This window comes from Ricinus communis, chromosome 7, assembly GCF_019578655.1.
Source record: "Ricinus communis isolate WT05 ecotype wild-type chromosome 7, ASM1957865v1, whole genome shotgun sequence".
NCBI lineage: Eukaryota > Viridiplantae > Streptophyta > Magnoliopsida > Malpighiales > Euphorbiaceae > Ricinus > Ricinus communis.
The window spans coordinates 1261550-1400877 of record NC_063262.1 but is presented as its reverse complement, the minus strand read 5'-3'; the positions used below and the strand labels follow the sequence as shown (position 1 = coordinate 1400877).

General features: G+C 32.8%; 19 protein-coding genes and 1 pseudogene across 29 annotated transcripts in view; 7 read left to right on the top strand and 13 right to left on the bottom strand.

Moving 5' to 3' along the window:
• Nucleotides 1-5507, top strand: part of LOC8269122 (homeobox-DDT domain protein RLT2) — a 13152-nt gene extending 7645 nt beyond the window's left edge. For 2 of the 3 annotated variants that reach the window (XM_002517806.4, XM_015718482.3), the window contains exons 12-18: nt 178-387; nt 464-1150; nt 1230-1790; nt 2157-2783; nt 2926-3030; nt 3444-3707; nt 4373-5507. In XM_002517806.4, the coding sequence (XP_002517852.1) occupies nt 178-387; nt 464-1150; nt 1230-1790; nt 2157-2783; nt 2926-3030; nt 3444-3707; nt 4373-5194 (3276 nt within the window). In that variant the 3' untranslated portion in view covers nt 5195-5507. The remainder of the gene's footprint in view (nt 1-177; nt 388-463; nt 1151-1229; nt 1791-2156; nt 2784-2925; nt 3031-3443; nt 3708-4372) is intronic. The other variant, XM_015718484.3, reaches the window with a different exon arrangement.
• Nucleotides 5508-5632: 125 nt separating this feature from the next.
• LOC8269123 (dnaJ homolog subfamily B member 4) lies at nt 5633-8594 on the bottom strand. The gene is made up of 3 exons (XM_002517807.4): nt 8163-8594; nt 7226-7650; nt 5633-6405 (listed from the first exon to the last, which is right to left on the bottom strand). Exons 1-3 carry the CDS (start codon nt 8325-8327, stop codon nt 5967-5969), a joined length of 1029 nt encoding a protein of 342 aa, XP_002517853.1. The 5' UTR covers nt 8328-8594; the 3' UTR covers nt 5633-5966.
• Nucleotides 8595-10845: 2251 nt separating this feature from the next.
• Nucleotides 10846-11491, bottom strand: LOC8269124 (signaling peptide TAXIMIN 2). The gene is made up of 2 exons (XM_002517808.3): nt 11260-11491; nt 10846-11088 (listed from the first exon to the last, which is right to left on the bottom strand). The coding sequence occupies exons 1-2, from the start codon at nt 11355-11357 to the stop codon at nt 10965-10967; spliced, it is 222 nt and encodes a 73-aa protein (XP_002517854.1). The 5' UTR covers nt 11358-11491; the 3' UTR covers nt 10846-10964.
• An 8092-nt stretch (nt 11492-19583) lies between these two features.
• LOC8269125 (transcription activator GLK1) lies at nt 19584-23653 on the top strand. Its single transcript, XM_002517809.4, has 6 exons — nt 19584-20401; nt 20777-20917; nt 21262-21615; nt 21790-21846; nt 21998-22117; nt 23196-23653. The coding sequence occupies exons 1-6, from the start codon at nt 19949-19951 to the stop codon at nt 23343-23345; spliced, it is 1275 nt and encodes a 424-aa protein (XP_002517855.1). The 5' UTR covers nt 19584-19948; the 3' UTR covers nt 23346-23653.
• A 6850-nt stretch (nt 23654-30503) lies between these two features.
• LOC8269126 (probable serine/threonine-protein kinase clkA) lies at nt 30504-31722 on the top strand. The gene has a single exon (XM_002517810.4). The coding sequence runs from the start codon at nt 30729-30731 to the stop codon at nt 31599-31601; it is 873 nt and encodes a 290-aa protein (XP_002517856.3). The 5' UTR covers nt 30504-30728; the 3' UTR covers nt 31602-31722.
• A 15071-nt stretch (nt 31723-46793) lies between these two features.
• On the bottom strand, nt 46794-54298 carry LOC8269128 (26S proteasome non-ATPase regulatory subunit 2 homolog A). Its single transcript, XM_002517812.4, has 25 exons — nt 54020-54298; nt 53605-53705; nt 52897-53017; nt 52758-52817; nt 52447-52514; nt 52019-52061; nt 51639-51704; nt 51416-51454; nt 51232-51314; nt 51009-51123; nt 50725-50799; nt 50478-50636; nt 50239-50346; nt 50060-50164; nt 49841-49981; nt 49653-49757; nt 49184-49405; nt 48922-49035; nt 48623-48838; nt 48253-48312; nt 48052-48165; nt 47877-47962; nt 47609-47717; nt 47324-47502; nt 46794-47239 (listed from the first exon to the last, which is right to left on the bottom strand). Exons 1-25 carry the CDS (start codon nt 54140-54142, stop codon nt 47164-47166), a joined length of 2688 nt encoding a protein of 895 aa, XP_002517858.1. The 5' UTR covers nt 54143-54298; the 3' UTR covers nt 46794-47163.
• Nucleotides 54299-60350: 6052 nt separating this feature from the next.
• On the bottom strand, nt 60351-62710 carry LOC8269130 (cytochrome P450 CYP72A219). Its single transcript, XM_002517814.4, has 5 exons — nt 62337-62710; nt 62036-62253; nt 61693-61937; nt 61206-61584; nt 60351-61105 (listed from the first exon to the last, which is right to left on the bottom strand). The coding sequence occupies exons 1-5, from the start codon at nt 62608-62610 to the stop codon at nt 60692-60694; spliced, it is 1530 nt and encodes a 509-aa protein (XP_002517860.1). The 5' UTR covers nt 62611-62710; the 3' UTR covers nt 60351-60691.
• Nucleotides 62711-68770: 6060 nt separating this feature from the next.
• LOC8269131 (NAC domain-containing protein 87) lies at nt 68771-69719 on the bottom strand. Its single transcript, XM_002517815.3, has 2 exons — nt 68966-69719; nt 68771-68849 (listed from the first exon to the last, which is right to left on the bottom strand). Exons 1-2 carry the CDS (start codon nt 69598-69600, stop codon nt 68771-68773), a joined length of 714 nt encoding a protein of 237 aa, XP_002517861.2. The 5' UTR covers nt 69601-69719.
• An 874-nt stretch (nt 69720-70593) lies between these two features.
• Nucleotides 70594-73086, bottom strand: LOC8269132 (cytochrome P450 CYP72A219). Its single transcript, XM_002517816.4, has 5 exons — nt 72515-73086; nt 72084-72301; nt 71732-71982; nt 71201-71579; nt 70594-71100 (listed from the first exon to the last, which is right to left on the bottom strand). Exons 1-5 carry the CDS (start codon nt 72771-72773, stop codon nt 70678-70680), a joined length of 1530 nt encoding a protein of 509 aa, XP_002517862.1. The 5' UTR covers nt 72774-73086; the 3' UTR covers nt 70594-70677.
• Nucleotides 73087-73976: 890 nt separating this feature from the next.
• Nucleotides 73977-78906, top strand: LOC8269133 (DDB1- and CUL4-associated factor 13). 2 transcript variants are annotated; one of them, XM_002517817.4, is made up of 17 exons: nt 73977-74209; nt 74305-74394; nt 74500-74611; nt 74742-74769; nt 75211-75309; nt 75406-75475; nt 75563-75597; nt 75677-75751; nt 75833-75928; nt 76280-76343; nt 76969-77022; nt 77313-77398; nt 77487-77547; nt 77674-77738; nt 77937-78042; nt 78313-78401; nt 78553-78906. In XM_002517817.4, the coding sequence occupies exons 1-17, from the start codon at nt 74144-74146 to the stop codon at nt 78713-78715; spliced, it is 1359 nt and encodes a 452-aa protein (XP_002517863.1). In that variant the 5' UTR covers nt 73977-74143; the 3' UTR covers nt 78716-78906. The 2 variants fall into 2 exon arrangements, with proteins under 2 accessions (XP_002517863.1, XP_048232606.1); XM_048376649.1 differs by having other exon boundaries at nt 73982-74209; nt 74331-74394.
• A 415-nt stretch (nt 78907-79321) lies between these two features.
• On the bottom strand, nt 79322-82979 carry LOC8269134 (nuclear cap-binding protein subunit 2). The gene is made up of 8 exons (XM_015718413.3): nt 82772-82979; nt 82445-82668; nt 82200-82338; nt 82079-82112; nt 81484-81594; nt 80196-80246; nt 79907-80013; nt 79322-79643 (listed from the first exon to the last, which is right to left on the bottom strand). The coding sequence occupies exons 1-8, from the start codon at nt 82787-82789 to the stop codon at nt 79569-79571; spliced, it is 759 nt and encodes a 252-aa protein (XP_015573899.1). The 5' UTR covers nt 82790-82979; the 3' UTR covers nt 79322-79568.
• Nucleotides 82980-84749: 1770 nt separating this feature from the next.
• On the top strand, nt 84750-87847 carry LOC8269135 (protein NUCLEAR FUSION DEFECTIVE 6, mitochondrial). Of its 6 annotated transcripts, none has more exons than XR_003078940.2 (4): nt 84750-85033; nt 85152-85273; nt 86224-86359; nt 87527-87847. XR_003078940.2 is itself a non-coding variant. In XM_015718457.2 (3 exons), the coding sequence occupies exons 1-3, from the start codon at nt 84876-84878 to the stop codon at nt 87532-87534; spliced, it is 288 nt and encodes a 95-aa protein (XP_015573943.1). In that variant the 5' UTR covers nt 84750-84875; the 3' UTR covers nt 87535-87847. The 6 variants fall into 6 exon arrangements, 4 of the variants coding, with proteins under 4 accessions (XP_015573943.1, XP_015573942.1, XP_015573941.1 ...); XR_001535136.3 differs by lacking the exon at nt 87527-87847 and adding an exon at nt 87305-87525; XM_015718457.2 differs by lacking the exon at nt 86224-86359.
• Nucleotides 87848-88129: 282 nt separating this feature from the next.
• Nucleotides 88130-89497, bottom strand: LOC8269136 (uncharacterized protein At4g28440). Its single transcript, XM_002517820.4, has 2 exons — nt 89129-89497; nt 88130-88495 (listed from the first exon to the last, which is right to left on the bottom strand). Exons 1-2 carry the CDS (start codon nt 89361-89363, stop codon nt 88308-88310), a joined length of 423 nt encoding a protein of 140 aa, XP_002517866.1. The 5' UTR covers nt 89364-89497; the 3' UTR covers nt 88130-88307.
• A 2315-nt stretch (nt 89498-91812) lies between these two features.
• Nucleotides 91813-95298, bottom strand: LOC8269137 (reticulon-like protein B17). Of its 2 annotated transcripts, none has more exons than XM_015718529.3 (8): nt 94004-95298; nt 93742-93892; nt 93587-93661; nt 93358-93499; nt 93203-93272; nt 92799-92864; nt 92585-92707; nt 91813-92222 (listed from the first exon to the last, which is right to left on the bottom strand). In XM_015718529.3, the coding sequence occupies exons 1-8, from the start codon at nt 94524-94526 to the stop codon at nt 92041-92043; spliced, it is 1332 nt and encodes a 443-aa protein (XP_015574015.1). In that variant the 5' UTR covers nt 94527-95298; the 3' UTR covers nt 91813-92040. The 2 variants fall into 2 exon arrangements, with proteins under 2 accessions (XP_015574015.1, XP_002517867.1); XM_002517821.4 differs by having other exon boundaries at nt 93742-93895; nt 94004-95288.
• Nucleotides 95299-95545: 247 nt separating this feature from the next.
• Nucleotides 95546-98377, bottom strand: LOC8269138 (nicotianamine aminotransferase 1). Its single transcript, XM_002517822.3, has 7 exons — nt 97850-98377; nt 97313-97652; nt 96853-97071; nt 96385-96444; nt 96112-96267; nt 95927-96020; nt 95546-95836 (listed from the first exon to the last, which is right to left on the bottom strand). The coding sequence occupies exons 1-7, from the start codon at nt 98116-98118 to the stop codon at nt 95718-95720; spliced, it is 1257 nt and encodes a 418-aa protein (XP_002517868.1). The 5' UTR covers nt 98119-98377; the 3' UTR covers nt 95546-95717.
• A 1138-nt stretch (nt 98378-99515) lies between these two features.
• LOC8269139 (nicotianamine aminotransferase 1) lies at nt 99516-103737 on the bottom strand. 2 transcript variants are annotated; one of them, XM_025157124.2, is made up of 7 exons: nt 103269-103737; nt 101648-101987; nt 101005-101223; nt 100750-100809; nt 100392-100478; nt 100214-100307; nt 99516-100129 (listed from the first exon to the last, which is right to left on the bottom strand). In XM_025157124.2, exons 1-7 carry the CDS (start codon nt 103538-103540, stop codon nt 100011-100013), a joined length of 1191 nt encoding a protein of 396 aa, XP_025012892.1. In that variant the 5' UTR covers nt 103541-103737; the 3' UTR covers nt 99516-100010. The 2 variants fall into 2 exon arrangements, with proteins under 2 accessions (XP_025012892.1, XP_002517869.1); XM_002517823.4 differs by having other exon boundaries at nt 100392-100547; nt 103269-103731.
• Nucleotides 103738-111784: 8047 nt separating this feature from the next.
• On the bottom strand, nt 111785-113254 carry LOC112534654 (annotated as a pseudogene).
• A 3834-nt stretch (nt 113255-117088) lies between these two features.
• Nucleotides 117089-118114, top strand: LOC8269141 (ethylene-responsive transcription factor 4). The gene has a single exon (XM_002517825.4). The coding sequence runs from the start codon at nt 117190-117192 to the stop codon at nt 117823-117825; it is 636 nt and encodes a 211-aa protein (XP_002517871.1). The 5' UTR covers nt 117089-117189; the 3' UTR covers nt 117826-118114.
• A 2725-nt stretch (nt 118115-120839) lies between these two features.
• Nucleotides 120840-132907, top strand: LOC8269144 (phospholipid-transporting ATPase 2). Its single transcript, XM_002517828.4, has 25 exons — nt 120840-121146; nt 121399-121597; nt 121697-121910; nt 122321-122437; nt 122983-123075; nt 123170-123344; nt 123983-124149; nt 124845-124949; nt 125415-125512; nt 125621-125763; nt 126184-126280; nt 126432-126541; nt 126634-126798; nt 127807-127961; nt 128073-128153; nt 128247-128367; nt 128741-128847; nt 129306-129437; nt 129568-129721; nt 130578-130695; nt 130839-131012; nt 131165-131216; nt 131816-131943; nt 132147-132297; nt 132428-132907. Exons 2-25 carry the CDS (start codon nt 121470-121472, stop codon nt 132761-132763), a joined length of 3321 nt encoding a protein of 1106 aa, XP_002517874.3. The 5' UTR covers nt 120840-121146; nt 121399-121469; the 3' UTR covers nt 132764-132907.
• Nucleotides 132908-137199: 4292 nt separating this feature from the next.
• Nucleotides 137200-138916, bottom strand: LOC8269145 (zinc finger CCCH domain-containing protein 2). Its single transcript, XM_015718412.3, has one exon. It carries the CDS (start codon nt 138755-138757, stop codon nt 137603-137605), a length of 1155 nt encoding a protein of 384 aa, XP_015573898.1. The 5' UTR covers nt 138758-138916; the 3' UTR covers nt 137200-137602.
• Nucleotides 138917-139328: the final 412 nt, after the last annotated feature.

The window sequence follows — 139328 nt, the reverse complement described above, 5'->3', positions numbered from 1 at the left end:
TTCTGATGGTTGCTGTATTTGGCATGCAGTTGCTTCTAGCAGAATAATTTGGCATGTTGCTTAATTCTGAGAAGTGCATTTTTTGCAGTAGTACCTTAACCTATGGCATCTATATGAGTGGATACATCATTGTTACCTTTTCACTATTACAACTGTAATTTGTTTTTCCTAATTCAGGGTAATGATGGTGAAGATGTAATTACTAATTTACGCAATGGCTCAGCAGTTGAGAATGCCGTTGCTATAATGCAAGAAAGGGGATTTTCTAATCCGCGTAGATCTAGGCATCGCTTGACACCTGGTACTGTTAAATTTGCAGCATTTCATGTTCTTTCTCTTGAAGGAAGCAAAGGTTTGACAATACTAGAAGTTGCTGAAAAGATTCAGGTAACTTAAATTACTGACTACTCATATATTCTTTTCTCTTTGTATATGGACCATATTTGATTCACTTTTTAAAAAGAAATCTGGACTAAGGGATCTCACAACGAGTAAGACACCAGAAGCTTCAATTGCTGCTGCTTTGTCAAGGGATTCAAAACTTTTTGAGAGAACAGCTCCATCGACATATTGCGTGCGTCCTGCCTATAGGAAGGATCCAACTGATGCTGAGGCAATACTTTCAGCAGCCAGAGAAAGAATCCGGACATTTACGAGCGGGTTTGTCGATGGAGAAGATGCTGATGATGCTGAAAGGGATGATGATTCTGAAAGTGATGTGGCAGATGATCCTGATATCGAGGATTTAGGTACTGACTTGAACCCTAAGACAGAGGCTAGCAATTCTCCAGAATTGAGCAAATTCAGTGCAAAAACTCACTCTGAAAATGGAAATGAGGGTGGTGATGTCACTAGAACTCCTCAAGTTCGACTTCAGAACCTTGGTGAGGGTTTGTCTTTAATGCACTCTGACAGCAATAATGAAGTTAAAGGTGTTGCTTCTTCCATTGATCATTCTGTAGATGTTGGAATACCCACCAATATCAAGCAAGAAGATGCAGATATTGACGAAAGCAATCTTGGTGAACCATGGGTTCAAGGACTAATAGAGGGGGAGTACTCTGATCTGAGTGTTGAAGAGCGCCTCAATGCATTTGTTGCATTGATTGGTGTGGCGATTGAGGGAAACTCAATCCGGGTCGTCCTTGAGGTATCATCACTTTTTCCTTCTGGCTAATATTTAAAATCAAACTATTTGTTTCTTCTTGTCTGAATTAATGGCTTTTCAGGAGCGCTTGGAAGCAGCAAATGCTCTGAAGAAGCAAATCTGGGCAGAGGCACAACTTGATAAACGTCGTATGAAAGAAGAGTATGTGACGAAAATGCATTATCCATCATTTACAGGAAACAAGGTGGAACCTAACCTTACCACGTCTACACCAGAGGCTAGGCAAAGCCCTTCAGTTACTGCTAATGAAAAAGTGAATGAAATGTTGATGAATGGTGGTGCACAGCAGGAACAGTCAAATGGTCCACAGAATGACATGAATTATCTTAACAATATCCCGTCCGAAGGGAATCTGCAAATGCAAGATCTCTCTGCTGGGCCAGATAATCTACTATATATGCAACCTGGACTTGTTGCAGATAAGTCGCGCTCGCAGTTAAAATCCTTTATCGGTCACAAGGCAGAAGAGATGTACGTGTATAGATCATTGCCTCTCGGCCAGGATCGCAGACGTAATCGCTACTGGCAGTTTACCACATCTAATTCATGCAATGATCCTGGCTGTGGCAGAATTTTTGTTGAGTTACGTGATGGTCGCTGGAGGCTTGTAGACTCTGAAAAGGTAGAGATTTTTCCCAGTCAACTCTCTTTTGCTTCCAAGTTCAAGTATCATCTATACCATCCTAAATGTGTGTCTTGAGTGTGGATTTGTGGATGGTGTTGCGTTGCATCTGCAATATCCCGTGGTATGCATTTCTGCTTTTTTCTTTTGAACTAGAAATTTAAGGAAGCAAAAGCAAGAGATGTCGGCCACATGTAATATCTGTCTTTTGCAGAGCTAATATGATATAGTAATCTTAATCCTGGAACAATGACTGGTGCACCTCCTCCTAATTTTTTCCTTCCAATTGCTACCGCTTCTTTTGCATACATACACCTGCTTTTTTTTTTTTGCTTTATTATAATCGTTTCCAAAATTCGCATACAGGATTTTGATTCTCTGTTGACATCTTTGGATGCTCGTGGAGTTAGGGAATCTCATTTGCATATGATGTTACAAAAAATTGAGATGTCCTTTAAGGAAGCTGTTAGGAGGAAGCTGCTAAGTGCTGACATGGAGAGACAAAGTGGGGACACTGTGAAAGCAGAAGCTGGTGATATGGTTACTGGCCCTGATTGTCACACTGGTACAGATAGCCCAAGCAGCACTGTATGTATTGCAGACTCTGATGTGTCTGAGACCTCAACATCTTTTGCAGTTGAGCTAGGAAGGAATGAATCTGAGAGGAATCAAGCGTTGAGGAGATATCAAGATTTTGAGAAGTGGATGTGGAAAGAATGCTTTAATGGTTTAGTATTATGTGCATCGAAGTATGGGAAAAAAAGAAGCAGACAATTAGTTGGTGTTTGTGATTACTGCCATGGGATTTATTTCTCTGAAGATGATCAATGTCCTTGCAGTAGGACATGTGAGAAACCTGGGAGTGATTTGAATTTCTCTAAACATATGGTTCATTGTGAAGAGAAATCAAGGGTTGGGCTTGCTTACAGTTCACATGCTTCATCTTCTCCACTGAGGATCAGGTTGCTTAAGATGCAATTAGCTTTGATTGAGGTGAGTGCCTTCTTTTTTTCTTTAAAATTTTCCCTTCTAAATTTTGATAAATTAAATTTTGTTTTTATTTATTATATTGTTGTGGTTTTCCATGAGTTTGACCACCGGATTGAAGCTTATCATCTGCTTTATGGTTTTGCAGGTTTCTCTTCTGCAAGAAGCTCTTCAACCTGTTTGGACTAACGGTTATCGTAAATCATGGGGTATGAGGTTACAGTCATCATTGTCGGCCGAAGACTTGCTTCAGGTTTATATTTGGCATTCTCTTTTAAAATTATTATTTTTTAATCTCGTGCATTTAAAATATAAACCTTTTACATTCACTTCTCTACTTTTGGATCAGGAATCCGAGGTTTTGAATGTAGTTTTGTTGCAAAATTAAGCCAGTTGTTGCATGGAGATTGCTTGTTATGGTTGTGTTGATTGCATTACATGTCAAGTTTACTTTTTTTGTACATGAAATTAAAAATTTAGAATGTTAGGGGCATTTAATTTAACTATTATTCTCTACTTTCAATTGACCCTTCTTAGAATGTTACTTTACCCATTCACCGTGACGATTTTATACAAAATGTAGGCAATGTGGCCTTTCTGTTCTTCTGCCTCTTGGCTGACATACCTTGCCCTTTCTTAATATACTATATGCTTATTTTTCCTCAGGTCCTGACATTACTGGAGGTTTCCATTAAGAGGGATTACTTGTCATCTAAGTTTGAAACAACCAGTGAACTTCTGGGGTCAATTCACTCGTTTGGATCTTCTGGTAATGATTCTTCCCGGAAAGAAAATGTTCCTGTGCTTCCGTGGTTGCCACGAACGACAGCAGCCGTAGCTCTGAGGGTCATGGAATTTGACTCATCCATTTCATACACGCCACATCAGAAAATGGAGTCTCAGAAAGACAGGGGCAATGGAGACTTCATTGTAAGCATTTCTAACATAAACTAGTTCCAAATCATTTGGACTAGAAACTTTCTTTTCTTTTCTTTTTCTTCCCATTTTCAAAATGACATGCATTTATCAACTAAAGGCTGCTGTTACAAAGTGATTCTTCCCGTTAGTTGTTTCCTCGTCATTCAGTTTGCAACTTAGCCAAACCTGTGCTTGTAAAAGAATTAAGTATTTCATGAATAGAATGGCTACTTCCATGCTCAAAGCTTTCTCCATGATTTTACTACATCTCCTACTTCTAGAAGCTGTCATTCCATGCGTGAAGATGATTATAACCTAGTTGTGATGGACTGCCTATGTGGGGACATAGTGTTGGTGTTCTGATCTCTGTAAGGAAAACAACATGATGATCAGGAGAAAATGAGGCGTGTGAATGATGGATGGACGCTGATATCAAATTAGTGGTTAGATGGAAAGGATGTGGGGAAAGTGGAAAAAAGCACCTATAACTTTTTATAATAGTTAAGGTTGTAAGCTACTGTGCATGGATGAGAGATTATATCTGTGACTGGATAAGGATGTTATAGCTAAATTAGCTTGCCATGGAATCTTTTTCTTAATTAAGGAAGTTTGATTTATGTATAAATTAATTTTTTATACGCTAACTATTCTCTGAATTTTTCATTCATAATCCTCAGAAGCTTCCTTCCAAGTTTGCCATTGTGAAAAACACCCAAGATAATGAAGCCACCAGAACTCATCATAAAGCTCCTCATAAAGCTGGGTTATTTCAAGAAGATAATTGGGCTGATGTAGGGATTGGTTCAGCTAAATTGGCGCGTGGACGGGCAAGCCGAGGCAGAGGTCGGAGTCATACCAGCGGCACAAATTCCCGAAGCAGGGCTGGTAGTTCTAGGTCAGAATCAGGCAAGAGAAGTTTGGCCTCAAACAATAACAGATCTGGGCAGGTGCTTTCATGGAAAGGGCAATCACGTGCACGAGGAGGCCGTAAGCGTGGTCGCCGCAGTGTTAGAAGTAGGCAGAAACCTGTGAAGAGAGCAGTTGATGTTGCTGCTCAGACAAATGTTGCCAAAGAAATAATCTATGAGAAAGTGCCAACAAAGTTGGAAAGGGAAGACTGGAACATCGATGAAACAAGATTCCAGTCAAGGATTGCTGAAAACCTCAGCAGCTCAGAAAGATCCGAGTATGATGATGAAAATGGTCAAGCTACAGGGGATGAATATGATGATCTGCCGGTTGATGACTATACTGGCGGTTTTAATGGAAAGTCTGATGACTTACTTGAGGGAAGTGATTATAACATGGATCCCAACGAGGAAGAAGACGATGAGGATGACGACGAAGCAGACCTAGATGAAGATGATCAAGGGGATTTGGATGTTGAGGGATATATAAATGGGGACTCAAATGATGATGGAATCAGGGATGGAGATGGAGAGCAAAATGGGGATCCAGATGAAGGCACTGGATCTTCATCTTCAGATTTCAGTGACTAGAGAAGTAACTAAGCATAGAGAATTTTTAACGTACAAGAAAGCGATTTCTGATTTATAATCTTTAGTCTTCTGCACTGCATCGCTACCTTGTAATTGAAGCTCAAATGTACTTATAGAAGAAACAGTAATTGTGCATAGCTGACAACACATTCACTGTATTAGATTAATTATCAATCAATAGTGTAGTCTCTATCAACTTTCAAATGCGGCATGCTGAATTCTGGTTTTCCATTCGACGGCATGCTAGTGTACAAATGACCTTCCCACATCTTTCTGCTAGTGCTTGTATCTATAATGCAGCTGATTTTTTTTATTTTTTTTATTCTTTGTAGACTGGTGTTGCAACGAGATAATAAGGTGGTCAATTTTTTATGCAATAAGAAATAAGTCTAGCTATTAACTGTTAATTTAATAAACATTCAATGACCTGGAAGCATGTTTTACTGAATACTAAAAACTTAAACTGCTTTATTGAATACTACAAATTTAAACCATGTAACCATTATCCACCCTCAGCCTTGAAATTTTTGACAAACTGTGACCCAACAAGAAGTATACCTTTGTTTGAGGATACAATACTCAGAACATTAAGGAGCTGACACTCTCAAATCTAATTACTGAATCACATAAAGCAGTATCGAGAAAAACAAACCAGCCTATAATACCTCATTCTATTGCAAAATTCATAGTTCCTAAATATGTATTCACAGAATAAGTTTTTTTTCTTTTTTTCTTTCCTGGAGTCTAGAGATGTATGACATTGAAGTTGATCTTAGGAACCTAAAAGCTTTTTGATTCCTGCTTTCTGCTCTGATGTCAGCCTTGTTGGGAACTTGATGTTAAACTTGATTCTCAGATTTCCCTTCTTTGCTGGATCTTTTTGTATTGGCATTCCTTCCCTTGGGACAACCTCCTCGTAGCTTGGATGAATCACACTATTTATTGGAATGGTTAAGTTCCTTCCATCCAAGGTAGTGAGATGGACAGTGTAACCTGATAGGGCTTCAGCTAAAGAAATCTTTTGAGTGACGATTAAATCATTACCATCACGAGTGAATACAAGATGAGGTTTTTCATCAATTATGAAGACAAGATCAGCAGGAATGACATTTGGATGTTCATTCCCTTTCTGTGGGAAGGTAATCTTCGTGCCCTTCTTCCAGCCAGGCTTTATGTCGATTGTTAGGATTTCCTGCACCTGCATAATCTTGCTGTACCCCAAAGTAAATAGAAACACCAAGTTAGGAGACAGAACCAATAGCCAAGAACCACTTAATTTTAAGACTCAAAGACAAACGTTTATCCTTTTCTAGATTACAAAGAGATGCAGGGTAACGCACTACATATTCTGTGAGAAACGCCACAGATTTTCCTCTTTGACGTATATCAGAAGTCACAAACATTGCATTGTGAAGCAAGCAATTTCACAATGACATCTGCTCCAATTGATTCCAACAGAAGGGAGCAACTATGAACTAGATGCAGGGAAAGGAAAAAAAAATTCGATGCTAAAAAACCATTATTGCTTGACATATAGAAAAATTGCACCTAACTGCCTCTCCCTCTCCATTTTTATCCAACTTTCCTGTAAATTGGATCTTCTAGCTCATATAGAACTGGGGTCTTGTAAACCAGAAGAGACAATTAAACCAAAATGATGTCCTTAAATATAATTGATATTAGAAAACTATTTCAGTGATTACAGAGACATTATTACTAATGCTCTTTTGCGAGGAAGTTTCACATTAATCTGCTAGTCTCTTACAAAAGAAGAGGCATATTACTAATCTGGATCGGTAAGCATATGTACCAACTTAGACCCCAAAAAACTAATGGACATCATTTCCCCGAAACTAAAAGATAACAAACACTAGTTATCTAAAACCAGAGCATGCATGTTCATCCTCCATTTGGTCAAACAGCTGAGAGTCAGTAGTGGAATTCACTTGGCAATTAAACTACAAATAAGTATTATAGAACACAGAACAAGGAAAAAAAAAAACAGCACAAAAATGAACACTTGGAACTTACCCGCTCACATCAACTATCTCTCTAGATATCTTCATCTTCCTAGTAGACCCTTTATAAAGCTCCTCAAGACTACAGGGCAACCTATTCTCGATTGGAGGATCTTTTCTGGGCCCAGCTTGATGCATTGACCCTCCTCCTCCTTCACCATAAGACCCAAAAATATCATCACCAAACATTCCACTTGAGAACCTTGGTCCCCTCATGCCTCCACCACTACCTCCCATGCCTCCGAATGGGCTTGAATACCCAAAAAACTCGGCAAAAATGTCATCTGCGCTGCGGGGATTGAATCTAACTGATCCAGGAAAATCTCCAGTGGAAAAGTAGGAAGTTCCACCGGACGTATCAGGGGGTGGTACCTGACCTTTTAGACCCTCTTCACCATATTGGTCATATACTGCTCTTTTTTGGGGATCGCTAAGGACCTGCAAGAAAAACATTAAACTTCATTTTCCTTTAAGAAAAGCATATATCAAAATAATAAAAGTCCCGATATGGTGTCATCCAAAATTGGTACCTAGATAGTAAAGTTGTACACTTTGCAGTCATAGATCAAAGAATAAAAAGATGGAATCCCTCATGCTAGCACTAAAAAGGAAAAAAAAAAAATCTGCAAGCTACAGTGAGAAAGTATCTTCTATAAATTCAACAACAGAAACCGTTTCAAAACAGAGAAAAATCAATAAGAAACGATAATCTATAGGCTGCAGGCCATAGTTAAAGTTCTACACAGCAGAAAGCAATGGAATGGGAAGATTTCACTTTTATTTTCATTTTCGTTTTGATATTGACAAAGAAGTGAAAACCCAGAAAAGAATTATCATGATAAAGCAATTGAAGAATAAAATCAGATAAAAAACTAAATATTGAAATGGTTAATGCCACAAATCATTGAAGAGAAGTGAACCGTAGGTACTATTAAGTAAAGGTATGATACCTCATAGGCTTCAGAGATCTGTTTAAACTTAGCTTCAGCTTCTTTTTTATTATTTGGGTTCTTATCAGGATGCCATTTCATAGCAAGTTTCCTATAAGCTTTCTTCAAGTCATCATCTTTAGCACTCCTATCTACTTGTAATATCTTATAATAATCAACCCCCATTTCTGCTTATTCTCTCTTTCTCTTCTTCACTTTCTTTCAGAAAAGATGCTTCCTTTTTGCTCCAAACTCGCTTTCTTATGCCTCTCTCTCTTTCTCTCTATTGAGTAGTACCAAAATTTTGATTCCTGATATTTAACTGAGCCTGAGGAAGAGGAGGGGAGGTGGTGGTGGAGGTGGAGGTGGAGGTGGAGGTGGAGGTGACGGTGTTGATGTAAGTTGTTCTGTTTCCTTCCTTTTTTTTTTATTATTATGAGACTCTTGTGGAAGGTTCCAGAAAAAACCATGGTGAGAATGCTATTCTTACATATAGTGTTGGCAATATCATGGGTCACTAACTCACCGCCATTTCTTTGATCGCAGCTTCGGACCCACATGGCTGATCTGATCGCTTGTGATCATTTTTGTACAGTTGATGTCGGCTGTGACCGTCGCAATAAACATCATTAATCCGTCACCGTTTGGTAATTTTCTAGTTGTAAGTAACAAAAAAAGAAAAAATATTAAACTTGGCATATTTTTCAGTGCATTCAACATGAAAAGAATGACTATTTACAAATTTGGCTGTGTAAACAATTATGAATTTATGATGTGATCAATGGAGTTGGCATAATCATGTCATGCTCTGTCCTACCTCACTCTTTAGTATACATGTCAATTTAGAATGGTAAAATGCATATTTAAATATTTAATTTTTCTTTCTAATTTAATTATACATTTAAATCTTATTTTTAATAGTATTTCAATATTTATAAATATTATATATTTATCATTTAAAAAAAAATTCTCTTTTTGAATAGTGTATATTTATAAGAATATAAAGTGTAAACTAAACTCATGTTTGAATTAAAAATACCTGTGAGAATTTTTTTCTTTATAAATTAGACAGATTCATTTATGAACATATAGATGTATTGAACGAAGTCATATATTAAAATATTATAATGACCAAATAAATAAAATCCATTAGTGCAAATATGCATTTAGCTATTATAAGATGGAAGCATTTCTAATTAGTATATTAACTTTTTATTTTTATTTATTTAAAATATTTCTATTAAATCTTTTATAAAATTATAATTTTTGAATTTATAAATATAGAATTAATTGTAAGTGATAATCTATATCAATTAATGAAAGTATTTTCAATAATTATTATTAAATTAACAATAAAAAATAAAATGGGTTATAATTTAAAATAAAATCTAAAAAAATTATAAGAGTGGCAACTACTAACTCTAAAAAATATTTTCATGACATAAGTTTTAATACTATTTTATTTATAAAAAAGACATTTGAGAGAAAATAAAATAAAACTATTAAAGTTGAAAGAGATATCTTGGTATTATATAATGTATTGACTTATTAATATGGAATTCATTTAAAAATTGTACTTATGTTATTAGAATTTAGTTTAGTTGTAACTAATTGCACATAAAATCGATTATGTAGAATTTTAAATTGATTTTTACTCTATTTAAAATATATAAATTTTAAATTTTTAAATAAATTTCATAAATTATATAAAATTTAATCAAATAGTGTATCTTGTAAATGTTTGGAGGCTAATATGCGAATGGCATCAATATTGAGAGAGAATTACTATGACTATTTATGTAATTTTAATTTAATTCCTCTTAAGAAGGAAAGGAAAATAACAGAGGATTTTCATCCCAATCTAAAACTAAAAAATTGAGAGACTTTAATCTGAAATAGTGAAAACATTATTGTAACAATTTCATACATCAAGAAACTAATACAATATATCCTTTTGTCTTCTTTTTCTTTCTTTTTTCATGTATTCTTTCCTTCCTTTTGCTTCTTCTCAGATAAAAATATAAAGTACAACACAAATTTATAGTCATTCACCATTTATTTATTAAATATGATATTATTTTTATTGTAATTTTATTTAATAAAATAAAATAAATTAAATTATATACACTACGTACTATAAAAATAATAAAGAATCCTATTTAATATTCTAAGAAATAAAATAAAAGTTAATAATAAATTGTATATAAGTTTACTAATACATATAACGAGTTAATTGTGTCATTAACAAATTATATTCTTTATTATCATTATTGAGTGAATACAATACTCTATTTTCCTCTGGTGTTTCATATTTAATATCGATGCTTCTAATTGTGATTCAATATATCTGACTCTCTACTTTCAGAGTAATTACCAAATAGATGTTACTACCAATTTCAAATTCATCAAGAAAAGCTACTGTGGCACATTTATTTTCTTTTTCTTTCAACTAAATGAGGTACATTTAATATGCAATAATAAGCTATACATCTATATTTATGTTCAGAATCTTGAGTAAACAAACAAATCCAACAAAAACAGGCATCCCCAATGCTTTAATCTTTAAAAGGCAATATAATAGAGCAACAACAAAACCAGTAAATAATATGAACAAAGGAGAAGAATTTCATAGTTAATCAATCTGATCATAACCTAAACAAAAGAAAAAAGAAATAATAATAATAATAATAATAATAATACTATCTTGTAAACCCTCTAACAGAGAAAGGGAAGATATGTATATTGATCAGCAAACAAAAGAATTTTAGATAACTACATAATCTCAGAGAAACTGAAACAGAAACCATAGATAATGATTCAAGTCTAACAAGGAATCTGTTCGGTGAACCATTTGAGCACTTTAAATGGAAGCTTTATGATGCCCATTGCCAAATTCGCCAGACCAGCACAACACACACAGCAAGGGCACAAGCAACTCAACACGGTCCTGCCATTACCAATACCCAATATCACAAAACAGAAAACGATAAACTAGTTAAAAGAGAATCTTGATCATCTACCCAAGAATTGAAGGGTTTTCTTAAGTAAAAGATCAAGAGCACAATGAGTAGACTAACAAGAAAGAAACAGAGTCAGAGAAAAAGAAAACTAAACATACCCAATAACCCAGATAACTGCACCCACAAGAGATAAAACCAGAGCAATCAAAGCAAATGGCAACCCAAGCAAGAAACCCAATGGCCTGCAATCTCCCATTTTTGTATTATTTTTAGAACTTTTTTTTCTCTTTCTCAGAGTTTCAAGATTTGAACAGAGAAGGGTTACAGAGGAAACAAAATTTGAAAGAGTTGATACGCTACGCTGCAGGTTTCAAGGTCTATTGCGACCCGGACGCGGATTATAACAACAGCTTACCTTATTGGGTCTTCTTCTATTGACCATTATAGCCTTGGGAAATTGCAAATTTTTCTTTGATTGGATAATTAAGGTGTTTTTTGTTGCGCACGTCGGTGGGTATTTTAGGAATGAACAAGTTTAGAATTTTCGTGTCTCATTCTTTTGGGTGACGAAGTCTCAATGGCAGCCAGCCATAGGGTGAATAGTTGCTACATTCTTTGACATTTGAAATGGTAAATACATATCAAAGAAACTCAATTTTGATGAGGTTTCAAATCTTCTTCTTTTGTATTTTTTGTCCTTTGAAATGTCAAGTCTAAAACTCACTTTTTAAATTAATTTCATATAATCACCGGTTCTTAATTTGATGCACACGTATTTAGTGTTAAAGGTTGAGATTTCCAATTCGAGATATTTCTTTTTAATATATATATAGTGGTTTATTTCCAATTCCTCTAACTTAACGCACTAAAATACTAATCATATTTAGTGTTAAAAAAAATCACATATCACCACTAAATTATAACATTAGATAATATAATCTTTTTCTTAAATTAAAATATTTTATGCTCTATCTTTCTTGGTTTTATTATGACAAGTCTAGTCACATATTCAAAGTGGCAAGTTGAATTGAAATATTTAAAGGTTATTCTTTAATTGATGTATTTAAAATAAAGCTTAAACCGAGTGATTGAATAATTGGGTGTCACTCAATATAATTTTTATATTATAGGTATTTTTTACAAATAATGTAATCTTTCTTGCTAAATTACAACGTTAATTGAAATGTATGAAAGAAGAGGGAAATAAAATTTGAACTTCGATCCTTTCAAATGATGTTTGATGGCGTTCCTTTATATTATTTGGGTAAAGCAATAGTTAGTGCTAACTTTTCCTTACTGAAATTTGGAATACTATTAGAAAAAGTTGCGCACTAAGGAATTGGAAAGTTGGGCTTCGTTTATGGTGTTATCATGCCCCACTTTGGGCTATGTTTGAACGTAAGGCCCAATTCTCTGACAGTTTTTTTCTGTGGACTTATGATCCTTTCGGCTCAAGTTGAGGCCCAATACTACAAAATAATCCAGATTTTTCTGTTCTTGAACTGCTCATCCCAAAAAAGAAAAATCAAGATTTGTATGGAAATATTCTTATGATTTTAATTTTGTGCAATAGTACATTTACAATCAAATAAAATTTAAAAATATAAAGAGATTATAACTTAATGGAGATTTTAGTTAATCTAGTTGGTAAAACGATAGAAATCAGAAATAAGATAATATATTATGATATTATACAAATAAGATTAATGAGATAAAAAAATATTATAATAGGATAAATATAACATAACTATATAATTAAATATTACTATATAGATGAATATTTTCTTATAACGAGACTTCAAAAATTTATAGTTTATTAAATAGAGAGTTTATTAATATTTATAACTAGCTCAAATTGAAACCATAATTTTTTGTTATTATATAAAGGTTATTTCTATACAGAGTATTCCTATGAAGAAGTTTTACAGTATAAATACATAGGAATCACACAACAATATATATATATATATAAAAAAAGACAAATAAATATTTTATTAAAATTTTTTTAAATTAATTCCCAAGCTCTGATACTATACAGAAATTCGTACATCAGGGTCTATATAAATAGAGTTGAAACCTCAATTTACACAAAATGGATTGACTTGCAGTAAATCTCAATCTACAATACATATATTTTCACTTTATATTTGTATTCATATGATGAAAAATAAAACCTCACGAAGAAGAAAGTATACAAATATAAGATGTAAAATAGGCATTGATGAAATGGTTATTTCGAGTTAAGATTCTGTTTTGCCCACTTAGGATGGGAAATAAATCGAGCCGAGCCAAATTAAGATGAGTTTAAATTCGAGCTCGACTTGACTTTTTATATTTAAATTTGAGATCAATTTGTTTCAAAATTACTAAGCTCGTAAAAATTTGAATTCAATTTGTAAATAGCTTGTTTATTATGTTAAATGAGTTAAATTCGAATTCAGCTCATTAAATAAATATATAACAAAAGAATTTCAATTTGACTACGAATTTGTTAAATCTTTTTAAATATTAATTATTGTTATTATAATAACTAATTATTATAGTATCATTATTATATACAAATATATATGTATATAATATAAGTAATATAAATATATATATATTTATTTATTTATGTTATATTATATACATCATTTTTAATTTAAAAATTAAATTATTCAAATTCAAATTCGAATTATTAGAAAGAACTATAAACGAATTCGTAAATAAGTATGACCATGAACCAAATCACAAATCTATTTATGAGCTTTCTAAATGAACTAAGCTTGAGCTCATGAATAGGGTCGCGAGCTAATAAATGAATAGGTTTGTGAGCTAACAAATCAAACTCTATTAAATTCGAATTTAGCTCGATAAAATCATTGAGCTCAAAACTAAGCTCGAGTTCGGTTAAATTAATTTAATGAATAAATTCGAACGAGTTTATTCCAGAGCCGAATTCTAAATAGCTAACGAAATATTTGGTTCATTTCCAACTATCACTATATATATATATATATAGACAGACAGCAGAGAGAGCAATTTGCTGTACAAATTAAAAACAAGCATGAGAACATCTTTTGTTTGTGCAACGAATATAAATCGAAAACATAAAGGTATGATGTCCAAACAAAATACGTATTGTATTGATATGTGCATACTGTACGGACACGTAGGTGACATGTACAAACAAATTACTCTTCACCACAAAACCACCATTACGCAAAGACAAAACCCTCTTCTTCACATCTTTACATTAAAAATATCAAATATTCATTTCTCTTCCATTATTAATATAATTTTCTTCTCTTCTCTAATTTGTACATAAAATTAATGTTATCCTGCTTCGATTGAAACAGTTCATTTTGCTTTTGTGCCGGGCCCTTAGTTGTCAAACCTAATTAATTGATTCGACCTCTATTATTATTATTATTATTATTTATTACACTAAAATTGAATATATTCATCTATTCGATTAATAGAGAGCACTAAACATCATTAGACAATAAGATAGCTCGGTAATTTTTTCAACTTTTTTTTTACATTAGCTTATTAAAGATAATTATTTTCTGAATTTTTCAAGAAACAAACATTCTGATTATCATTTGGATTAACTCTTTCGAATATGGATACACATTTCGTTGATTACCAATTAATCACACACCTATTTAATTTGTGTTAACCCTTAACTGTACTATAGAAGGATACTTTATCAACTAGCATAATTATATTAATGGACTCTTTTAAACAAAATTCTGGATCGAATTGTAAGTTTACTAACTTACTCCCATTTATATTGCAAACTCGTGTATAATCAATAATCAAATTATATGCTAAGAATTCATTGAGTAAAAGGGACAATAATTTCTTTAGTTATTATCATTGGAATTGATACATAAGTGGATTTTTGATGAATATGTGAGCTGCATGTGCCCATAAAATCCACCAGCCACCACTTACAAAAGACACTACAGCATGTTTAATTTCACTCCTGCAGTCTATTTACCAAATTCACTCATAAGTTAGTAATCTAGTAATGGGTCAATACGTTTTAAAATGTACATAAGATATCACAAATTCAGATTTGATAATCTTTTTCCTTGAAAACTACCTGTGAATAGAAAACGTAATTAAGGAAATGCTAATTCTTAAAAAGTAAAAAAAAAAAAAAAGGTATTTATGACATCAGGATGATGTTAAATCAAATAATAAAAATAGATTTTATAAAATTAATCTCGACATGATTTTATTGGTATTTTTAATTATAAAAAATAAAATAAGTCTCGATTTTACATCTCATATCTACCATCCAATATATTATCAGTAGATCATTGTCTATATCATTAGAGTCTCGAAATAACTATCTATATTAAACGAGTCCTCCAATCAATAAAAAAAGTTTTATACTTACGTACATATTTATGAGTTAAATATTTTATACTGTAATAGGCATATCACTTTTATGAGGAGTTATATAAAGTACTGTTCATTAGACTTTTCACTAGGTAAATACATTAAATGATCACTAAAACACAAAAAGAAAAAAGGAAAAAGAAAATGAGAATAATAAAGAAATTACAGCAATAATTGTAGGGTATAAAATGTTGTGTGTGTGGTGTTGGACCTTTTACTGAATTGTGTTTACAAGGTTGTAAATGGCAAAAGAAGAAGGGGGACCTATTTTATTTTGGAAAAATGACCAATTCTTTTTTTTTTTTTTTTTTTTAATTTTTGATAGTGAAAGTTAGATTCCCTAATTACAACATAATCACCAGCAACTGCAATTATTGCTATTTTGAGGACCCATTTGTAACATGTATGTCATTGTCTATCAACAGGACCATCTTACAATAAAGACATCTTCATCTCCTTTTCAGTTTAGAACATCTCTCAATTTCAAAATTTTGCTTTGATCTTCATATGGTCCATATTTGATCCATAGAGTCTTAAGTAATTGACCCACTACCGTTTACTTGCAAATTGGTCATCCACGTCATATTCCATGCACAAAATTCCTCTAAAATATATTCTTCCCTATACACAACATACATAAATAATTAAATATATATTTATAAATATCACATAAGTAAGAATTTCTCACTTCATAAACCATTTATATATATATTACAAAGCTTTATCTTTACATCATTTCTATTATTTCCTTATTTCCTTTTTAATCTCAATGAATTTAAACTCTAAATCTTTTTTAGTATACATATATCTAAAATGAATGTAAAACGTGCTAGCTAGAACTCTTATACGATGGTAAAAAATTATTTCAAAAATTTTAACGCAGCTACATAATCAAATTGGAATTCGAAATTCTAGTTAAACTAGAAAAAATTTTTACCATTTAATTATACGCTCGTGAATTATTTTAAAATTTTTAATAAAATTCTGTAAGGTTTTGAGTTTTAGAAAATCTCCTAGACAATAGGAGATGTGGGTTTTGATATACAATACAAATATAACGAATTGATGAAAGACTATGATTAATTTCCTTGAGATTGTTGATCATAAATATTTCTGAGGTAGCATCACCCAAAATGGTCTTCTGTTAACTTTGGGTTTGTTGCCCCTTTCATTGCCCTTCTATTCTAAACAACACTTGGCATAAAGATTTTGATGGTGTCTATGCTTATGATTATGACAAAAACTTGGAAAATAATGAAAGTGAACCGATTGAAATAGACAAATCAAGATGAATGAGAATATCTAATAGATGTGGCCATTGTTTTTCCTTCTAATAAATGAGCAAAATTGGACTGACCAGGGGCTCTCTATATATTATTAAACACTATTACATTGTAGAATTTTTGAAGTGCCTGACAAAATAAGTAGGAACACAATGTAATATCTTTTTTGTTTGATTTTAAGATTGTCATTTCTTGTTCTGCTTTTTGCTTTTGGACTTCAATTGTTTAGAGATCAATTTCCCCTTGATATTTACCATATTGCGTATTCAATATGCTACAATGCTAAATTTTGATCAATAAGCTATTGGTTTATAATTTATTTCTAAAAATACATGACCCAAATATTATTGAAATAAGTATATGATTTTAATTGACAAATAAAATCGGTCTAAGAAAGACTTAATATTTTTTTCTTTTAGAAAACTAATAGATAGGTAGCAAAATCCGCTGCCTATAAATAATTTTAGTCAAATTTTATATCTAATATTTACTTTTAAAATAATCTCAATTTATCGTTCGATTAAAATAACTCCGAATAAATTTTTTTACGAATTACTCCTATTGAATAATTAATTATTAAAAAGTTTTTTGGGAGCAAGTTGATTGGTTTATTAAATTAAACTGATTCAAAATAAAGTGGTTTCGGGTAATATTAAAATTAAATATAAAATTCGATAATCATTTGGTATAACGAAGCTCGTAGTAAAATGCCACTCTATCAATTAAATAATAATATTATTTATGAGGTGTTAGGTTGGTGCCCTCTCAAACTCTTGTTTTGAAGGATTAGAATGAATCATTTGTGATATTGCTAAGAAGGAAAGAAAACATAAACAAAATGATGTACAATAATGGACCGATCAAATCCAAGGACACCACCACCCATGACCTGACCTAACGAATTTCCTCATCAAACTTTTGCCTATATTTATTTGGGTGGGGTTAATTAGTAATTTCCAATAAGTCTAAATTGTTCTTTTATTATTCGTTTTAGTGATGTCACAACGTGCATTTTCTTTATAATCTACATTACCAATTAATATCAACGAAATTCTTACTTAATAATATAGTAAAAACAAATTATAGATATTATTATTAATTATTATTAATCAGTACAAGGGAGGAAGGGGAAGGAGTCGAGTCTGATTTCTACCTTTTAAAAAGACCCGCCACCAAAGCCACATCCCCCTGGTGATACTTATAAATTTAATTAATTCTGTTGCTGATATTTTTATAATATAATACAACAATTCTCAAGGCATCAAAATGACTGGCTTTGGGTGAAAATGATGTAACTTCCATTATGGGAAAGGACAAGAAGGAGCAGACCAGCTTCAGTGTCACCTGTCCCCTCCTCCTCCTCCTCTTCTAAAATTCAATATTTACATGTATATTTCTTGTGCCCTAATAAATGTGTTCTTCTTTCTTTCTTTTTCTAATTTTCAGTTACTACTATGCACCTGCAATTGAGAGGTGATCACTGCCAGCCACTTTCAGAACTGTTTTCCCAAAGTTGAATTTGCACTAGTGATAATGAGTAGAGCCTTGATAATTTGGTATTGCTTTAACTGGTTCAATATTGTGGATAATAATTTTGTTTTATTTTTGTCTCCAGCAGGTCATTATTTAATGCTTTTACCATGAATGGGTATTTTTTATTTTCCTTGTAAGACAAACTCTTGAAAAGGATGTATGTACTGTGAGACATGCTGTGAAGGCATATCCTTTCCAGAGTACCCAAATGAGAAAAATTCCACTGTCTTCTCCCTCTACTTCAACAAAAAAAAGTATACGATAAAACCATGATATAATACCAAACCCATTACAAGCGTATTCAGTAATAACTAAGAAAAAGTGCAAATGACAGACCATAAGACCATATTCTTAAAAGAATGTTTATAAATATTTAAAAACATATAAATAGAGGCGAGATACTAATTATTTTTTAATTTAATTAAAGTCTCGATTTTAAAGTTTAAAAAGTGTAGCTGCGTTGTACTAGTTTACATGACAAAAATAACGCATCTAAAACCAATACATGCTAGTGATGAGCAAATCTCAATTACTATTTACCTCACAGTAAAAGATATCAATAATTGATGTATATCTTTAGATTTTCCCCACAATTACAAAAGAAATAATTGTGCATGGAAAATTATATATATATACTTGTAAATTCTTTTTTTGTTTTGTTTTGTTTGGATGCGTATGCTCGACACGCTCTCCATTTTTTTATTTTGTTTTATTTTTCTGTTTAGGGTGCAATTAATTGGTGATTATAGAAGGCAGACTCTTCCCAGTATAATCCAAGAAACAACAGTGCAACCAGAAACTAAAGACTTTTCAAATTCATCAATTAAATTATGACATTGTTATCTTTCATTTAAGAACAAGCCATCACTTTCTTTTTCACTCTACATACAAATATGACTTAATCCTCATCCATTTCCATTAATTCAATATATATTTTTTAAATAAAACACAAATGATCAAACTAATAAAACACTTTAGAAAAATAATGAAACAATTATTTATTATATAATTATTCATGTAACAAATCACCACCAATATATTGTTCCATTTCATACTAGATATGAATAAAAGAAAAAGAAAGATGTATATAAAAGATATATGCATGTGTATTATTATAAAACAATAAATAAAGTTCACGAGGCCTTTTCAGATTTTGAAAATCTACAAAAGAATAAATTAAATAAATAAATAAAAGCCATCCACAAACACACACATATAATATTATATATAAAATTATAATTATGAGTATAGGAAGCTCAAGCCAAAACAAAAAGCATAAAAACAAATAAACTTTCAGAGATCTCTAAACAAGTTGTGGTTGAGATCCAATCTCACTCCACTTACACACTGCAAAACAAAACCAGCAAAAACCCAACATTAACACTCGATAACACTCCCTCATTGTCCCCTCCTCTCCCTTCCATCTCAGTTCCATTCACCGGAAAACGAAAATAATAAGAGTCCATTTTCTTTTAACCCCTTTTTGTTTTTATACTTCTTCCACTATATATTGCATGCAATATATAGCGAAATTGCACCATATATAGTCTATATCCTTGGTGGATATATCTATATCCTTATAGTTTATGTATCAAGTCACTGATTGTTTTTCTGTGCAGTCGCATTTTGAGCTGTATTGATGCTAGCTGTGTCACCCTTCATAGGCACCACCACTACTAAAGATGAAAGCCAAGAACAGATGGATAGTTTTGGTACTGTTTGCGATGAGGAGTTTCCTGACTTACTTGAGAGCATCAATTTTGACGATCTTTTTGTGTTACCGGATTTGGAGATGGACCCTGAAATTCTTGCTGAATTCTCAGTTAGTAGTGCTGGTAGTGGAGGCGAAGAGTCAGACATAAACACACCGGTGTCTAATGAGAAATTGGAGGATAGCTCAAGAAAAGATGAGGAAGATAAGATTTCAGGGTCAGGGTTGGATTCGAGTTTGAGTACGAGAGGAGAGGAGATTGTGAGTAAGAGGGACGAATCCGTAGTGGTTAATCTAGTTTCTAAAGAAAGTGATAAAGGAAGGAAATCATCATCCACACAAGCCAAGAATAGTAATCATCAAGGGAAGAGAAAAGTAAAGGTAACAATAATTTGGCTTATAACTTATAAAAGATTGTTATAATTTTGATTAGGTGTTCCTGCGAGGCTAATGCTAACTGGCAGTCTAACCCAACCTTAATAGATTCATGTATCAAGAAGAAGTATGCAAAAATCAATCTCCTTCTTAATTGGGTCATATAGCAAATACTCATGGGGCCAGAGGGTTCACGAGAGTCATGGAATTTTGTGAATTATCCATAAGAAATGAATCTTGAGTGATCTTCATTGTTTTATTTATTTATTTATCTTTTCCAAAAGAAAAACTCTGCACACAAATAGAGAAAAAACTTTGACATAATTGTATTTTAGTGTGATAGTGAAGAGATATAGTAAGTCTTTCTTGAATTGTGTGTAGGTGGATTGGACGCCAGATTTGCATAGGAGATTTGTGCAAGCAGTGGAGCAATTAGGAGTGGATAAGGCAGTACCTTCAAGGATTTTAGAGCTTATGGGTATTGACTGTCTCACTCGGCATAACATCGCCAGTCATCTCCAAGTACATACTTCTGTTCCCTTCTCTTCTTCATTTTGTTATATCTCTTATCACCTCTCATGTCTTAGCACATGCTTTAGAATTGTACACTCCGTTTTTTTCCATGAGAGAGGCATTGCCTTCTCGCAGAAGTAATCTACATGGACTGAATTATTGTCTTGTTTTATTTTTTTCTTGGTTTATTATGCATATTTGTTTAATTCCCAAGAGTCTGGACAAGCATAAGATAGTATAATTTACATGTAAAATTGGTTTCGCATGTTTGCTTTTATTGTTTTTCTAATTGCTGAATATTATAGTAATATAAGTATTAATTTGGAAGATGATTTATCGTTGATTTTGTGCAGAAATATCGATCTCACCGGAAACATTTGCTAGCTCGTGAAGCTGAGGCAGCAACATGGAGCCACAGACGGCAAGTATATGGTGCTCCCGGAGGAGGTGGTGGTGGTAAGAGAGAAGTGACACCTTGGCATGCACCCACCATGGGGTTTCCTCCGATAACACCCATGCACCACCACCACCCCCACTTTAGACCATTGCATGTTTGGGGTCATCCTCCAATGGAGCAACCACTGGTGCACATGTGGCCTAAACATCTAGCTCATTCACCATCACCCCCGCCGCCGCCGCCACGTACATGGTCTCCACACCCACCGCCAGACCCTTCGTACTGGCACCATCACCCACACCAGCAACGGGTGAGCCATAGTCCTTACTAATTAGCTATGTTTCTTTGAATATCTTCTCAAATTGAAACCCGACTAGGGTTTGTAGTCTTAAAAGATTCAGGGTTCTATAAATGGGTACAATATCATTAACAACTCATTGGTAGGGCTTAGTTTCTGAGAATTGGCATATTCTGTGTCATGTAGGTTCCAAGTGGACTAATTCCAGGGACACCTTGCTTTCCACAGCCAGTGGCACCAACGGTAAAATTATTTCCTTTATACTCCTTTTGGACTATTTAAAGGTGTTTGTTTCTTGAATTTTTTGGATTGTTATATATAACATTGATATCATCTTGGAATCTCTTTTTAGCTTTACTAAATGCAAACATATATATGTGTTTTCTACTTTCAGAGATTTGCCACACCTCCTGTCCCTGGTATACCACCTCATGCCATGTACAAAGTAGACCCTGGCATTGGAGTCCCGACTAGACAATCCGGCCCCAATCCTCCTCCTTTCGACTTTCACCCCGTGAGTCTCCCTTCTTTTCTTCTATTATTCTCCTTCAACTGTTCTTTTCATTTTCTCCCACTCTTTTGCTGCTTTTAATTATTGTTGTTCTTGAGTTCTTGCACAACTATAATTTTAGCTTTCAAGAATGACTTAATTGTTGTTGTCATTTATCTAACTGTTAAATTAACAATATTTTATGATTGATTTGTCATAATTTTCTTTCAAGATATAAAATTAAAACAAAATATGTAGTTGTTGAGCTGATACCATTCATCGAGAGATGTTATATATTTCTCTAAAATAACTATTTTTCATGGTAAAGGTGATAAGTTCTCACCAATATTGATGGATGATGATTAGAGAAATTCAAATTCAATACTTTCTAATATCATAAATGAAAATGTTGATCATACTTATTATTGGCTGAAATAAATAAATATTATTTAGCTCAATAATTTTATGTTCAGATTATTTTTATTAAGGAATAAAATAGCATATGTATTAAGAAGAATATACTCCAATTCTTATATTACATATGATGTAATATTTTATTTTAAAAAATTTGTGATGGCAAATGAAAAATGTTTCGCACTGAAGATAAGTGAATTATAGAGTGCCGTATAGTAACTTTTACACCTTTTTGTATTTATTGAATAAAAAATTATAAAATGTTATATTAATTTACATAAAAATCTTGTTTTGAAAAATTTATATAAAAATATTTTAATACGTGATTTATATAAAAACTGACATATTAAAATATTGTGTAAATTTATTTTAAATTTTATAGTTATTTTTGAATTAATATAAATTTATTGGAAAATGCACTATAAACTATGACACCCCATAATTCACTTAGAATACATGGATAATAGGGGCAATATTACTTGGTAAAAACTGTTCTAAATCGAAAAATGCACCACAAATTAAGTGTCCTTTTTTTCTCTCTATTGCATGTTATATTTGTACGGAAAAACATCTCATTTCGATATGTTTGCATTATTGATGTGAATTTGATTACGCAATACACCAATTCTTTAGTTATAATTGTGCATTTTCCCCTTTAATATTCTAACTTATGGTTGCATTTTTATAGTCGAAGGAGAGTATAGATGCGGCCATTGGAGATGTTATATCGAAGCCATGGCTGCCACTTCCTCTTGGATTAAAGCCACCGTCTCTTGATGGTGTTATAGGGGAGCTGCAACGGCAAGGAGTTGCCAAGATACCACCTACTTGTGCTTGATTTATATCCCTGGAACATCCTTCCAAAGGCGGCTGTTCAATAATGGTATATTCAAGACCGCGAGAGATTGAGAACCCTAAATTTGACGACATTTCCTGTCTACGTTTTATGCACAGATCTAATCTTCGAGCTTTTTCCCCACCTTAACTTTTATTTCTATCTTTTCTCTCTCTTTCTTTTTTTTTTTTTTTTTTTTTTCTTTTGTAGCTCTTTGCTAAAACTAAGTATTGTTTTCTTGTTCTTGTTCATGCAAGGACAAGTTTGTTAATTACCTTACCTATGTGCTATAATAAGATGGTAGTTTCTTACTTTTTCTCTTCTTCTTCTTTAACATTTCCCATTTACTTGAAATTATGAAATCTATAAAAAAAAGGCATGCAAAAATTTAGATAATTTTTGCTCAACTATGAATATCAAATTTTTAATTGATGTGTTAGTCTAACGGATAAAATGAGACCACTTTAAAGATAAGAATTAAAGCTCAAATCTTGTCAATTTAAAAAAAAAAATGAATATCAAATTTTTTCTGTGGACAAAAGGAAAATAATGTCTTTAAAAATAAATGAAAACTAAATTAGATTTTTCTTTTAACATATTAGTCTCTAACATTTTCAACTGATTGGTTGTTATTTATTTTTAAAAAAGTTTAACAATTTTGTCATCTTAGAATTATATAATTCTTTTCTTTTTGAATTAATTACAGCATTAGGTTTAAAGTTGATAGTTTTACTCAAGAGCGTGTAGACGAAATGGTAATGACTTCTTCTAATTTGATTAAATCTTGAGTCAAAGTCTTGGATATGTAGTTGTGTTAAAAAAATTTGGATCAATATTTTACCTCTTGCAAAAGTCCTATCCGACATGTTCTAGATAAAGAAAAGAAAGATTCTATAGTTTGTAACGAGTTTTCTTTAATTTTTTTAAAGAAAAAAATTAGTAAATATATCCAACATAGAATGAGAATGAGAAGGAAGCAGATAATAGTTAAACGATGATAGAATATCAAAGTGCAAATTAGCAAATAAAAATTTCAGGATGTGGGGAAATGAAATAATGGGAGGATCAACAGATAAATTAACTTGAATTAATGATTTTGAGTTAATATATAGTTTCAAAGTTGAGCGGGTGATATGAGTTTGGATTGGCATAAGCAATATATTTGAATCAGGACCTAATAATAAGACACTCTTAGATCTGTTAACATCGGTCGCCGCATCAACAACGCCCTCCTCCGGACATCGGGAGTCTTAATGGAATGGTGGGGAGAGGAAATAGATAATCTAGGGCTAACTTAGATTCAATTTTTATCAATTTCAATAATAATATTTACTTATAGTTAAAAATAATAAAATTTATTTACAAATTATTAAATATAATAAATATATAAAAATAATATTTATGCTAATAAGAAATTAGTATTTCAATTGATTTTTACAGTTTTTATTTCTCAAGGAGATAAGAGAAATTAGTGATTTTATGATCAAATAATTTCATTACAATTCGAAAGTGATTTTTGATAATACTAAATACCAATAATGAATTCCTATATTTTCTTGGTTTTTCATGAACCAAACAAACCCTTGTTTGTCCCATACTAATTATGTATCATCAATATACCTTAAGACAATTTACCCTAAAAGAACCCATGAATAATATCGTACAAGAAAGTTGCTAGTCGGACAACTATATGCCTCTAACAGCCTTTGGAATCGAAATAGAAATAATTTCAAAGTGTTGTTCCTATCCTAACATATGCGATAGTGATACATGCATACACAATTCCCTCTCTATTACATGTCCAAATTTTCCTTAATTATTAGTTAACTGTAATGGTACACCTTTACTATGTGTATATTGTCTGGTTTTTGTTTTTATTTGTTGGGGATTCCCCACTTGAAAATCAAATGGTGACAAACTTGGTATTGTGATGAGCCTCATCACTTATTGAACAGTCTCAGGGAATTATTGATCTCATAATTAAGTATGATAACCAAAAGTACATCATAAATTGAGAATTTTTTAAAGACATGTTCTCATGCTATTTTGTCTATATTTTAAATGGTCCACAGTACATCAATTGCCCCAGGCAAAAGCAAAAAAATGATAATATATGTCCCTCGTCCTGTTTATCAATGTAGCACACTCAATTTGAAGGCTTGTGGCCATATTAATTAATTAATAACAATTCATAATCTTGCCCCACAAAGAACATTTTGATCAATGACATGAACATACACAAGTTTAAAGAAACTCTTATCGACCACTTTTGAGTTGGGAGTTAGGCTTAGGTCAAAAACCTTACCCTAATTATTTCGAGTTTAGGTTTTCCTGAATTAGCTCATTATGGTAAAAATATTTATGATTTAAATTCTATAAATTATAAATTTTAAGTTTGAATTGTCGTAAAATTAAGCTCAAGAATAAAATCTTTCAATTAGGACCGTTAATGATCAAGTTGAGCGGAATTTTGACCGATTTAAATTTGATTCATTTGCTAAATGAATTTAAAATTTAGATCAGAGGTATTTTCATTTATTATTTACTAATTTAAATAAAATTTTATTGAACCTTAAATTTTAGTTAGCAATATAAAATCTTAAATAAAAGTTTATATAAATGAATTAATAAAGTTTATATAATTTATATAAAATACAAATGCTTTCGATATAAATAAAAATAGAGAAATAACAGAAATCAAATATTAGTTTATTAAAAAATTCAATTTCTTACACTCGAACTTAATATATAATAGAAAATACTGATAATTAAGGCTTATCAAACTGCTCATTAATCTAAACAAGCAAGATAAAATTTTCACTCAACTTTGAGTCATGGATTAAATAAGTACAAAACTTCTTTTTCACATTACTTATTAAATTTTTTAAACCAGCTTGAATAAATCAGATTACTGAAGAATATATAGACAGCTTAATTTGTTTAGAGGGTAAAATTTTACTAACCCAATTTTTAGTAAGCTGTTGTGAGGATGAACTGGGAGCCATATGAACATTAATCTAATTTTTGATTTAAAGATTGAATTAGTAACTGACAATACACAAAAAATGGTGTATTCAATTAAAACTTTTAAAGACTTTAATAGAGTTTAAAAATCAGAATGTAGTCAATAATAACTTTGAAAAAATTTATATAAGTTATGAGGTATTCAATTTAGACTTTTAAAGACTTTTAAAAAGTCTTTATAAATTATGAGGTATTCAATTATAACTTTTATAAAATCTTTAAAAGTAAGCTAGCAGTTAAAAATCTACTCAATTTTATAGATCTGAACTTTATATATTTTTAATGACTTCTTATGCATTACTATGAATAAAAATTTGTAAGATTTCTTTTTCACTTTTCATTAAGATTTCAATCGATTTTTTTTTTTAAACTCATCTTTCTTTTTCTTTTTAAATTTTCTAACATTATCGTCTTTATTTCTCTTTCCTATATTTTCCATTATGAAAGATAGAAATGATGAAATTTTAGAAATTAAAAATTATTTACTAATAATATTTTCCTGTACTCAGACATATAAAAAAACTAATTAAAAAGTTTTTAGTTTATTTTAAAAGGGTCTCGTAAAAAATATGAATTTGAAATGAAATATTTAATAAATTATTTTGAGCAAACAACCCCGTTATATATAGACTTCTAGATTTTATTAGGAAGATTATTTGGATAATTTTTTTATGTTGGTAAGCATAATTGTTGGTTTAACTATTTATCAAACAATTTAGTAAGCGCAATTATTATTAGTTTAAGTATTTAGATTCTGCAAAAATTAATAAAAATTTAAAAACTCTTCAACTTATTTAGAAATAGTGTATAATTTTTTTTAGAAATCTTGATTAAATAACCCTCTTAAGTTAGGAAAATAGGAAATACAATGAGCTTAGATATGAACCGTTGTTGCATTAAATTAAAAAAAAAATAAAATCGGGTGGTCCTGTTAGGGACTAATCAGCAGCGGAATCAAATGGACCACATCACGAGGCGACACGTTTACACTACCGAAAGTGGGGTAATGATATCGTGCAAAAGGGCACACGGCCTATAAACATATGAAAATAATTTATCAGGGATCCGAGGTGGCAATCAACGCAGCTTCAAACAAGAACCTGGCAACCACATGATTGCACCTACTTGCATTTGTCAGGGGGCCCACTTGGTTAAAAGCCAAAACTCCAATCTCTTTGAAGCCATTGATTGCGACGTGGCATAATTAGGCAAAAATTCGAGAACGTGACTTTCTGATTTGTTGATATTCGATAAAAGAAAAGTCAATTCTTTTCTTTTTTTTTCCTTCCAAAATTAGTAAATTTATTAAAATTGTGTTAGACATGCCATTTATAGGTAATAAGATATTATTTAAATTAATATAATTAAGAGTGATTATAATTTGATTAACTGAATTTTTTTTTACTATTCTTAAAACCGAATCAAATATATTAGTATCAATTAACTGAATTTTGATTGATTTAAAAAAAATTTCAATATTTTAATATATTTCTCTTTTTTTCAATTAGTCAATAAATTAATAATAACAACGGCAATATAATTTAATATACTTTTTTAAAAAAATTAGACTTATTTTTTAATGAAGAATTTTTTATTAATTAATATATAAAAAATATTTACATAAATTAACACTAAAGTAATTAATTAATTAATTAATTAATATAATAATTATATTTGCATAAATTAATACTAAATATAAATAATGAATATGAACATTGCACATATATAATATATATTAAAAAAATTTATATATACTTATATAAAAATATATTCGGACAGTTAAACGAACTATTAGTATTTTGATACCGAAAGTTAAAATTGAAAATTTCTAAAAAAAATTAATACTGAAACGATCGATTCTATTAATCTATTTTATTAATTTAACTTTCCAATTTTAAACTGATTATTCAATTGATTAGTTTTTTTATCACTTTTAATTATAATATAGCTGTATATCCAAGCATTTTACTTACCAATTCTAGTTAAATTTCCTTTCTATTATACTATCAGAATGCACTACAAAAATTGTAGAGTGCTTGAAAAAAGAAGAAGAAGATTGTTTTATGCCTTAGATTGTGCTGGGCACAAGTCCTATATCATTCAAATAACCTTATTTTGGAGTTTAATGTATTTTTATTTTATATTTTGTTAAAGAGAGAATTATAATTCTCTTAAGTTATGATTCTTTTATGTCCTTATGGGTTGTATACTGGATTCTTTTTTTTTATTATTATTATTATTATTCTTGTTTTTCTTTTAATAATGTCAATCAGGTTAGAGAGTTTGAAGTGAGTATTAGGAAAGTGCTAATATAGCTGAAATGTGTTGATGCATCTCCAATTCTTTCTGCCAAATTTTATATGGATAAAAAGGATTTATTGATAATATTTTCTTTAATATTTTCAAAAAACAACCAAACAAAATTGTTTTATTAATTTGAAGGCATATAAACTAACTTCTTATTATAATTTATAATTTATGAAGGTAATTAAAAGCAGACCAATCAGATTCTGGGTTATTTTGTTTTAATTTTTTTTTTTTTTGGTTTATGAAATTCACAAAATAATAAAAGGAAAAGAAATTCAAATTCAATGACTGTAGGGGTATGGGCCTTTAAATCATTCTCAGGCTGATCTCACCTGCAAAAGCCCAGATTTTAGAATATTCTTAAAGTCCAGAAGACAAGATGTTCTTGCAATTGTCACATGGGCCAAAACAATTATATGGCATGTTAATGAAAAGGTCCTAGTCTTCCTCTATCTGTGGAGCAGACATCAAGTCTGTCTGAAATTTAAAAAGTCAACCTGTCCACCTAGTAATACTATCAATCGAGTCAAAAACTTTGAGATGTTTGCTCCGATCATCACGCAATCACTCCCTCAAGATCCCTTCCGCCTTACTTAACAATTATTATAATAAATCAATGCCAATGCCAATGGCTTTTCTTTCTTTTCCTTTCAAGAACTTTATGCTATTTTATTTTTTAATCTGCTGGTCCACAGGAGCTTCTTTGCTTCCGTGATGTCTGTTTGTTTGTTTTCTTTTTCTTTTTTATTTCTAAAACAAATCATATGCATAAATGAATCCAAAACACCAATCCATGAATGACTTTAGATTATAATTTTTTATCTATCATTTATTAATGCTAATAAATATTTACGCTTCTTTACAAAATGAAAATCCTCCCGTTTTCAAATTGATCATATAATAAATTATATTTGTAATTTACACTTTTTATTTGAGACGAAAAGATTAAAATTCTATTACAAATTAATAACTAGTATTATAAAAACATAATTTGTTACATTCAATTTAAGCATAAGAGGATCTTAATTATATATTATACATTTCTAGTTTATTATATTTATCATTAATAACAATTCTAAATATGAAGTTAAAATATGTATATGTCTTTTAACCTTTTTTTAATAAGAAACATTTTAATTATTGGTTCGATAAGAGTGTCCGACTTTGAAATGCAAATAATAATACTAAAAATACTATTATTTATCTCTTGATTATATAATTTTTGATATATTCGACTTTAATAAATAAAAAAAATGAGTAAATATTTCTTAATTTTCTTTTTAAATAAGTTAAGTAGCTTCCTTCCAGTCTATTGGAGTCGTAATGAATAACTACTAAGACTGTAAGTTTTAACACTTTTAGACTGTGAGTTGGGAATTCCAATGCCAAGGCAATTTGACTACTAGAATTTGAGAGTGTAATTTTGCTACTTGCTAGTACTATACCATCAAAACAACCAAATAAGCTAAAGAAAAAGGGAAAGTTAATAAATAAAACTTAATACTTTAAACAAGAAAAAGGAAAAGAGAAAGGCATGCTGGGTCTGGACCAACCAAAACCCAGAAGTAATTATGAATTCTCACCCTTTTTTTTTTTTACATCTAATAATTCCCTAACTAACTCAACCGCCAAGGAGTGATTGAAAGAAGACATCATCAAATTTCAATTTCACACTGTGCCACTCACTCCATTTAAAGCTCTAAAGAGAAGTCTTCTTTGTTAGCTAGAAAAGAGAAATGCCCCCCACTTTTGACTGAAACTCACATAGCAATGTGCTTTTGTTTTTCCATAATATTTCTCCTCCTTTTGTTAGACATTCTCATTGAACCCACATGCAAGCTTCCACTAATTGCCACCATTTCCTACCCCACCAATAACAAGATTTCCCTAATTTCCTTAATCTACGCATAATTCTCCGGCCTCTCTAAACACCCAATTTTCTTTTTGTATAAAAAGATTGTACAAGAAATGAGTCTCAGTCTCAACAATAGCTCACTCAATTTTCCCTTCTCACAGTTTTTCTTTTTTTAATTTCTTTTGCCCTTTCTGAGTCTAATGGCTTCTTCTGTTAAACATATCTTCTGTTACTTCCTTTTAATGCTCTTCTCCTCTAGCCTAGTCCAAGCTAGAGAAAGCATGTTCTTTAGCAAGTTTACCCATTTTAGCACAACAAAAAACAGGGCCGAAGAGACTCAGTTTTCACCAACTGAAGCACCTGCTGCAGCCCCTGTAGAAGCACCGGTCGCAGTAGAAGCATTAGTACCTGTCCCTGAACCAGCCACTGTCACCACCGAAAACGAAAATCTCGACGAAGAATTTGAAAGTGGAAACTCTGAGAAAGAGTACCAGAGTAGCTTTTACAACAACAATAATAACAACAATGGCTACACCACCACAACCAACTACAACAACAATGGCTACACTGGCAATTATAACTACAATGGCTACAAACTTGCTAGCGAAAGTGAAAGCCATGAGACAGCTAATGAAAACAACTACAATAGCTACACCACCAACTCTAACAACAATGGCTACACTAGCAATTACAATAACAACAATGGATATGAGCTAGCTAGTGGAAGCTATGAGACAGGCAATCAGAACAACAAGAACAGCTACACCACCACCACCACCAACTACAACAGCAACAACAATGGATACACTAATAACTACAACAGTAATGGCTATGAAGCAGATCAACGACAAGGAATGAGTGACACAAGATTTATGGAAGGTGGTAAGTACTATTATGATGCGAATAATGATAATAATTACTATCCTCCTAATGGGTATACATCAAGGGAAGCAAGTGCTCAAAATCAAGTTAACTATGGAAATTCTGAGAAAAACACAAATAATCAGTTCAACACCATGGAGTATGAGAATCAGGAGCTATATGACGAGAACCAAGAGGAATCTCTGCCTTGAAATATTGTCTTGATAAAATTTGTGTCAGAAAGAAAGAAAAAATATTAGTGACAGAGGAGCCTTTGATACATTTACAAGTAAGGCTTAAATTAATCATGGAAAATTCTCTTTTCATGTGTCAGTTTCTAGTTCTTGCAGTTTCATTTGTTTTTGCACAATGTTTATGGTTTAATCACAAGAGATGAAGGATTATATATATATATATATATATACACACACATAGGTAACATATAGAGCTATGCATTTCAGAGGAAAATTGTATCAAGCATCCTGAAGTGAATTGGTCCACTGTTTTCCATAATGTCTGAAAATTGAAACATTGTACTTCTCAAAATTTAGAAATGAACTTGGTGTCTTGGATCTTGGAACTAATAAGTTACAACTTTGAACCCAAGCCAAGAGCTCAAAGAAAAGAACAGAAATGATCTTTCCCTAACCGATAAAAAGAAATGAAATATTGCCACCTAAATAAATTATCCTCAAACCTTGGAACATGTTAAGAAAACTTAGAGAAGAAAAACACCAAATTTACCTGGAGAAACCGGAACCATCAATTGACAACATTAGTAATCTTCCCTGGGGAGAAATTATTAGTAATCTTCCCTGTAAACTAGTATATGCAGAAGTTCAGGTGTACTACAATCTATATGTATCTCTATATTTGGGTTCAACTGTTGGAATATGTGAGTTTGTCTTGGAAACAAGCACATGGTTTCCAGCAGTTTTCCATAGCTTGTAAGTCCCCATGTAGTATTTAATTTCTTATTTGACTTTGTACAAGTTCCTATGTTAGTGGCATTGGGAACTACTAGCTTGTAAGTCCCCATGTAGTATTTAATTTTTTATTTGACTTTGTACAAGTTCCCATGTTAGTGGCATTGGAACTACAACTTTTATAATCTCATTCTCTATTTAAATCAAATGTTAAAGGCTGAAAATATAAGAAAAAAAAAACATATTTTTCCTCTCAATTTCTCTTCATCATTTCCATATTTCTTAAGAACTTGAGCTTAGATTTAGCTCAGTTTATAAGAACTTTAGCTCAAACCCAGCTAAGTTCTATTTCATTTCCGCATTTACAGTGGTATCAGAGCTCATGTCTTACGGGCTGTGAGGCTAAAAACAGAAAATCTAGAGAGTCAAACATGTGAGGGAGAGAAATACCGAGTGTTTGAAAGATTTGTGAGATTTTTTGAAAAAGAAAAAGAAGAACAAGAACAAGAACAAAACCAGAAAAATGGCTTCAAGTAGCTCATCAGCTCCAGCAGCTCCTACCTTCAACGGATCACTTTATCATTTGTGGTCGGTGAAGATGAAAACTTACCTCAAATCTCAAGGTCTATGGAAAGTGGTTGAGACAGATGAAGATCCTCCCGCTCTCAGGCCAAATCCAACAGTAGCTCAGCTCAGAGACCATGAAGAACAACTCCTTAGGAAAGATAAAGCCTTGACTTGCATCCACTCAAGCTTGGCAGATCATGTTTTTACCAGCATCATGGACCTGGAAACACCCAAAGCTGTTTGGGATTACCTCAAAGAGAGCTTTGAAGGCACAGACCGAGTGAAAGCTGTGAAGCTCTTGACGCTCAAGAGAGAATTTGAGCTGCTCAAGATGAAGGATGACGAGTAGTGAAAGATTATTCATCAAGAATGATGGATCTTGTAAACCAAATTAGGCTGTATGGTGAAGCTCTACCTAATCAGAGAGTGGTGGAGAAGATAATGGTCAGCGTACCAAGAAAATTTGAAGCTAAAATTTCAGCTATTGAAGAGTCATGTGATTTGCAGAGGCTAACAGTAGTTGAGCTCATTAGCAAATTAGTAGCTCAAGAACAAAGAAGCTCAATGAGAGATGAAGAGACAGCTGAAGGTGCTTTCTTTGTTTCTCATAAAGGAAAGAAGCCAAACAGCAGAAAATAGAAGAGGTACTAGCTACAAAAATCGAGCTCCAGAAAATTCGAGCTCAAAACAGGGCAAGCTTCCTCCTTGCTCCATTTGCAAGAAAACAAACCATGCTGAAAAAGATTGTTGGTACAAAGATGGTGAAAAACCAAAGTACAAATGCAGCTTTTGCAACAAGATTGGCCACACCGAAAAGTTTTGCAGAGCTAAGAAAGCTCAACAAGCTCATACGCAAGCTCAAGAGCAGGTCCTTGCAGCTGAGGAGGAGCAATCACATCCAAGAGAGCATTTATTCATGGCTTCTCAAGCTAACAAAACAACTCAGAATTACACTTGGCTCATAGACAGTGGATGTACTAGCCACATGACACCAGATGCTACAAGTTTTACTAGCCTTGACGAGTCAATAACAACCAGAGTGAAGCTGGGAGATGGCTCAACGGTTCAAGCTAGAGGAAGAGGCTCAATTTCTATCAACACTAAGAAAGGTATCAAAGTTATCTCAGATGTTCTTTACATACCTAAGCTCAATCAAAATTTGCTTAGTGTGCCTCAAATGATTAGAAAAGGTTATGGTGTCTATTTCAAAAATGCATGCTGCTATATTTTAGATACCTGTGGTGTTGAGATAGCTAAAGTCAAGATGATTGGTAATAGCTTTTATTTGAAGCTAGATGTTATTTAGACATGTGCATTTAGTGTAAAAGAGGATGATAGCTTGAAATGGCATAAGAGGCTAGGCCACTATAATTTTAGAACTTTAAAAGAGATGCATGATTTAGAGCTAGTTTTGAGTCTGCCTGAAATTGTAGCTCCAGAAGTAGAGTGTGAGGGCTGAAAGCTCGGAAAGTCACAAAGAACTCCTTTTCCAAAAGGTGGAGTCACTAGAGCTACTGAAAAGCTAGAAATTGTGCATTCAGATATTTGTGGTCCTATGGCAACACCTTCTTTGAGTGAAAATAAGTACTTTGTGCTCTTTATTGATGATTTTTCAAGGATGACTTAGGTGCACTTCCTCAAGACCAAGTCCTCAGTTTTTTCAATTTTCAAAAATTTCAAGAAGCTAGTGGAAACTCAAAGTAGCTGCAAGCTTAAGGTGTTGAGAACTGACAATGGTGGAGAGTACACTTCACAAGAATTCAGCTCCTTTTGCCAAGAAGAAGGCATCCTACACCAGCTCACGGTTCCATATTCTCCACAACAAAATGGAGTCTCAGAAAGAAAGAATAGAACTGTGATGAACATGGCTAGAAGCATGCTGTTTGAAAAGAAGCTACCAAAGACTTTTTGGGCTGAAGCTGTAGCTACTTCAGTATATTTGTTGAATAGAATTGCAACAAAGGCAGTGGAAGGTAAGACCCCATATGAAGCTTGGAATGGTGTCAAGCCTTTAGTTGAGCATCTCAGAATTTTTGGCTCAATATTCTATTTTCACATTCCTTTAGTCAAAAGAACGAAGCTAGATCAGAGAGCTATGAAGGGTATATTTGTGGGCTATTCAACAGAGTCCAAAGGCTACAGAATTTTTGAGCTCAACAATAAAAGAATTGAGCTCAGCAGAGATGTGAGCTTTGATGAGAGCTCTTTTTAGAATTGGGATTCACATGAAGTCGAGAAGCATGAGCTCCCTTCCTTATTAGCTCCTACTTTTGAAGTAGAAGAAGAAGAGAACGTCAATGACGAGCTATTTGATGTGCACAACACTAGTGACACTCAAGTGCTCAGAACAAGACCGTTAGCTGAGGTGTATGAAAGATGCAATTTTATCTTCGCTGAGCCAGCTAACTTTGATGAAGCTTCCAAGCATCCAGAATGGATTGAAGCTATGAAAGCTGAAATTCAAATGATAGAAAAGAACAACACTTGGCTACTCACTGAGCTACCACAAAACAAGCAAGCTATAGGAGTCAAATGGGTGTTCAGAACCAAGTACAATCCTGATGGCTCAATCAACAAGCTTAAGGCCAGATTAGTTGTGAAGGGCTATGCTCAAGTTGCGGGTAGTGACTATGGAGATACCTTTGCTCCAGTAGCTAGACATGACACTATCAAGTTGCTGTTGTCTTTTGCAGCTCAAATGGGCTGGAAAGTTTTCCATCTCGATGTGAAATCAGCATTCTTGAATGGTGAGCTCAAGGAGGAGCTCTACATAGAGCAACCAGAAGGTTTCCAAGTGAGAGAAAGAGAAGATGAGGTGTACAAGTTAAGAAAGGCTTTGTACGAGCTGAAGCAAGCTCCAAGAGCTTGGTACCAGAAAATTGATGCTCACTTGATGCAACAAGGGTTCAAGAAAAGTGATAATGAAGCCACTCTTTATTTGAAGTAAGAAGATGGAGAGCTCAAGATAGTGGTTTCATTATATGTTGATGACCTTCTTGTTACTGGTAGCCAAGAAGAAGCTGTTTCAGAACACAAGAAGCAAATGGAAAGTGTTTTTGAGATGTCTGATTTGGGCTTAATGAACTATTTTCTTGGGATGGAAATTCATCAATGCTCCTCAGGAATTTTCATATCTCAAAGAAAGTATGCTCTTGATGTTTTGAAGAAGTTTAAGCTAGAAGCTTGTAAAGAAGTTGCAGCTCCAATAGCTCAGAATGAAAAGCTTTCGAAGAATGATGGAGAAAAGCTAGAAAACCCAACTGTGTACAAAAGCATTGTTGGCAGTTTGCTGTATCTTTCAACTACAAGACCTGACCTAATGTATCCAGCTAGCCTTCTTTCAAGATTCATGAGCTATCCTACGAGTGTGCATTTAAGAGTAGCTAAAAGAGTTCTCAAGTTCTTAAAGGGTACCGTGAAGGATGGTATTTGGTATCACAGGCCTGACCAAATTGAGCTACAAGGTTATGCTGATAGTAATTGGGCTGGAAGTGTGGATGACATGAAGAGCACCTCAGGCTATGTGTTCTCGCTAGGCTCAGGTGCAATTTGTTGGAACTCAAAGAAACAAGAAGTTGTAGCTCAATCAACAGTTGAAGGTGAGTATGTGTCGATTGCAGCTGCATCAAATCAAGCTATATGGCTTAGGAAGCTCTTGTTAGATTTGTGTGTTGAGCTAGACAAACCAACTACAATCTATTGTGATAACAAGTCAGCAATTGCTATAGCTGAAAATCCAGTTCAACATGGACGAACCAAGCACATCAATGTGAAGTTTCACTCCATTAGAGAAGTTGAGAAGAATTTGGAGATCAAGTTCCAGCATTGCTCTTCAGAAGAGCAGCTTGCTGATCTCTTTACCAAACCATTATCAAGACCAAGAATTGATTTTTTTGAAGAATCAGCTAGGAGCTTCCAAGACCAACCTCAAGGAGGAGTGTTGGAACATGTGAGCTTGTCTTGGAAACAAGCACATGGTTTCCAGCAGTTTTACATAGCTTGTAAGTCCCCATGTAGTATTTAATTTCTTGTTTGACTTTGTACAAGTTCCTATATTAGTGGCTTTGAGAACTACTAGCTTGTAAGTCCCCATGTAGTATTTAATTTCTTATTTGATTTTGTACAAGTTCCTATGTTAGTGGCATTGAGAACTACAACTTTTGTAATTTCCTTCTCTATTTAAATCAAATGTTAAAGGCTGAAAATATAAGAAAAAAAAACATATTTTTCCTCTCAATTTCTCTTCATCATTTCCATATTTCTTAAGAACTTGAGCTTAGATTTAGCTCAGTTTATAAGAATTTTAGTTCAAACCCAGCTAAGTTCTATTTCATTTCCGCATTTACATCAACACTATGGGAAAAAGAAAGAAAAAACCCTGACAAGCTATATGAACATAAAATCCTGAAATTCTTTTTAGTAAACTGTACCAATATCATCAACAAGAGAACAATGACTGATATTATTATCCTATTCTTGAAATGAACTCTCAACTCCATAAACGATCACATGCCCATCATTGTATATATTCCACCTTGCAATCCTGACACCGTTACCTAAGATGGGTACTTGCGTAATATTAAGTTGAGAGCCATGGATAAAATCATCGCATGAAAACAACGTAGAGCCATTTGAACGAGTTTCTGAATCGAAAGATTGCTTGTCAACCTTAGACATCACCACCTGAAGCTTGATGTGCATCTCGTCCCGAAAGCCATCATCAGGAGGAGCGAATATAGTAACTGTGTTGTTGCTGTATTATGAGAGCTTGTTCCTGTAATAATATCCATATGGTACTATATTAGGTAGATGTCTCTCAACAATCACTGACATGATATTATAGCCTGAACCCCTCAAGGTTTCCGCGATCTTCTCAACATCTATCCTTGCAACAGGAACATAATCACTTGTTGGCATAAATTGATAGAAGTGTTGAGGTACCTCATATCACAACTGTAATGCAGGCCCAGCTTGAAGGAAAACCGATAGTATTAGAGAATAAAGAAGAAGACTCGTTTTAGATGCCATCATATATGCGCTTTGATTAAATTCTTACAGCAGGGCTTTTGGGTATATGTATTAGACAGTCATAGATAGGGAAAGAGTTCCCTGTTTGAGTAGTAATGTAATTTTATAGAGGGAAACCAATTCTTGATCTAAGCTTACTTGTATGAGAGAAAGCTCACATGTTATTAGGACTTTAATACATACAAAATCTTTGTTAACAACTGAAAAAATAACTAAAAAATAATCAAAGATAATTGAGAAATAATAACACCATAGAAAGTTTCATCAAAGACACAAACTTTTAGATTTTTATTTTTTTTACTGTAGCACTTAACTCAGTTCATCCTGATTAAAACAGAAGCCAAAGCCACAAATGCAAGTGAAGAAACTCCATTTACAACTGAAAATAAACAATACTCAATAGAATAAGATGGAATAATGTTTCTTATTACTTTCACAGGTATTAACAAAAATTGAAATGATAAAAGAACCGAAACTGACATTTTTTTTTTCTTTAAAACCAACAAGAATGAGAAAGCAGAGTTAATAATTATTCAATACAGTCCCTGTAACCGAAATAACTAAAGAAATCATCTACTCCAGGAACAACTATTTGTCCATCATTATAGATATCCCACTGAATAATCTCAGTGCAACCAATCTCACCTGTTACATAACGAGTTTCACCATCTACAGTTTTATGTCTCACAGGAAAGTAATTCACCCTTTGACAGAACTCCTGAATCCAATGCCTTCTTGTCAATCTTTAATGTTATAATTTGCCTATCAAAATCAACTAGATTATACCCGCCCCTATGCGCGATTTAATAATAAAAAATTAAAATTTATATTATATCATATAAATACAGAAAAAATATTAAAAAGAAATGTATTAGATTAAAAAAGTAAAATTTTAATCGAAATATATATATATATATATATATATATATATATATATATATATGAATATTAAAATATTTCCTTGCATTTTTGTGAGTTAATCCATTACAAAAGACATTTAAGTAAGTAAATAGATTTCATTAAGTGTAGTTAATTTTTTTAATTAGATATTCAATAATTTAAATATTATTGATAAGTTATAAATTTTTTTCGAAATAACCATTCAATACTTATAGCCATCAATCATTAAATATTTTTATAATTTTTAAATCAGTAAGTAATTAGTCAAAAATTTATTTTATATATTTATAATCAATAAAATTTTGAAAAATGTATATAAAAGACTGCTATTTGATATGAATTACAATTCATAATTTAGAAAATTTATTTTCTTATGATATAATTTTTTAATAAAATAATTAATTTTATCAAATAAGAATGCATTATTAATATTTTTTAAATAGCTATTTAATTAATGCACTGCAATATTCCGTGGAAAGCATGCCAGTGCCGTTAATAAATACTCTCAATATAAAAATCATCTAGGGCTGTCAATTTATAATATCAATTGTTTTATCAATAAATTTGTGATTAAATATTTAATATATAAATACAAGTTGTGAACATCGATTAAATAATGATATTATACTACTAATTCAATATCAAATGAAATAAAATATAAAATATGAGAAATTAAAAATATTTAAATCCTATATATGTAAAATTAAATATGAATACCGTTAAAGTTATTTTTCGTTTCAGTTATTTGCTAAGTAAAAATTTAGAATAATTTTTCATATAAATAACTAATGAGATTCAATGACTCGATTTGGATAAAGTCAAATGATAAAAGTTAACATATATATATATTTTAATACTTGTGATTTAGTTTTTTATAAATTTAGAATCTCTCATAAGTAAATTACAAATCGGAGTAGTGAATAAATTTCAACAAATTTAGTAAAACAAGAGGAAAATAAAATATAACGAAATGGGCAAGATAGTTTAGTATGTGTATTCAAGTCTTATTCAAAAGGACTACATCCAAAATATTTGTTATTTCATTTCAATGCATCGTTACTCATTTGATTTTCAAGAACAGCTTCTTTTAAAGAAGCTTTCTTAGGACAAGTACAATTAGTATCTACACAAGTACATGGAGTGTGACAATATAATAGCGCACATCCAGGATTAGTTATGCAATCTGCGTTAGTCTTGCAATGGAGGGAGACTATTAGACCTCTTGCCTCCATATTTACATTAAGCCTGCAATCATATCCTTTTATCAGAATAGCATTCATACTACTATCTAGGCCATTCTTACAAATTATTTATTAATTAGATTTTATTTTTGACATATGCATGTCTATACTTGGATTAATGCATGCAAATCTAAAAATAAAATTATTCATAGTACTACAAAATAAAAACAAAGATCAGTACTTACAAGAGTCAATCAGCAAAAAGGAGAGAAGGAAAACAAATTTGAATGAAGACATCATAGTTTATATGTTGGTTATGATATTTGTTTTTTCTCTATATATATATATTTCTTGGTTTTATGTTGCTAATGCTATTCACTTTCTCTTGTATTCATAAATAAAAATGATAATTATGCTTATGTAATATTACCAAATTGAGGTAAATTTTGTTACCTTAAAATTATTATTATTATTAAGAGGTTGACTAAATTGAAATTAGAAATGCAATGTTATTAAATAAAAGTATATTTCATTGCCTTGAAATCATTTGAGAATCATAAAGAGGTCAGCTAAATTGGTTGATGAGTTGCTATATATCGTTAAAATAAGTAAATTTTTTTAGAAAAATAAAAATAGGTTTACTTTTTAGAAAAAAAATGGATAAATTTATTAAATATTTAAAGACAAAAGACTTTATAAAAGTAAATATGTATTCAACACTAATGACTTTAGAAATTCTATAAAAATCAGGGGTTATTCAAATATAATTTTTATAAAGTCTATACAAATAAATCAATATTCAAAAAGTCATTCCTTTCATAAAAAAGTTATTAATGTACCTTAGATAACTTTTTATGTAGTAAAAAATATATAAAATTTTAAGAATTTTTTTTTACTTTCTTTCAATATTTTAAGTGATATTTTTTTTCAAACTGTATTTTTGTTCTTCTCAAATTCTCTTGCAATATTATTCCATCATTTTCACTATACTTTTCATCTTAAAAAAAGATAGAAAAAAAAAAATATAGAAGCTCAAATTATTGAGAATTAATATTTTCTTAAACTCATAAATAAAAAATCGATTAACCAGCATTTTGATAATTTAATTTTAAGATGGATCCTAATAAGAAAAAATTTCAATGAAGAGTTTAATAGTGATGTTTAAATTAATTTAATATCTATTTAGAAAATATAAGAAATGTTTAATGATTGATGGTATTGGTTGGTTATTTATAGAAAAATTTGTAACTTACCAATACCATTTAAATCATTGAATACCTAATTGAAAAATTAATTATATTAATAAAACCTATTTACATATTTAAATGACTTATGTAGTAGGTTAATTCACCAAAATGCAAAAAAAATCTTAAAATTCAGAGAAAAATTAAAAAGAAAAAAAGAAAAAGCAAATTAGAAACCTTGCTTTCATATATTCATTTTATTTGCATAATAAATAAATAAAAATATTATTATATTAATTTAAATTTAAAAAATAAAATTATGCTATCAAATTTTTATTTTAGATGAGAAAATAATATAATTATTATTAATTTTCTTACATAATCATTTTAAAGTATCGATTAAATATAATATCAACTAAATCTAATCAAAGGAAGAAAAACAGTTACAAATGAGTGAATATAATATAATTTGAAATACTGAAAGTATAAAAGAATACTAATCATTAAGTATTAATTAATAAATTAAATTTTTATAAAATAAATAGATATAATATAATTTAAAGACTGAAACTATAATAAAATATGATTATTAAGTGTTAATTTAATAAATTAGACTTGTAAGGGATAATTCCTATTATATTGCAGAATTTATTTCGATACTTAACTGAAATAATTTTTTTATTATATTAAGTGGAAATATAATATAAGAGTAGTTGTACATCACTCAATTTCTAGCAATACCTACTAAATCACACACCAATATATTACATTGATGCATATATAGACACTCTCACTCTTAGCAGTCACTCGTGATTACTAGTATTTGTTTTTATTTGATGCAATAGAAATCAAAAGCCAATGTTTATAAAAAAAATATATGATAAAAACAATTGTATAATATTTATAATGACACATTTTAATATACAATATCAAAGTTCATCTACAATGGTGAATTTTATAGTTCTATAAAAAAACACACACAAAAAAAAAAGGGAATAAATTATTATGACTAAATTTCTATGAGCATATACATTAATTCATGATATGATATATGTGAATAAAATATCAACATGAAATGAATTAAATATAATATATGAATTACGCTTGGCTAGAACCAATAATAACAAAGAATTTACAATTTTCAAAATTCTCAATTATATATATTGGAAGGATCTACCTTCATAATTCTCAACAAATTCAATGTTGCGCCTTTCTTTATCTTTATTGAGCAAACCAAAGGCAATTACACGTTTTTATCAATTGTTAAAGAAATTACAAGAATATTTGTATTTGTTTTTTTTATGTGCCGAATAAACCTTTCATAATCCATATGAAATGACACCCAATAATAACTAAGAATTTTAATATATTTGTAGAATTAAATGTTAATTGGGGAGAAAAGAAAATTAGATGTATTTTAATTTGTAGGTTATAGATTTTTTCAATTCATTGATTGTGTCTTTTATAGAAATATTTATTGCTTATTCTCTCATATAAAAAGCTTATACTCACTAATTTCTTTTTTAAATCTAAAATAATCTCATTTCATCATTATTGAAGCATTTAAAAGCTACATTGCATTGAAATAGGCTATTAAACTTACTATCATTAAAAGATTGAGGTTATACATAAAAAAAATTGCAACTTACCAATTTGATTTAAATCATTGAATACCTAATTAAAAAATAAATTATTATTAATGATGTTTAAATATTTTTGTAATAAAATAGTTTATCAAGATGTAAGAAAATATTTCAAAATTCATAAACATATTAAAAGAAAAAATAGAGCATCAAGAGAAGAAAGATAAAAAAAGTTAAAAGTTAAAAGAGAAAGTTCCTCACAACATTAAGAAAAATGGTTAAAAAAATAGAAAATGCCATAGAAAAACTATATGAAAACATTTTGTATATAGATTCTATAATCTTTCATGAAGTTTACTTTATCATCCTCAGGAATGAACATGGTGATCGCGCTTTTGTTGTATACTCTGACCGTGTTGTCCTTGTCATTGAAGTCGTCATCAGGTATGACCAGACGAAGATTGTTCTCCATCATCAATGACATGATTCTGAAACCTGCATCTCATAAAGCTCTTCTGATCTTATCTATTTGTATGATCACCGCTCCTTTCTTATTATTCCCGTCGTCTTTCTTTGATTCAAAGCCTGGCTTTTGTGTTATTAACATTAGAATAATAATTAAGAAGAAACACTTAAACAATAAGGTAGACTTGAAAGTCATTGGATGGTGAGATCGATGGAGAACTTAAGCTAGACCAACTGTAGGATATTTTTTTATCTTTTTTATATTAATTCATTGCAGCATTCTTGCACTAGAGCTCTCTACTTACATAAGAATTCTTCTTCACACGGATCCTCAAACAATAGGAATTGGATACGACTTGGATTATTTCCTGTTTTGTTTTAGACAGGAGTGTTTCACCCAAACAAGGTTTTGATACTTGTATAATATCCCAAGAGCCCCCTTTATCTGATTAAGGAAGTCTCCTTCAATCTTGATCATGGCAACCAATTCTCTACCATTAAATTTCTCCTCCAAAAAGGCCGAAACTGTATTGTAATTTTAGTAATCAAACCGAAGATTTTACGACAGTAGATTTTGAGAATATGGAGAAAGCAATGTGGGACTCAGGCTACAAAATCATGTCATTTGATTCTTCAGAAGAATTTTCCTAGTATTTACAACAACAAAAACAACACTCCTATTGCTATTTTTGTTCCTCAGGATAACGCTCTCAGGATTGAGCTTCGGCCCAAGCCAGACTGTCAGATTCAGTTTGTCACATCCAAGGTTGATAACAAACCTTACACGAGTCTTATAGTTACAGAAATACCCAAGACAGGTTATCCTTCCATCAATTCTGTTAAGATCAAAGATTGGAATATCTACAATGATGGGAAGATACTTGTTCATGGAGTTGAGGATTCTTTTAAGCTCTCTAGATTGAGAGCACCCAAAGTACAAAGTATAAAATCCCCTCCTGAACATTTCAGGAGTTTTTAACCAAAAGGAAATTTTGTGAAAGTAGATGTTGAAAAGATCGCGAGAGCTCCTTGGAATGCAGGCTACAAGACCATGGGAATGATTATTGAGTTTGAGCTGCGTCAGTTAATACCATATGGTGGCAGAATAGAATCTCGTGGAGATGGCAGAAGCATGCTCTTATTATACAATAACAACACCATTACTGTATTTGCTCCTCCTGATACGGCTATCCGTAGGGATGATTGGATCAAGCTCGAATACCAGGTTGTCACATCTAAAGTTGATAAACAATCTTTTGATTCAGGATCACTTTCTAACGGTTCTGTATTGCTTACCTCTCATTGTGATGGAGATAGACTTTAAGTTAGTGAAACACACAATAATGGTCATCCTTCCATAATAATGTCAAGATCAATGACTGGAATATCTACAATGACGGGCCTGTTCCTGTTCATGGGGTAGAGGACTTTTTTGATTAAAAATTGCACAAATACGAGAAATGGTGCACATTCTGTAAAAGATACGGTGTCCCAATATTCATTACAAAAATACTGAAATTTTAAAAATAATATTAAAAATATCTGAAATTTTTGAAAATAATATCAAAAATATCTTATTTTTTGAAACAAAGAGTAAAACCTAAAAAGTAAAGAATAAATCAATAAAAATTCACTAGATCAAATAAAAAACAAATAGATTGATAAAATTTTACTTTCAAAATTAACTTTAAAGCCAAAATTGAGAATTATATTTAAAAAAAATAAAAAAAATATTAGTTTCGAATCTTTAAATAAAATTATAAATCTCACAAAATAGTTTTATTTTTTAAATTTTTTTGTTTGTTTTGGTGAGATTACAATCAACATTGATAAAGGAGTTTTAAAAATGATTTATCAATCCGAATAAATTTAAAAATAATGTTGATATGTTATATAAAAAAATAATAAAAGTAAATCAAAATTCAAGATACTGAAAAGACATATCTAATATGATAAAAATAAATAAAAATATTAATTTTTTATAAAAATAAATAAATAAAAATATAATTGAAGGTAAACTATAAAAATGTTAAACTAAACCAAAAAAAATAAAAAATAAATTTAAAGAACCAAAAAAATTAATTCTCATATTAGTTTAATTCTTTTAATGGTGGTGAATATCAAATTTGGGATCTCTATTCTCCAAAATCAATGAGGCATATTGGCAGCCATGATGTGCTTGGATGATAAAAATATAATAACATCGTATATTACGAAAAATTTCACCTATAACTAATATTTATTTCGCTCTTAAACTTGAAAGTTTTGTATTAATTAAAACAATGCCGAAATTCATACCCACTCAAACAAGAAACTCTTATGATCATCATCACCAGACCCAAAAACTTCTCCTCATTTATATACCCAATTAAGCCAACTGTTACAGACAAGCAAACATATATCATGGCATCACGCGATCATCTTCTTCTTCTTCATTCTCTACCTCTGTTGTTTCTCTTTGTGCTATTGTTTCAACTTTCTCCTACATCACAATATCCGTTGCCTAATTTTGGAATGACGCTCTTTCCTCCTAAACGTTACAACAATTTTTGGCCAACAAAAGATGTTGTGAGAGTAGATGTTGATAAGATTGCTACAGCCATGTGGGATTCAGGCTACAAGATCATGTCGATGCTCATGCAAAGGAAACTACCTGCTATGGGACCATATGGTCGCTACCAGAATTCTTGCAAGAAAATGATGATGATCGCCACAAAACAAACATGCTCTTACTATACAACAACAACACAATTACTGAGTTAGCTCCTCGAGATGACTCTTACCTATTTTCGTGGATGTATGTACTTCCCGAACCTGGTAGTGTTGTCCAAGGTTGACACTGAATCCACACACTGCTACTTTTATCAGAAGTAATGCCACGATTGTAGATTGGAATATCTACAATGATGAACATGTGATCTTTCATGGGTTTTGTTTGATAATAATCATATATTTATAATTTTTCTCTCTTGTTTATATATTCAAAACAGCTTTTTCTTCTTCTTTTCTTGAACAGTTGAACTGAATTTTAATTAGATTTCAGTTGCTCATACTAGACCATGATAAATTCCTTTTATTATGAGTAATAGCAGCCACTTGATTGGGAATTGTGATTATCAAATTCAGAATTTGTATTCTCCAAACGTTGACAGCCCTCTCACACTTGCTCTTCCTCGAGTAAAGATCATGAAAACGTGACTTCTTCATTCGACTTCTTAATCGTAAACTACTTGCTGAATGCAGCTCACCAATAACATATCTGATGGGTGCCTAACTATCAGGAAAGGGTGAGAACTTATATTATAATGGATGTAGAAAACTTAATCTTGAAGCTCAACTGAAAATTTCCTTTCTAGAATATGCATTCCTATTAAATTATAAATTATTAACTCTCTAATTTTATTTATCTTAAAATGCTTTTTCATTTTAGAATAAAATGATGAATCAAAAAACCACTAGAAAACCTAATTTTTATATATTCTTTCTATAATAGGGAATGAGCATGTGATTTAATAATCTCAGATTTTGGGGAAACAAAAGAGGCTTCCAGATCCAATAGCACACAGCAGGGGGAAAAAAAATGAATTCCAACTAACTGAGAAGAATCCCTAACGTACTGCAATCAAGTAACAAAGATATGTTCCTATTTAAAGCAAGTGGTCAAGAGCCACCATGCCGGATATACATTCGTTATAAAAATCAGCAACCAAGTGTAGCTTTATCGATTTGAATGTGTTTTCCCTCTTTCTAGGGTGCGCATTAGTTTCACATTGATCTGCGAGTCTTGATCCAGACCGAGGGGAAAAAGATAAGACTTGGCCTGCATCTGAGTATAACCTTGTCAAAAATCCCAAAACAAAATTTAGTTGTCTGAGCTTCAAGCTATTAGGCAAGGTCCAATGTCACGCCATGCAAGCTCCAGTGATGCTCCGGGAAGAAATTAGTGATCTTCACTATAATCTGGATTCTCCTTCAAGATGACAAAGCCTTCAAGAATGGGTGAAAGTGGAAGATACCTGCACAAAGAGGCTTGACTATTAGTGTACTGCCAACTAACATTTGAATACTAGTAACCTCAAAGGGGAAAATAAACATCTTACTTCTCAGTAGCTAGCTCAGCTCTATCACCAGCTGCCAGAAGCACAGGCGTTGAGTGGGTCTGGAAACCAGTAATAGTCTTCGGTCGACCTGCCTGGCCAACGACATCAACAGCTTGTCCCACACGAACAGGTACAGACAAAGGTTTGAGATTCTCATCCACAGTCATCAACATTCGTGGCTGTCACCCCAAAAGAAAAATAAATGAATAAAAAATCATGCCAGAAAGGAGACAATCAGTTCATCTAGATAAATAGCCAGAACAAAGTATTCAAATTAACACGAACCTGCATTGCTAAAACAAGGAAATAGAGAACATAATGATACTTCCCCAAGATGATAGCTTTCATATCAAGACATGCATGAAGCATAGTTATTAGCCCAGCAAGAGCCGTCCTACAGGGAAAGAGAAGTTTTGACTACTGTTAATGACTGTAAACAAAAGCCCATACTTGCACATAACTGAATAATTAACCCTCAGGTTTTTGCATTTTAATGATCACAGCAACAACCACGAAACTTAAAGGTGTAAGTTCTCTCGGAGATATTCCTTACGGTGATAGCAAAAAACGATCAGAATGATATGGATTAAGAGTCAGCAAGCCCTTCCCCAAATGTACAAGACCCTGAGCAATTCGCACCTGAGAAAGCCAAATTAAATCAAATCTCAAGTAAGGCTCCAGTAACAGAACCTGAAATATTCAAGAAATAATTTCATGATGAGCATTACACAGAACAGAAGGCTGGCATCTTTGTAGTAATAACTTGAAAGATTGCGTAGCATGCCAGCAATTCGAGCATTGTTGGTTCCTGCGCCAATCAAACCTAAGGAAATAACTGCAGCCTGCAGCATTAAAGCAAATATTGCGGCCTTTAGCCCTTGGTAAAAGGTGGGAAAAGAAGGGTGGATCCTAGCAAAACTGAATCTTACCATTGCAACTTCAGAATCTGTGTCATGGCTAAGTCTACTTAATGTGTCCATAACATTAACCTGGCATATAGTTTAGTAAGCAAATAAGTATATGAATCGTCGAGCAAAAAAATCCCCTACTTCTATACAAAGAAAAGAAGCAACTTAATTAGGACAAATTTGGATGTACAGGAAAAAATTTGCTAAATCTTTTGCTTGATATTGATAGAAATTACAGTAATTAACAGTTTCTCAATTCACTTTCAAAATCTAGAATAAAAATAAATAAATAAATAAATCTAAGAGGCTTGCTTAGCCAGGTCCGTTATACAAATTGCAAGTCATTCGCACACCATAAGCAGACTTTAAATTATGAAAAGATTAATAATACCTTTGGGTTTGATATGCAGAGAAGACCAAGAGCCAAAGGAACTGCCCGACGAATATTCTGTTCTCCATACTGTAAAAGATGCTCTAATGAGCGAATGGCCATTTCAAGCCCCAATTCCTCTGCCATTGCTACCATAGCAATCCCAAGCACAGCTGGTCCCTGGTGGGTTTCACCCTTTTCAAGATGTTGAGCACAATGACCCAGAAGGTTCTGAACCTGTATGACAGAAGAATCAACACAGTGGAACTTTAACAGAAACCTTGTTGCTATTTTGTAGTTGACTGGCATTGATAGAATACCTTGAGAACATTCCCAGTTCCCGCATATGCACATGAAAGCAAGGTCATGTCACAGTATTTTCTGATTTTCTCATTAAATGTCTTTGAAACTTCTGCAGTTGCCTCCACACTTTCCTGTTAATACAGAAAAGCAAATACAGCCAGAATGAAAATATAGTTGCATCCCACGCGTGTCATACAGTATCCTTGGACACTGAATTTAAAAGCATAGTACAGGAGTAAACATGAACTAATTAAGTGCCCCCAACAGTTTAAAATGTACCTGCTTCCCAAGATATAGAAGACCGAGGCCAAGAGGCAAGAACCGTGTAAGGGGCTCCTGCAACTCCGATTCACTTCGGTCCATTAAGGCAAATATAATAGCCTGTGCAACTTCTTCATTGCAGGAACCAACATATATCAAGCCCAATGAAATTGCAGTAAATGCAATTACATCAAGGGGGGCTTTCGCATCATTGAGAATGGGAGATAACTTAAAGCGAATCTGTCAATTAACATATAAATGAGCAATCAGTATAACCAAAAGCAAATAACAAATCTACAAACAGAAACAGCCATTTCAACTGTTAAATTACTATAAATATTAATTAGAAGGATGCCCGTGAATAAACAGTGGGGTCAGCAGATTACTTGTGCACATTATGAAATGAAGTTTTTCACCAGAAAAAGAATTCTACTGAGAAGAAGCAAAGCCAATCATATCTAACAAGAGAAAAGCCAAGATATCTTACCTGCTCATTCTGAGAACCAGCATATGCAATACCCAGGCCCATTATTGCCCCAATTCGAATGGATGAATCTTCTTTATCTATATAATCTCCAAGAAGAGCTAGTGCCTGAACGGAATGCATGTGTCAAAAAATTTACAATAACTAGTTGCACATCATGTTCTTCTGGCATACAAATAAGGAGAACTCACAGGATCACAATCATTTTTGATGCTACAATTGACGATCCCAACTCCAAGAAGTGCACCAGCAATGACATGATTGTCATTGCTATGAAAATATTTATCAATTTGAGCAAGTCCAGAATCCACATCCCACAATAATATCATACCCTGTTATGAGTGACTGAAATGAGAAATTTGCAAACAACCATAGATGAATTACATAACGATAAAAGAATAAATGCATACCAGACTTGCAGCAGCACTAGCCTTTCCATGTTCTTTATTCTTAAAAAGCCAATTTCCTGAAGAACCACCACTTGAAGAGTCTGATGGAACCGTCATTAACTTATCCTGCACAAACATGATATATGCACTAAGATAACACAAACCCCAGGCATTTTACATGCAAATTGGATAATATTTACCTGACCAAAACCTGCATTTACAAATGCATTGACAAACGTAGCAGCCAAATTTTGCCGAGCAGAATCAACACTAACACCAGCACTCGCTCGGCCATCGAGCAAATGTGCCTAAGAAAAATCAAGCAAGCAAATCATGAAATTGGCAAAGTAAACAATAGTATCATTGAATTACGTCTACATGCATAAAATGCGTTGGAGACGATGCATTCCAGCATAGAATGTATCATCAAAATCCAAACCTTATAGATATCATCCGGAGATTTGGGCTCCATGACCTCAATATCCCGAGCAAGGGTTAGATAACCTTCACTTAACTTAGTGTTGTTGACGATATCCTGTAATGCTTCTCTGTCCTCATCATCTGCAGCCACTTCATCATCAAGCTCAAAAGTAATACCCTGCATAAATGAAACACTGCTCAGAAAACTACAACCTATGCTGTTGCACAACCCATGCCATATGAATCGTAAAATGTCTAAAGCTTACATGCCGAGCAACAATGTAAGAAAATTGCTTCTTTCGGAGTACATCATCACAAACTGTAAAAACCTGCTTCACATACTGAAAACATAGATTTTGAGTTGGAATTAGTACACAACCAAAATTTCACTAATACTCCCAAAAAATTTGAATTAGCCATCATCTTACTCAATGCTGTGAAATCCTGAATCATTTAGCTACGAAATCCAAATCAACATTCAACAAGAAACGAAATGCATGTGTTAGAAATTAGGTTATATATATATAAAGTTTCCTAACAGCTATCAAACCTGCATGTTGTCAAGGAATAGTGCAATCTGAAGAGCGTTTGAGTATTCTTCATATTTTATATATATCATGTAAGCAATATCAAGAACTAGCATATCATCTGGTCCAGGAAGATATCTGCATTACATGAAAATATGAAATGTCAATATCAGCAACATATCTACACACACTGACAGTTACACACACACACACACACACACAAACACACAATGCAGTTTCAGTTACCTTGCTGCGCTGGTAAGATATAGGCATGTCCTCTTGAAATTTGTGCTGTCTACATGATCAATCAAAAGATCAAGGTCTTCAACCTAGAGTTAGTCAAATAATAAGCATGAAAAAGTAGAATGAGAAGATAATTACAAAAAACTGCAATAGACAAGAAGATAAAAGAGACAAGATTGCTTGGTACCTCCATTAAAAGGTCAACAGCTTCAGGTTCAGCATTGTGCTGTCAAGTAAAAAACAAAGAAAATCAACATTTCTTTCCCTCTCAGTTGACAAGATTGAATGGTTTCCATAGAATTTTATAATTTAGAAAACAAACATAGCATATTAGTTGCTTATCAAGACCCAAGAGTACATCATTGTTACATGCAGAGAGAAGCCAAATAAGCTGATTTTGGCCAGCCTACCTTCATGTGAAAAGCAACAATTTGTGTTACAAGTTCCATTAGATCATCAATTGAGCTTTCCTCACTCTGCAACATCATAGCAACGAACATAATCAAAAGTTGACAATAAAGTATAAAAGAGATCATCACACTAAATCACTGCATCTGTACATGAACATTGGCATCCATATTTCATATTTGTATAATTTAGTTCCAATGCAAAAATACTAGATAATCTGTACAAGAAAAAAGGAACTGCATTGTATTGTTTAGGCTGCAAGTGCAAAATCAGGACAAATCCACTTGCATTGATAAATAATTTAAAGATATATATCACATAATTATCATAAGATAAACTTTAAAATTTCTATTTTTTTTCCCAATAACAAATAATTTCTAACCTGTCGCTTAGCATATTCTTGGGCACATTCTCCAGCCAAGTTCCTGGCAACAATTAAATCAAAAATACTAGATGTCAAAATCGACTCATATTAGCCTCATGAAAGTGAAAGGGATTACTACGAGATTCCAGAACAGCTGCAGGAAAGCACAAACATGCACAAATCCCAATGAGCACAATAAATATAGTAGTAAATTCACATACAAAAAAAAAAAGAACTCATATGACAAGTAAATTCATAAATCCATATCTAATGCATCACCCAATGTTTTGACCAGGAGATACAATTTTGGCAGCCAATTGACCAACTCATAAATCAAACCTTTGTATAATCTTGATAAAACTATCCACTTTTAGATCTAAAATCCTTTTTCTTTGACACAGATCTAAAATACTTACAAACTACTTTATCAGAGAATTGATGCTCACCTGACATATTCATGGCCCCATGAACCAATATCACTTTCTGAACCCAACAATCGGTACTTTAAGCTCTCCTGAATGTCACATCAAATGGAAGTCATTAATAATCTACAAAGGGACTAAACTAATAAGTCTTCATAGTTCGTAATGACAGATAAAGAGAAAAATGAAAAGAAGTGTGCTGCATATGAGATGCGTGAGAAAAACATGAAGACACTAGATGCACCAGGAAAACACATGCCATATTTACATGCTCGCTACTTAATTACAAAAAATAGAAAATAACATAAATTTAAAACCTATATTATCAGTTATACCCGTTCTCCCTCAGCAGACATGGTCAATGCCAAAACTGACAGTATATCCGCCAATAATTTCTGCAATTAAGAAAAATTTACTTGGTTTAGCTACAATAGAAACATAATATGGGACAATCTACAGCTAGGCAATTCACACCTTCAGATCCGAGTCTGTCATTGTTTCATAAAAAGCCTTCAAAGTTCCATAATGTGGTCGAAGAAATTTCAATGGCTTTGGAACTGAGGTCATTGAGCTTGTTGATGTTCTAATCTCCTGCCTGCAAAAAAATATTTTTATCCGCCATCAAACCAAAATACAATATAGATATTGTAAGTCCTACAGAGCTGAAATTCCCACAAATTGATATCTGAATCTTTTCTCCCACTATTTGGTTATGCAAGATCAAAATGTGTCTTACATCATAACAATTTACATGGGTATCAGAAATCTAGTGTAAGTAAAAATTTCAGGGCTCCAAACCCAACACTAATGCAAAAGCAAGTAATTAACTATATAATACATCGCCACACAGTTCCACAGATGTCATCTCACAATTCTTTTAATTCCTTCACAAACAATAATAACAAAGAAAACTCAGATATTTCCCTCTTTCTTCTTTTGTCAACACAGTGAATCATAACACGCATATAATGCATTCAGGTCTAATCCAACAATGTAAAGATAACTGCGAAATAACAAGGTGCATTAACATAGCTCCGTTATGTTGGACAGTTCTCTTTCAAAATTTAATATTTTTTTCAAATGGCCCAACATCTACAAGAACCAATAATTGAGAGCTTGAAATCAGATTCGCCTAATTAAATGACATATTCTTCAAAGTTTAAATCTTTGAATGTAAATTACCTCATACTCTCTAGAGCAACCTTCTGTAATGCAGGATCAGGATCCTGAGCCCTTTCCACATACAACTCCAATTGCTGCTTCAACGCCAAATCTTCATCGGACTGCATATATAATAACTATAATGATTAAGTATAAACTACCAATTTTTCCTTAATAAAAGCCCTGAGATATCTAGAATGTTAAAGAAAAGCCTTAACTAAAACTTATAAAGATATCACTTAATTAAAACATAATATATATTGATAAAAGCAATAGCAAGAGCAACTGACATTATCTCCGAATCCTCAAAACCCTAACCCTAACCCTAACAGCTAAATATAGCCAAAAACCCTAATGCAATCTCCCCTAATTTTTAGAGCACACTTTTAGCAACAAAATTAAGAAAATTTGAAATTGAATTAAACTAGCAACTCACAAGATCCTCATCCTTTTTCTCATCCTTCTTTTTGGGGTCTTTTGACGGCACTTTCACGGATGCCTCGTCTCTAGCGGTAGCGCCACTGCCACTGCCACTAGCGTTGTTAGGGTCGGGTGCCATGTTATTAGAATTGAATAGGAATAGAAACCGATTGAATTTATCACAGATCTAATAATTAACAGAGTGATAAAAATAAGCTTTGAGAGACCAGTGTTTAATTTTGTGTCTGTAGCTGATGATAGTTGATACCTAAAGCCTATTTGAAGGAAGCTATTGCAAATATATATTAGGAACTCCAAAATCCGGCTTGGAGGAGAAGAAATTAAAAGGCAAAACGCATGAATAAACCCCTTAACTTTTCTAAGAAAAGACAATTAAATCCCTGAACTTTGAAATAGTTCAATTGCACTTTTAAGTTTTGAAAAATAAAATAATTACATATTTGGAGCTAAATCCATTTATTTTACCATGTAATGCATGAGATTATATATTAGAAAATCTATTTTAACTCTTTGAATTCATATTTTTTTATATGTGAGAAATTATTATCAATTATATGATATTTAAATTATGGATATGATTGTCTTGTGTAAGTAATATTTTTTTTTACAAATTGAGAATCATGATTTAATATTTTTAATTATTTTAATTTTAACATTGATAAAGTTTTGAGGCTATTGAAAATATAAATGTTGGTATTAATTTTATCAATAATGTTTTTAGAAAAATGAAGTGTAAGAATGTTTTTATTTTGTGTATTAATCAAGAATTTTCTTTTTTTTAAGTTTAGTGCATGTCTCCACCGGTACATTAAATCAATAGATGATTGACACATATTTATTAATTTTAAATAAATTTAACGGGTCCAAGTGTGATAATTAAAAGAAAAAATTATTTATCTTTTTAATTGCTCATATGTATATAGAAAAATATCAAAGTGGAAATGACAGTAAAATAAAACTTACTACTACGTATCTCATTGAGTTAAATAAATTTTTTCTAAGAATTAAAGTCTAATTAAGATTTAATCATTTTTGGAGCTGTAAATTTAGAATAGGATCAATTACAATATTTATTTGTAATGTAAGAATTGGTGGTGGCGGTAGTCGTACGAGGGAGTGGTCTGGTGTCTGCAAATGGTTGTCTTTTCTTTAATTTAGCGATTGTGATTGTGATTTTGATTAAGACTTTTTTCTTTTAATGACTAAGAATTTGACTGAGGTTGGTGATGACAGTTTGTTATCTTTGATTCATCTTTTTAATTATTTTGTTCCATTTTTCAAATCGAATTGCATGAAATTAATGACCCAAAAAGAAAACGTGATATTTTGTTAATAAATTGCTAACTAGTGTGGAAATGGAGAAGGAAGAAATGATGATGGTATTTTATCATTCCTTCCCTTCTAAATCTTATGTGTATACAAGCATGGTGCATGTGTATTCCCACCAACCAAGCTCATGCCCTAATAACTAGAATGATTTAGTATGCAACTATAAAATACAGTAACTTCTACTTACATATATAACAATGATGAATGCATCAGATTTTGTGCTCCAAAACTGAGTTTGAAGAGTAATGGCCACACTAGGAGCATGTGCTCTAAGTAGATGAAAGCTCAAATGAGAAGTGTTAAAAGTTTCCTATAATTTGCAGAAGTTCTTGCCAATGAACAATGTATAATTATTATAAATGCAAAACAAAATCAAAGCAGCACTGGGTATGGAAAGAGCAAACAGAATAGCCCCAACCCCCAACAAAAGCAGGAAAATAACTACAGTATCAGTATGTAATGTAAGTAATCTGCAGCTACAAGGTTTTTATTCTAATCGCAACCTAATAATCGAGAATACACATGATGTATCAGTACCTGTATCCTCCAAACAAGTTATCAAAATCATATGTAGGATCTATATGATCATCAAGATCAATGTAATTACTGAGAATACTTGAGCCCTCAGGGTGACAAGGCCAAGGCATAGAAGCTGCCATAGCCTGGGTATCATGTTCTTCCCTAGGAATTGGTATCATATCAACTGCCACCTCTTGAGTTCCTTGAAAATTCGATTCTTGTTCTTCCACAGCAGGTACCATATAAACTGCCGCTTCTTGATTTTCCTGAAAGTTCTTCTGCGATTCCATACCAGGTACCGTATTAATGGCCGCTTCTTGATTTTCCTGGAAGTTCTTCTGCGATTCTTGTTCTCCCATCACAGCCGCATCCTCTTGATTTTCGTTTAAATTCTTTGGCAATTCTTCTTCTACCCTCAAGTACTCGTCTGGTTGAAAAACCTCCACCGCTACATTAGGATAATATCCAAGATTAATCAAGTCCAAATAAGAACCGTCATCAGGCAAAGGGACAGGCATAGCTAACATACCAGTCATGGCATTTTGCTCTTCTATAGAATATACTATATCAACTGCAGCCTTTTGATTTTCTTGAAGACTTTCTAGAAAAGATTTTGGCAATTCTTGTTCAACTCTCAGGTGGATATCAGGTTCAGAACCCTTCACTTGACTCTCGCCAATATTAACTGAGACTTGATAAGAATAATGGGGCAAGGGAATACGCATAGCAGCCATGGAATCTCGTTCTTCCATAGAAGGTACTATATCAACTGCCTCTTGGTTTTCTTGAAAATTGTTCGGCAATTCCTGTTCAACCCTCGAGCGCTTTTCAGGTTCAAGAACCTCCACAAAGTCATCATCCACAGTTTGGCTCTTTTTTTTCTTGGATTGTTTTCTGCTCTTTTTGAGTTGACAAAGAACATGTTCTCCACCATCCAAGCTAAACTCAAGCATGTTCCAACAACGATCTTGGTCCAGTCTTGATGGGTTCCGGTAATTAAATCGTTTCTTGTAGGCTGTCAAATTCTGATAACGAATTACTGAGCTGTTACCTGAAGTCTCACAATGCCAAGTCCCTGCACTAGAGCCCACCCTGCGATTAATTTTAGAGCCGCCCTCAGGGGCCACCTTTTTCAACGTGGTGAAAAAGAAAAGATCTTCATGAACACTCAACTTATCTCCACCAAACCTCTTCCATATTTCCCAAGGTTCTTCTTTGCCGTAGAAATCACAATACTTCACAAGAAGCTGATTCTCGAAAGATGAAAGGCTGCCATTGTTTTTGCCCTGGAGATAATAAGTGACTAACTCTTCATCAGTAGGGCAAAACCTGTAACCAACTGCCATATTTGCCCATGGAGAAGAAGAGTTTTGTGTCTCTTGCATGATGAGATGAGTACGTAAACCCCCAGCTGCTTGATCAAATAATATAATAAAGGAGAGAAATTTCTATATATTAACGATTGATATTTGATTATGATTATGATTGTGATTATGCGGATACATAAGATATGGTAACCGACAATTCTAATACTCCTACTCTCTCATTGATTTGCTAATCTAATAACAGAGATAGTGTCTGTTTTTGGTAAATCTCCTACGAAAACTAGGACAAAAACATGATATTTATCTTAACAAATTAACCCACAAAACTGTAATTTATAAATCTATATATGTATTAGTATTTCAATTTGACATCACTCCAAAGGGAAATCTAATTATCATATCATTGCTTATCAGCGTGTAGTTAATTACATGATAAAATTGAAATAAATTAAATTACTCATAAAACTGTAATTTATAAATAATACTTCAATAGAAAACATTTTAAGAACCCCCACTGGAAAAAAAAATAGCACTGATTTAATTGAAACTTTTTCGTAGACATATGAAATTGAAATGTGAGAGAGAGAAAGGGCAAAGAGATGCAATAATATGTGCTAGGGATATATTTATCAAATTGATTTGATAATAATAACAAAATTAAAGAACAAAAAAGAATGATTAACAAGAGGACAAAAATGATCTTTATTTTCATTATGTTTGATTAAAATTTACAAAAAAAAAAAAATTCATTTCATTTGAAAAAAAAAATATAAGAGGAAAATAAAATAAAAATAATAAAACTAAAGAAAATATTTTTGAATTATCCAATGTATTAACTTGCTAATGTAGAACCCATTTGAAAAATCTATCTATTTTGTTAGAATTTAATTTAGGTATAATCAATTCTATACAAATTTGATTATGCAGAATACTAAATTAACTTTCGGTCAGTCCAAATCATATAAATTTTAGATTCATAAATAAAATTCATAAATTTTATGAATCGCAACCAAACACTATATTATTAAAATTTTAAAACATATCCAACACTAGCACCTAGAACCAACTCAAATAGCCATTGTAACCTTCATACCCTGAATGATTAGATGGTGCCAATTTCGGAGCATTTGAACACATTGGACTATCACTTGGGGACTGTGTCCTTGTAGGCGATACAAGAGGAAAAGTGGTGGGTGAAGACTGTGGTGGAACTGCCACCAGAGAAGGAGATTGAGGAGTAGGAGTAGTTAGTGATGGTTTTTGTCTTGCTGCCATTGCAAAAATGTGCAATTTTTAGTCCTTATTGCAATTATCAGTATTGCCAGAGATGAAATGATCAAATTAAGGAGTGTATAAGACTTTTAATATTGCATAAATAAAAGTCTTATTTCACTAATGATATGAATCAAGGCTGCCATGAGATTCCATTGAAAAGGCATGCACCAACAGGTCCAAAATGGAAATGCAACTCATGCATGAAAACAAGAGTCCAACCTTATAATGAAGCATTCAGTTCATTTTGAAGAATAAAAGTCATTCCGCTATGATTAGGCCTTTGAGCTTAACTCATATTTATATGGGTTCTTATCTCTTGGGTTTTAGTTTAAGTAATTATTTTAATTTATTTTTATTTAATTAAGGATTATTTTATTAGGTGTGAGTTATATGTGTGTTGTGTGGAGTTACGAATGAGTGCACATGTTTAGTTGTTATTTGTAAGTTAAAATGAGTGCTATCAATGTAAAAAACAGCAATTTTAATGAGTTTTAAGGGGAATTAAAGGGAAAAACGTGGGAAAGCTTAAAAAACATCCATTTAAGTTTCTTTGTCTTGTTTTGGCTATAAATATCAAAGCCAAATCCATTTGTAAATATAGAATTTTGAATGATAATCTTTGTTTGCTCTTTGTGAGTGTTTTTGCTTAAGTTCTTACATGAACTTTGAACTTATCAAACTATTTTTAGTTTGTGGCGTTCTCTAACCAAAATCTTGTGTTTGATTCATAACTTATCAAATCATACTTAGTTTGTGGCGTTTGGAGTTGAATTCAAGTGCTAGTTTCATTGTTGGAACTAGTTTTCTCTAACTTCACTTGAGGAAATTTTTGGATTTTGGAATCATCTTGATTAGAGGGTGTTTTATTGCATTCTATATGTATCATAACTCATTAGTTATTGGGGTGTATGGTTGCTAAGATAATGATTTCCTATCAACTAACAAGACTGAGTTTGATCCTTTCTTCTGCTTGAAATTTACACATCAGAATAACAATATAATAGCCAAATATTAGATATAAATTATTGATTTACAATCATTTGTGCAGAGATATATAAAATTCAATAGGGAGAAAGTTTTGTTGTAAATAATAGGTAGATAAAGCAATTTTAGTTCTCTATTAGAAAGTAAAAGGGACTAGAAACTTGAGGGTGTTTTGCAAGGATAGAATTGAAAATACAAATCTTGTAGTCTCGGTCCTTAAGAGTTGATTTTTGTCTGCTCGTAATATGTAATTTGAAAAATTCTTATCTAAACTTGGTGTATACCAATAATTAATAGGAGAATAACACGTATATATGAGTGTTTTATATTTTATTATTGAATAATTAACACATATTTCATCATTTAAAACTAATGAATATGTATCAATCATCTATCGATTTAATATATAAACGGGACATATACCAAATCTAAATAAGAATTTTTTTTATATAACTCATTGCAACCCATTATCCACTGTCAACTTTCCAAAATTGAATGTAGTTTGTCTCTTGACAATCTGCACACCACTCGGCATATTTGGATCAAATCTATCTTATTAGTTCTTAATGGTAATTTTAAGGTTCAATTGGCCCCTAAATTTATTGCTAAAGCTCAAATTTGCCCTTTTAAACTGTTTCGGCTAATTTAGCCCATAACTTAGCATATTTGGATCAAAACTTCTCTTATTAGTTTTTGATCCATAATCATAACAGTTGGAACGTTTCCATAATAAACAGCAAATTGCTTCCATGTAATATATATGTAATTTATGAATATTATCTTTAAATGTAATTCTTCTGAGTAAACAAATGGAGAATATATATATATTCTTGTGATGAAAATTAAAAATTATGAAATCGCATGAGCTTCCATACATGTTCAAGTCACATATTATTAATTAAAAATACAGATTTTTTTCTTGACAATTGATTATTTTTTTTTTAAATATTCCACATATAAGAGAAATTACATCAATTTCTTTTGAGAACACAACAGCTGGAATTTAAGACCTTGGCCAAGTTAATATATGCACCAACGGCTAGACTAAGTATGTGGGTGCACTTTTTACAAAGATCTGTATTGCTTTATATACGAGGCTTTGATATAGCTAAGCACATGTGTATGTGTTCCCTGAACCTAGCTCCTACTGTGATGCCGGCAATGAAAATTGTGCAACTATATATGTAATACATCAAATTCTGCATAATAACAATGATGAAACAAATACTAATGCTTCAAATTTTGCGTAAGATAATTTGCCCGCCAAACTGAGGTTGAAGAGTAAGGACAACATTTGGAGCATGTCTGTAAGTAGACGAAAGCTCAAATGAGAAGTGTTGCAAAATGAGAGCTAGTGCTAATTTAGCTTCAAGCATAGCAAAGTGCTGTCCAATGCATATTCTTGGCCCCCAACCGAAAGCAAAGAAATCCTTTGCTGCCTTCGTAATCCCATTGGAAAATCTTTCAGGATTGAACTCTGTCGCGTCTGCTCCCCATAGTTCAGGATCCCTCTGGACAAGGTACAGTGGGACCTTCAAGCTGACTCCTGCTGGCAGAGAGTATTCTCCGAGTTTAGTCTCTTTATAAATAGATCGAACGAGGGATGTTGGTGGGTATAATCTCAGGACCTCAAGCAGAATCATTTTCACCTGAAAGAATATGATACAAGATTTATATAATATATATATCATTATGCAATAATAACAAGGACGGAAGTATATGACAAATTCTTGAAAACAATGAACTCACAGTCTTCAAGTGGTTCAAGTCATTGAAAGTTGGTTTGTTTTTTCCTATGAGTTGCAGAACCTCTTGCCTAGCTCTTTCCTGCCAATTTTGATGCATACTCAATACAATCATAGTCCATGTTAACAAATTCGCAGTGGTCTCATGACCAGCAAAGTAGAATAGCTTGCATTCTTCTATCATATCTTCTCTTGACATTCCAATATTTTTATTCTGATGAACCTCATTGAAATTAGACTTGAGTAATAAATTGAGCAAGTCATTCTGGTTTTCATTTCCTGACAGAACAGCCTTCTCTCGATTTTCTATTAGGCCAAGGAGCAAAGATTGAATTTCTTGGTGTATTTGCATCATTCTTTTGTTTAATTCTGAGGGCAAGAACCTGAAACATTTCAATTCAATATCTTTGAACATAATGTAAACAGTATGACTGAATTGACTACAAACAATGAAATACATAATAGAATGGGGCCAGAGAAATGGACTGCACCGTGACCATAGAGAATTGAGATTGATAAGTGACCGTAAAAGCAGTTCTCCTTGTTTCCTTTGAAGAGAGAATAACAACCTGCCTTCTTCTAGATTGCTACCAAAAGCTGCTCTTGATATAACATCACCTGTTAAGTTCTGAAACTCTGGCATAACATCTAATTCACAAGAGCCTGCTGAGTCTATCAGCTTGTCCCATTTCTCAACCATTTCCTCACAGGATGCCATGAAAAATGGCAACATCCCCTATAAAGGTTAATTAAGATAAATTCGTAAAATATTCATCAAGTCAAGCTTTGTTATGATTATGTGTTTGTAGAAAAATGGTTAAGGAAAAAACTCACCTTCAACTTCTCTATGTGGAAAGCAGGATTGATTATCTTCCTATGCTTTACCCATTTATCTCCATCAATATTTGCAAGACCTTTCAAGAAAAGCTTCATGGTTGGACCTACTTCTGGCTTCTGAAATTCGAACTTCCTTGTCAATATCTCTCTTATCAGCTCTGGATCCATGATTATAACAGTAGGAATCTTTCCATAACAAACAGCAAATGGCTTCTCTGCAACACAGACATTCAAGTACCTTAGATACCAAAAAAAGAAATAGACTAATAAGTTTGAGCTTAGCGTAATATAAACTTACTATAGGCCATAGATAGTTCTTGAAGCAGAGGGTCGAGGCGAGGAGCGATATCATGAGTGAGTTCCGGGCATGGCTTAGACTTAGCCTCTGAGGCTAACTCGTTAATCTCTTTCACATTTCCATGTGGTAACTTACATGGAAGGACATGTATGCCTTGATTTCTCAACTTCTTCTCTATTATCTTGGGTCTCCACCATATCACATACACTAATCTCAAACTCGAAAGCAAGGCTAACAGAACAAACAGCCACAATGCAATTGCCAGGACTGCCATATTAATTCATCACTCAACTTGATGGTGTTGTTTAATTATAATACATGCGGCTGTAGGGTCCGTGGTGGTGACGGTGGTGGTGGGGGCTTATTGTATACTGAGTTTTTGAGAATAAACAAACAATTAATGTCCTTGTAGTGTAGTTACGGAGTTGAGCAGATGTTGAATACCGTGAACTCCACGATAATCTTGTCAAGAATTACAGTGACCAATATTATTTTTATTTTAAGTCATGACCTTCTCGAAAGAAATGTGCCGCATAGGCTGGATTTCTTCTCATTATTTTAATTATAAAAAGAAAGAGATTATAACTTTTTCGTATGAAATTGAATTCATTTGAAAAGCATAATTGAGTAGTAATCAATTCGATTGTGCAATCCAGTGTTCTTTTGACCCATTTCAAGGCATCCAATAGCGGACATAGTGTTCTACCATATTGGTCCACTTTTGCTCACATTGATGGGCTAAATCAGAAAACTTTTTTGATGTTCTAGACTTATTATTATTATAATATAATAAGTGGAGTATTTGGACATAAAACGTTTTATAAATTTCTAAGTCTTTATTTATTTCTTTAAACTTTCTAAAACTGTAAATTAATCAAATTAATTTTCAAGATTTAAATAGTCTAAGACACTAATAATAATTTCATTTTATTCAGATTCTTAACATTACCATATTATATATATTTATCATATATAAGTATGTATGTATAACAAAAACTAACTTTTCTTACCTTATTGAAATAAATGGTAGATTCATATTTGACAATTGTAATCTAATATTTTCAATCTTAATGATTATGTGAAAGATTGTAATTTGAAGCTGTTATTAATCTATAATGAATTTACAAAATTGTATTCTGAGATTCTATGTATGAACAAATCCTTAATATATACAGTTCGGGTGTAACGGTCTTATTGCTACCTTGTTGGACCCTAAGCTCTATGTCAACGTTCTTCTTTCCATTCTGAGACTAGTAGAAGTGACCTTTCTTCCTTAGGGAAGAAAGGTTGCTCCTGGTCTCAGCTTTTAGGCCTATGATGACAAGATTTGAGGCATTGATCTTCGGTCCTTAGCTGTTGGTCTTTTTCTGTTAACTGCTGGACTGTTGGTTCTTGTTTTTGTTCTTCAACACTCCCCCTCAAGATGGGTTCGAATAAGTTGACTGATCCCATCTTGCTAAAAAAGGTTTTGATGATGAGTTTTGTTCAGGGCTTTTGTAAAGATGTCTGCCAATTGTTCATGGTTTCTGATGAATGGAGTTTCAATCTCGCCATATTGGACTTTTTCCCTTATGAAGTGGCAGTCAACTTCAATGTGTTTGGTTCGTTCGTAAAAGACAGGGTTTGAAGCAATGTGTCTTGCTGCTTGATTATCGCATTACATTTTCATTGGGCCTTTGGATTCCATTCCCACGTCTGCAAGTACTTGTTTGATCCATATTAGCTCGTTGGCCGTTGATGCCATTGCTCTATATTCTACTTCTACGCTGGATCTTGCAGTTACAGTCTGTTTTTTGCTTTTCCATGTTACTAGGTTTCCCCCTACGAATGTGCAAAATCCATAAGTTGATTTTCTGTCACAGCTTCTGGCCCAATCTGCATCAGAAAAACCAACTATATCATTAGCATTATTATTTTTCATCCAAATACCTTGACCTGGGGTGCCCTTGAGATACCTAAGAATTCTACTGATAGCATCCAAATGAGTGGCATGGGGAGCACGCATAAACTGGCTTACCATACTTACCGCGTAGGTGATATCAGGTCTAATGATAGTTAGGTAAATTAGTTTTCCTACTAGACGCTCATAATGCCCTATATCATCTAAAGGATCACCATCTTCTAGGTTAAGTTTGGTTTTAGTCTCCATTGGTGTGTCTATAGGTTTAACCCCTATTTTTCTCGTTTCTTTTAAAAGATCAAGGACATACTTTCTTTGGGATAGGAATGGACCTTTATGAGATTTGGCTATTTCTATTCCAAGGAAGTAAGACAGCTGACCGAGGTCTTTGATATCAAATGCTCTTTTTAGTTTTTGTTTAACTTCTTCAATCTCTTTATTATTGTTACCTGTTATGATAATATCATCAACGTACATAAGAATAATGACAGTATATGTGTGAGTATGTTTTACAAATATAGAGGAATCAGAGGCACATTTATTGAAATTAACTTTTAAGAGAAAATGACTTAGCTTGGCATACCATGCTCTTGGGGACTGTTTCAAACTATAGATAGCCTTTTTTAGCTTATATACCAGGGAATGATCGGTTGTAATTTTGTGACCTGGAGGAAGTGTCATATAGACTTCTTCTTCTAGGGACCCTTGGAGGAATGCATTTTTAACATCCATTTGAAATAGGCTTCATCCTGAGTTAATAGCAACAGATAGTAAAATATGAACAGTGCTTATTTTGGCTACTGGAGCCAAAGTTTCCTGATAGTCCACCCCATATGTTTAAGTGAACCCTTTGCTACCAGCCTAGCCTTATATCTCTCAATCGTTCCATCATGCTTATATTTAATTTTATACACCCATTTACATCCAACAGGTTTTTATTTTGTGGCAGAGGGACTAGATCCCAGGTGTCATTTTTTTTTAGAGCCTGAAGTTCTTCCTCCATAGCCTTGCACCAATTAGGATTAGTGTTAGCTTCATAAAAGGAGGAGGGCTCAGTGTGGGTGGTGAGATTGCCTAGATAGGTCTTATATGAATTTGATACAGTATCATAACTAATGAAGTATTGAATGGGATACGACACCTTGTGAGACACATAGTCCCTTAGCCTGGCAAGAGGTCGGATGAGCCGAGATGATCTTCGTATGGCAATTTCTTTGACCTGTGGCTCATTGTCTCCCCCTGAAGAAATTGCCTCGGGGATGACACTGGCTCCCCCTAAAGAGGTGGCCTCGGTAGTTGCCTTTGGAAGCTGCTCCCTGTCCAATGGAGTAGTCTGGGCTGGGCTGTCAAAAAAGGTAAAGTTATCTGGAAATAATTAAGTAGAGGACCCATGAGTGGGGGTAGAATCCTTTGTGAAATAGGGGTGCTTTCATCAAATAACACATCCCGAGATATATAGGTCTTGTGAGTGGAAGGGTCGTAACATTTATACCCTTTTTTTTCATAGGAATATCCTAGAAACACGGTTTTCACAAAACTCTTGTCAAGTTTATGATGACGTTTAATGTGGACAAAGGTTGTGCACCCAAAGACTCGAATGTGTCCTAACTCTATTTTTCTGCCTTTGAGAATTTCTAGAGGACTGAGGTTTTTTAAGCTTGGGGCTAGGTAATCGATTGATGAGGTAGGCAGCAGTCAGGAGGGACATTGTTTTGAAAGAGAATTGATCTTGAGACTTCAAGAAGATGACGGTTTTTTATTTCAGAAACCCCATTTTGTTCGGGAGTATAAATGCAGGTGGTTTAATGTAAAATTCCCTAGGTGGAGAAAAAACAGAAAAATTTTTATTTATGTATTCAATGCCATTATCTGAGCGAAAGATTTTAATTTTGGCATTGTACTGATTTTGAATAAAGTGAAAAAAAATTTAGAAGTAGGTAAAAACTTCATTTTTGCCTTTTAACAAATAAACCCAAATGGTGCTGGAGTAGTCATCAATAAAAGTGATAAAATATCGAAAGTGATTGTAGGAGGTGATGGGGGCAGGTCCCCAAACATCGGAATGAATTAAATCAAACATGTTGTCAGATTTAGTAGAAGATACATGAAAAGGTAATCTAGTATACTTAGCAAATTTACAAATTCCACAACAACTAGTATTCATGTTTAGATAAAAAAACTGGTTTAAGACTCTATCAGACGGATGCCCAAACTGCCGATGGATCAAAATTTCTTGACTGACAGGGTTGGTTGAGACTAAACACTGGTTTGGGGAGTCTGTGAGGTAATAAAGGCCATTCTCAAAGCGACCTTCACCAATCGTCTTCCTTGTGGTTCGATCCTGAAATAATACTGCAGATGGTGAGAAAATGACATTGCAATTTAAAGTTCTAGAGATCTTACCGACTGATAATAAGTTAGATTTAAAGTCCGGTAAGAGAAGAATATCGTGAAGATTATTATGCAGTAATTTGAGAGAGCCAAAACTAGAAATTTCAGCTTGATGGTCATTGGCAACGGTCACATGGCGGGAATTAGTGGGGATAAAAATTTGCAATTCTGTAGCATCCCATGTCATGTGATTTGTTGTCCCGGAGTCAATTATCCAACTTGATGAGATATTTAAAGAATTTACATAATTTTGAGATACCAAACCTGACCCACGAGATTGTTGGGGCTGAATAATTGACTGAAGTTGAGAAATAAGTTGAGAAATTTATGATTTTTCTGTTGGATTCGGGTCAGCCTAGTTGCTGAAATCGGGTCAGGTCGGGTCGCTGAACATGGGGCGGGTCGGGTCATTGGAACCGGGTCGGATTAAGTTAAAGGTGTCTGACGCGTTGCTTACCTCTCGACCCGGTTCGCACCCCTCATCATAACCTTCAAGGTTATATGCGGTAAGGATGCCAAGGCTGTCAAACCTATTTCTCTTTTCCTTTTTTCGTCTCCCACTTCTTCCCCTTTCGTTCCTGTTGAGATTCGGCCTCAGATGCGGATGAAGATGCCAACAGTGCTCTTGAGTGTGCCCCTGCTTTCGGCAGTGGTTGCACCTCTCGACGCTAGTGGGGCGCTCCTCGCACTCGAGCTTTCTTGCGAGGATGCGAGAGGTTGGAGATGTAGGCCTTTTCTGTGTTCTCTAAAATGTTCACAGTTCCCATAGTTGCACGTCTAGTTTCTCATGTTGGATGGTGGCTATGACAGCGTCGATTTGGGGAAGATTGCTTGACAGCAGTATCTGCGATCTTAGAGCTTTATAGCTCGAATCGAGCCCCCCCAGGTAAGTATACACTAAGTCCTGTTCTGTTCTCCTTCTTGCCTCTTCTGGGTCTGTGGTTGGTAGGAGGTAACTCTAGAGTTCTTCCCACCGAGTCAAAACCTCAGTGGCATAACTCGTGCTTGTCCGAGTCCCTTGTTTAATCTGTGCCAATTTCTGTTTCAAATTAAAAATATGAGCATAATTTTGCTCATGCCCATACGAAATTTTCATTTTATCCCAGATAGCCTGTGATGAAGCCAGCAACATGCAGAGCCTGACTATCTGAGGCTCCATCGCATTGGTGAGTAGTGACATGACCATATGGTCAGTCGTCTGTCACTCTTCAATTGCCTCAATTTCTTCTTTTGTTGGTTGATTAAGGTTGATTAGCTGTGGCTTGCTTCGGGTTCCTATGATGAGCTCTAATTTTTTTCTGCCACTCAGGCTAATATAAACTACCCTCGACCATTCGAAGTAGTTTTGGTTGCCTTTTAACACAGTGTTGGTTAATTTGGTAAGATCACTGTGAGACATGATGAAAGGGTTTCTTTTGTGATTGAGGTTGGATAGATGATGGCAGAATCAAACCTGCTCTGATACAATGTGAAAGATTGTAATTTGAAGCTGTTATTAATCTATGATGAATTTACAAGCTTGTATTCTGAGATTCTATGTATGAAAAGGTCCTTAATATATACAGTTTGGGTGTAACGATCTTTTTGATATCTTGTTGGACCCTAAGCTCTATGTCAACGTTCTTTTTTCCATTCTGAGACTAGTAGAAGCGACATTTCGTCCTTAGGAAAAAAAGGTTGCTCCTAGTCTCAGCTATTAGACCTATGATGACAAGACTTGAAGTCTTGACCTTTGGTCCTTAGCTGTTGGTCTTGTTCTGTTAACTGCTGGTCTGTTAGTTATTGTTTTTGTTATTCAATAGATTATAACTTGGGATATTTGATATTCATGCGATTATAACCTGGGAAATTCAAACTGCAAAATTGCACTTTTATGGTACCATTTCTTTTCTTATTATTGCTTCTGCTGAATTGATTGAGGCCACCTGTTTCTCTGATTCTATTGTTTGGGCTCTAAGTCTGGCTTTACCCATTTTACTTGTTTTGACTTGTGAGGAGAAGAATCAGCTGGCCTCCTCCTCCGAGGCACTATTGCTAATCTCTGTAGTAATTAAGGTGAAAAATTGAAAGCAAACAGAACCGTAACATGTTTATTAAAAGAAATGTTCTTTTATAAATATAATACCAACAAACAAATGAACAACTAATATATAATTAAAGCAGCAATGGCTATGAAAACAGCAAACAGAACAGCCCCAACTCGAGTAGTGTTCATAGAGATCCTGCCAAAAGAATGGAAATAACTACATCAGTATCCCATGATCAATGCTTTAAGTTCTTTTAAAATCTAAATCGAAACCAAGGAACCTGGAATACACATAATGTTCAGTAACCGTACCTTCCAAACAAGTTATCAACCGCCTTGTGGTGTCTCTGAAATCCTTTTAGCAATTGCTGTCCAACCCTCGAGTGCTTTTCACGTTCAAGAACCTCCATAAAGTCATCGTTCACAGTTTGGCTCTTTCTTTTTCTCGATTGTTTTCTGCTCCTTTTGAGCTGACAAAGAACATGTTCGCCACCATCCAAACTATACTCAAGCATGTTCCAACAATGATCTTGGTCCAATCTCAGTGGGTTCCGATAGTTAAATCGTTTCCTGTAGGCCGTCAAACCCTGACAACGAATTACTGAACTGTTACCTGACGTCTCACCGTGCCAAGTCCCTGCGCTAGAGCCCACCCTGCGACTGATTTTAGAACCGCCATCAGGAGCCACGTTTTTTAACGTGGTGAAGAAGAAAAGGGTTTCGCCATTCCTCAACTTGTCTCCACCAAACTTCTTCCATATTTCCCAAGGTTCGTCTTTGCCATAGAAATCGCAGTACTTGACAGGAAGCCGATCTTCGGCAGATGAAAGGCTGCCATTATTTTTTCCCTGGAGATAACAAGTGACTAACTCTGCAACAGTAGGGTAAAACCTGAAACCAGCCGGGATATTTGTCCCTGGAGAAGAAGAGAGTTGTGTTTCTCGCATGACTGCTTGATCAAATAATCTACCAAATGGGAATAATTTCTAATACGCTAACGATTGATATGACTGTATGACTTATGAGTATGAGTATATATAAGAGATGGCAACCGACAATACTAATCTCTTACTCTTCTCACTGATTTACTAATCTAATAGTAATAACAAAGATAGTGTTTGTTTTTGGTAAATCTCCTACGAAAAATAGGACAAACTTATGGGGAATTCTAGGATTCCCTAGTTTATGGGGACTTCCAATACTTTATGTATTCATTAAATGAGAAATTATAAGATTTAAATTAATTGGTATAAAATATTTATTTTTGAAAAATTAATATAAAAATATCTTAGTACATAATTTTATATAAAAGTTGCATACTAATATATTTTATATAAATTTGCCTCAAATCTTATAATTTTTTTAAAAAATAAATACATGATAAAGGTATTGAAAGGTATTATAAATTATGACATCCTAGAATTTTCTCAAATTTTATATTATTAAAAAATATACATTTACGATGACTTTTAATACTTTTATGTATTTATTTAATCAAAAATTATAAAATTTTAGATTAATTTACATAAATAATTTTAAAAAAAATTTAAAAAAAATTTAAAAACATTTATAAAAATATTTTAATATGTAATTTTATATAAATGTTATATATTAAAATATTTAATATAGATTTGATCTAAATTTTATAAAAAAAATTTATGTAAATAAATAAAAGCATTGAAAGTCATTATAACCTAGGACATTTTAAAATTCACCTAGAAAGTATGATATTTATCTTAAAAAATTAAATCACCGAACGAAACTTTAATTTATAAATCTAATATTAGTATTTCAAAATTTGACATAACTTGAAAAAAGAAAATCTAATTTTCATATCATTGGTTGTCAGCGTTTAAATCACATGTTAAACTAGTTAATTACATGATAAAATTGAAATAAATTTGATTATTCTTAGATGTTTACTGTGATTAGCTGGAGGATGATTAAAAAAAAAAATTAACATAGATGATTAAAAAAATACATGACATTGTGCATATAACAATGATGAAACAAAGATTAATGCTTCAGATTTTGCGCAAGATAATTTGCGCGCCAAACTGAGGTTGAAGAGTAATGGCAACCCCAGGAGCATGTCTGTAAGTAGATGAAAGCTCAAACGAGAAATGTTGCAAAATCAGAGCTAGTGCTAATTTAGCTTCAAGCATAGCAAAGTTCTGTCCAATGCATATTCTTGGCCCCCAACCGAAAGCAAAGAAAGAAGATTGATCCTTTGCTGCCTTCGAAATCCCATCAGAAAATCTTTCAGGATTGAACTCTGTCGCGTCTTCTCCCCATAGTTCAAGATCCCTCTGGACAAGGTATAATGGGACCTTCAAGCTGACTCCTGCTGGAAGATAGTATTCTCCTAGTTTAGTCTCTTTATAGATAGATCGAACGAGGGATGTTGGTGGGTATAATCTCAGGACCTCAAGCAGAATCATGTTCACCTGAAAGAATATAATTACAACACTTAATTATATATATCTCATCAAGTAATAATAACAAGGACGGAAGCACATGACAAATTCTTGAAAACAATGAACTCACAGTCTTCAAGTGGTTCAAGTCATTGAAAGTTGGTTTGCTTTTTCCTACAAGTTGCAGAACCTCTTGCCTAGCTCTTTCCTGCCAATTCTGATGCATGCTCAATACAATCATAGTCCATGTTAATGAATTTGCAGTGGTCTCGGAACCAGCAAAGTAGAATAGCTTGCATTCTTCTATCGCATCTTCTCTTGACATTCCAATATTTTTATTCTGATAAATCTCATTGAAATTAGACCTGAGTAACAGATTGAGTAAATCATTATGGTCATCATTTCCTGAAAGAACAGCCTTCTCTCGATTGTCAATTATCCCTTGGAGCAAGGATCTAATTTCTTGGTGTATTTGCTTCATTCGTTTGTTTAATTTTGAGGGCAAGAACCTGCAACATTTCAATTAAGAGTCTTTTTAACTTGATGTCAATTGTTTAGCATATATTAGAGAGCATGAATCAATTGACTACAAACAGTAAATTTGAATTAAAAAGTTACAAGATGGTGTAAGGAAAAAAAAAAAAAAGAAACTTCACTGCACCTTGACCATACAGAATTGAGATTGATAAGCGACTGCAAAAGGAGTTCTCCTTGTTTTCTTTGGAGAGAGAATAACAACTTGCCTTCTTCTAAATTGCTGCCAAAAGCAGCTCTTGATATAACATTACCTGCTAAGTTCTGAAACTCGGGCAAAACATCTAATTCAGAAGAGTCTCCTGATCCTGAGTCTATCAACTTGCCCCATTTCTCAACCATTTCTTCACAAGATGCCATAAAACATGGGAACATCCCCTACAAAAGTTGATTAAAACAATTTCATGAATCCAAAAAGTCAGGCGTTGGTATTTTTATGTGTTTGTGGAAAGCTAAATGTTTGCAAGTAAAAAATTGACCTTCAACTTCTCTATGTGGAAGGCAGGATTGATAATCTTCCTGTGCTTTGCCCATTTATCTCCATCAATATTTGCAAGACCTTTCAAGAAAAACTTCATGGTTGGACCTACTTTTGGCTTTTGAAAATCGAATATCCTTGTCAGTATCTCTCTTATTAGCTTTGGATCCAAAACTATAACAGTAGGAATCATGCCATAACAAACAGCAAATGGCTTCTCTGCAGCACAAACATTCAAGTATTTTGGAGTTTTAGATACATCACTACATTTCAAATGATCAAATGCACACATATTTAAAAAGTACAAAACAGAATACTTTAATTTCTAGTTCAGTAATACTGTAGTCGTCTCAGGATCTGTGAGGGGCTACGAGTTTAAAAATTGAAACCCAATCAAATAACTGAAAGAATTACAGTTCAAAGAATACTTACTATAGGTGATAGCTAGTTCTCGAAGCAAAGGATCGAGGCGAGGAGCAATATCATGAGTGAGTTCCATTGGCTTAGACTTCGACTCCGAGGTTAACTTAACGTTTTCATGTGGTAACTTATATGAAAGAACATGTATGCCTTGTTTTCTCAACTTCTTCACCGTTATCTTTGGCCTCCACCATATCACGTACACTAATCTCAAACTCGAAAACAAGGCTAATTGAAGAAGCAATAGCAGTGTGATAGCCAAGATTGCCATTGCTATCACTCAACTTCACTTGTTTACTTTAATCTAATCTTATTTTACGATTGGCAATCGCACTAGGCTGTATCTTCACACTGTTACTTCCATATAAACATTGGATAGGAAATACCACTACTTTGAGAAACCGACAACAGTTTGTGTTTTGTGTTGCCATCTTGATGGGATAGGCCACGTCTAGAAATGAAAATGGAGATTATTTCCATGTTCCCACACAAGTGGGGCGTCTCTATTTAGATAAATAATTGTATGGTGAGAATGCCTTTGGACAACATTCCTCTTCCTGTTTGGAATTTATTTGGCTTTCTCTTTTGGTAGAGTACTGATGTTTCATCCTTCCTTCTATGGCTTTGTTTCCTTCTTTCTTCTCTTTTTCCCCCTTTGGTGCCACTATGATCTTTTTCTAGAACTTTATTCTGAATCAGGTTTTTTGAACTTTCATAATCTTCTCTTGTATGATTGTATATGTTAGCAATCTTTTTAATTTTTCCCCACAATTAGTACAATTTTTATGGACCATAAAATATTGACTAATATGTAAATTTTATAAAATTATACAATCAAATATACATAAAACACATATAGATACAAGAGAAAAGGAGATACATAAGATGGGTTTATGATCATTTGTCAATGTTTGTGGGTTTATATGTACATTCATTTTTCAAAATTAAAACTACTATAATCATACTTAAAATCTATAATAGCACACAAAAGGTTAAATGAATTAGTTATACTTTCAGGATTTGAACTCTAATGCATTTTCTCCCCATAGTTCAGAATCCCTTTTCAGGAGTTCCTGTTGGAAGGGAAAAATCTCCTAGTTTTGTCTCTCTGTCTATGGATCTAAGAAATCATGTTGGTGGATCTAGCCTCAGGACCTCAAGCATGGTTATTGCTAGTACTATATGAAATTAATTATCTTAATTTATCGTAAAATTTGAGATTTTTTCTTTTTCTTTTTCTTTTATCATTATATAAACTGAATTTAACATTTTATATTAAGGATATTGAATATAACATTTGAAATTTATATAATTAAGGTGATCTAATATATAAAAAGATTTATGAAAATATGATGCTACTTGCATAGATAAATTCTATATATTTAATAATATTTGATAAAATAATAACAATAATGAAAAATAGTATTGAGACTATAAACGAAGATAATAGGCTTTAAAGTTACAAATGGCCCAAATCACTGTATGGGCCATGGTCTTTTATTTCTCTCTCTTGTCATCGTCTTTCTCCTCTAGGGTTTTAGCTACCTTCACTTTACTGTTTAGGGTTTTTCTCCCTCTAAAAACTGAAACTACAATTGCAATTGAAATTAATATTAGAAAACCATTTAATAATCAATTAAGATGAAGGTGAAAGTAATATCACGCTCCTCTGATGATTTCACTAGAGAACGAAGCCAAGATCTCCAGGTACCTTCTTCTTTTTTCCTCTCTCTCTCTGTCCAAACCTATATTTTAGCTTGAAAAAATTAGTAAAAATTGAATTTGAACTTGAATTGAACCAGCGAGTGTTTCGTAATTTCGATCCCAGCCTACGGACACAAGAGAAATCAATTGAATACGTGAGAGCACTCAATGCTGCAAAATTGGACAAGGTAATTTGATAAATTTAGCTGTTTAATAAAATTATTGGTGGCTTAAAAAGTTCATCGTTTTTAAAATAAGAATTTAGTTTTGATTTTGTTAATTTCTTTTAATAGATATTTGCAAGGCCGTTTATTGGAGCAATGGATGGGCATATTGATGCTATTTCATGTATGGCTAAAAACCCTAATTACTTGAAAGGGATTTTTTCTGGTTCTATGGATGGAGGTATTTTATTTTTAATTGGAGATTAAAGTGTTATATATTAATGATTCTGTTACTTTCGAATTGTTTTCTATTTAATTTTGAACATTCTTAATTTCTTTTTTTTTTCTTTTCAAAAATTTTATGTTTGCAGATATTCGCCTTTGGGACATAGCTTCCAGGTACTCCAATAGTGAATTCAAAGTTGTTTATTAATGATCTTGATCGTCTAATCAGTTACACATGAATGATCTTGGTAAAGTCTATTATATTATACTTATACATAATGGGTATATAGGTGGCGGTAAAAATGAGTGAACTAGGACTTAAAAAAGAAAATGTGTCCAATTCCAGTCTTACATGATAAATCAACAAAAGAGAAGTTAAAATGACTGCTTCTACAGATTGAAAATGCAGAAGTTAAACTGGATACAAATTAGGGCATAGATTTGCTTGTTATATCGTCAAGTTTTATCTATGAGACTGCTTGAGGTGGTTTCATTTTCATGGAAATGTATCAACAATTCCATTTGTCATTATTTTCTTGGAGTCAGTTGTAATTGAATTTTGTTTCAGTGATCATGTGTGGTTGATGAATAAATTGTGAAAATATGGTGTAACAGGCGAACTGTTTGTCAGTTTCCAGGTCATCAAGGTGCCGTACGAGGTTTGACAGCCTCTACCGATGGGTGCATTTTAATATCCTGTGGAACTGATTGCACGTAAGACATAATTTTTATTGGTAATACAGAATATATGAAATTCAATATATGTATTGCCTCTACTGTTAATTTCGTACTCTGACCTCCTTTATTCAGTGCAAGGCTTTGGAAAGTTCCTGTAGCTACTATGATGGAATCAGATGGCCCTTCTAACCGCTCAGCTGAGGTATTGGTTTCTGCATGGACTTATGTGTTGTCAGTATCTTGAGTTTCTTCTCTCTATCTTTTGAACAAATTGCTTCTCATATTTCAGCCACAGGCAATTTATGTTGGGAAGAACGCGTTTTGGTAAGGATCTAGTGCTTCTATAGTGTTTATGTCTGCATTGCCATTATCTTCCTTGGATCCTCAAACCTCTCGATTTTAGGGGTGTTGATCATCAATGGGACGGTGAGCTCTTTGCCACAGGTGGTGCTCAAGTAGATATTTGGAATCATAATAGGTTTGTATCTAACTAACTTATGTATTCCATTATGCGCACAAGTTATATTAATTCTGTTTATAATGTACCTTCTTTGTTTAGATCTCAGCCAGTGAACAGTTTCGAATGGGGAACAGACACAGTCATATCTGTTCGGTTTAATCCTGGGGAACCAAACCTCTTGGCAGCATCAGCAAGGTATGCTGGGTTAAATGACATTCAGCTGAATTACAATGTGCATTGATCACATATGCACGTGATGTAAATTATGTGTTCATTATACATTTTGTATTTTATTCACCGAATATGCCATGAACTTTTCTCAATTTATAGCCAGTAATGCTTATACTTTACTTGGTACCTTTCCTCCATCTTCTCTATGACCCTTTTTGAGGGCATTACTTTAGTTGGACTCTTGAATGATGTAGGATGCATGTTACATATGTTAATTTGTTTGTGAATTAATTTCTTGTTGGAAATATGTCCCTGCACATGAGTGACAGCGTATGACATGGACTTATCTGAAAGCTCTATTTCCCCCTTCTGCAGTGACCGCAGCATAACATTGTACGATTTGCGCGTTTCATCTCCAGCTAGGAAACTTATCATGAGGGTAATTTTGGTTATCCATATCCTATTCTTACATTTTCTGTTCACATCTGTTATCTACAATAATTTAAATTCTGATAATTTTGGTGATCTCTATGATTAATGTAGTAGTCAATCGTGTCAAATGTTAGTGGCTGACTGGTATGTGGCCTTAACATTAATCTTAAGTTGCAATAAAGGGATTAAGGGCTGAGTTTACAAGTTATCTTGTTGATAAAAGTGATAACTTTAGTTTTAACTAGAAATGGACTTTTCTTTGAGCAGATGCTAGATGGCAACACAGCATTATAGGTTTCAGCAATTTATTTAATTCTTTGAGATTCTTTTTTCTATATCTTACATAGATAACTTGAGCCTGCATGTCTACAACGTGTAATGCTGTCGAAACAGAAGGAATAGAGATAGAGAAGAGTAGAGGGGTTGGGATTGAGGTTCAGGGGATGGTGCACTTCTGCTGCAATTATTTTCTGCAAATACTCTTGCATTTGACATGGCAATTTTCTCCTCCTCAGAAGATAGTTCTATTCTATTTATCTATTTCTTTTTTATATATGTTTTTCTTTTTGCATCTGCTCGGTTATTGCTTTGGCCACTTGGTGTTTCTTATTAATTCTTCAAAAACGTTGCAGACAAGAACTAATTCTATTGCATGGAATCCTATGGAGCCAATGAACTTCACAGCTGTAAGTACCTTGATTGAAGCTATCTGGACCTTTTCTTTCAATGCTTTTCTTCATGAGGTCTTACTTTTTATGTTATTTTAAGAAACATTATCTGGACCTTTTGGAAATTGATATTGCGAAAATATTTAATTTAATGGTCTACACCTTCATTTTCATCCAGATGCTTCCACATATAATATGACAATAGTACCTTTGCAGAAAACCTTATAAAATGCTGGCAAATCTGTTTGAAGTTAATGACTCATTTCTTAAAGACGCCAATTTATTAATTGCTTTACATACCCATGCAGGCAAATGAGGACTGCAACTGCTACAGTTTCGATGCAAGAAAACTGGATGAAGCAAAGTGTGTGCACAAAGATCATGTTTCTGCAGTGTAAGATGGCCAACTATTGATGTCTCACGTTGTTTCTGTCAGCACTTCTATGTTGTTTTCTTTTATAACACATCATATATCCTTTCAGGATGGATATCGACTTCTCTCCTACTGGTCGAGAATTTGTGACAGGATCTTATGATAGGACAGTGAGTTCATCCAGCAATTGCTTACTTATCCTTTATTTTCAATGTTTTTCCAGTGGTTACATTCAATAGCCTAGACAGCTTTCTATTTTGTTTCCCCTCTTTTTGACTAGACATCTCCTTCTGCAGGTCAGAATTTTCCCGTATAATGGTGGTCACAGCCGGGAAATCTATCATACAAAAAGAATGCAAAGGTGCTTTTGGTTAATTGCTTTCCACCTTTGTGACTAGCTATATGGTGAATCTGAGTTGTATAGGAACCTAATAATTTGGAAAACTCAGTCATTGCGTGCTAGTCCGTGCACTTCTCCATGTTTAAAATGGAATTGCAATTTTAATTAAGCATGTTTATTTCTGACAATTTTTTTTCTTTTTCCAATTCCTTTATATAGGGTGTTTTGCGTCAAATTCAGCTGCGATGGTAGTTATATTATTTCTGGGAGCGATGATACTAACCTTAGGCTATGGAAAGCTAAAGCATCAGAACAATTGGGAGTGGTAAGATTCATTTCCTTCGTTCGCTTATTTTAGCCATCCTAAACTACAGATTAGATTTCCTGATACAGATTGGATCTTATGTACACCCATGTACCAGCGAAAGCAATTTTTTTCAGCTTGGCTGATTAGATTGTTAGTGTTCTTTGTTAAATGAACTGCATGAGGCACATAATGAGTTGAACCTTTGGAAGCAGTAATGTTGTATCATTTTGAAGCATAGAGATTATCTAGATAATGGATGATTTTACTATGTGCTCCTTTTTGCTGCAGCTACTTCCAAGGGAACGAAAAAGGCATGAATACAATGAAGCTGTCAAGAATCGTTATAAGCACCTGCCTGAGATCAAGCGTATTGTAAGGTAATAGGAAAATCTTTTACCTTTTAAAAAGTAATGACTTTCTTGAGAGGTAGAGAAGTATTGCCAATATGGGTGCTGACCAATACGACATGGTAATGAGAGAACTTTAATTTAGCTAATATTACTCATTTTCCTTTAATGGTGATTGCAGGCACCGACACTTGCCAAAACCAATATACAAGGCTGCTGAGATCAGACGCACAGTGACTGAAGCTGAAAAGAGGAAAGAAGATAGAAGGAGAGCCCATAGTACTCCAGGAAGTGTTGTAACTGAACCATTGCGTAAAAGAAGAATCATCAAAGAAGAAGAGTGAGTTTTAGATTGTCAGGTACCTTGATGTCCGGGGCTCACTTGGGCATCTCTGGTCTGATGATGGCTAATGGCCTCTGCCGAATGTAGTCCAAGAGTAGTGCGCTTTGTATGTAACAGTTTTGATAAGGCCAAGTTGACTGATGCTTTGTAATCTTAAATGTTATGAATGATCCAATTGAATTGGTTTCTTTAGTGGCTGATAATCTTTTAATTTTTATTGGAAATATATTGGGGAAAGTGTTGAGGATTCTTGACCTAGGTTATTCTGTGCGAGATGGCTAGTTCACGTTTATTTTGGACTTCTCAAGTCAAGTCCCCTCACTTTTTGATGCTTGATAGTATAATTTAAGAAAACAGAAAAAGTCCAATGTTGCAAGCTAAAAGAAGTGCAAAACATCCAAGTTAAACGCAACATTCGGCACCAATACCGGCGCATCGATCCTTTAGAAAATCCAAATAGTAAAGGACAAGTTTGACATGCTTTCATTTTTTTTTTTGACCTGGAGATGGAAATCACCGTACAAAGAAGACTAGGGTGGTCGTGTGATCTGGACATTCAGACATGTAGTCAACTTCAAGTTCAAGAACTAACATTATGCACCGAAAGAAAGCAGAAAAAACAATGCAAATTAGCATTGTACAAGGATCAAATAATTTCACAAATCTCAACTACATATACAACGGCAAGCTCAAATCTCAGATGGTCAACAGCTTCATGTTATAAAATCTCCTATAGCAAACTTGGAGAGAGAGAGAGAGAGAGAGAAATAGAGCCTTTGGCAGTTGCATGAACATGTTGTGGTCCTTGTTTGGTATAAATATTCTTCACTACATTTAGTACACGAATGCTACTGCTAAGATCGTCGCTTCCGATCATCTTCCTCCTCCTCATCAGAATTGCCACTCTCACGGAAACGCGGATTCTTCTCCTGTTATATTACACCGTGCTCATTAGGCAACAGAGACAAAATTAAGAATGAGGAACGAAAGGGCAAATAGGAACTTTGGCTTCTCTACAATCAAACATGCAATTGCCAAAATGGGTCAGCTAAGAGGCGGATAGTAATGGTTGCTTCCCCATTATCTATGGCAAAACATAAATCCCTCCAAGACAGGCATGCTGTTGGCAATAAGTTAATGGTACAGAAATGGTTGCAAGTGATAAAAACCATTAAGCATATAAAAAAATTACCGGTCGGGAGTCAGGATCATTGTTTCTCCTCGATTCATGATCTGAGGTTCTCCTTGAAGGCTCACGTGCCTGGCGGTCATCATCTCGGAACCGCTTCCGATGGTAATCTGCTCTCCAAACAGTTTCAGATCAAATTAGATCATTTTGACCATACCAATTTTCAATTAAAAGAAAAATACTAATACCAAACAAATGGAAGAGAGGACGACATGGAAGTAATTGAAGATACTTGAAAAGAGAAATTAAGGAAAGATACCCAACGCAATTGAGACTTGGAAAGAGAAATTACCTCTACCATGTCGTTGGAAACCACCATGACCACTTCCACCATGTCTGCCATCTGCAGAAAGAAAAATGACTTAGACCATTGGACAGAAGATTTCATCGTATACTGCTAGTGTTAGGCAAAGCAGTCATGAAGGCGGAATGAGCAAAAAGAAAAAAGGTTGCAAACTTGAAGTAATCTAACAACATCCAAAAGGTTTCCAGGAGACCTTACTGACAGACCTCAAAGGATAAATTTGGTGTAATGCAAAGGGATCGCAAATATTTCAAAGAGTGAATTATATGATAAAAATGTAAAACAGCAGCAAAAGAATACCAAGTAATCAGGTGCACTTTTGGAGAAAAGCCAAAGATCAGCATGGGTTAGCAAGTAATTATTCAACGACAAAGCATACGACAAATTTTTTCCATTCAGATGGGTGTGGTGAACCCAGATCCATGGTAAATCCAAATATATTTACGTAGACAGTCATTCCAGGGAGAAAATTAATATATGATACAAACATGTAAATTGAGAAGCTGAAAAAACAGTTTCAGTACGTTCTTATGGTTATTCTCCCATCCCCTATGCCATTTTTCTATTTATTTAAATCAACCTAGACATTTCCAAGGGTAGTCTCAATCATTTTAAAAACACAAGCAGTCCTATTTGAGGTTCTTACATTCTATTTGTATCATCCAAACTCTAGGCTGAAGTATTTTCAGTAAGATAAGTTCTTTAATGCCTTTCAGCAGCTGCCAAATGTAACCTGTCTGTCCTCTCCAAAAACTACCATTCTATATCCAGATTTAACCTCAAAAATCCATCATACCTTATTAGACCCGTGCCCTCCATATGTTACACCAGACTCAGCATGCTAGTATAAACACCATTCCTAGACTCACCATCACAGCCAACACTTCAAAAATGTGCCTAGCATGCAGCCCACAAATGTGGTATCAAAGATCATATATTTATGGCCCAACCTAGAAAAGTTAACATCTTTGATTTGACCCAGTAACATTGCACTAATCATGTAAAGAGCCTGCATAATTAAATATTTCACCTTGTACATTGACACTCTACCATATTCTTTTGTTAATAACTTATATTATATTAGAGGCTTGGACTTCATAACTTCCACAGTAGTTAAATTCAGCTTTAAATCTAAGCCATATTAGCCAAACTAAGACATAACATGCCATGTTTACCCAAAGAAAGTAAAAGAATATAAACATAGAAGGGATGAATCCACCAAACAAGTTTCAGTTTGAGAAGGATAGATCTTCAGGAACTAGATAAGAAAACTTACACTGAGGCGGTGGCATAACTGGAGGGAAAGAGCCCAATGACCCAGCTCCATAATCAACAAGCTGTCTTTGCTCCAGCTCACGCTGAACCAATTTTCCATAACCACCTCTGCGTATAAGGCGTTAAGGAAGCAGAAAATAGCAGGTGAAATTGTTCTTAACTTTTTATACTACCAAGACCAATTATTGCCGCTAACTGGGCTGGACTGAGCTGCCAATAAAAATCATAAAATTTAACTGACTAGTCTTATCAGGAACTCTTCATTAGCAGGAATTAAATACTGACATTAGCCTTTGTCAAAAGAAATATATTAATAATACAAAAGGGTTTGAACCAGATTATCTGGTCAAAGAGAAGTGATACTATTTTATAGCAGTACAATTATAATTTGTTGGCCTGGATAACTCTATCTCTCTTTGAGCCAGTAGGCGTGCAATTCCTAGTGTCAACACTGAGATAAACCTGTTAAAATGCTACAACAAATGGGTTCCAGAAACACCTATTCTCCTAGGAAATAAACACTGCCACAAGTTTAACCAGATCATATTGAAAGAAAATAAGAGAAGCGTTAAAAGTACAAAACAGAAAAAGGATATCAGGATCATAGTCTGTACGATATTCATCTCTAACCTGTAAAATATAAGGAAACAAAAAATTAGAGCACGTATAATGCTAAAACCTCAGCAGCAAGATATAGCTGGGAGAAAGCAAGCTCACCTGGCCACCACTTCGACCACGGCCCCATTGCCTTCCTTCTTGGAATCCCCAGTCAAAATCAACACGAATTGGACGATCATCAAGAATAGTCCCACTTATATACTTAACTGCATCCTCAGTATCTTCTCTAGAGTAAAACCTAATAAAAAAATACAGACACACAAACGACAACCAACACTCAATCGCAGACCTCTTATAATCAATGACAAAACTATAATTCTAAACACACCCAATTGGAAACTTACAAAACAAAACAAAATCCACACGGGGTTTTGGTATTTTTATCTAAACCCATAATTATCTTCTTAATTTCTCCAGCTCTAGAGAAAAGTTCATAAACTTGCTCTTCAGTAGTGTAGAAGGACATGTTCCCAATGTAAACAGTAGTAGAAGTTAAAAGTGCATGTTCAAATTCCTCTTGATTTCCTGGAAACTTTCTATCCCTATATGCAGATAGCTTTGCTGGATCCTGCAATCAGTTAAAGAACCAAAAAGAGAAGTTCAAGAATTTTTTTGTTTAGAAAACGGAATTCAAACTCAAATAATTAGGGCTTCAAAGCAGCGACTTTTACCTTGAAAAGTAGAGCCATTTACGGCTACTAATGGAAGAAGAGAAATTCTGCAGCAGAGAATCAAATAACTGATCACAAAAAGTGTTTTTTTTTTTTAACGCTCTACAGAGACTGAGAATTAGAATAAACCCTAGAAAGACAGAGAGCACTGCCCCTAGTAAAATGGAAGAAGAATAATTCGATATCCAGGGTTAGGGCGCGCTGCCGCTTAGTACCATTCAGATTTTTTTGCTTTAAAGTTTAATTTTTTTATCTTTGCAATTTTTAAAATAATTTTTATTTCTATTTTATAGTTTAAAGTTATAATAAGTTTAAATTAGGAGTATTTCCTATGTGTTTCTGTATTTTATACTAGTTGTCTTTTAATATTTGAAAAATATATTTTTTATTTTTTTATTTTGTTAATTTTATACTAAAAATATTTCACCATTAGAATTTTTATTAAGAATTATTAATTAGATTTGATTTTATACTATTTTTTTAATATATAAATTACCATTATATTTTATTTAATATACTAAACATTATTTTTATTTTGAAAGTCAATATAATTAAAAAATAAATTAATAAAAATATAATTTGATCCTCAAACTTTTCATCAAAATTATAATTTTACTATAACAAAATTAATAATAAGAAGAATATTTATATTATTTTAATAACTTAATATTAAATTATATAAATTTTTAATATTTATTAGTACTTTTAAAATATTTAAACTTTACTAGAATTTAATTATATTAAAATCAGAGTAACTAAATAATACTAGTTAATTATTTCTATATACTCTAAAATTAATTTTTGCATACAAATCAGACAATGAGATTTTTGTATAATAAATAAGTTATTAGAAAGAATTTATATATTATCCTAAGATCAATAGGCAAATAGTACAAAACTAAACTTAGTTGACGTTCTTTTAACAAAAAATTTAATAGAACGAGTTTTTAGCAAAAAATTATAAAATAAAAAAATAAAAAAATATATTTTTCAAACATTAGAAAATAATTAGTGTAATATAAAAAAACACATGAAACAAATAATAATTACTTCTTTAAAATATTGTCCGGATATTTAAAAAACTAAAAATATTATATTTATAAAATATTTTAAATTGAATATAGTTCATGTAGGCTTCACTAAAATATTTCTATACATATATAAAACTAAATTAAGTTATAAAAGTTTTACTGTTATTTTATATGATTTATCTCATTGAAAATGGAATAGTTTATTTTTTTCAAATGAAGGAATAGAGTTTCTTATTATGAGAAAGAAAATCATATTATATTTAGATTTGATTGGCAATAATATTAGGTACTTTATTCTAAAATGTGATTTTAATGTTCCTATTCAGTTAAATTCATTTCATTTTGAAATATATAAAAAATGAAAAAAATAAAATTAATAAAACTAAAAATAAAATTTTTATAATTTTTTTTTATCTATTTTATTAAAATTTAATTTAATTATATTATAAATTAATTATTTAAAATTTTAAATTTAAATTATAAATAAATTTCATATATTTTATAAATTCTTACGATAATGTAACTTTTTAAAAAAGATTACATCTTGTATGAAATAATATTTTCTATATATGCTAGAGTAATCAATATAATTTAATTAAAATGAAACCTTATTTTATTAGTTATAATTGAATAGTATATATTATGATTATAAAGAATATATCATATGACTAATTAACTTGTTAATTAGATTCTGATTTATTTATATATAATTGTTTTAAAAAATATGTGTCTTTTTATGTTACAAAGTAACATTAAGGAGTTCCATGATATGTGAGTTTAACATTTATTGTTTTTAAGTAATGTTTGGTTTTTCACAATTTTCTTTTTGAAATTTTAGGAGTTTTTTTGTTGAAGGTTATTGATTAGTTAGAATTTGAGAAAAAACTAAAATCTAAATGTGTCTAAAATTAAAAATTAAAAATTAAAAATATTAATATCAACCCAACATAGTTTTTGCTACCTTGACAACCAAACACTCCCGAATTCCAGGAGGGTTTTAGTTCTCATCTCAAAACCCCCAACACTTCTCTCACTTATTTCTGTCATCTGCAAATCTAAATCCGGTACCAAAAATGTCGTCTTTTGCCGCCACTAGATCCATATTCCGATCAACTTCCTCCGCTCGCAACGCCGCCGCAGCTCGTTTTGCTTCCAAACCCAGAGCCCCAACATCAGCTTCTCCTTTTCGCAATTCTGCTAACAACAAGCCTCTATCTCAATCCATTTTAAGGTCACATTTTTACTATGTATATATACATGTACTTATATGTAAAGTTTTTTTAATAAAAATTATTATCTTCTCTATTGGTATTAACTATCTAAAAGTGTTTTCTTTTTTTCAATGAAAGGCGTCCTGTGGAAATGAGTTTTGCTGTAGAGTCAATGATGCCTTATCACACAGTCACTGCTTCAGCATTGATGACTTCAATGCTTTCTATTTCTCGTGGGAGCTATGGTTGGCTTCTTGAAGGTATTTAAAATGGCTTCTGTTTAATTGAATTATATTGCAATTTTAATTGTTTAAGAATTGACTTTTTAATTGAATCATTACTGTTTTATGGACCGAATTGCAATTTTATCAGCTTAGTAATTGATTTGTGATCCATGAATCTCAAGCTGTTTTTGTTTCTTTGGTCGATAGTTTTGGTTTTTTCTTGTATTTAAGAGTTAAGTGGTTGATTATAAAATGGATAAAGGGGTATTGACAATCTCATGTTTTGAAATTGTTGTTGTTAAGTGGTACGTTTGGTTTAATTCTTGAATTGTGATGTTTCCTTCTTTTATATTTTACAATTTAGTATTTGTTGGATTTAGGAAATTAGATTTGTAATGGTAATGAATTTGTCGTCTGAGGAGAGAGATCTATCTGCTATTGATATTTCGCTGTGATGATCACAATATACAGTCAATGCCGTAGGTATTTGACAATGTGGTTGATTTAGTGGCACGAGTTCAGCCATTTGTTTTCATTATCACATTAAAGAATTAGAAAGTATGTCATTCTCTTGTTTGTACTTTGTTCCTTTAATAAATAAGTGCACGTTCCTCTCCTTTCCTGTTGTAGGACGAGATGAGACTAGATGAAGATCAGGAAGCAAAGATGGATTGACTTGGATTAGTTTTTATTCTTGAGCTTTTTGACTAAAGGAGTTGTATCATGTATAAACTAGGGAGACTAAGTCACTTGGCATATATTATCCATGTTCCATAACATTACTACAATTTTCCTTTTATTGGATGAGATGTTATTTTAAATACTTTAGATGTAAGGGTGATATGTGTGTGTGATTATAAATGGTCCAACAATTTTTGGGTTGAGGTTTCAAATTGTTGAGTTGAAATTTTTTATTTAAATTTTGGTTTAATAAAAGAATCTCCCTGACCACCAAGAGAGTATACTAATTATTTCTATTCAATCAGCTTGCAATGATGATGTGTGATGTATATTCAGAGGATTCAAGCAAGTTTTAGTACAAGACTCTGCCTTTAGAAGTTCTGAATGAGCTGCTGAGGAGACAAGTTGGAACTTGTTGAGCTTCCAAACCTAGATGAATTAGTAGGTTTTCTGGCCTTCCTGTGGCACAAAGATGCAACCTTATTTTTTTGAGACACAATATGTATCTCCTAAATATCAGCTGGAAAGATATGTTAAATAATAATTAATCAATATTTTATTTGTTTCCTTTTTCCATAACCATTCTACTGTCTATCTGAAAAGAATTATTAGTTCATCATGTTAACATCTCTGTAATTAATTTGCTTGATAAAATGTACGATAAGTGTCTAAGAGATTCTGGATATTCCAAAGTCCTTGCTTTCTATGAGATTGATGCCTAAAAATTTTAGAAATGTTGAATAAGCCTATTGGAAAGTTGCCCTAGAAAATTTTCCTTGTGAGAATTTGACTCTTAAAAAAAATTTGGACTGCATTGTTTTGGTGTCATAACTCATTAGCTATATGTAGCTACATAATTTGGTGGTTGTGAATCAAAGTTAAATTTTTTATCTATAAATGCTCGTCTTTTATATGTAAATGGTGACTTATGTTGTATAATTGAGTGTACGGTCTGGAATTTGTGAGCAGCTCCTATTTCCTTACTGTCTATTGTGAATCACATAGTGGGAAGCTCTGTTATGAATTTGTACCATACTTTGCAACCTTAGAAACTTGTATCGCTATGTATTATGTTGATTAGCATTCATGGTCCCAAGCTTGGCTTACTGTAAACTTTTAGGCTTGCTATCACTATAAATATTCTATTGTCTAGCAAGAAACAAATAGCGGGGAGTAAAGACAGCCATTGGCAAATTTCATTTTGGAGTTACTTCTGTTAGATTTTCCATGTAGTTCTCAGCTGAGTGTTCAATGATGCTTTTTGATCCCACCTAACTCGAGGACATTATATGCTTTATGGCCAACTAGATTATAGCTTTGGGGTGTTTTGCATTTCAACCTTTAGAGTTTTCTACCTGTCTCTGACTTCATCTATTGTGTGTTTAGGGCTGTAATCTGTCGTTTGGCAATTCTGTCATGGCGAAGGGCTTTCTTGAGCTTTCCTATTATAACTTGTTCTTTCTTAATATTGCAGCAGTATAATTTAGTTTAATAAAACTGTATATGAGCATTTGACTATAAATTGTATGTTCTTGTTTTGCTCTACAGTTATTGTGTAGTGAATAAGTTCGTGATGATCTTCATAAATATTTTATTTTTGTATTGTAGATGGATGAAATTGTAAATGTCTGGCGATATGCATTGGTTGCACGTTGTTTGTTACCAGGAATGTGATGGCAGAATTTTTGTAACAGCTCAGACTCTTCAAATGGCTTATGTTCCTGTAGGTTAGATGTTTACTTTGTAGTATGGTTGAAATGGAGAAATCGTATTTGGCATATGCTTTCCAACAGCTCCCCTGCAATTCTGTTTGGATGATCTAAAATTAGACCCAGAATTGCTGCCTGCTATTCTTCTTTTTGCCCGAAATCCCAGAATTGGAATGTTAAAAGGTTCAATCATAAGCTTTCTTTATATATATTCATCTGACGGCTTGAGCTTGCTGTGATTCTTGTTGATTTAAAAGATTCTTAATTTTAACTGAATCATAATCATTCACTTTCTCAGAAACATTAATTCATTGCGGCCATACATGCAAGTATGATCGCCTAAAGAGGGTGAAGCCAAAACTGAATGCATATGAAGCAAGAGAGGAAAAAGAGAAAAAAAAAAATTCCACAATCTCGAATACCTTTTAAGTTGTCAAATTTACCTAGTGTGAGAAATATAGCAGCAGAACTGACTACTCACATTCAGATACAATGCGATAACTAAATATCAACTAAAATTCCCATAGCAGAATTTTAAAATTACATCTTAATCAAAAATTTTGTACTGGGCTAAAAGAAATAGGCTGTCTCCGAGTCAAAACAGCTCACAAAAAGGAAACAAGGTAATGTCTTTTCAGTAAATTTCCAAATATTCACTTCCTAAGCATATGCTAAAAAATTCATCCTTGAACAGTAACTAGTTCATACTCAACCAGAGAAAGATTGTTAGTTTCTTGAACTACAAAATCCGCAGGTTCAGTTGCTTCAATGCGTCCCCATTTGTCTACTGCAAGCCTCATAGACCCCTTGAACATGTCAATCTTCGCATTTCGCAGAATAACAGTGGCGCCAGGGTTCATGAGGTCAACTGCATAGAATAGGAAATCAGAACATGGTGTAAAAATGGCAATGGCATTTCAATATGAACTTAACAATCAACATAGGGCCATTCAAACAGCCGAAGTTAGTGATGCAAAAACATAATAGCAAGCTAACTACTCACAAAATATACTACAGTGCTAGAGACAAGATCCAGTAGATCCTAGAGGAGAGTCTGAAGTCCGAGAAGATGAAAAGGCATGGCAGACATTTCAAACCATGATTACACATTAACGAAACTAAACGTCATAGCACAGACACATACTATAGCATCAAACTTATTGGAACGAACCCATATAAAAATGAGCCAAACCCATGATTACTTACATATAAAGCATCAGACTTTATGCTTCTAATCAAACATTACAAGAAAGCAGAAACCTTTCAGCTTCTAGCACAGTAAAATATTATTCCAGAAACCATGAATTTTACTTTCCAATAAATTACACACCTTGGAAAGACTTAATGCACAAATTCAACATTCTTCAAGTGAATAACAGATGAGACACATATAACACAAATCAAGCACACACCTTTACAATCAAAAACACTAAAACAGAAACTGTATTTCATTTCATAACACTACAATCAATGAAACAAGAAAAAAAAAAAAAGCAGGTACCTTGTTCATTACGGGCAGTGAAGACGATAGAAGCAGTTTCATCACCAACAAGGCACTCAGAAATACGGGCAGGACGGGCAGGGCGGACAGAGAGAGACATGGGAGCGCGACGAGGTTTAGGAACAGGGACAGCCTTGGAATTAAGAACCTTAACAGTGAGATTGTGACCAGTAGTCCCTGGTTTTAGCTCTTCCACCTTTACGAACACAGGTTTTCTCTTCTCTGCTGTTGCCATTATCTAGATCCACAAAAACCCTAGTAGTCAAATTTCGAGTCTGTTTTAAAATTCGAGGGAGGGAGAGAGAGAGAGTAGGTTTACTTAGGGTTTTTGATTTTGGGGCTCTGTTTTTTTTTTCTGGGGATTGTTATAGTGGTGCGAGGTACACAGAAGGTTCTGTGCATTTATGGCTTTTCTATTGGATGATATAAATGCGTGGGACCAATTTTTGCCTTCGCAGACAAGGAAACAAGTATCATAGGATACATCATTTTTTCCTTTTCCAAATGTATGACCATGTTTCGCCAACATTGAATTATTAACGAGGGGTAATTACTACTTTACCAGTGTCCTTCCAACTTTCTAATATTTAAAAGAAATGTTTTTTTATTTTTTTATTTTATAATTATATATTAAAAATTTAATTTTTTATTAAAATAATCGTTAGCTAGATTTAATTTTACATGGTCTCTCTCCTAATCTTTAGTAATATATAAATAAAGAATTTATTTATTATAATAAATTTTTTATTGTAATATTTATACAAAAATCAATAAAATTTAAATATTTTAAAAATAATTAAAATATTAAAATTCATATAATTTAACTTTAAATTGTTAAAATAAAATAAATATTATTTTTATTATTAATTTTGACAAAAATTTAAAAATTAAATTATTGTTTTATTAATTTAATTTTTAATTGCATTGATTATATTTATATATATATATATATATATATATATAAAGAAGGTAATTTATATATTACATAAAAAAATTAGAGAGTAAATAGTATAAAATCAAAATTAATAAACGATTTTCTAACTGAAATTCCAACTTAAAAAAATTTTTAGTATAAAATTACAAAATAAAATGATAAAAAAATATATTACAGAATAATATTTATACTAGTACAATAAAAAAATACAAGAAAAAATATTTATAAAATGTATTGTTATCTGCAGTGTTTAAAATATTAGAAACTATATTAATTTTTTAAAAGATGGAGAGACTAAAGTATTTTGTAGTATAAATTTAAAAAATATGGATATAATATTTTTAAAATGTAAGAATATAAATATTATTTTGATACTAGCTAATCAATAGTAAAAGCCGCCTGTAATAAATACATTAAATCATTAAAAGAACTGTTATAGTTTTTCTATTTTTTTCTTTTTTATTAAAAAATTGAATTGTAGCTTTGGCATAAATATAATTATTTATTAAAAGGATTAGAATGTCTTGCTTCACAAATAGAAGGGCTAAAATATCATGCGGTGTTTTTACAAGGTACATTTTAGAAATATCGATGTGATTTTTATTCTTTTCTTTTTTCCAAATATAAGTGTAATTACATCTTAATAGTATTTAATTGTAATTAAAAATAGATTAAATGTATATATTTGTATCTTGCATAACATAATGATGATTTAAAATTTGTCAAAAGAGCTCCTTATGTTTTCTTTGGTCAAATTGAAGTAAAATTTTTATTTTTAGTACAAATATAATCATGCATTGTATATTAATATGCAGATTATTTACGAGGTTTATGTAATTTAGTCCCTTCTCTTTTTTTAAAATATTTTAAAAAAAAACTAATTTGTCTTTAGTGAGAACATAATTATTTACTCTATTGAATCTCTCATGGCTAATCAAATAATGTAGGAAATGATTTTTATAAAAACCATTAAATTTATGGAATTTATTTGTAAATTTAGAATTTATGTATTTTGAATAAAGTGAAAGTTAATTTAGAATTCTACATATTCAAATTTATATGAAATTGGTTATAGATAAACTAAGTTCTAACAAAATAGGTAGAATTTTTAAATAAATTTCATATTAGTTTGTTAATATTTTTTACAGCACTAAAATATTTTTTTTAACTTTATTATTTTTTATTTTACTTTCTCTTTCATATATTTTTTTTCAAATGAAATAAATTTTTTTAATAGATTTCAACCAAATATAGCATTAGAGATAATTATATAAGAGTGGATAAAATTCTAATTAATAGATTACACTATTGTATCAACCCACAAAAAACTACATTTTTCTTTTCGCTTGTGCAAAAGGTTTGACTAACTTCTAAATTTCAAGCAATTACAATGGCAACACTTCACACAAACATGCACTGAACACATGAATGGATCTACTAACAAAACCCATGAAGCTTAATAAGTTATTGATGATTGAGTTCAAGAACCTCAGTTACAAGGAGGATTTAAATTCTAGCAAGCATCTTTTGTCCAGTAGCCATAATTTGGCATGAAGCCTTTGTCTTTCTTTTGAATGATCCTCCCATCTCTTTAAAGTTTATTGCTTAAATACTACTGATTCATGGTCATTTCAGAATAAGCAAGAAGCTTTCAATCTCAGATTGCTTGGTTCAAGAGGTTGACTTAATCTGCCACAAGCTTATCCATGAGTTATAGTAACATGGCATGATTCCATGACAGTCATCAACATTTCAGATTTCAATTCTAAGTTCTATTCATATTCTTGGTATGGACACTGGAAATAAAAGAAATACAAGCCCTTCATTATTTGTACACTCTGGACAAAAACTAACCACTTTTATGGTCGCAACTGTTAGTTATTATATAGTAGACCAATACATGATGCTTGCCTCTTGTCTATCTGCTCAAAGGAAACATATAATCATTGGTGTTAGTAATCCGAAGTATCAAAATCCATTACTTCTTGGTGGTCAGTACTCCTGCGACCACCACCAGAGCTTGCTGCTGCTCTTGTTCCCCTTCTTCTGCTTCCTGCTGCTGCTGCTGCTGCCCTTGTTCCCCTTCTTCTGCTTGCCCTTCTTCTTGATTTGGTATCATATGTTGCCGGCAGCAGCGTAGGATCACCAAAAATATAAATGCTGCAAGTAGTATCACATCTAACGTAAGAACCAAGAATTTGAGACTTGAGATCAGTTTCATAGTGCTAGTTAGTGCCACAAAGTTCAACACAATAATTTGGACTTCAACCCTCCTATTCTAGCATTGAAAATTTGAATTTTGAGTCACATACTGCAGGGATTCCAAAGAGCAACACACGTTAAAGAGCATTTCAAGTTCCAAGTGTGAGCTTTTTCAGCTAGAAGAGATGTTATTGTCACGTCTCCTGTTCATCGATAGCATTTCAGACAATCTCTAGGTCTAATGTACGGCTATGTGTGTTGCTACAGAGCAGTGGCTTCGTATATAAACAGCTTGGACACTGACAAGTTCTGTAAATTACCTGCAAAAATGCGGGTTTTGACACTAGACATATTCCAGAAGGCTGTGATAGCTGATGCTGCCACAATCTTCTTGTGAGAGCAAGCTTCCCATGCGTCCAGCACCCGGCCTCTCGCATAATCAACTGTAGCCCACAACAATTTGCTTCCAGTAAACCAAGAATGCATAGCAAATTAGCTCAGTGCATTTGAATTATAAATGTGTATTCTACATACCTTTTTGGTTTATCTGACTGGAATAACATGAATATAACTTGGGGATAGTGAAGCCAATGAAAAACCCTGCTCAATTTCGCAAACCAACAAGCATATATATTCAGATCAACAACTATAATAAGAATAAAAAACTGCTTCTGGATAAAGAATTTGAGATCCAAGTACTGGCATTTGAGTTTTTAGTTCAAATTGCATAAATACTAAGCAATGAGGATAATATGATTTAACTAAATCTCAGAGAATGTATTGAAATGACTATTATGTTAGGAAGCATTTCAGATTCATTCTGAGACAATTTTTCATCCACATCCACCACATTCATGAATCTACTCTACTAAACAAAAATTTGAATTTCATGAACCTCGTCAATTTGGCAATGGATATAAGTATTCTAGTGGTCATACCAATTGCACAAAGCCTCCACATAGTTATAAGGTGACCGTACTCGGCTCCAACAAGCAAGAATGGAATTACCTACAGCCAGAAATACAAGCTCATTTTTACGTACTCAATAAAGCAAATATAAATTCATCGAGTATTCGATGAGATTGGACATTACTTTGAGGGTCATGGATGGTTCTCCTGAGAAAAGCTCTCTTGCCATTGAAATTGCAAGATTAGCTGGTGGTAGTATTAATCTACCCAGTTTCAGGATGTCCTCTTCTTTCAGCTTAAAGTTACATCTACTTTCAACATTATTTCTGTGATTGAATTACCAAATTTCAGGAAACAGATTTGATAAACATGACCACAACATAATATTGCAGCAGCAGAAAAAATGGGGTTACCTTTGACATATCGAATTGGAGATGAATGATGCACCCAGAAACAAGAGGCCGAGTTGGGAAATGGCAGAGAAAATACTTGAAAAGTAAAATTGAAGAGATTTAGATACTTTAGATAAAAGTTTAAACAAAACTGACGCAAAAGATAAGATACACACCTGAAGCTAATCCCTTTAGCAAAGCAAGAAGACAGAAAACACAAACACCCAAAACCAAACCAAAGACTTGATTTTGCCACATCTTTCCACATTATCAAATCGTAAATCATCCTCCCAATTCTGTTCAAATTGCCTCCATCACAATCACCAACTTCTGAATTCAAGAAACCACCATAGCAAGCCAATACAAATCAATACAAAAAGGCAAGCCAAATCAAAAGCGTTCATACAATAAATAAAAAGATAAGTTGCTTAAACATACTTGGAGAAGGATTTGAAGAAGGTAATGAAGGAACCAAAGAGAGCTTTTCCTTCTTAGAACGACCACTATGTCTTCTTTTCCTCGCCTTACCAATCTCTTCTACCAAACCCAACAAATCTTTCTCTTCTCTTATCTCCATTTCTGATCTTCTTCTTGACCTTCTACTAATTCTTGGTGAACCCAATTGAGCTGTCCTGCTTTTGCATCTTCTACGAGACCCAGTTGGCTCCATAGCTGCCTCCTCAGCTATGTCAAGCCGGTCTGCTAGACGGGTTCTTGATTTTCTTGAAGGAGACGGTGAAAGAAGGAGAAGTTCATGGAAAGGAAGAGAATTGGTGCAAGATTTGAGAGACAAATTTGAGGGCGTTGATGGGGTCCTTTTTGGCGCTGGAGAAAGGATAAGGTCTAAAGATGAACGTAAAGATTCTTCATTATCTATAGAAGAGGTGATTCTTGCTAAACGAGAAGCTGATTTTGTTTGAGAGTTGGGGTTTGATCTATGAGAAGGTGGTGTTGAATCCATTTATGAGCGACTTAAGTGCTACAATATAGCAGATTTTTTTTGGAATTTGAACAAGATTTCTGGAACTTTAAGTTGGGAGTTTGTTAGATGAAGGAGAGAGTGAAGAAATTGACAAGGGGTCTGATGGAGCTTAGCGGTGATGGTGGTGGTTCTTCAAATGGCACGAGGAGGAGGAGGAGCCGTTGGAGAAAGGATTCTGTTGCTTTTTGATTATTTGAATTTTTAGAGTGGGAATGTGGGTCCACAAGGTGTAACGGTCAGAAAACATAAGGGGCTGTTTGTTTTTGTGCCATTTTTGTACTTTTTTTTTTTATTTATTTATTTATGAAAATCCATTTTCTGTTGATGGGCTATTTGCATATTCATTTGTCTTTAGCTTGTGAAGACTTAAGGTAATGAACTTGCATAAAATCAGAGACAATTATTGTCTTTGTGATTTTTACTTTCCATGGATTTGGCATAGTAAATTGATTTTTGGTTTCTCCATTAGCACAATTGCTGACCAACTAAACCAAACATTTAGGTTCAAATCTTTATATCTCTCCTCTTACCTAAAAATTTGTTAAACAAATGATTTGGGTTTCATCAACTAATCTTAATTTTTCTGTTCTTTTTTTATACCAGTCTTGAAGTATTAAAAAGAGCTCAACAAGGGTTCAGCATTCAGTTATGTTAGGAAAAATTCCACTTGGGTAAAACTCGACTATCAGTGAACTCATAAATTAATATATTAATAACTTAAAATTTAAATTTAAAATATATACAATTTTTTACTTATATTAAATTAAGAATAGTTATTTAAATATGTTATAATTTTATATAAATTATTAATTTTTGAATAAATTAGTAAATAATTTAATTTATATTTATATTTATCAAGTATAATATAAAAGAATTTTCAATTTAAACGGTCGTAAGAGTCGAACTCTATCGAGCTAGAGTCCAGCACCAACATCACTAAGGCCTTATTAGCTTTTGAAAGATATCATAGAATCATATACACCACTCAGCTCGTTCACTGTCCATCTAATATGGGATTTGCATCAATGGCTTTTTTATTCATGTTTTCTTGAGCAAGAGCAGGAAATAACATAAACAGGGGAGATCTCCAAGATCAAGTATCTTAATTGTTTTACCCTGAGCTTTTACTTCACTAAGCATATTCACTAAGAAAGCAAGAGTTAAAGATTTTTAATGTTGCTCGGCATGCCTCTGGCAAAAAGAATTAATCCTTGCAAGAGCATCTTCAAGAATTGATAGTTCAAGGGCAAAACATAACCGAACCCAATTTTTCAGTCCAACCATAACTCCTGCATAATAAATCCAAACCCTCACAGACCCTGTTGAAACAAAAACTGAAACAGCCATTTTATATGTAATTTTCATCACAGATTTCTTACCAGGTAGAATAATTACAGATTCCTCCTTTGCTAGCTCGAAGCAGAACTCTGTGTCATCATTTATGCCTTCCAGTAGTGACACGTCCAACTGAACCTGCAATTAACATTGTTCACGACCAATGATCTTTCGTGTCAGTTATAATAAGAAACATATTTGTACCACCAACTATACAATATATTCTCACCATTGCAAAAAAAGATCCTTCAGGTTTTCTTGGGCAAGTAATGCAAGGAATTTCTTTTATTCTGTCGTAAAGAATGTCTGAACCTTGCTTAAGTAAATTTACATATTTCAAGAAGAAACCTCCTTCTGTTTCCTGAAGAATCTGAGGAAGTGCTGCCTGTCGAGTTGATTCATGTTTTCCAATAACTTATAATTTGGTCTGCCTAAATCCTTAAAGCATATATAGGTAGAGAAAGTTGAGCTTTCTTCATGTCACAAAAGTAACTAACACTACCTGAATGAAGGTCGCAGGATCCGAGTCAATTTCGAGACATGCCTTTATATGCTCCATTATCTGAAAGGAAGACAAAAACAAACAAATCAGACCAGATTTAGTTGCAAGCAAATAAATAGTATTTGCAGGTATACAAACATAAATTCCATCATCTATTACAGGAGCCGTACAATCATTTCGCAGCGACTGGCTCAAATTGCTAAATGTAGTTCTTTGAAGACTAGGATTTATAGATCTTGAGCAAGGAAATAAAAGGTATGCTATTTACTCAACCTCATTCGACTTTAAATGTTAATGCTGTGACAAAGAAACAGATACCTGAAAAGCTTTATGCTAACTGATCAATCAGTCCTATTGGTGGTCGAAGATCTTATCTAGTTTATTTCGAGCAGCCTGTATAGCTTAGTTGTATACTCAATAATAACACACACACACAGAGAGAGAGAGAGAGAGAGAGAGAGGAAGAACCCCAGATTTTTGTAGAGTGCCAGTGGGATCACATGTTGCTAGCCAACCAACTCGCCAGCCAGGAACAGCCCATTTCTTAGATAAAGAACCCAGAGTGATAACAGGGACAATCGATCCAAAAGAAGCCATTGGAATGAATGGATTGTCCCCAAAAGTGAGATGCTCGTAAACTTCATCAGTAATCACCAAAATTCCAAGCTTTTGTGCAGTCTCTGCTATCTAATATTCAACAAAACCAGCAACTAATGTCAGAACTACATTAATGGAAGCATATACTGCTATGATATCTACCAAAGCAGCCTGATCATTCTAACTACAAAGTTGGCTGGCTATCATCACATCCCTATCATTTAATACGGGTGTTGCTGACACCCAAAATACTTGTAATAACAACATTACTTGGGTATTAACCAGTTCCCAACTCTGATTAGATACAGAAATTAAGATAAAGGAAAAACACCTTCTTCAAATGCTCAAACGAGAAAACATTCCCACATGGATTTCCTGGATTAATGATAACTATAGCAGCAGTATTTTCATCAGCAAGGGCTTCGAGAGAATCGAGATCCACCTCCCAACCCTTGTCAGGAAGAAGATCGTAATGGCGAAAGTCAAGTTGGCTAAATAAGCAGCGAGCTTCATAGTTTGGGAAACCTGGTCTTGGAAGCAAAACGTTTGCACCAGGACTTGCAAGAACTGCCACTATCACTTCCATTGCTTGCGCACTTCCCACAGTAATATAAACATCATCAGGTGATAACTTGTAGGGAAGGTCTAGGGAAAGATATTCAGCAACTGCCCTGCTTATCAATGACACAAACAAAATCAAGAATCAGACAAGTCACTAAACAAGTAAGCGAGTGAACTAGTAGCTCAGGGATGGAATGTCAGCTTCTTGTAAACAATCAAGACTCGAACAAATTTTCATCCTCCCAATTTCTCATCCAGATTGTTCTAAAAAGTTTAATATAATTAAGAAGTGAGAAAACATATATACCTTCTTGCAGGAAGAATACCGATACAAGAAGAATAAGTATTGAACTGGGCAGATTGAAGGGCATCAACCACAGCACTTTCAGCTTTAAGACTGGTCCTAAACGACGGAAAGGCAGCAGGATCACCATGGCTAAATGGAATTATTGGCCTTTTATCTTCTTTATTAATATTCTCCGTTAGCAAGTCCAGTGTGCCTCTAATAGTTGCTATTCTATCTGTATTCAGCTTCTCATTTCCTCTAAAACTCCACTGCTTCCTTGCGTTCTCCATTTTCTTTTTCTTTCTCTTCTGTGTGTGTTCCCCTTAGAATTTTGCCTGTACTACTGTGTTTGGAGGATCTAAGTGAAGTTAATGGAAGCTGAAGTGAAATTCAAGTTGCATGTATATGCGAAGCATGGACTTCTTTTATCCTGATATTGAATTGGGAATTAAATATTCAAGTGTGGAAAACATGCATTTTGTTAATTAAAAATGAATTAAAGTTTAGGATTTGGGTTGAAAACAAATCTCTCAAAAGTTTTGAGTTGTTATGTATAAAGCTTATTGCAAATTATAAAAATAAGTTTTGTTGCAGAAAGTGTAAATTTGTAAAACATAAGGACCAAATTTGAAGTTTTAGATAAAAGAAAAAGGACACTTGGCAACTTGCATGCCCAATTGGTGCTTAGTTGGCAATTAAAATAAAATAAAAAAGTAAATAAATTTATGTAGTGTCCACGTGGTATAGCCAGGCCAACAAATGTCCCAGCTATCTATTTCTGCCAAACATACACCTGCAACAAAAAAAAAAAAAAAAAAAACCACTACCATATATATATATATATATATATATATATATATATATATACATGAAAAATTTAGCTAATAAAGAAAATAAATCAGTCTAACTAAATTTATTCAAATAAAATAATATAATAATGACGCTAATTAAATTATATAAATTATACTAATAAAATCACCTAATTATATATATTTTCTCAAATGTTGATAAGTCATTTTCAGTTTATATTAAAAAAATTGATTTTTTTAATTAGTAATATTATAATTTTTCTTATTAAGATATTTTTAATAGACGTTTTAAGAAATTATAAATAATATAAATATTAGTGAATTTGTCAATTCATTTATAATTCTTGAGATTCAAGTTAAAGAAAATTAACGTTTAGAACCGAAAAACTTTACGTTATTATTAATAAAAATTTGCGTAATGATTTATAAAATGTTAATTAAAGGTGTTGATATTTATAAATAGACAAACTAAATATCGATAATGCATCGAGTAAGCTAAATACTAATACTGCACAGGCATATGTATGATGTTGAAACTAGAGAGAACATTAGAATGCATTTGGCAATGTCTCATCCAAGACATAAGTAAGAGCTTAATAACTTAAAAATCCCATGATTGCAGCTGATAACTCATCCTGGTGCTCATGAAGCAAGCATATTCTGATTATTATTCGAGCCTGATACATGTCATAACCATTAACTCAAGTGACAGGAAGAAGATACAGATGAAGGAAGAGATAAAGTAGAAGAAGAGAGCAGAGAGCAGAGAGATAAGATAAAGAGTTGAAGGGTTATAGAATGTTGAGAATGACTAAATGTGAATCTGGAATCAGTGAAAAATGACTGAATGTGGAAACAGAGAGATGGTGCTTGATGGCTTATAGAATATTGAGATATTTCTGACAGATAAACTAAGTATGAACAACATTACAAGGATTTTAAACATCTGATGCTACTTCAGTTCTAAAGTCTAGAACATTGTAGGAAGAACAAGCAATTACGACTTGAGATCCAACACAGAGTTGGGATCCCCTCCAATACACCCCTTGTACGTTTCGATTACTAAGAAAGGGCGATCTTTATTGCTCAAGTAGATTCTAACATGCCACTATGAAATGATGAGCTTTACTGGTAGTTTATCTAACTGAACCAACTACACTCTGATACAAATATTTTAGACATCTAATGACACTTGAGTTCTAAGGTTTAGAACTTCCTTGATATCCAACACGAAATTGGTTATAGCTCAGCTCTTCTCATGTTTCTGATTGCATTATTCCTTGACAAACTAGTAGCTAGAAATTCAGATTGCAATAGAGCCTGAAGATCAACGCGATGTTATTGATCCCCTGCTATATGTTCTGATATGATCCTCACTGCTTCTTGGCATGCCTTTCGTAGAAAGCTCTTATCCTGCCAAGGCCAACTTCAAGGGTTGAAAGTTCAATGGCAAAAGTTATGCGAAGCCAATTTTTCAATCCTACAGTTATCCCTGCAATTAAGAATATTATCAGCATCAGTGTCACAGTAAAATGAAATGACTTTTGAGCGCTGGTAGAGTTTGTTAAGACCTTACCTGGTAGAACTATGACTGATTCCTCTTTAGCCAGCTTCAGACAGAAGTCCATATCATCCTCGATGCCTTTCAGTGATGACAAATTCAGTTTTGCCTGTAACAAAATTATCAAGTTAATTTGTCTCTTCATTTTCTGAGGAAAAATAATTATACAATTGACTACGTGTGTTGCCCTCACCATTAGAAACATCGAACCTTCTGGTTTCCTCAGGCAAGTAATGCAAGGGATGTCCTGGATTCTGTCATAGCATAGTTCTGCAGCCTCCTGCAGTAAGTTATTAATTTTAAAAAAGAAATCCTTCTTTGTGTTTGTCAGGATTTGTGGAATTGCGCCCTGATACACATGGTGAACATTTAATTATATTTCAAGATAACTAGAAATGAATGATAAGCTAAAAGGAAACATGATCTTAAGTTCAATAGAAATTATCACTGTCATCATTCCTAGACATTGAATTTCTTCAGGAAATGTAATAAGTATATCTTGTTTTAAAATGATAATTTCTTTTAAAGAAAAAGCATCATGAATTACAAACCTGAATGAAGGTTGCCGGATCACTGGAGATGTTAAGACAGCTCGTGATGGAATCAACAACCTAAGAAGCAGCAAAAAGCATTACTACTTTAAAGCAGCAATAAGACAAAAAGAAGACGTTGAACAGAAAAGTGTTTCAATTTATATATACACGTGTCCGTGTCTATACGCCCTAGCCATGCATTTCCTAGTATTATGACTGAAAGCTAGGGAGCACAATTCCTCCATTACAGAGAGAGAGAGAGAGAGAGCCAACCCCAGTTTCTTGAAGGATGCCTTTGGGATCACTAAGGACTAGCCAGCCAAGTCTCCAGCCAGGAACAATCCATCTCTTTGATATAGATCCAAGTGTAAGGACAGGCACAACTGATCCAAAGACTCCCATTGGCACGAACGGGGTACTCCCAAATGTAAGATGGGCATATACTTCATCCGCAATCACTAAAATTCCAAGCTTTCTAGCTGTCTCTGCAATCTAACATTCAACAAATCAACTAAGAATAACTTGAAAAGGAAGCATGTGGTCCTGATTAATTTATCTTACTGTGAAATCAGATCTAACGGGATGATATCACTCAATTATATCAAGACAATCCAGAACAAAAACAGGAACATAGTTTAGAAAACTATTGAGAACAGAAGGGCATCCTAAGTGCATGAGACTTCCGCGTGGTGGGATAGGGGAAAAGGGGAGGGGGAGGATGGGATTGGTCCATCAAATGCAGCCTTCCCTACCTAGAGCTTGGATAAACAAAGGTTTTCAAGAATAAGTTCACATACAAAAGAAAAAAGGTATCATTAGGAATTATTGCCTTGATATCTATTGCATTAGTTTGAAATTTTGCTTCATTAGGAAAACGTAACCAAAAAAAGGAAGAAAGAGAAGTAGAATCACCCACTTTCTTTAAATGTTCATAGCTATAGACATTTCCACAAGGATTGCCAGGGTTTATGATAACCATGGCAGCAGTATTCTCATCTGCCAGAGCCTCAACAGCTTCAAAATTAACCTCCCAACCCTTTTCAGGTAGAAGATCAAAATGGCGAACCTCCAAATGAGTTTGTGCCGCTATACCTGTATAGTATGGGAAACCTGGTCTTGGAAGCAAAATGTTAGCACCAGGTCGACCAAGAACAGTTAACGAGACTTCAATAGCTTGTGTACATCCAAGTGTGACAAAAACATCATCTGGCGATAACTCGTATGGGAGATCAATATTAAGGTAATCTGCAATAGCCCTGTTAGAATTTCAAAAAACAAACTGAGAGAAATAAAAGAATGTTGTCTAGAAGGAACGCTTATATCTCAAATTTTCAATTAATGATACTATTTCTACTTAAGTGAATTTTGAGATTCCAAAGGAAGTCAATTCATAATGCTCATGAGAAACAACAGCTAAAAGTATAATGCCTTTAAGCAATTTTCCAGTTGTGTTGGACATCTGCTTCATATTCAAAAGAACATCCATATACTAAAATCCTAGCTTCTTATTGAAAATGATTAAGAATTGCAAAACAAAATTAAAGAAGTAGTAAAAGTCTGATGTATGGCTAAGTTGCATGTACCATTCATCATTAAGCTTAATATATGAGTGCATATGGAACTGACTGGCTGATCCTTGAGACAAATACCTGGTAAATTAGTAACAATTCTTTTTCCCTTTTCTTTGAATTCTTTCAACACATCATACGATATAGAAAAGTCCAAAACATACAAAAAAAAATAAAAATTGGACAATGATTCAATGCAAACATACTTTCATATGCATGAATTTTCAATTGGACTAATATCTTTCACTTGATCCAACTAGTAAGATTACTAGGCAAACTTTCTGGACATATTTTGGTCATGCAATCCATGATCCACCTTGGAGATTGAATTGCCATTAACAATCACAAATCTTTTCTATCTTTTTATACCTTTTTTGTGATTCAGTAAACGATTAAGGTACTATGAACTAATAGAATTGCCAGTTCTGTAAGAAGTCTTTCCAATGAAGAAATATAATATATGATCACTTGTCAGTTGTCCCAAGCTAAACTCTTTTTCCTAATATTAACTAATTTTTCATCTCCTTTTTTACTGTTACTTGACTAATGCTACAGAGACATAAAACCAAAGGAAGAACCAAAATACAGAAAACAACAAGAGCTAGAAAGCGTTGAAGCAAGCATCACCACAGAATAGTTTAATATAAAAGATAAAATAATATGCACACGCAAGTTAGGTGTCTACCTCACAACATAAATCAGATTCTTCCTTCACTTCCATAATCTCATTACATACATCAAACCCAGAAACAAACACCAAGAAGTAAAACTAATTCAATCAAATACATGCAAGAAAATAATAGCAAAACAAAACACATATAAAGCATTATCAAGATCATATTTTTTCAATTGAGATTGTGATAAAACTTACAAACATAAATAAAACATTTCAATATTATATTGGAATAGCAAAACGAAGCACAAATCAAGAGACATAAAAAGATTTGTCTTTTTTTCTGAGGAGTATACCTTCTAGCAGGAAGGAGACCAACAGTAGGAGAATAGCAGTTGTACTTGGCAGATTTTAAGGCATCAACAATGGCATCTTCGGCAGCAGAAGCGGTAAGAAAAGATGGGAAAGCAGAAGGGTCGCCATGGCCAAGAGGAATGACTGTTCTTTCATCTTCTTTGTTGAGATTAGAATTTAACGCATCGAGAACTCCACGAACTGTCACTGCTGCTGCTGCTGTTAGGCCTTCGTTTGCGCGGAAACCCCATTTGGTTGATACCCCGTTTTCCATTGGCCTTAACTGTTGTTCTTGGGAGGTATATTATCAGTGATGAAACCACATGAGACACTCAATATATAGCCAAAACTTACGTATGACATGAAATGGAGAGAGAGAGTAAGATCGTCTGTTACAAGTTTTCGTAGCCTCTACCCACCTTATGATTCTGATTTTATTTTTCCTTTTAACTGATCGTGATTCTGATTGATTCTATATCCAGTGTCTGTAGATTATTTTTTTATTTATTTATATTTGATCTTTTAATACATTTTAAATAGACTCGAATTGACACCATTATAAAACCTTTAGCTACATCAATTGTAAGAGTGTAATATAGGCCGTTAATTCCGAAGCTCTCCCAGATTAACTCAAAACTCAAAACTCAATTCTCAATTCAAAATTAATTTGAAGTTAATTGAGCAGTAGTATTTAAACTTGGACTAATTGAGAACTGAATTCGAGTTTTATAGTATTCAGCTCAAACCGGTTCAAAAGTTTAATTATATAATGAATATGAACGTTGTGGCATAAGATATTATAGATATTTAAGAAAATGTATGTATTTATATTAATTTTAATACTAATGTATATATTGATAATTATAAAATTAGTTAATTTAAGAGTCAAAATTTTAAAAAATTTAAATTTATTACTGAAATTCTATAATTTAGTTCAAATTTTAAATTTTTTTTTCTAGAATTTATCTATTTAAAATCGAATTTAAACTCAAGTTTTTTACAATTGGACTTATATATATTCCTATTTAAACTTTTTTTTTAAAAAAAAAAAAGAAAGACCTTAACATTTATTATATAGTTTTTATTTAATGAGTCATGGGTGGATAGTTTTAATTTAAGGAGTCATTAGTTTATTTATAGTATAAAAAAATGATTATTTTCTGAATTCAGTGACCCATTACATTAAATTGGGAGGAAAATGAGTATCTGTATTCTGTACTGTAGATTCTCTGGTCCACTGAGAACATCAATTTATACTTTAATTATGCTTATTTAATGGAAGGCTATTGAGTGGTAGGTATCACTCTAATTCCTTTTCTTTTTCTTACATAAATTACATATAAGAGTTCAATTCGAGTACCTACGCTTTTGTCTACATATGTATAAAAATGATATATATATTAACTTTTGACATCTAACATTTTTTTGACACGTATATTTAATTTTTTAACATGTGAAATTTTTATTTTGACATATGTATTATATTTGCCACATAGGATTCAAGTTTATTTATATTTTATAATTTTTTCTATTATTTTATTGATTAATAAGTCATAATATTCTTAATTAAACACCGACTCTAATCTTAAAAGAAGTATATTTATTATATTTTAATATTGTGTTAACTAATAAATAGTTTTTTAAATTTATTAAGAAAATAAATAATTTTCTAATCAGATAATAATACTAATTTTGTCCTAAAAAATATTCTATTAATTATGTTTTAATATTATATTAACTAATAAGTAATTTTTTAATCAGATAATAATGCTAATTTTATATTAATAATAGCATATTAATTATATTTTAATATTATATTAACTTATAAATTAAATTTTTAAATAGACCATAATTTTAATTTTAAAAATAACATCTTAAATTATATTTTTAATATTATATTTAATAATAAACTAATCTTTTTAATTATATAATAAAAATCTAATCCTAAAAATAGTAATATCAATTATAGTATTAAGTTATAAAATACTAAAATTAATTAATAAAAATTCTTTAAAATAATTTTTATATTATTACATTGATAAAATTTTAAAATTTTAGAAACTAAAGATATTTAAAAATAGTTAGTTTGCTTTTATTTTTTAAAATATTATAAATTAATATTAAAAATTAAAAAATTTATTAAATTGTATCTATTAATTTAATTTTGTAATTGAAATGATAAAAACGGTCGTGCAATGTATGAGTAAATGACTACTATTATTTAATTTCTAAGAGAATCTCATAAAAAAAATTTAGATAAGATCTTTCTATTATTTTATACTTTTATTTAAAAATATGGTGAGTAAATATTATATATTAAATTTTATTGATAAATTTAGTTTTATAATCATATAAGATAGTGTTGATATTTAGGGATTTGTATCTCTCCCACATTGTTAAGTTATTAATTTTTTAGGAGTATTTCTCCCACATTGCTAAGTTAACAATCTTTAGGTACCTTCCAAGCCTATATAATAAAGGCCTCACTTTGTTATTCAATCATCCCAAAAATAAGAGAAAAATATTAGAGAGTTAAGCAATTATTTTTCTCCTATTATAAAGAGAGAATTTTAATGTTTTCTCCTTTATAAATAGAGAGTTTATAACTCCTATTATTTTCTTATAGTAAAATTCTTCTATCCTTACCCGTGGTTTTTACCGTGATTTGTTTAGGGGTTTTCCATGTAATTTTGTGTGTTCTATTGTGTATTTTGTCTTACTTTATCTTTATTTTCTCAAATTATTAGCTGTGATTTTGCTCTATCAGGTTCATATTTTTCTACAATTGGTATCAGAACTTGGTTGGTAAGAAATTTCTTAAAATTCTGTGATTGCAGCTCAGTCTGATCTTTCACATCATAAAAGGATTTTGAGTTTTTTTTGGTGCAAAAGAGCTTGTGTGGAGTAGTAAGAATACTTACAATTTAGGAAAGGTTCTGTCTAAGGATATTGGTATTTAAGAGGTCCGCTTGTGACCCTCCAGTCTTTCCTGAGAACTTACCTAGTGAGTTGTGTTCATTACTGCGGTTTATTTTACAAGCTAAAAGGCACCGTTTGTGATAGAAGCAATGGCGGCAAAATTTGAGATTGAAAAGTTCAACGGGAGTAATTTCTCACTGTGGAAATTAAAAATAAAGGTTGTATTGAGAAAAGACAATTGTCTTCATGTCGTGAACGCAATGACAATACTCACAGATGATAATAAGTGGAACGAGATGGATGGGAATGCTAGTGCAAACCTTCATCTGGCACTTGCAGATGGGATCTTGTCCAGTATAGAAGAAAAGAAAACGGCAAAGGAGATTTGGGACCACCTCACTAGATTGTACGAAGCCAAGTTATTACACAACAAAATTTTCCTTAAAAGGAAACTTTACACATTAAGAATGTCAGAATCTACTTCAGTGACAGAGCACTTTAATGTCTTGAATACTCTATTTTCTCAACTCACATCTTTGGGCTATAAAATAGAGTCACAAGAACGTGCAGAACTTCTACTCTAAAGTCTATCTTATTCGTATGATCAACTCATCATCAGTTTGACAAATAATGTTGTTACCGAAATTCTAGTTTTTGATGATATAGCAACTGTTATTCTTGAAGAAGAAAATCGACGAAGGAACAAGGAAGACAAGTAGGCAGGTTCACAACAGGTGGAAGCCTTGATGGTGATGAGAGGGAGATCAACAGAACGTGGTCCAAATGGGAGTCACAATTATGGTAGATCAAAATCGAAAAGTAAGAAGAACTATAAATGCTACCATTGTAGTAAGAAAGGTTACCTGAAGAGGGATTGTTGGAGTCTGAAGAATTCCAATCCTCAAGAGAATGTGGCATGCACTTCGGATGATGGAAATGTATTGTGTTGTGAAGCAGCAATATCAACTGAGAGCAGAAAGAGATTTGTTGATGTATGACTTCTTGACTCAGGAGCAACTTATCATATGACCTCTCGAAGAGAATGGTTCCATCATTATGAACCTATTTTAGGAGGATCTGTGTATAGTTGTGAAGATAATGTCTTAAAAATCATAGGCATTGGAACTATCAGGTTGAAGATGCACGACGGTACAGGCCGCACTATTCAAGGAGTGCGACATGTGGAAGATCTGAAGAAGAATTTGTTATCTCTGGGACAGCTGGATGATCTTAATTGCATCATCAAAGTTCAGAAATGAATCATAAAGATTAGCCGAGGAGCGCTTGTAATTATGAAAGGAGAAAAAATTGATGCTAATTTGTATATGTTTTTAGGAGAGACTGTGCATGAAGCAGAAACATCTATTGCTTCAAGTAGTTCGAGCGAGAGATCTGTAATGGTGTGGCATCAGAAGCTTGGACATATATCTGAACAAGGCATGAAGGTTCTTGCTGAGAAAAATCTACTTCCTTGTCTCACAAAGGTGTCATTACCTTTTTGTGAGTATTGCATAACAAGGAAGCAGCATCGACTACAGTTCAATACATCCAATTATAGAAGCAAGGATGTTCTAGAATTAATTCACTCTGATGTATGGCAAGCACCAGTTTCATCACTAGGAGGAGCTAAGTACTTTGTGTCCTTCATCGATGATTACTCCAGGAGATGTTGGGTGTATCCTATCAAGAGCAAAGGAGATGTATTTGCAGTTTTTAAAACTTACAAAGCGTGGGTTGAACTTGATTTAGGCAATAAGATCAGGTGTTTGAGGACAGATAATGGAGGAGAATACACAGGTAATGAATTTGATAGCTTTTGTAAGCAAGAAGGCATTAAGAGGCAGTTCACTACGGCATACACTCCTCAACAAAATGGAGTGGCAGAGCGGATGAACAGAACTCTGTTAGAAAGAACTAGAGCAATGTTGGGAGCTGCAGGCCTGAATAAGGCATTTTAGACTGAGGCAGTTAACACCGCTTGTTATGTGATTAACCGGTCACCATCTATAACAATTGATCAAAAAACACCGATAGAGATGTGGACTGGAAAGTCAGTTGATTATTCAAACCTCTATATATTTGGAAGTCATATGTATGTGATGTATAATACCCAAGAAACTACAAAGCTGGATCCAAAATCCAGGAAGTGTTTGTTCTTGGGATATGCTGATGGTGTGAAGGGGTATCGCCTGTGGGATCCCACTGCCCACAAGGTTATAATCAGTAGGGATGTAATCTTGTTAGAAGATAAATTGAAGGGAGAAGATGATAGCACTTCAAAAGAAAATTCAGTGACTACAATTATATAGGTAGAAAGAAAGTCTACAGAAGAAGATTCTTCTGAAGCAGCACCAGAGCACGAAGAGGAAGAACTAGTCGAGTTTGAAGAGCCAGCCGAGTTTGAAGAGTCAGAACTTGGAAAGGAAAAACGTATAAAATTTACACCAACCTAGCAGAAAGATTATGATATAGGCAGCAATGTCGCATACTGCCTTCTAACTGAGGAAGGGGAGCCATCAACTCTCCAAGAAGCAATGAGTAGTTCATATGCATCTCAGTGGATGGCAGCAATGCAAGAAGAGATGGAAGCTCTACATAAGAACAAGACTTGGGAGCTTGTGCCACTACCACAAGGAAGAAAGGCCATTGGCAACAAATGGGTCTTTAAGATTAAAAGAAATAGTGATGATCAAGTGGAGCGGTTTCGTGCAAGAATGGTGGTGAAAGGATATGCTCAGAAGGAGGGGATTGACTTTAACGAAATATTTTTTCCTGTGGTTCGATTAACAACTATTCAAGTAGTCTTGGCGATGTATACTACATTTGACTTACATCTAGAGTAGCTAGATGTGAAAATAGCTTTTCTTCATGGAGATCTTAAGGAAGAAATTTATATGCTCCAGCCAGAAGGTTTTGAAGAAAAAGGAAAGCGGAACTTGGTTTGTAGGTTGAACAAATCTTTATACGGTTTAAAGCAGGCGCCGAGGTGTTGGTATAAGAGATTTGATTCCTTCATCATGAGCCTTGGATACAACAGACTTAATGCAGACCCTTGTGCATATTTCAAGAGGTTTGGTAAAAGTGATTTTAGTATCTTACTGTTGTATGTAGATGACATGTTGGTAGCAGGCCCTAACAAAGATCATATTGAAGAACTAAAGGCACAGTTGGCTAGGAAATTTGAAATGAAGGACTTGGGACCATCAAACAAGATTATAGGGATGCAAATTCACCGAGACAGAAATAATAGGAAGATTTGGCTTTCTCATAAAAATTATTTGAAGAAGGTCTTGCGACGCTTCAATATGGAAGATTGTAAGTTAATTTCTACCCCACTTCCTGTTAGTTTTAAATTATCCTCCAGTATGAGTCCTAGCAGTGAAGAAGAAAGGATAGAAATGTCTCGAGTACCGTATGCATCAGTAGTGGGGAGTTTAATGTTCGCGATGATTTGTACATGACCAAACATTGCACATGCAGTGGGAGTAGTAAGTCGGTACATGGTGAATCCTGGCAGAGAGCATTGGAATGCTGTAAAGAGGATCCTAAGATATGTTAAGGGAACCTCAGATGTTGCATTGTGTTATAGAGGATCCGACTTTATTATCAGAGGATATGTTGACTCAGATTATGCATGTGATCTTGATAAAAGCAAATCTACTACAGGGTATGTGTTCACACTTACTGGCGGAGCTGTGAGCTGGGTATCAAAACTGCAGTCAGTTGTGGCGACATCAACAACAAAAGCAGAATATGTAGCAGCTACACAAGCTAGTAAGGAAGCAGTATGGTTGAAAATGATGATGGAGGAACTTAGGCACGAACAAGAGCATATTCCTCTGTTCTGTGATAGCCAGAGTGCCTTGCATCTCGCAAGGAATCCAACTTTTCATTCAAAGTCAAAGCACATACGAGTTTAGTATCACTTCGTTCGTGAAAAATTGGAAGAGGGCACTGTGGATATGCAAAAAATTCATACTAAAGACAACCAAGCAGATTTTTTGACGAAGACAGTTAACACTGATAAATTTATTTGGTGTCAATCCTCTAGTGGCCTGATAAAAGTATAAACAGCATGGAAAGGCAAGGAAGAGAGAACAGTGTGAAGATCTGACTGATCCTCAATCAAATCTTCAAGTGGGAGATTGTTGATATTTAGGGATTTGTATATCTCCCACATTGTTAAGTTATTAATTTTTGAGGAGTATTTCTCCCACATCGCTAAGTTAACAATCTTGAGGTACCTTCCAATCCTATATAATAGATGTCTCACTTTGTTATTCAATCATCCCAAAAATAAGAGAAAAATATTAGAGAGTTAAACAATTATTTTTCTCCTATTATAAAGAGAGAATTTTAATGTTTTCTCCTTTATAAATAGAGAGTTTGTAACTCCTATTATTTTCTTATAGTAAAATTTTTCTATTCTTGCCCGTAGTTTTTACTCTAATTTGTTTAGGGGTTTTCCACGTAAATCTGTGTGTTCTATTGTGTATTTTGTCTTACTTTATCTTTATTTTCTCAAATTATTAGCTGTGATTTTGCTCCATCAGATTCATATTTTTCTACAGATAATATAATTAAAATTAGTTTTAATAAATAAAAAGATCTGTAAAGAGTTTTCTTAGCCAAACACGGTTTTCTTTTAGAACAAAACCAAAATGTATGGATCTCATCCGTCACTACTAATATATATTTTTGATCCATTCTCATAGCAAAAGAAAAAAAAAAAAAAAAAAAAAAGCTAACCAAAATTCATTACAGATCACAATATTGCATAAAATGGTTAAAGTTGTTGATGGGTTCTTGCAATTATGGTGTTTGTCTCTATATATATATATATATATATATATATATATATATATATATATATATATATATATATATTTTTATGTTTGTTTAGTTGGAATTAAATATGTGTGTTAAATATATATAATGGCAGACAGGTGCTTTTTGATGTTAATGAGAATTATCCATTTTTGTGCTTTTTGTATAGGCTGAGAAGGACTCATACTTTTTGGTTGGTTAAATTATCAATGGTGGAAGCTTTTAGCTAAGTTTGCTACATATCAATGAAAATGGCTTTGGCAGACCTCTCAAGCCAACTCAAGGTTGCTTATCTCCAACCCTTCTCATGTTTTCTGGTCGCAAAGAAGGAAATGCCATTATTCTTTAACAAACTAGTGGCTAGAATTTCAGGTTGCAACCGGAAGACCAATCAATGTTGTTGATGTTAAAAATAGTATATTTATATTATTAAATATTTATTATTGTTATTGTAAGAGTCAATAATGGTTATAAAGTATTTGAAGAGTCTATGGTTAAGTTGAATATCTAAATATATGAAAGGTTATATATTTAAAGTATTAAGTGACATGAATATGAATAATTAAGTTTGTAAATATTATTATAAATAGTTTATAATGTTAATAGTTTAGTAGAACCGATAAATTATCTCAAATAAGAGATAGAGTATATCTTCTGTCCATAAAAAATATATATTTGTTATATATTTTTCTTTTTTTAATAATTTTTTCTCTATGTTGTGGTTATTGTTTATCTCCTTCTCCTTTCCTCTCCAACAAAAGTGGTCCGACAGTTAATCCCCTGCTCCAAGTTCTGATACAATCCTCTCAATAATTCTTTGCATGCCTTCCGTAGGAAAAGCTTTAGTCCTGGCAAGGCCAACTTTCAGGGTTGAAAGTGATCAATAGCAAAAGTTATGTGAAGCCAATTCTTCGATCCTACAGTCATCCCTGCAAATGAGAATATTACCAGCATCAGTTCAAGGTAAAATGGAATAACCTAAAGAGTTTGTCAAGAATATTACATGGTAGAACTATGACTGATTCATCTTTAGCCAGCCTGAGACTGAAGTCCATATCATCCTCAATGCCTTGTAATGATGAAAAATTTTCAGTTTTTCCCGCAAAATAATTTTCTACTTAATTTGTTTATATTTTTCACCATTAAAAACATAGAAGCTTCAGGTCTTCTCGGGCAAGTAATGCAAGAGATGTCCTGGATTCTGTCACAGCAAAGGTTTGCAGCCTCCCGCAATAAGTTATTAATTTTTTTTTTTTTTTAAAAAGAAATCCTTCTTGGTGTTCATAAAGTTGTGGAATTACACCCTGATGCAGATGGTGAATATTTTAACACATTTCAATATAACTAGTAAAAAGAAATAAGCTAAACAGAAACATCTTCTTAAATTCAACGTAACTTATTACTATTACCACTCATAAACAATGAAGCGGAGGAGAAATCACATTTGTTTAGGAAATCTATGTGTTATTTCTTGTTTCAATATGATCAATTTCTTTCGAAAAAGCATCATAATATCATAAACCTATATGAAGGTTGCAGGATCAATGCTCAAGATGTTAAGATAGCTCTTGATTGAATGAACAATCTAAGAAGAAGGCAAGAGGTTTTTCTAGTATAATGCAGCAATAAGGAAAGAAGAGAGAGAGACAAACAGACCACCCAAGTTTCTTGAAGGATGCCTTTGGCATCACTAAGGACTAGCCAGTCGATTCTCCAGGCAGGAACAATCTATCTCTCGGATAGAGATCCGAGTAACGACAGGCTTTCTTTAAATGTTCATAGTTGTGCCTGTGGACATTCCACAAGGATTTCCAGGGTTTATGATAACCAAGCAGAGCAGCAGTGCTTTCATCTGCCAGAGCCTCAGAGGGCTTCAAAATCAACCTCCCACCCCTTTTCAGGGAGAAGCTCAAAATGGCAAACCTCGAGATAGGTTTATGCTATTATACCTTCATAACATGGGAAATCTGGTCCTGGAAGCAAAATGTTAGCACTAGGGGAACCAAGAAAAGTTATAATGAGAGTTCAAGAGCTTGTTTGTATCCAAGTGTAACAATCTGGCAATAACTCATACGAGAGATTAAGTCTATAGATATTCAGAAGAATATTCAATTTTATATTTTTAAGAGCTATTTTTACTGAATTTTAAAAAATCAATCCATTTATATTTTCAAAATATATAATTTCAGAATTCAAACAATTATAGAAATACATTTACTAAAATAATACTTTTGCCCACCATAACGCTGAACTGCCGAGTAAAATTATTATTATTATTTATTATTGCCTCCATGGAAAAAGGCCCATTTTGTTATGTGAATCGAGAATAGGCCGTCAAAATGTGCTTAAAAGAATGGCCATGCCCCCAATTGAAACTAACTTGTAAACAACTTAGAAAAAGGCCAGCCCGAAACCGTTGAATGATTGAACCTCCTCATAATTTCAAAACCATACTGTTAGTTTCATCAACTTTAAAAGAAAAAATATATATTATTTTAACTCACTAGTTCTAGTGTTTTATTAATTCTAATTGTTTTATTCAACTGCTTATAAATATTAACTATTTAACTTGTTAATATTTAAAATATATATCGCATATATTTAAATTTAGCATCTATATAATTTTCCTTTAAATTCATTAGAATAAATTTAATATAAATATGACGCTATATTTATTATAAGTTTATAATCATTTATACAATCTTAAAATTTATATGGTATTTATATAATTCTAAAATTATATTTTAATTATAATTAGTATTAGATATAATTCAATTAAAGCACTATTACTATTGCTATTATTATTATTATTATTATTACTACTACTGTTGTTATTAACTATTATATTATTTTGTATTGTCATAATAAAGGTATATGATGATATGTTAATATTTAGTTTAATTGGTAATATTTTTTTTATTTTTTTTTATAAATTTCTTATGCTATTAATTTGTATAATGTACTCTCTCTTGATATACTTTTTTTTTTTAATGAATTATAATACCTACAAGCATACATATAAACATTGTGCAAGATATTTCTTTTATATATCATTTCTTTCAAACATTAATATATTGTATTAAATATATAATAATATTAAAATTACAGTTAATATGTAATTTATTATGATTTTATTTTATTATATTATTAGCTAATATGATATTAAAAATATAAATGGAATGCTATTTTCTACGACTAGAATTACCGTTGATTTAAATTTCTATAGAAATTATATAAATTATTGAATATAGATTTTATTTATTGTTAAATTAAATTAATAAATAACTAAATTAACTTAAAATAACTAAGGTTTTATTAGTAATTTTATTCGTAAATAATTAATATATTAATGATTTGATAAGTTAAAATTTTCCACTTATGACTTAATAATCTAATTGTGCACTAATTTTAAACGTAGGAAAAAGATATCTAAATTATTATTTAGATTTTACAAGATTTTTATATTTAAATTATGCCAATTATTTTTTATTAATGACCTAATTATAAGATTATTAGGTTAAAAATCACAATTGCTCTTTCTAACTTATATTATACACTATTAAAATATGTCAATATATAATATACTTTACAGTATACATACTATTAAAAATATTGCTCTAAGCTTTGTAGGCTGGTCAGTAAGACTAGATATTACTTATTTTAACAGTTTACTTTCTATTCAGTTAGAGTCAAAGTAAGTACGTTACTATATGTTTTAATATGCAATTTTAATTATTTACTCATTATATTAATATTATTAAATATATAATTAATTAATATGCTATTTTAAAAAGTTAATTATTATAATAGATAGATTATTATTAATTAATTTAATATTAAAATATAATTGTTACATTTTATTATATTTAATAAAAATATGTCACGAACATTTTTTAATATTTCTCATATGTAAGGGATATAAGGAAATTTATAATATAGCTTATATATTTTATTCCAACAAAAATTTGAATTTAGAATGGGTTTAATTACTTATTTCAAATCAGTACAGAAAAACTATTCTATGGTTTTGCCTTTATATAAATAATAATTAATATTAATGTAGAAAAGTTTGTACAGTTTAATTAAAATATACGAATTAACTCAAAATTAGTCAAGTAATATAATATATTTATGCAATTTAATAAATGAATTTGATATCAACTTAAATTTTTAGATCTATCACAGTGGGTCCATCAGACCAAATTTTCATGACACATTTGAATGATTAAAATAGGGTAGTCAAAGCAGTGGTGGATAAAAGGGAGGAGTAGAATAAATAAATAAATAAATAAATAATTACTCTCTCCTCTCGAATAAATTGTAAAGAATTTATATTAATTTATATATAAAATTAAGATTAAGAGGTTTTAATTTCATTTAAATACTAATTAATAGATTTTCATATTATAAAATTATGAATATTACATTGTCAAATGTTATATTTTGTTAAAATATTGGGTTGTGTTAAAGAAATTAAAGAAACTAAATGACACATATTTGCTTATTTTTTTTAGTTTAGAAACTAAAGATTGAATTGGCTTAATTAGTTTTATTCAGATTTAATAAAAATAATGAACTTTTATTATAATACTAATATTAAACTTATAATAAATCAAAGCGAACTATTTCTATTCATTAATCACTTTTTATAATTAAAAGCAACCTTCCCCACCGCAAAAAAAAAAAAAAAAAAAAAAGTTAAAAGAGTAAATTAATCACTTCTACCTAAAGCTGGCCACGTGTTAGTCCTCCACATGACAAGGTTGTTGAAATGTGCACGCGGTTTTTAAGAGCGTGAGGACGGTTAAGAAGCGTCGCACTTAGACAATACGGTCACGTAAACAGGAGACTCCACCGAAACATCTTTAAATTATTAAAATAATGAAATCTTTTAATAATTAATTATACTCCCCAAAAAAATAAAATAAAGAAAGGGGATTGATAGACACAACACAACACGGATATTGTTGCTTGCTGTTGTGCTGATACTGAAGACGCGTCAAGCTGAAGACAGGGACACGCGTCGCATAGTTAGTGGCTGTTCTTCACTCTCTCTCTCTCTCACACACACACACTTAACTGTCGGTTCAAAAAGGGCATTCAAATGGAGTCAGAGACGGCGTTGTGTGGCGGATATACACACTTTCCTTAATCGTTTTGTATTGATCATTATCTAATTCTAATCCACTAATTACTAATTAATTTGCTTTCTTTCTTTTTCTATCAATTTCTTTTCTTTTTGTATTTGGATTATGAGATTCCCCATTTAAGTAGAAAACGAGCATCCTTACTTTCTCTAAAGTGACCTTTTTTTCAAGGTAATTTTTATTTTGCAAACAAAAGAATTGCATTGTTATTTATTATATGAGCAATTCACCTAGTCTAATTAATTAGAATAACTTTTAAATTATATTATCATATTATAGTTTAATTTAGCTATATGCTATAATATAATATAATATATATAATTTATTTCAAATTAATTAAACTAAACTCGAAATAAATAAATCATATATGTTATTTAAATTGATTTTATTGTGAATATGTCTTTCAAATAAATATAATTTTAAGTCATCATAGCTTATAAATTTATAGAAAAAATATACATATATATTATCATCTATTTATTAATAAAAATATTATATTTATAAATTAATTTATAGTATTAAATTAGTGGATCACTCATTTATTTAGAAGATTGTGATTATCTGCTCATGGGCTAATATACTTGCACGCTCTTGAGAGGAAGTGTGGGCACTAAACCAGACAATCAGATAAAATCAAACACATACGTAAAAGTCAAGCCGTGAGTTATAACGGCGCTTCCCTCACCCCACCACCAGTGACCTGACCTCGTTATCCTAAACCAAAGCCGGCAAACAACGCCGCTTGTCTCGAAATTACCGCGTGCCACGTATCCCAAACAACATTATCATATAGTAGTAGTATATTTTCCTTTTTCTTTTTCTCTTTCATTTTTTATTTTAATTTTAATTATTGTCTCCACGCTCTCTTCGCTTGGGCGGCGCCACTCAGTCAAACCCCACGCTGACTGGACCCTACTACTCTCTCTATAAAAGCCCTCCCCTTTCGCCTCCCATATTCCAAAACACACCATAACCCGTTTGATTACTATCCATAACCAGATTCACGGATTCAGGACCCGTAAAGGCAAAAATGGCTCCCAAAGATAAGAAAGCGAGCCCTACCAGCGGCATCACTGATAAGAAAGAGATGCATTACAGAGGAGTAAGGAAGAGGCCATGGGGCCGTTACGCTGCTGAGATACGTGACCCGGGTAAAAAGAGTCGGGTCTGGTTAGGCACTTTTGATACAGCTGAAGAAGCTGCTAGAGCTTACGACAAGGCGGCGCGTGAGTTCCGTGGTGCTAAAGCCAAGACTAATTTCCCTCTACCCACCGATGAAATTTCCGCCTCCAAAAAGGCTGTTAATTGCAGCGACGTTGTTGATAACCCGAGCCCTAGCCAGAGCAGTACTGTTGAGTCTTCCAGTCCTCCGGCGGCGCGTGAGATTACGCGCGGCGCTGGCGGAGTTGTGGGGAGGTTTCCGTTTGTTTATCAGCAACAGCAGCAGAGCGTTGTGGGCCCGGTTTGGTTTTTTGATGGGACTAGTCTGGTAAGGCCGGAGTTCGTTACTCAGCGGTTTCCTGTACGGTTTGAACCGGTTGGGGCCGAGTTCGGTGATGGGTTTGTTAGTGGTGGGACCCAGAGTGACTCCGACTCGTCGTCCGTCGTGGACGGAAAGCCGGCGAGAGAGTTCGACCTTAACTTTCCACCGCCGGAGGATGCTTGATTTTGTTTTTTTTTTTTTTGGTTTCCTACCCAGGCAAATAACTCATTTTATTTTTCACTAATTTTCTATCTTTGAGGGTTCGATAAAGAAAATAGAAAGTAAAAAATAGAAGTGATAATCTCATTTAGTGGGTTATCATCGAATGTAAATAAGTTAGGTTATTTTATTTTTTGCAGCTGAGAGAAATAATTATAATATTCTCTCTAAGTTGTTTTTGTTTTCAGCTGTAACCTCACATTTTACAAGTGCTTCTTCATCTTCTAATGAAATACAGATTACTTATTTTTCATGTATTAATCTATGATGATTTTCAGGATAGATTTTTTCATTTTGAGCCAAAACTTTTAAGCTCAAGTATTATCTGCCTGCCTGGTTTTTGATTGAATTGCACTGAAATTTAAGATTGTTTTTAGTTGTTAAAAAAATAAAAATAAAAATCATTTTTAAAATAGGAATTTTATTCACTTGGGCATGTTTTAGATGTTATATGAAAGGGGGAATAATGAAATTTGGTACCAACAAAAAGCTAGATTTACCTTCCAATTGGTAGTTCACTAATGCCCATACCTAACTACTACTCAAATAGGCAAATGACTTCTTCGAAGGTAACAAATCTGATCATCCATTTTAAATTTGTTATTTAAGACTTTAATATTTGTCACTTCTGAAAAACCTTACCAGCAATTTTTAACTACTATTTATATTTTTCCATTTTCAGGGAAAGAAAAAAAAAAAGGAAAAACATTAGGGAGAGGAAGAACTTTTGATCTATGAAGCAATTGACCATTACAAAATTCAGGGCTCAAAAAAGCAATAGTTCTAGATTTCCTTGATTGAGGCGAAAACTTTGTATCTAGAGAGTGCGCTCAGCCAATAGATTACTGCCAGCTATATATTGCTAAATTGATGAGAATATTTAAGTACTCTAGGGAAAAACTTGGCAGGTTTTTATTAATGCTGTGTTTGGTAAATGGAAAATGAGAGGAAGAAAAATAATTCAAAGAAAGGGTGGAAATGTGATTATTATTAGAGGTGAACAGATTTTAAAAGAAACCCAAGATTCGTTTGTAGAAAAATACTGAATATATTTAAAAATTATAATTTTTAATAAAGTTTATTTAGTTTGATAAACAATTAAGTCCAAATATATGTATATAACTGTGACTTCGTAATAGAGAAATTCCAAAAAAGAAAAAAGGTGAAGAAAATGGTGTTTATTTAATTCCTTTTTCTTATCTACTCCAAAGTATAGTGCAAGTTTTAGTTAAGGAGAAGCACCGACGGCAAAAATAAAGATCCGAGAGTGGGCCCAAGGCAAGAATTCCGTGTTGAAAGGGGGAGCATGTCGTGACTATGGCTGGCCGGCACGTGTACTTTTTGGCCTTTCAATTATTATTATTATTGTTTTTTTTTTTAAAACTAGATCATATACAATTAAATATATTTTGAATTCTAGTGCATAATCAATTAAAAGAATTAAAGACATATGGGTAATTTCGTGGTAGAAGAGGAAGAGGAAGAGGAAGAGGAAGAGAAAACGTAGGGGAGACAGATCTGGTGAGGTAGCAGAAAGTGGCGTTTGTTTTGTGGACCCCAAGTATATATAGTACAGAAAGATCATTACCATAATTTTATTTATTAATTTATCTGATCTTATTGCCGCCGCTGGGGACCACCCTGTCCGCGTCGGCGGAATCTGTGGAGTGGATTTCGCTTCATGTTCATGCAATGCATCATCATTACATTTGTAAAAATATATTAATGTCCAGTCATCCATCCCATCAGCAGCATTCCTTGTTACTCACTTACAAACCATTTCCCTTCCTCATTTATTATGCTCTCTATATTAGGCTTGAACTGATTCCATTAACGAATTTGAATTTCCAACACTCAATTTCAGGTTCATTTTTTATGGGTTTAAGTAGAGCATGCACAGTTATAATTCCCCTAATCTATGTTAATTAAGAACATCTTAAGAGGAATAAAATTATAGGGTCAAACAGTATCATTAAAGAAAATGATCTAATTAGATTGATATGTAACAAATTATATTTAATAAAATCTTGGATGGGAAATTTCTTAGCATGGACCATTTCTGCAATATTTAATTTAATATTAATCAGCTGCTAAGCATAAAATTTCTCAGATTATTTGGTTACAATTTTCTTTTTTCTAACCGATGCCGTGCAAATTACTCGCGCGTGGGGATGGAACAACAAAGCAAAGGACACCATAGAGCCGTGACGCCACGTGAAGTGGTGCGTACGGCGCAGAGAAACCGCGACGACTTTTTCTTATTTAAACTTCTGTGACGTGTCGAAAATCCAGAGACAAAAAGCTCCCGCCGCCAGTATTAATGGAATTCTTTTTTTGGATTTCATTTAAAAAATTTTGAATTATTTCGTCATTATCTTATTACTCTCCCTTTCAAAACCGTGGGGTCCATTTGCGCACTCACTAAGTGCACCGCTTGTCTCTCCACGCGTCACAATCTCTCTGTCTCTCTCTCTCTAGCAGCGCCTACTACTGCTACTGCAAAAGCTTTTCTTTTGACTTTGGGCGGTTGCTGCTACCACCAGCACCAGCACCAGCACCAGCACCAGCACCGCACCGCCTCTTTAATGTCCTTTATTGGGTTTGAGTATGGGCCGATGGGCTGCTAAAGATTGGAAAAGATGTTGGTAGTTACAGTTTAGGGCTGGCATGGGCCGGGCTTTGTACTACTCACTCAGCCCATGGCATGGGCCTAGAAGTGGAAGTGTAGTTGTGTTTTTGAAGCAACTATTATTGCATCAACCGTACCAATCCCTATCTTTTGCATAGCATACGTAACGATCAAGTGCTGTTGTCACCATTAGTGAAATTTATTTGATGATGGGATCCAAGAACTCGTGAGATTAGTGATTGAAAATAAATCATTTATTGGAAGATTACCAAATTAATCACTTCTCTGAATAAGATAAAGCGAATCTTAAAATTATAAAATTTATTATTAAAATTATAAAATACAAATATAGATTTATGTAAAAACTCGGGATATTTATCGAGTACAACACATGGAGAGAGTAGGCCCAGGTAGTTTCCTGTCTGTATAACCAACCTCGACGGATGATGGCATCAGGGTAAACTGGAGGAAATTTCCTGCAGCATATCTAACGGTCTTATTCCGCATCCTCACAAAGTCAAACAGTAGTAACGCCCTTACCAAACCACCCCCGGTTCATCGTCTCCAAAACAGAAGAAGAATAGTAGAATAGAGCACAGAGACCCAACACCAGGCCTTAATTTTTCTTTTCTGAAAAAAGCGTCAATAACACAAAGGTATGATCTCTATCTCTCGCTCTCTCTCTCTCTGATAATTCCAAATTGAACAAGTCAGTTGAATTTGAAAGCATTCGAATTCGATTCGTTTCAGAATTTCAAGTTTTATCGCATTGATTGTTTTAAAGATCCAGCTAACTTTTCTTTATTAATTTAGAATGGTTTAAAGTGTAAATTATTATCTTAATGTCTTTTCATTGTGTGATTACATGTAATTTTATTCATTTATTCTTTTTGTATGGCCTTTTGCAGGTTATGAAGCTGTGAAGTAAATTTATTGTCAATGTGTTGATTCTGAATCGTTTGTAGGTCTTAAAGTCAAAATGAAGAGATTTGTTTACATAAATGACGATGAATCACCAACGCATGAATTATACTGTGATAATCGAATTTCAAATAGAAAATACACCTTATTGAATTTCCTTCCCAAAAATTTATGGGAGCAATTCAGGTACCCAATTTATAATCAGATTATTCATTTTGAGCTATCATTCGGTTTTCATTGTTTGCTAACAATTATTATGTTCGTGTTTTTCTTTTCCTTTTTCAGCCGGTTTATGAACCAGTATTTCTTGTTGATTGCTTGTCTTCAGCTATGGTCACTTATTACTCCGGTAAACCCTGCGAGTACGTGGGGTCCGTTAATCTTTATATTTGCTGTCTCAGCTACTAAAGAAGCTTGGGATGATTATAATAGATACCTTTCTGATAAGAAGGCGAATGAGAAAGAAGTTTGGGTTGTTAGGCAAGGCATTAAAAAACATGTATGCAAATCTGTTTCTTTTTGTCTGATACGTTTTGATTATGTATATACATTGTTTGTAGTTTTGCATTTAATAAAAGAATGATTAGTGTAAGTTTTCAGTTAATTTTACCTTTGTTTGGAAAGTCTAGAAAATGCAAGAGTTCAGTTCGAGTCAATTCTCCTATTTGGGAAGCTTATAGTTGCTCGGATTCAGTTCTTTTAACTTAGAAAGACAAGGAATTGTGAAACATGATACAAGAAATTGAATTCTTGCACATGATTTATTCTAATTGATTTAGATAAACATCTGGACAATAAATTGATCCACTAAATGTATATGTATTCTTTACTGCTAAAGCTTAGTATGATCATATTTATAACTTTTCTCATTTATTTATTAACTTGCTGGTACTGAATATTCATTTGTAGATCCAAGCACAGGACATCTGTGTGGGCAATATAGTGTGGCTTCGTGAGAATGATGAAGTGCCATGTGATCTTGTTCTGATTGGTACCTCAGATCCTCAAGGAATCTGTTATGTGGAGGTAAAACTCAATACTCTTTAGTAAATGTTAAAGTTGTGACTATTGCTTGTTATATGTGAAATCTTGTTCTTTCTTGTGGTGTTATTGTTTCCATTCTGCATCTTGAGTAGCATGTATATTACAAGCATGGAAATACCAGGTTAACAAAAATTGTAATTATACCAAGTGTAGCTGGCCTGAGAATGAGGCTTGTGTTGGATTTGAAGTGCCATCAGCTCGCTACACACAATATTCCCTCTTTTACACTTGATTGAGGCAAAATTATTATGTCAAACCAAATTATTATGGATCATAACTTTGGTCAAAATGATTTTGAGTTGCTAATTCAGCTGAAGTAACTCGATCCATTCCCCTCTTGCTCTTCTTGCCCTCTCAAAGGAACTTACTCTTGACCATGTGTGGAAATTAGGAGGTTTTTCCCCTATGAAGGACCTAAGCAAATGGGATCTTTGATATCTATCAGATGGTGAAATTGTAACATCCATTTTCAAGAATGTGCTTATCTTTTCTATTTTTGGATCTTGATTGTCTACCATAACATGCAGACAGCTGCCTTAGACGGTGAAACTGATCTGAAGACAAGGGTAACACCCTCTGCTTGCATGGGAATAGATGCTGAATTGTTGCACAAAATCAAGGCAAGTCCTTCAGATGCCCAATCTTGTAGAGTTTGTTATTATTTTGCCATCAGTTTGGATGTTCCTAACCTTGTTAAAATCTTTTTATCCTCAGGGTGTTATTGAGTGTCCAACTCCAGATAAGGACATCAGAAGATTTGATGCGAATCTGCGGTTGTTTCCTCCTTTTATTGATAATGATGTTTGCCCTTTGACTATAAAAAACACAATTCTTCAGTCTTGCTACTTGCGAAATACGGAATGGGCTTGTGGGGTAGCCATCTACACAGGCAAGTTTATATTCTGTCAAGCAGGATGATCAAAAATAAATTTATGATATTCTTAAATTATTGGCTCTTTACTTGTTTGTTATGCTTGAGCTTCCAATATGAATTGATTGTTAGATAAATTACACATAGAAATGTACAAACTTGCAATTCATAGAAAAGAAATTGCGTGTCTGCATGTGCTTATTTATAAAAGAAGACATAAATAGATCAATAGAGAGAGTGATGACTTGCCAATTCATAAACAGATTTTACCTTGTTCTTGCTGGGGCTTAACTGCTTAAGTTAGGATTAGTGTTATTTAGTACATGTACATGCATTTGATATGAGTACATAAGAAAAGATTAGTGTACTGATCAATTTGTTTTTCTTTATGTATAGCTTCTTATAGAATTATTTAGCTTGTTCTTTAGACTACATCACATTGTTGGTAAAATTTCTTGAATGTCATATGAGTTTTGAATGACAAACTGTGACTTGTCTGTCTCTTTCACCTCTGTTACATTTTATGCTGAATTATTTCTGGGATTATTTTCTGGTAGGCTATTAAGGCTTTATTTCCCCTTGTGATAATTTCTGTGTTCCCATGATCGATTTGGTGTTCTTGTGTGTAATATCTGTATTTTCTCATTTCTTTCCAGGAAATGAAACTAAGCTGGGTATGAGTAGGGGTATTCCTGAACCTAAGCTTACAGCTATGGATGCCATGATTGACAAGCTGACTGGAGCTATATTTGTTTTCCAAATAGTGGTAGTTGTTGTTCTTGGCATAGCTGGAAATGTCTGGAAGGATACAGAAGCAAGAAAGGTTAGTTGCTTGGGAAGTTGAATTCATTTCCGAAGTATTTGTTTGCTATCGTACAGCTCTTAAAGCATTTAGAGACTTGATATATGATGACATTGTGGCTTTTATTTTCTGTTGCAAATCTGAGTGCATCTCCGAGTAAACAATTTCAATAAGCCTATTCATTCTTAATCTGATTTCTAGGACTTATTACAATCGAGGTTTAAGGTTTCCTGAAAAAGGAATTTTCACTTTCTAATTGCAAATAAATATGATAAGGTCATGTCTCTATAATTGTTTTGATACCATGACTACTTAACCCTCTCTCTGTCCCCCTTCCCACTCTCTCCCTCTTTCCCTCCACTTTCTTGTGGTGTTTTGTTCTCTTTGTACACTCTATTTGAATTAAATTATTATAATTTGCAAATTCTAAATTGGAGCCCTATAGCTTTCCTTTTCTTTTGTTGCAAGACAGCTTGTTTCTGAAAATGCTTGGACTATGATGCAATTCTAAATTTATAGTAGCTTAAAATGATATTTTTGTGAGAGTAGATTGCCTCTCTCTGTTTTCCTTTTCTCATTTTTCTTGTTTAGTTATCTGGGTTCGGTTTCCTTCAATCAACATTTTGCCTGTGATTTTATCTCATTTCGAAATGACAATTTTCTAATTGTTAACTTCAAATATACATACTCACTTTCTCTGTTTCCTTTGTTTGCAGCAATGGTATGTTCTATATCCAAATGAAGGTCCATGGTATGAGCTACTGGTAATCCCTCTGAGGTTTGAACTACTATGTTCCATCATGATACCCATATCTATTAAGGTAAGTGCTAGTTACATACTATCAATTTCTTATTATCAACACTGGTGTTTGGTGGTTTGAAGTCCCTTTAAGTTGTAGACATCTAGAATACCCAATCTGTTAACCCTCAAGATGCAAGAAGTGTTATGGTAGAAATGTTTTGACTCCTGATTAAGTTTGGGGAAACCTATTATATGCCCTTCTAGAATCAATCTTATAAGTACTATTGAGAAACTACTGAGGCAATAGCATGTACTTTTCGTTATGTAAATATAAGTTTCTTATGACTTATTTATGAGATCTTGAGAGTTTAAGAAGTAACAGTGATAGTCTTTTACTGAATTCCGGGAATCAACATTTTCTGTGCTATATGTGTTGCTGAGGCAATGTAGTCAATTAGTTTTCCTGGTATATAATATTTTAGCTTTAGGTTTAATGCACCCCCTGGTATAATGAATAAATTTTCGAACTTATTTTCTGTTGCAGGTGTCTTTAGATCTTGTGAAGAGCTTATATGCTAAATTTATTGATTGGGATGCTGAGATGATTGATCATGAAACTGGTTGTTCATCTCATGCTACTAAGTAAGTTGAGACTCTATAAAATCATTATATATGACACTAAAAGCCTTGATCTTTAAATGATATGAAAATTGTGTTAATTTTTGAAGAGGCATTCATTGTGTGTGGCAGCACAGCAATAAGTGAGGACCTGGGACAAGTGGAGTACATTTTGACTGACAAAACCGGAACTCTTACAGAAAATAAAATGGTGTTTAGAAGATGTTGTATCAATGGCATTTTCTATGGGAATGAGAGTGGGAATGCCTTGAAAGGTTTCTCTCTCCTCTCTCTTTGGGAATAACATTTTTTTCTTTGTAATTAAATGCTATTGGATAGGCTGATGGTCTTTGCAGAGTGTTAGCGATACCATTCATTATTAGCTCCATAAAGATATTGCAAAAAAGTGTACCTTTAAAGCCTTTGCTACCAACCATTTTGTTCTCTCAGCCTCCATTTTCAGAACTTTCTTAACAAAAGTATGGTTTTCTAATTTGAATTGTGAACATGAATTTTCTCTTTTTTAAGGTCTTGAAATTATGCAGTCTATGAAGCATTCATTATAAAAGATATCTGAGATGTTTATGCCCATTTTTTGCACATGTTTCTTTCTTCTTCCTTTCTTATGCCGGTAGTGTTTTCAAAATGTAGATGCTTAAAATTTTCCTGTAATTGATTCTTCCCTAATTACACAGATACTCGGCTGCACAATGCTATTGCTAGTGGATCTCCTGATATTATTCGGTTTCTTACAATTATGGCAATATGTAACACTGTGATACCTGTGCAAAGGTGAGTAGCCTTTCCTTTGGCAAACTTTTCAACTCTTTTATTCTATTTTAATGGTTCCTTTCTATCTTGTCGTTTTCCTCAAAGTTTAGACCATAGAAGATTGTCACTGCCAACATGCACATGATACTTATGACTTTTCTCTTCCTTGTAGCAAAACTGGAGCAATTTTTTACAAAGCGCAGTCTCAGGATGAGGATGCTCTTGTTCAAGCTGCTGCTAAGTTACATATGGTTTTTGTCAGAAAGGATGGAAATATTCTTGGTAAGATACTTCGTTAGAAAAGCTTAGTGAATTTAGTTATTTTAATGGCTCCCATATGAACAAACTTCATTTCTTTTTTTTATGATTGGCAGAGATCAGATACAATTCTTCTATAATACATTATGAAGTGCTGGAGATTCTGGAGTTCACCTCAGACAGGAAAAGGATGTCAGTAGTGGTGAGGGATTGCCAGAGTGGAAAGATTCTTCTTTTGTCAAAAGGAGCGGATGAAGCTATTCTTCCTTGTGCTGCTGCAGGTGATCTTATGTCTTGCATCTTTTTGTTGCTTTCTGAAAAGATAGCAGGGAAGTACTTTAATATGTAATGATAATATTTTTCCACTTTCATGTTTGATGACATTGACAACTACCTATTATATAATCTTCTGGTAATTTGTTTTCTGTGGAACTCTCCAGCCATCACCATTTGATCTTTTAAGATACAGTTTTATCTTAACTGTCTTTCTCTATCTGTATTTGAAGAAATACAAGAGGTATAGCTGACATATGCTCCATCCAGTGTGATTACTCTTAGACAGTAACTTAAGATCATGGCCAGTCAAACTCAATAAAGGAGAAGCCTGGAAATAAATCTGTGTTACACAGCATTTGTTATCTATTTGACTTTATGATGACTTGCATATTTCCTGGACAAAAAGGCGTTTTAAAATGTTTATACTGGCATTCTTGAATAATGCCGTGTTACTTTTTACTGCTCTGGGAACTCTGAATTACAACTCTTGAGAAAGAATCAGCGCAACTGTAGTATCATATTGTAGCATTGCTGTTTTCTTTCCAGATTTGCAATATATGGTAAATTGGTTTACAGCTGAGACCTTCCTAGCCTACTAACTCTCTGGCATCAATATCTGAAACTCAGTTCTCTCTCTCTCTCTCTCTCTCTCTCTCTCTCTCTCTCTCTAGGTGTTATTGGTATAGGTTTTCAGGTATCTCTACAGCTTTCAGATAGTAGTCAATAGGACTTTAATAATTGTAGTGGATTGCTCTATCGAGGTAATAGGGACACACTGAGCTATTTCTTTTCCTAGTCTCAGATTCTAGCAATGAAAATAACTACCTACAAAATGGAAACAGGAAAGCTTCCAGTAGAAGATGGTAAATCTTAGTAGTGATAGATGGTGGTTTGTTTGATATACTAGTAGTTCAGGGTGAAGTACCCTAACGCACCTTGTAGATACAGACAAAATAGTATCTCTGGTAATACCTCCATTGCATGAATATCTGCTAATGCAACACCAATTCCAGGACAACAAACAAGGATATTTAATGAAGCTGTAGAACAATATGCCCAATTGGGGCTGCGGACATTATGCTTGGCTTGGCGGGAACTAAATGAAGATGAATATCAAGAGTGGTCTTTGATGTTCAAAGAAGCCAGTAGCACATTAGTTGATAGGGAGGTAAAGGATACATTTCATCTAAATAATCCTTTTTCTTTAATTCTTTTTTTATTTAATGCCAGCTAAGCAACATATACATGCTTGAGTCTCATATATCACTATTTCCTGCAGTGGAGAATAGCTGAGGTCTGCCAGAGATTAGAACATGATCTTGAAGTTCTTGGAGTTACTGCAATAGAGGATCGCCTACAGGTGAACAATTTCATAATTGGATCATCGACATCCAACTCTTAATACCGTTAGATGCTGAAATCCGATATCTTCATCTTTTGGATTTCTTTTCAGGATGGTGTACCTGAAACAATTGAGACACTTAGAAAAGCAGGAATTAATTTTTGGATGCTAACTGGAGACAAGCAGAATACTGCTGTACAAATTGCTCTTTCATGCAATTTTATTTCACCGGGTAGATTGAAAATTCATTGAGATTCATTCTTTCATATATTGTCAGCCTCTGTTTATCTTTCAGTTGTTCCAAAATTTCTAAATGTAAGAAATTCATCTTTCCGTTCTAAGGGATAACACCCATTAAGTTTTTCCTTAAAACGGCTTGCTCAATTTTGGAATTTGCAACTATCTATGCACCATTCCATCTATCCTGCGCGGTGGCACATATCCAAAACTTTCATGTGTTAGCAAAGGGTCCATTGTCTCTGTATATGTTGCTATCATTTATGGTTCATTCAAATTCATTGTATTGTCTACTGAACATTTTATTTCACCTTCAAATTTTATGGATCTATGACACTTTTGCTTTCTTTTCCCCTTTTTCTTGGCAGAGCCAAAAGGTCAGCTTCTCTTAATTGATGGTAAAACTGAGGATGAGGTTTCTAGAAATTTAGAGAGAGTTTTACTTACAATGAGGATAACAACTTCAGAACCAAAGGTGAAACACTTCTTCATATGCAACTTTAAATTATTTTCCTTCATTTGTATCTTTAATGCATTTTAATTCTTATCATCCATGCTTATTAATTCATTGTTCAATTGAGCTAAAAGAGAATCACTATTTGCAGTATGACTTGATGAATCACTTAAGTAATAACGAAGTTATTGCTATTCATGATTGAGTCATGCACTTGATACTGAATCACATTGCATTTGTATTAAAGACATTGTAGTTGAAGCCCTTTAGAATTTGTCCTTGGCCATGGCCAGAATGAAGTTTTTCGTCTGGTACATTTCTAAGTAGAGTATGTAAGGAGCTCTTTTGAAAGTAATTCAACGGATAATGCTTTCACACAAATGTTTCGTACGGAATCGGTTCTGCTGTGGGCTTTTCTAAACTACTTTGAACATTATTTAAAAAAATTCTTAGATAATTGTATATTTTTTTCTCCTTAGGATGTTGCATTTGTTGTTGATGGCTGGGCCCTTGAAATCTTACTGAAGCATTATCGGAAAGCTTTTACTGAATTGGCAATATTGTCAAGGACTGCCATATGTTGCCGCGTGACACCATCACAAAAAGCACAGGTCAGATCTGAATTTAATATTGGCCTTTCTTTTTCAGGATTTACCTTTTATTTTCAAATTGAAAGTGAAGTTTACTGATAACTTCAGTAAAGTCATACTGATTTGAAATATATGATACTTCTGTTTGAAGCTTGTGGAGCTTCTGAAATTATGTGACTATAGAACATTGGCTATTGGAGATGGTGGGAATGATGTAAGAATGATACAACAAGCTGATATTGGAGTTGGCATTAGTGGGAGAGAAGGACTACAGGCAGCAAGGGCAGCTGATTATAGTATTGGAAGTAAGTTGTGTTATATGTGTGCATGTTGTGTTTCTGTGTAGGTTGAACTTTATTATTATATCGTTCATATATTTGATGCTCTGAATGCATTGGCTTTGCTCTGAAGTGTATCTAGTTTAGATGCTTATCTATAGTTGTTTCTTTAATGCTTCACTAAGTTATTAAAATTTTTTAAGAGTGATTCTTTAATGCGTATCTGTTGTGACTTTTTATAAACACCAATGCTCTCACCAAAGTTATTAAAATCAAACCTGATGTACAAGTTCGGATGCTTTGCTGGTTTTATTGTAACTTCTTCAATTCTCTCTAGTTTGTACATACTTATACAACCAATAAAATTTATTTCAATTTCATAAAAGATACCTTTTATTGCAAAGTCCTGTAAGCATTAAAGTGCTGAAAAGAGGGCACTTTAGATCTGTAACTGTAAATAAGTTATTGTTAGTCACTTCAACTATGAATTTCTTTTCCACTGGCATATCTTGGCCTGGTCTTCTTTGCCTTCTTTCTTGTAGTGTATAGAATCTTTGAAGATGAGTTGAAGTTTTTGCTCAGGAATGAAATTGTAGGAATTGAGCTGAGGATATGCTAAGGCTAAAAATATCAATCTTCTGACATAGTTAGATTTATAGCAGAAGATCAAACAGTTTTGGTTAAGATAATCAACTGGTTGAACTTAAGAATAACTTTTGAAGTCTTATATGGATAAATGTATGCTTCTGCTAACATGGTGAATTAATTTCTTTAAGATGCTTTCAGTCGCCAGTATAAGAATATTTCTTTTCAATTTTCTTTGCGATTTTTTGTTTTTGACCTTTTGGATTGCTTTTTTTTTTTTTTTTCTTTTGATATGCAGAGTTCAGGTTTCTGAAAAGACTTATACTGGTACACGGGCGCTATTCATATAACCGAACAGCATTTCTATCTCAATATTCTTTCTATAAATCCCTATTGATATGTTTCATTCAGATCTTGTAAGTTTCAATATTTGGTGCCCTGTTTTTCTGCTCTCCCTCTCTTAATTTATAGTGGGTACATTAAATTATAATGAAAAAGTTGTGCTTTTGTTAGACCTAATAGTTTCCTTTCTTCTTTACTAAAATTAGTATGCATTCAGTTTTTCTTTTATTTCAGGTGTTTCTGGAACCAGTCTTTTCAATTCTGTTAGTCTGATGGCATATAACGTGTTCTATACTAGTATACCTGTTCTAGTTAGTGTACTTGACAAAGATCTTAGTGAAGGAACAGTAATGCAACATCCTCAAATTCTTTTCTATTGCCAAGCTGGAAGGTATGCTTATTTTCTACATTGGTAACAATTTTTGTCCAGTTTCTTAAGTGATTGGATTCATGAGGATGTTAGTTAATGCAAGTTGCATTCTGCATGAAATTATAGTTTCTTCAGGTCTATGTTCATTAAACTGATAGTCATTCTTGATACAGGCTTCTTAATCCAAGCACATTTGCTGGATGGTTTGGTCGATCTCTGTTCCATGTGAGTACTGTCAATTTTGTACAGCTTTTGTTAAGTAATAGTTATATTTTTTTCACCTACTATCCATTTCTTTTCTAATTGACATTCAGAGAAAAGAACATAGAAAGCTCGGATTTAATGGAACCTAATTTGTATGACAATACTGCTGATCAAACTTCACTATTTAATTGATTGAATCCACATGCACAAGTGATTAAGAAAAATGAAAATTTTACTTCAATTCTCAGCCGATTCAATAAACATGATGAATCTGTTGAAATAATGTGTTGATATCAAACTTTTGAGGAATAATTCTTCTGCATTCAAAGCACAAATTTTTGAACTTTTAGGAATTAATATGCTAGCTTTAATGGCTCCAGATGTGAAGCTGAAAGAAGACGTGGATATTCTGATTTTCAAGTTTACGGGTTCTGAAATAATGAACTCGAGCTTACCCCTACACTTTAGAAGACACTAGATAATGTTTTAATGCTGTTCTGAGGGGATCCCTATATCTACAGAAGAACTCAATTTCCTGTTTTAGATATGAGTTTACTTGATTTTTATGTGTCGTCTTCTCGAGTTTATAATATATATTGATATACTGGGATGATTTTCAGGCAATTGTTGTATTTGTAATCAGTATACATGCATTTGCTTATGAAAAAAGTGAAATGGAGGAGGTTGCAATGGTAGCACTCTCTGGATGCATATGGTTGCAAGCTTTTGTTGTAGCACTAGAAACCAAGTAAGCTTCCATCTCTTGTCTATGTTTGAACCTTGAACTTTATGATTTTTGAACTGTATAATGAGATAAGTTTTAGCTTGACTAAAGACTAGTTACCTTTCAAATTATACAAATCGCGATAGAAAATGGGCTTAGCAAACAACAGATTGATATTTGAAAATACCAAAAGATTTATTGGCTCTAATCTTGGCAATCACATGCAGCTCCTTTACAATATTACAACATCTTGCCATATGGGGGAATTTGATTGCATTTTATGTCATCAACTGGATTGTTAGCGCCATTCCATCGGCAGGGATGTATACAATAATGTTCCGCTTGTGCAGACAGCCATCATACTGGATAACTGTATTTGTAAGTATCACTTGCGATTCATTCTTGTTATTTCTCCTTTATCCAATACTTTGAACTGTGTATTAGGCTAGCCTTACTTGGTCACCGTTCACCGCGGATTGCGTATAGAAATTGACTTATTACTTTGCAGCTCATAGTTGCCGCAGGAATGGGACCAATACTAGCTCTAAAGTACTTCCGCTATACATATAGACCCAGTAAAATCAACACTCTCCAGCAGGCTGAACGTTTGGGTGGGCCAATATTGTCTCTGGGAAATATCGAATCACAACCAAGATCAATTGAGAAAGAAGTTTCTCCATTATCTATTACCCAACCCAAGAGCAGAAGTTCAGTTTATGAACCTCTGCTATCAGATTCTCCAAACACTAGAAGATCTTTTGGATCAGGAGCTCCATTTGACTTCTTTCAGTCCCAGTCCAGATTGTCTTCTTCGACCTACTCCAGAAATTGTAAGGACAACTGAATTCTTCTACTTTGATTCATTGGCATAAAAATTAATGTATAGGCGGCAGAATTGATCATCAAGTCTGTTAGGGCATACCAGCATTTTGTCTATCATTTTTCCTAGAAATGTAAATGATAGCGGCACCCCATGATTCATGATTTATACCCCAATCTCCACACACATCCAATTTTTGCTTAGTGAGAACTGGATATATGTTTTTTGCACAATAGCAGGAAGATGTTTTAAGTCTAATCTTAATTTTATTCAACAATAAACTGGAATTATTTAGATTGAAAAAAAAAAAAAAAGAGCAGTCCCTTTAGCATGAAAGAGAGTTATTATGTGGGACATTTCATTAAAGTTATCTGGGATTGTGGACTTACGACAGAAAATAGAAGGCAAGTTCTGATGAAATATCTTTTCTTAAATATTTGTTTAGTTTCCTTCCTCCCTATCAAGGACATTATGTTTGTTGCCACCCTCAGATCCTTTTTTTTGTTTTTTTGTTCTTGAGGAGGAGATAATTCCTCAAACAGTATTTACTGTAAATATCATCTCAATTATATTATATGAACCTTTCAAGTCCCACCTATGCTTTTTGTCTTTTCATTCCTTATTTTATTTATTCCGACACTGGCTCATAGGTCCAAGTCCAAGGATTGCATCCAGAAATCTCCTCTGAAACTACCTCTGATGTTCAGTTGTGTCAGCTACTAGGAGATCTAGAACTTTCTCTATTTTACATTCCCTTTTATTGGATAAATCCCAAAAGCTAACCAATACTTTTAAGTCTGGCCACAGTTCGTGAACTGGCGGTTTCGGTTCAAGAACCGCTGGTTCATTATTCCCTGATATATGGAATGGCCATTTTTGGTGCACAGTTTTTGGCTCCGATCTAATTCTTTTTTAGAAAACTACTATTTAAAATAAATTGATTTTTTTTATTGGTTGTAATTGGAACCAGATCTGTCGAATCTTAAATCAGAATCGACAAACGGGACCGGATCTGAACCGATCCTTGTCCGGTTCGAACTCGTTCCAATCCAGTTTGGTTGAATTGGATGTGGCCAGGCCCAACTGTTCTTATATTTAATATTTATATCATTTTATTAATAAAAAACTTTAAGAAATTAATTTCCTTTCATACTGAATAATTAATTTTTAATTTAAGGAAAAATAAAATTTTAATAAAAGTTCTGATAATTATCGATTAGTAGAGGAAATATTTTAAGAGAAATTAGAGTATGAGCAAGCAATGCTGTCGAAAGCTATGACAAGTTTTTTCTTTTGAAGTTTGTATATGTTTTATTATAATCATTGTTGAATTAAAAATCAAGTATTTTAATTTTAGAGAGTGTCTAATAAATTAATGTATCACTTAAAACATTAAAATTTTAGCACTTACTATTTTTAAGATGGTTTGATAACATAATATAAATTCAGTTTATAAGTTTTTATTAAGTTAAAAATCACTTAAAATAAAGTTGGAATGGTTAAAATGCTAAGTTTTTAGTTTCTAATTTTTTTATATATGTCCAATCATGAATCTTAATGGTTTTAATTGTTACAATTACTAAATATTTAGTATTTAAAAGTCTCAATATTCATTATATTCAACGCATAAAATTCAATATTTAAATATTCAATTATAATAATCAATATTATCAAATGCCACTTAGTTATTTAAATATAATTTTCTTAAATACAATTTTATATGGAATAATAAATAAATACGCATTTTGCGATGAATACTTTGGTCATAAATATTTATAGTTTTTGATTATTATAAATTTAGTAAATTAATATTCTATTATTTATTTTTCTAATCCATTAAATATATTAATTATTAAAGAGTTGACTATTTCTCCATCTCAATTATTTTCAATTAGGGGTCTCTAAAATATAGTAATAGCATTATTGTCATTTCTCATTTACCAAGTCGCAATAACTTTATTAGTTCTACTAAATTTACCTTCATGTATTTTACTATATCAATTGATCTCGACAAATTTTTTAGGTAAATTACCAAATATCTCTTCATTAAATAAGAAAAGAATGGTGAAATATGCCCTCAAAATCAGATACACTAGCAGTAAGTTCCACTTCTTGAGAAAAATAACAATTACTGCATGGATTAAACCAAAAAAAAAATGTTAAGAGATCAAGGGCTCATTGAAAAGTTGAGACAGGGAGCCATGTTTCTCTTTGAGCTTCAAGGAAAATATTGGATCTAATGCTGATGATGGCCGTGCAAGAAACTGGCAAATGCACAAGCAGATCTATCTATCTAAGAATATGTACCTATTCACAGGTGTCAGCCATACCCTTGGTGAAGTTCAGGAAATCACAGGGGGAGGCAATATAAAGAGGTATGGGGCTATTGTCCTATCAATAGCATTAAATTTTACAATAAATGATATGAAATTGAGAAAGAAAGAAAGAAAAATTGAGAGGGAAGGGTTAAGGCAGGTGGGGGACCCCAGAAGGACTAAAAGGACCCTATCAAGAGTGATATGAAGCATGGGCTGCCCTCCCCCACTCCCACACCATTTCTTGTGATATTGTGACCATTACACCACACCTCACCTAACCCCTAACATTGCACCCAACCCCATCAAAATATTAACCCTACCACAGTTAGAATCATTCCAAACACTCCCTTGTGGCTCCTTTCCCTACCATCCTAGCTGTTCTTTCAGATAAGTACCCCTCCTAGGAAACAAATAATATGCTATCTTCTTATAGAGCAACTCGCCCTCTCTCTATATATATTTTTAATATTTTTGTTTTCCTGGTATAATTTCTTAATTTATCTTATATACCATCATCTTCAATAACTCACATTAAATGGAGTAGGAAGCCTAGGTGGCCAAGTCTTGATGCCTATAGTAACTCACAAAATTATGACCACCCATTAAATTTGGTTAAGTAGTAGATGCATTGCTACTTCATTAAAATTCTCAATTGGTGCTTGTAGCCTATTGATATAAGTAAAAGCTACTCAAGAGTGAATGTTGAGATTTAAATTCAATCACACGCTATTAAATAAATATTTTTTAAATTTTAGTCTAATGACTAAATACTTAATGTCCGGAACGAATTTTTCAATCTCGAGATCTTTTCATTTGGTAATTAATTCTATACATTATAACTTTTTTTAATCTTTTTCTAATATAACACACTAACATACTAACCATATCCGCTATTTAAAAAAAAAACAACCGGTTAAAATGGACACATAGAGAGCTAGACATAAATTAAAAAAAAAAAAAAGAAACTAATAGGGTTTAAAAGCAAAATAGTAGAGAGGAATAATGATGTAGCCTCATAATAATGTTGGCTAGAGACTTGATGGTATTGCTACTCTCATACATTACAAAAGAAAAGAAAATTTAGGTAGATATTAGATAGTGCATAAATGATGGAAGCCACACACACACACTATCATCATGTAGGAGTACTTCAATTGTCCTGCTCCTTAGATGAATGGCAAACCTTCTTGGATTATGGACAAATTACAAAATCAATTTCTTTGACAAGCAATAAAGGCTTCTTTTCTTTTTCTTTCTTTCTTTGCCACTTCATATGTTTAATTCATTCAAACACTTCACACTTGTATGGCTTCTTATACAAAAATTTAAGCCGGTAGTTGGATTTGCCTTTTGCCTTCCCCTATTTGTACATATATGCTTCTCACATTTATCTTTTAATTTTATCTTCCCTCTTTTAATTAATAAAAATTTAACCTAATTGTACCTCTTCTTAGTGAGCCATGGGACCAACTATATGCTTTCATTTATTATTTAATTAGAATCTCGTGAGAAGACAGAAGCATGAAAATTCTTCCAAGGGTCAAATCAGCTAAAAAAGTTGATACAATTGAATTTGCAGCAAGGCAACAGGAAAAGGGCCAAAAAAGAGAAAAAAAAAAACAAAAACAAACTGAAAGACTAACACACAAGAAAATACGAGAAAATATAGAAAAATTAGATTATTGAATAATTAGATTATTCAATTCTTTTTTGTTTTTAAATTAAATTGTTAGAAAAATTATATTATTACATATAAATTTAACTAAACTCGATTAAATTGAATAATTCAACTGCACTCGAATAATAAATATATTTTAATATAATAGATTTAACTATAAAAACTTAACTAAACTTACGAGGTTTTATAAAATACAACAACAAAAATCACTATAAAAATTTCCAAATAATAGAACATAAATGTTATCAATTTCTTAGACAAAGGGCAGCCAAGAATATCTGACAAATGGGATTGGCATTAGCCTGAGAATCCTCAAACAAATATACTCTTTCTCAATTCACCAACTATTCATGCATGCTTGCCACATAGTAACATTAAAAAGATTTGAGATCCTAAATATAAACTATATATAAAAAAAAATCTTAATCCATAAATAAAATCCAAATCCATAATTAAACTTGAAATAACAAAAGAAAAGGTTTGATCATTTCCATTGATTTCATCTTACATCATTAAAGATTCAAAGGTTGCTTCTTCTTCAAGAGAATTCAAGAAACATACAGAACTCCATAAACTTAAAATTTTGACAATATGAAGATAGATCAAGAACAAAAAATCAAGAACTTGAAAATAAAAGAAATTAAAAAAGCAAATAATACCCAATAATTTACACCAAATCTCATATATATAGTGGTCATATATATATATATATATATACCGCTGGTGCCAGGAGCCTCTATATACACATTCAACCATGCATCTTCATCTTCATCTTCATCTTCATCTTCATCTTCATCTTCATCTTCATCCAAGAATCAAGAACCAAGAACCAAGAACAGGATCAGCAAGTTATATCTCGTCTTTCTCTTACATCAAAAGCTCATTAACCCACCCAATATCAGGATCAGCAACTCCTCCATTGTTATTAATCTTGTCAGGATCAGTATCATTGTTAATAAATCCCTTGTTGCTTGAAGAACAATCTCCACTGAAAAAACTCCCATTTGGAGTTGAAGGTGAAAGAATGAACTGTTGTTGCTGATAATCTTCTCCATTCAGAGAAGCAATATCAATCCAAGGAATAGTACCGTTAATATGTCTATTAATAGTACTTGCAGAAACTGGTGAAGTGGCAGCTGCAGCTTCACTGAAATTCATAGCCTCTAAAGAACTCATGAGCTCAGTTAACACATCTTTATAGCTCACGATCCCAGACCTGAGTTTGCTCAAACGATCATTATACCGATAAATAGGTGAAAACCCACTTAAGGATCGCTGTTTCACCGGTGATAAAGGCGGTGATAAGGAAGGAGACAATGGTGGTGACACATGGGACATACCTAGTAAAGTAGAAGTAGGAGAAGAAATCACAGAATGACAAGCTAAGCAGCAGGAATGGGTATGCTTATCATACTTGTTAATAGCTCCGCAAGAAACCTCAGGAAGAATGCGCAGTTGTCGAGGAGAGTGGGCAAAAAAGCAAACCTTTCGTTTACAATTCTTGCCATCTTTACAAGCTTCAGTTCTATAGCGAGAAGGATGTAACCAGCACTCGAAAACACCATGAGCAAACTCACAGGAATCCCCACGGCTACATCCACCACGTCTAAACTCCGGACAGATCGCCCCAGAGTAGTGATACTTGCGGGGATCCCTTCGGAGAGCCTTTTCGCCAGGATGAGCAAAAGGGCAGTCTGTCCAGTCGTGACTGCGGCTGCGAGTGCAACGGCGGACCTTGAACTCATACATACGGAAGTGGTCGGAAGAGTATGGATCTAAATCTTGATCATCTGAACCTCTTTGATCATGGTTATTATCACTACTGATCAAGTCATTACAGGGAAGGAACTTGTGGAGATGGGATTCAAAAGGGGATGATAACATATCAGGAGATGATTCTTGAAACGTTTTCTTGCTAAGGAGTTTTCTTGGAGGAATATCAAGATCTTTGAAAGATTTATTGGGAGAAAAGAGTGGGTGAGAAGGGTAGAGCTTGTGTTGCTCAGCACAAACGGTGCTCATATTTTCTTGGAATCCTAAAGAGAAACTAAACTATATATTTTCTCAAGAAAAGAAAGAAGAGAGAATCAAAGATGAAGAAGAAGAGAGTAGTGCGCAGTAAACGAAGGGGAGAGCATGAAGGCAGTGTTGATGAAGAAGGGAACAAAGGGTGGGGCTAACATATATAGTTGGTTAGAGAGAGAAAAGAATGGAGGTAAGGTATGGGGAGGGAAGGAAAGGGATGCGTGGCTTGATAGCATTTCGGATGAACATGCAAAAAAGAGTAGGTGTCGACTTCTCTCAGTTCATAGCACACAATGCATTGCTATGCCACTTTGCTTTTGGCTTTTGTTATAAATGAGACACATAAATTAAAGTTTCTATAATCCAAATCTATATTTATATCTCTCAAGTTTAGTCCTTTTATTAGTTTAAAATTTATTTTTTGATAAAAAATTTTATTTTATATATCTATCTATATTATATAAAACACATTATTAAAAAATAAAATTTAAAAATATCTATTATTTAAATCTAGAAATTGAAATATTGAATTGATTAGTTCATATATAAATTTAGGGGGTATTTTTTT

What these genes read in the sequence shown, in the direction of transcription:
- LOC8269123 (XM_002517807.4), bottom strand. Translation starts at nt 8,327, where the DNA reads ATGGGGGTTGATTATTATAAGATATTACAAGTAGATAGGAGTGCTAAA. An exon ending in AGATCTCTGAAGCCTATGAG is followed by an intron (nt 7,651 to 8,162) that starts GTATCATACCTT and finishes TTTTTCTTGCAG; the next exon opens with GTCCTTAGCGATCCCCAAAA. An exon ending in GAGATAGTTGATGTGAGCGG is followed by an intron (nt 6,406 to 7,225) that starts GTAAGTTCCAAG and finishes TTTGGGGTACAG; the next exon opens with CAAGATTATGCAGGTGCAGG.
- LOC8269124 (XM_002517808.3), bottom strand. Translation starts at nt 11,357, where the DNA reads ATGGGAGATTGCAGGCCATTGGGTTTCTTGCTTGGGTTGCCATTTGCT. An exon ending in GCAGTTATCTGGGTTATTGG is followed by an intron (nt 11,089 to 11,259) that starts GTATGTTTAGTT and finishes TGGTAATGGCAG; the next exon opens with GACCGTGTTGAGTTGCTTGT.
- LOC8269125 (XM_002517809.4), top strand. Translation starts at nt 19,949, where the DNA reads ATGCTAGCTGTGTCACCCTTCATAGGCACCACCACTACTAAAGATGAA. An exon ending in ATCACCCACACCAGCAACGG is followed by an intron (nt 21,616 to 21,789) that starts GTGAGCCATAGT and finishes TGTGTCATGTAG; the next exon opens with GTTCCAAGTGGACTAATTCC. An exon ending in CTCCTTTCGACTTTCACCCC is followed by an intron (nt 22,118 to 23,195) that starts GTGAGTCTCCCT and finishes GCATTTTTATAG; the next exon opens with TCGAAGGAGAGTATAGATGC.
- LOC8269126 (XM_002517810.4), top strand. Translation starts at nt 30,729, where the DNA reads ATGGCTTCTTCTGTTAAACATATCTTCTGTTACTTCCTTTTAATGCTC.
- LOC8269128 (XM_002517812.4), bottom strand. Translation starts at nt 54,142, where the DNA reads ATGGCACCCGACCCTAACAACGCTAGTGGCAGTGGCAGTGGCGCTACC. An exon ending in TTGTTGCTTTTCACATGAAG is followed by an intron (nt 51,455 to 51,638) that starts GTAGGCTGGCCA and finishes TTTACTTGACAG; the next exon opens with CACAATGCTGAACCTGAAGC. An exon ending in TCAAAAATGATTGTGATCCT is followed by an intron (nt 49,758 to 49,840) that starts GTGAGTTCTCCT and finishes CATTCCGTTCAG; the next exon opens with GCACTAGCTCTTCTTGGAGA.
- LOC8269130 (XM_002517814.4), bottom strand. Translation starts at nt 62,610, where the DNA reads ATGGCAGTCCTGGCAATTGCATTGTGGCTGTTTGTTCTGTTAGCCTTG. An exon ending in CTCAATTCTCTATGGTCACG is followed by an intron (nt 61,585 to 61,692) that starts GTGCAGTCCATT and finishes GAAATGTTTCAG; the next exon opens with GTTCTTGCCCTCAGAATTAA. An exon ending in ACTTGAACCACTTGAAGACT is followed by an intron (nt 61,106 to 61,205) that starts GTGAGTTCATTG and finishes ATATTCTTTCAG; the next exon opens with GTGAAAATGATTCTGCTTGA.
- LOC8269131 (XM_002517815.3), bottom strand. Translation starts at nt 69,600, where the DNA reads ATGCGAGAAACACAACTCTCTTCTTCTCCAGGGACAAATATCCCGGCT. An exon ending in GTTGATAACTTGTTTGGAAG is followed by an intron (nt 68,850 to 68,965) that starts GTACGGTTACTG and finishes TTCTTTTGGCAG; the next exon opens with GATCTCTATGAACACTACTC.
- LOC8269132 (XM_002517816.4), bottom strand. Translation starts at nt 72,773, where the DNA reads ATGGCAATCTTGGCTATCACACTGCTATTGCTTCTTCAATTAGCCTTG. An exon ending in AGAACTAGCTATCACCTATA is followed by an intron (nt 72,302 to 72,514) that starts GTAAGTATTCTT and finishes TTTGTGCTGCAG; the next exon opens with AGAAGCCATTTGCTGTTTGT. An exon ending in CTCAATTCTGTATGGTCAAG is followed by an intron (nt 71,580 to 71,731) that starts GTGCAGTGAAGT and finishes GAAATGTTGCAG; the next exon opens with GTTCTTGCCCTCAAAATTAA.
- LOC8269133 (XM_002517817.4), top strand. Translation starts at nt 74,144, where the DNA reads ATGAAGGTGAAAGTAATATCACGCTCCTCTGATGATTTCACTAGAGAA. An exon ending in CTTCTAACCGCTCAGCTGAG is followed by an intron (nt 75,476 to 75,562) that starts GTATTGGTTTCT and finishes CTCATATTTCAG; the next exon opens with CCACAGGCAATTTATGTTGG. An exon ending in AAAGATCATGTTTCTGCAGT is followed by an intron (nt 77,399 to 77,486) that starts GTAAGATGGCCA and finishes ATATCCTTTCAG; the next exon opens with GATGGATATCGACTTCTCTC.
- LOC8269134 (XM_015718413.3), bottom strand. An exon ending in AGTTATGCCACCGCCTCAGT is followed by an intron (nt 80,247 to 81,483) that starts GTAAGTTTTCTT and finishes TTCTTTCTGCAG; the next exon opens with ATGGCAGACATGGTGGAAGT. An exon ending in ATGATCCTGACTCCCGACCG is followed by an intron (nt 79,644 to 79,906) that starts GTAATTTTTTTA and finishes GTAATATAACAG; the next exon opens with GAGAAGAATCCGCGTTTCCG.
- LOC8269135 (XM_015718455.2), top strand. Translation starts at nt 84,876, where the DNA reads ATGTCGTCTTTTGCCGCCACTAGATCCATATTCCGATCAACTTCCTCC. An exon ending in CTATCTCAATCCATTTTAAG is followed by an intron (nt 85,034 to 85,151) that starts GTCACATTTTTA and finishes TTTCAATGAAAG; the next exon opens with GCGTCCTGTGGAAATGAGTT. An exon ending in CTATGGTTGGCTTCTTGAAG is followed by an intron (nt 85,274 to 86,223) that starts GTATTTAAAATG and finishes CTATTCAATCAG; the next exon opens with CTTGCAATGATGATGTGTGA.
- LOC8269136 (XM_002517820.4), bottom strand. Translation starts at nt 89,363, where the DNA reads ATGGCAACAGCAGAGAAGAGAAAACCTGTGTTCGTAAAGGTGGAAGAG. An exon ending in CACTGCCCGTAATGAACAAG is followed by an intron (nt 88,496 to 89,128) that starts GTACCTGCTTTT and finishes TATTCTATGCAG; the next exon opens with TTGACCTCATGAACCCTGGC.
- LOC8269137 (XM_002517821.4), bottom strand. Translation starts at nt 94,526, where the DNA reads ATGGATTCAACACCACCTTCTCATAGATCAAACCCCAACTCTCAAACA. An exon ending in GCTAAAGGGATTAGCTTCAG is followed by an intron (nt 93,662 to 93,741) that starts GTGTGTATCTTA and finishes TTACTTTTCAAG; the next exon opens with TATTTTCTCTGCCATTTCCC. An exon ending in TCCAATTCGATATGTCAAAG is followed by an intron (nt 93,500 to 93,586) that starts GTAACCCCATTT and finishes ATTCAATCACAG; the next exon opens with AAATAATGTTGAAAGTAGAT.
- LOC8269138 (XM_002517822.3), bottom strand. Translation starts at nt 98,118, where the DNA reads ATGGAGAACGCAAGGAAGCAGTGGAGTTTTAGAGGAAATGAGAAGCTG. An exon ending in GCACTCTACAAAAATCTGGG is followed by an intron (nt 96,445 to 96,852) that starts GTTCTTCCTCTC and finishes TCTTCCTTTCAG; the next exon opens with ATAATGGAGCATATAAAGGC. An exon ending in AAGGATCTTTTTTTGCAATG is followed by an intron (nt 96,021 to 96,111) that starts GTGAGAATATAT and finishes TGTTAATTGCAG; the next exon opens with GTTCAGTTGGACGTGTCACT.
- LOC8269139 (XM_002517823.4), bottom strand. Translation starts at nt 103,540, where the DNA reads ATGGAAAACGGGGTATCAACCAAATGGGGTTTCCGCGCAAACGAAGGC. An exon ending in GCTATGAACATTTAAAGAAA is followed by an intron (nt 101,224 to 101,647) that starts GTGGGTGATTCT and finishes GTTGAATGTTAG; the next exon opens with ATTGCAGAGACAGCTAGAAA. An exon ending in AAGGTTCGATGTTTCTAATG is followed by an intron (nt 100,308 to 100,391) that starts GTGAGGGCAACA and finishes ATTTTGTTACAG; the next exon opens with GCAAAACTGAATTTGTCATC.
- LOC8269141 (XM_002517825.4), top strand. Translation starts at nt 117,190, where the DNA reads ATGGCTCCCAAAGATAAGAAAGCGAGCCCTACCAGCGGCATCACTGAT.
- LOC8269144 (XM_002517828.4), top strand. Translation starts at nt 121,470, where the DNA reads ATGAAGAGATTTGTTTACATAAATGACGATGAATCACCAACGCATGAA. An exon ending in AAAGGATGGAAATATTCTTG is followed by an intron (nt 126,542 to 126,633) that starts GTAAGATACTTC and finishes TATGATTGGCAG; the next exon opens with AGATCAGATACAATTCTTCT. An exon ending in AGCTGATTATAGTATTGGAA is followed by an intron (nt 129,722 to 130,577) that starts GTAAGTTGTGTT and finishes TTTGATATGCAG; the next exon opens with AGTTCAGGTTTCTGAAAAGA.
- LOC8269145 (XM_015718412.3), bottom strand. Translation starts at nt 138,757, where the DNA reads ATGAGCACCGTTTGTGCTGAGCAACACAAGCTCTACCCTTCTCACCCA.